The sequence below is a fragment of the Parasteatoda tepidariorum genome, chromosome 10 (genome assembly GCF_982258835.1).
Source record: "Parasteatoda tepidariorum strain Cologne lab strain chromosome 10, Ptep-v5.0, whole genome shotgun sequence".
NCBI lineage: Eukaryota > Metazoa > Arthropoda > Arachnida > Araneae > Theridiidae > Parasteatoda > Parasteatoda tepidariorum.
In genome coordinates this window covers 19735266-19879444 of record NC_141764.1, presented here as the reverse complement: position 1 = coordinate 19879444, position 144179 = coordinate 19735266, and the positions used below count along the sequence as shown (strand labels likewise).

Genomic DNA, 144179 nt, shown 5'->3' with positions numbered 1-144179 from the left:
CGTAAAAAACAGGTTATCTTCAAAATGTTCAGGTTTTTACAAAATGCTTTAGGCAGTAAAACCTTTACTTCAAATCAGGTTGGCAAAAAAATCAACTGGATCAGCATTTTGCCAGCGAAGAACAAAAATTTTATTCGCGTGGAATCATGCTACGACCAGAAATATCGCGAAATGTATTGGGCCAGAAAGGACAATGTAATTCAATAAAATATTTGTTCACCAAAAAAAAACAATTTTGCCAACAGCAACGGAAAACTTGTATTAAATCGTTATTGCAAAGTTTCAGGGGAACGTTAAGTCGCCAAACATACCCCGGCGCATAGATAATACCAAACTACGATACCCGGTCTATTTGCTAGATTTCTAAAAATCTTGATTACTCGGGACCCGGCTAGCTAATTCCAATATTCGGAATAATTTTCATTTCCCGGTGCCGGGTAACACTCACTTATGATAGACCAGGGGTTTCCAACTTACATGAGGCCGGGTGCCACAATTAAAAATACAAATCAAATGGCGGGCTGCAACTTTATCAAAATTTTATGTAGGACTCTTATGTGTGAGGGAACATTAAATATTACTGTCAGATTTTTACCAAGTTGTACAAAACAAAGGTATTGAATTACAAATTAAAATAAGAAGTAGATTTTTAAAAATATTTAATTGCATGTTAAAAAATTCAGGCTACAATAACTTTAATGTGCACCCATGTATTAAACAATTAATGTGCAACAGATATCTAATTGTTAAGATATAAAACTTTAAAAAGGTTGGTATTAAAACTTACATAGTAGCACGCAAAATGTTCAATGACAAAATTGAGGATTGTTTGCTGCGATCACCAAACAATAGATATTCACATTTTAAATTTACAAATGCGTGTGTAAGCATTTCGTCCGAAATGAGTGGTTTCAAAAAGTTAAATCGGAGAATTTCTTCGAGAAAATTGCTGATACACACATGCTAAATTATATTCACAAAATACAAAAAAAATGAAATAAAAAAGAGCAACATACACGATTATTTTTGCATTGGAATAAATATTTTCTTGGGTGCAAAACCTGAGAAATAACTTTTTTTGCACCGTTGGTATGATAAATTTCACGAAATTAGGTTTTTATTAACGAGAAAAGTATTTTAAACCCATATAGCTTTTTTACGAAAATTGTCCGCAAAAAATGACAACTAATATAATTTAGTTCGCGGGCCCTCGGGCTGCCAGTTGGAAACCATTGTGCTAGACGCTACTAACCGTTAACCGTATTAAGTTTCATAAAAACAATATTCGATTTTGAAACTCAAGTATCCATCAGTTTCTAAGTCATTTAAACTAACAGGTTGAGGCATAACAACTTTTGCATGATTGATAAATCTGATTAAATAACTAGTAGAAATTAAAGTGTGCGATTCGTTGAGATAAAAAAAAATGTATCTGCAGCAGAAACTAGTTATGAGTGAAAAACTTTAATTTTAAACTGCTTTTATTTTCACTTAAGAAAATTAATCAATATTAAAAGCAATTGCAAGCTCATTTGAAAAAGCTTACTTGTATTTTGAGAATAAACTTATTTGCGCATATATTGGACGAACGAAAAGACAGGCTTAAAAAAAGACAGGAGCAGAAACAAAGCGCGAGCTTCTAAGTGAATTAAATTCAGACTTCCCTAACTGAATAGAATTTTTGTTTTTAAAAAAGCTACAACTGAAGAGTTGTTGATGAGGGTGAACCAATTACAAAGGGCAAAGCGGAAAATTTCGAAAAAGAAATTTCGAATGTTTCTCAAACTCAATGGATTGTATACAATCAAAAGTCAAATCTGAAAAGTTTTTCGAATCATAATTTTTATATTTTACAAATAAAATGTTCTATCTGCAGATTTTGCAGAAAAAAATACCTTATTTATAAGCTTGAAATGTCTCTTCCATTTGTTTTAGTAACAGTAACTTGTAATAGCATAAATTAACTTCTCCAATAATTCTTGAAATTCCAAAATCAAATTAGGAAATTTTATTTTTCCTTTTATCTGTCAGAAGTCATTATTGAATTTTTAATTTTATTTGACTTTTAGGCAGATGGTAATCGAGACAGTAAAATCAGCTTTAAATTGTACTTAAATGTCTACTGTTATTAAATTGCATTATGTATAGATAAGAAAAAAAATGATGCAATTATTGTCATGCTTACCAAATATATTTCTAATTTAATTTTGAAATTTTACTAGAATGCATTTTTTGACATATTTAAATCGCAATATTTATTTAAAATAAAGCAATGAAGGACGAAAATGAAGTTAATTTAAAAAATTATACTGAAATGAAGTAGCAAAATAAAATACTATCTTATATCGCTTAATAGCGGCACAACTAAAAAAAAAATCAAGTTTTGAGATAAGTGGGCTTAAAGTTTTCACTGCTAAGGTAAATGCGTAAGAAATGCTTTAGTTTGCTTAAGCGAAGATTACCTTCAAGTTGAATTATGAGTTGTGCTAGTATTGCTGCTGAAAAGAATGTATTTTCATATTTACACCTGTTCTTAGTCCAAAACGCGTGTTTTTCGAGTTGTGCCACTATTGCTGCCCATGAGAGATTTGTTTATAACTTCATTTTTTACTGCTTAAAACATGTGGAGGGCATTCTTCAGACAAATACCTCTTCACTCATTTTTTTCTTAAAAGTGTACTAACACAATTAATGTAGACAAGTAACTTTCTACTCAATTTGTAAACTTTCTTCTCTTTTTTGCCCCTTCCTCCTTAATAATCGCAAAACTTTGTCTAAATTCTATTGGACTTAAACCCAAACTTTCAAGGTGATTTCCAGCTTTCTCCTTATTGTAACAGTAATATGTCGTTTTTCACACGGAAACAGCTTCTATATTTTTGCCTCCCTAAGAGTTATTTTATTTACAAGAGCATCAATAAAAATAATATTGTAAATAGTTAGCCACGTGACATTAGATATGGTTGTGTGTAAATTTCCTTTAAAACAAATCAAATCATTAAATTTTACAAACCATTATTTTTTACTCACTAACTCTCACTTAAATACCTCATGGTTTATTTAAAAAGTAGTTTGAAAGTTTAGGAGTTAATATGCATGCAATTGTTCGTTTATTTATATCAGAGTTCTATGCAACAATTGGACTTAGTATATTATTGTACTCCTTGTCGAAAATGCAGCGAAAAATATATTAGGTGTCGAAGTCATATTGAATTGGGTAAAAAAAACGTTATCAAAATAGTCTAATCGTTAATAAGGAAGGTGGGTTGAAAAACATAGCATAACAAGTTTTGATGCTTTGAGTCTTGCGTTCCTCCATAGTGATTCGCTTGATTTCGATAGGTCTGGTACAAATTTTAATTTGGAACTCCTATAGTATGTATATTATTTTTAATCCATTTTTATCAAGATTTCTTAAGCATTTTTTAGACCTGAATTTGTCATTCATAGCGACAAAATAAATTAAACAGAAATGCGAACTGCAAAGCAAAACTGAGTATTGTTATAAACAAAATTACGAAAACAGCTAGATGTACAGATAAATTTTTGAAAGCTTCTACTTCATTGCCGGGTGAAATTAAAATATATATTCTCCCTTCACATCATTCTTGAACTGCAAAGTCTTTAAAAATGCTAAGAGTTAATGACATTCTCGCATTTCTCAAAAATGATTTGTCATATTTTGATTTTAAAAAAATTAAATTTTTTTTCTCCAAATTCGAATATTGATTTCCGCCATTTAAAGTTCTGTTCATTTTCAAATAAGATAAGGTTGTCGAGGGAAGAATATTTTTCTTTATTAATTCAATTATTTTAGATTGTACACAATTTTAATTAATAAATAGTGCGAAAGTCGATTTGGAGTTAAGTAAAGTTGAATAAACGGATGGCAAGCAAAATCTCAGTTTTTGATTAATTAGAATGCTAAAAGTTATAAGTGACAAAAGAAACTTTTTACACTAGAAATTTTCGCAATTAAAATTTCGTTAAGAATTCGAAATTTACATTTTTTGAATTCAGTGAATTTTTTTTCTACAGTAAATCTAGAGTAAAATTGAAAATAAAAAACATAGACATATCAACCTATAACACCATAGTTTAACATCAACCTAACTCTGGTCAAAACACAATAATCCGAGTGTACATTTTTAAATCTAACAGCTTTCAAAGAAAAACGTAATTTGATCATTTTTTCAAAAAATTAAATATTCTCATGGATAATTTATTTTTAATGAAATTTAAATAATTCCATCGTTTCTAAATTTCCAACTTTTTTACTTTCCACCTTTACTTTAAAGCTGAGGAATTTTTTTTAAAAAAAATTCCTCAGCTTTAAAGTAAAGGTGGAGAGTAAAAAAATGAATTTTTTTTTAAAAGTGGAAAGTGAATTTTTTTTAAAAAAAAATACCTACATTAAAAATCGAGTGTAACATTTTGAAGTATTCAATAAACAGATTAAGAGGTAAGATTGTTTTTTTTTTATCGCAATTTATTTATGTAGCAATAGGTACTATTGGCACAAAGGAAACATTAAAATTTATGTTTCTAAAAAAAATCTCTAAGAAAAATATTAAAATATAAGTTACGACAAAAATCAAAAGAAGAAATTAAATAATTAATACGAAAGAATTAAATACGAACAATTACATTTTCTGATTCAAATTATAAATCAAATTTGAATGTTGTAATAAGTAAGATATCTTAGGTTTGAAATCAGACATTTAAAGTTATTCCGAATAGAACTTGAAGTTTTTAATCTTAAGCACAAATAATATGCAATATAATATTTTAAGAAATATTTCAATTATAAAATAACATGCTACAAAGAATATATAATGAGATTGATAATAAAAATATAGGACTGAACTTGAAAAATGTAAATACTCACACTAAATATATAATAACCAAATCGGTCGAACAAAGTTCTAATCTTTGGCAATATTTGCAAATCAAAGTGAAACAAAGTATTTGTACCACAAGGGTTGTAACATTGAATACGCCAAAAGGTCGCCGTACGCCAATGTCACATAAGTTGGCTATATTGGCATAAGAAAAATAACATTTCTATATACAACATGAAATCTCAAATAAAAAATTGGAGGTAGATTCTCTGAAACGTAAGATAGGTGTCCTCTGTGCCTATGGTCTCGGGTTCGAAGCCAGTTCCAGTCTTTCTCCCATTTTTGTGGATTATTCCGTACATTTGTTTTGTTTTGTTTTTCTTATGATGGTTTCATTTTCTCAATAAAACTTTTAATACACTTAAATTACTCTATTTAAAGGCAATACATGTATTATATCATAATTATTATGACAAACAGATTTGAATTAATAATTATTTGAAATAATTGGATCAGAATTAATTTGAATTTGTAAAATATGCAAGATTCAAGCAGTCCTTGGAATATTTAAAAACTGGTGTCAATGTTTTAATAAATAACTTATTTATTTCGTTTTATTATCCTTCAATTTAAATTTCAAAACTGCAGAGTTTGCACTTATGTATGTTTTTTTAAAGTAATGGTGACGAATACAGTTACCTCTTTTTAAAATATTTTACAACCGTCGTTGAACAGCCGACCCAATTTAGGGTTTACGGCTACTATTGTTCAACTCCGCATCCTTGTAATTTTGAATTCTATTCAGAAGACAAGGGATTTCCTGGATCAAGTATTGGGAAAAATTTGTCTTCGGGGTGGACTTTTTGGTGAAACTAACACGCATTTGAGTTACAAGGAAAGGAAAACCACAGAAACCATCCACGGTTAGTCTGACAGCTAGGGGACTCTGGCCCATGATTCGTCTACCACTGAGGATATTTTACGTCAGCACTGTGGTTGGTGCGAGCCGGGTGCTGAATTCAAATCGGCCAACTATCGCTGGGATTGAACCGAGAGAAAAATATCTTTAAGTTTATGGGCAACAGATTTACTTTTAGTTGATTACTGTGCAAAAAGCAAATATTTCTTTCGTTTTAATTTACTTTAGAGATAAAATTTTAATCAATTTATAAATTTTTAATAATTTTCCAATATTTTAGTATTATTATTTGAACACAAGAACTTTTTACAAGTCATTATTTGCATTTTGTAAGTTGTCTTTAATTTGTTATACTTATGATAATTTCATACAAGCACCAAATATTTGCATTATTTTAAATATCATAATTGATTAAATATCATATAAATTGTAGGGCAAATCACGAAAAAGATCCCGTCAAATATTGTCAAGCATCAGGAAAAAATTATGAACGCGCTAAACATTTGTTTTAAAAGTTGTCATTCTCAGGACTCACTGGACGTTGATGATCCGGGAGGTGAATTTTTGTGTGCTCAAAACATGTCGACTTTAATTTACATTTTCATATTTTTTGAAGATAAGGAAATTTTTATCTTCCCGCTTTAGTTTCGGGGGATTATTTATCTATTGACACCACAGTATATTAAATTAAAATATGCAATGAGATACAAAATTAGTTTTGCCTAAGATAATGGTTATGACTCTTAGATTGCAAAAAGAATAATAAGGAAATATTATTCATCAAACTTTTCAAAATAAAAAATTCAAAGCAGTAAATTTTTATTTATTCACGTATTTAATTATTTCTGTTTTTGACTGCTGCTCTGAATAAAATTTTTTTAGGATGTTAAACAAGTCCGTCTAAAAGGAAATTTCAGAAGTCAAATGAAACAATGGAATAACCCCTCTCCTCTGAAATCTAAGTTAAGTAGATAAACTCTAAACTAAACTCAGTGGTGAGACAGCCCAAAGAGGGCCAAGGCCTACTGTGCCCATCTCAGTTTTCTTGACCTTGGGCTCAGTTAAGTAGATACAAGTGAATTATTTCGAATAATTTTAATGTCTCCACCATATTCAAAGTTTTTGGAAAATATATTTTTTATTCATAGATCAAAAATCTACTCTAGATTTGTTTCAGCGTCTACTTAAGGACATATTTCGAAAGCATTTATATTTCACCCTTTATTTAATTTTTTGCCTAAATAACTCAAGTTTCATGACTAAATATATAAATAATAAGTATGATGGTAAATGGGATCTTTTCACTATTTTTCCTGCAGCTCTTAACGAAAGAAAAAAGAAGTTAAATATCTAATAAGTTTCATAGTTTCTAACTGTTTCAGACAATTAAATGCTACGTCCAAACATATTTCAATTCTGGAGATAAATGAATGATTGTCACTTTTCAATCCAGCATAAAAGAAACATTAGCATTCTTGTCCTTTTTATAGCGAAATAAAAGAACAATTTCTATTTATAATTTCATAAAAAAGGATAGGGTAAACCAACCAGTGAAGGAACATTTCATATACAGGGTGTCTCAGTTAAGCGTTTCAGAACTTCTAAGAGGGGTAGGGGGCATCCTGACGACGCGAAATCATATAGCAATGTGGGGTGGGAAATGCTTTCCTGAAGCGGTGACGTACACAGAAGCACCATAAAGAAAAGAGACCGTAAGTGAAAAATCACTATAATAATAGATTGAAAAAATTATATGGCCTCCTCGGTCACCCGACCTATCATGTCTTGATTTCTGGAGTCATATGAAAACACTGGTTTATGACACTTCTTTTGATAATGCTGGTTGCAAGAATCGCAGTAGCTGCCTGCGAGATATGCCTGGAGTATTGCAGAATGTTCGAATGTCCATGCGCCGGAGATGTGAGGTGTACATTGTATCCGGTGGCGGAAACTTCGAACACTTACTTTGGCCCATGTACCAAATAATTTTTTCAATGTATTATTATAGCGATTTTTCACTTACGGTCTCTTTTTTTTATGGTGCTTCTGTGTACGTCACCGCTTCAGGAAAGCATTTCCGACCCCACATTGCTATATGATTTCGAGTCGTCAGGATGCCCCCTACCCCTCTTAGAAGTTCTGAAACGCTTAACTGAGACTCCCTGTATATTGATTAAAAATATGACTTTGAAAGTTTTTCTTTAGATTGATTGGTAACAATAGTATACTGCCAAACAATATTTGTTTTTCTGGATTCAACTTTTTTTTTACACGTCGTGCAAGATTACTTGATTTCTAATAAATCTATTATATTGAAATTTGTTTAAACATAGGCATGTTGCTTAAGTTACCCCCAACTGTCGAATATTGATAAATATTTATTTATTTATTCATATTTAGAAGATATATAAAAACTTAAGATGTTGAATTCTTTTTCCTTGAAAAAAAAATATTTTTCACCTTATTTTAGCTGCTATGATTTGGAAAAGAGTATATTTTGAATACCTATTAAGTTAGTATGATGATTTCTATGAGTTTAATTGTTCGTGCTAGACGTCATAATATCTTTTTTCTTCATCATATTTTAGTCTTACGATAATTAAATTATAAATGTTTGCATTATTTCACAAAAATATTAGTAATTATATTTTTCTTATAAACTACCTCAAAAAATTTCGATTGCAGAGTGAAATTTTAAATAGAAAGTCGAAATTCAGTTAAACATTGATGGCCGAATTGGGAAATGGTATAGTAACTCTCTCCTTGTCCACGAAAGTTTCTCTGACTTGTTAGTACCGGTCGAGATGGGAACTTAAAACGTGAATTTATAAAAGCGTTATTCTTTTTTTCAAATGTTTTACGGTTTAAGAACCCGTTTACATTAGTTAAATTGAAATTTTTTTTAAAAAGTGCAGTGATCAAAATAAATGTGTAAATAAGTAAAATAAAGTAAAAATAGTTGATTTTGAAACTGTCGTACACCAAGCATTCCCAGAAATAAGACCAACGGACTTAAGATTTCTTTCTTAACTCTTCCATTATTATGAATCTGAAAATAAAAGACATAGTTTTTACAGGGCAACTCATTATAGTGGTTATAAATTTGAAACAGAGCACATCAGGAGGAGTGAGAATTTGCCAGGCAATCCATGTTTCAAAAATGACCATCCATGTTTCTATTTTGAAAATTCGATTTTCAGGAACTAATTGATTGATTTCATTCAAAGTTGGCATTTTGCATATATAAAACTGCTTTTTTAAAGTGATAAAAAAAATTGCATACCTTACAATTCAAAAGTTCTTCAAATCTTCTTACATAAAAAACAGTTAATATTTTCTTAAAGGTTATTATATTTATTACAATAATTATTATTTAGTAAGGATTTGTCTTTGGATAAACGTATTTTATGAAAATACTTTGCATTTTGTTGAGAATTTTATTGAGATATGGGGAAATGCGTAAAAATTAAAATTAACATTGAGGGCTCCAAACTTAAGCTCGCTCTCCTGACCAAACTATGGGACCCAAAAATCGGCCACCCCGTATTCTCAGATGATCAGAAATCCGAAGAAATGTATATTTATCTAGAGAAAGTGCACTTTTGTGTCTTATTTCGCAACTTAAAATATCGTCTGTACTAATTAATTACCTTTAAGATTGAGATTTTGAACTTGAAGATTCGATCATAACATCACGGTGGTCCGTATTTTGCGTTTTCCGCTCGATTCAATTGGTATGTTATTCTTTTCATCAATGTATTTTGATTAAAAATTAAACTATTAATCTTGGAATAGATATTTATACGAGACGTTTCATGTCGCTGACATCTCACTTAATACATTTCTCCGACACGGTCAATTTAATTTTCATTTATATTTTCTGCCAAACGTTCTTTTTTAATTGTTCAAGTGTTTCGTTCCTAGAAATGTTTCTTTTCATATTTGATGTACGTTAAAACTTTGTAAAAAACAACATGACTGCTCAAAAGTTTGGCCATTTGCTCTTAGACTTGGCTGAGCAATTATGAAATACTATAAGGAAGTGAAGCACATGCGAATTTTTCTTTATTTAATTGTTGGTTCGCATACTTCAAAAATTTAAAATGAAATTCGATTGGGAAAACATAGAAGAATTTTGTTAAATAAAAATTTGCAAGGACTGGGAGAGCCTGGTTTGTAGGGCACTGGATCCATGTCCAAGTGGTCGTAAGTTCGATCTCCGCCGGCGGAAGACTCTCCATGTAGTAAACGGTGACTGATGCGCGTTAAATCTGTCGAGTCACAAAGTCCTCCATGTTCCAATAAAAAAATCATACCTCTGAGGTACTGACCCTGGAGTTTCCTTGTCTTTTGGATTGGTTCAAAATTATAAGACTACGGAGTTTAACATTAGTAGTTGTAAACACAAAATTGGGTCGGCGGTTCAACGACGGTTATAAAAAATAATAAAAAATTTGTAATTGAAAATAATTATTATGGAGTGCTGCGCTTGAGAATACTTTTTCGACTTTCCGACTACTGATTGTCCCACATATAATAATTTTATAGTCATTATCTTAATAGTTTTCTACCATAAGTCATTTAAAATTTCTATTTAAACCATATTTTCCTAAATTCTCTTTGTGCACCTAATTGACATGTGTGGGTTCGTGAATCAAAGGTTAGAAAATGGTCTATAGTATGATAAGCGCAGAAACGAAAAGTTAGAATATAACCTATATAGAAACTGTCGTAGGTGTGAGAAACGAGTTCCGCAATTACATGATTAGAGAGATTTTGCATAGCTTGCCTTACTATCATCTCTAACCCTCTCTATTTCTTAGCGATACTACGATTTGCAGAGAAATTTTTGCGCTTTGAAGCCGAAATAGCATTAGTGGTTGGGTAAGCTCTTTGCAAAATCATTCTATTTGAAAAGAATGTAAAAGCATTGCGAACTACGATTAAAATACTGGACTTGAAGAAAGATTGATGCGATAACGAATTTAAAAATATGGGATTCGGAGGTCATTCTACTTATTGAGCCAAAGAACTGCCTGTTACAATATCTGATATATCTCTCGGGTCTGGAAGTTATTTATCTGATAGTGTTTAAAATGGCCAAAGGTCTAGCTGGAAAGTACGAGTGAAACAAGTACTTATAATTCATCCTAAAAAATCGAGAGAAAAATATTAGATGTTTAAAGGGAAGGGGACCAAAAAGAGTTTAAAATCAGCGAATGCCACCCAGAAGAAGAGTTTTATTTTTAAATATTTCTCCGTCGTTGAACAGCCGACCCAATTTTTTGGGTTTACGACTACTTACGTTCAACTCCGTAGCCTTGTAATTTTGAACCAATCCAGAAGACAAGAAAACTCCGGGATCAGTACCCCCAGAGGTATAGATTTGTTATGGGAACATGGAGGACTTTGAAACTCGACATATTTAACGTGCATCAGTCACCATTTACTATGCAGGGTGTCTTCGGTAGGCGGGGATCGAATCCACGAACTCTTGGACATGGGTCCGGCTCCAAACCGACCAGACTATCCCGGCCTCTTAAAGTTTATTTTTTTTATAACCAACGTTGAACAGCCGACCCAATTTCATGGGTTTACGACTACTGATGTTCAACTCCGTAGCCTTGCAATTTTTAACCAATCCAGAAGACAAGGAAAATCCTGGATCCCTCAGAGGTATGGATTTGTTATGGGAACATGGAGGACTTTGAGACTCGACATATTTTACGTGCATCAGTCACCATTTACTACACGGGGAGTCTTCGGCCGGCGAGGATCGAACCCACGACCTCTTGGATATGGGCCCAGCGCCCTACCGACCAGGCTATCCCGGCCCCCTTAGAGTTTATTTTATAACCGTCGTTGAACAGCCGACCCAATTTCATGGGTTTACGACTACTAACGTTCAACTCCGTAGCCTTGTAGTTTTGAACCAATCCAAAAGACAAGGAAACTCCAGGGTCAGTACCCCCAGAGGTATTGATTTGTTGTGGGAACATGGAGGACTTTGGGGAGTCTTCGGTCGGCGAGGATCGAACCCATGACCTCTTGGATATGGGCCCAGCGCCCTACCGACCAGGCTATCCCGGCCCCCCTTAGAGTTTATTTTATTTTATTTTATAACCGTCGTTGAACAGCCGACCCAATTTCATGGGTTTACGACTACTTACGTTCAACTCCGTAGCCTTGTAATTTTGAACCAATCCAGAAGACAAGAAAACTCCGGGATCAGTACCCCCAGAGGTTTAGATTTGTTATGGGAACATGGAGGACTTTGAAACTCGACATATTTAACGTGCATCAGTCACCATTTACTATGCAGGGTGTCTTCGGTAGGCGGGGATCGAATCCACGAACTCTTGGACATGGGTCCGGCTCCAAACCGACCAGACTATCCCGGCCTCTTAAAGTTTATTTTTTTTATAACCAACGTTGAACAGCCGACCCAATTTCATGGGTTTACGACTACTGATGTTCAACTCCGTAGCCTTGCAATTTTGAACCAATCCAGAAGACAAGGAAAATCCTGGATCCCTCAGAGGTATGGATTTGTTATGGGAACATGGAGGACTTTGAGACTCGACAGATTTAACGTGCATCAGTCACCATTTACTACACGGGGAGTCTTCGGCCGGCGAGGATCGAACCCACGACCTCTTGGATATGGGCCCAGCGCCCTACCGACCAGGCTATCCCGGCCCCCTTAGAGTTTATTTTATTTTATTTTATAACCGTCGTTGAACAGCCGACCCAATTTCATGGGTTTACGACTACTTACGTTCAACTCCGTAGCCTTGTAATTTTGAACCAATCCAGAAGACAAGGAAACTTCAGGATCAGTACCCCCAGAGGTATTGATTTGTTGTGGGAACATGGAGGACTTTGAGACTCGACAGATTTACCATGCATCAGTCACCATTTACTACACGGGGAGTCTTCGGCCGGCGAGGATCGAACCCACGACCTCTTGGATATGGGCCCAGCGCCCTACCGACCAGGCTATCCCGGCCCGTCTTAGAGTTTATTTATAAAAATTTGCGTTATCAGAAGACGGCTAGGGCACTTAGCGAGAAATTTCTATTTTAAACTGAAATTGGTGACGATTGAGTAACGCTCTAAGCTACAACGCTGTATTTTTTTTAGAATTCAATTTAATTGATGATGAAAATCATGATTTTTTCAATCAGCTATTAATTTCTCCAACTATTAATTTCTCCCACAAAATTCAAATAAAAATCCTTATAGAGCAAATTTCCCAAGTTAATTCTCTCAAAACCCTCGGAATCTAAACTGAAAATATTTATTTTCTGGGCCATTTTCAATACCTAAAAATAAAAAAAAATAGTGCGTGGAGTCCCTTCGCGCGGATGAAGTGAAACTTCGTAATGTGGAAATGTAAATAGGAAGGAGTAGAGATTGATTTTTAGTGAAATCATATTGTTTCTTTAAGACAAACTTTATTAACATTGCTTACAATTCACAATTGATCGCATCTTTTAATTATCATTTTCGAGTGGAGAAATATCCAAATCTATAACATTTACAATGGGATTATGATAACTAAAGTAAGATACGAAATGTTTGAGTTCTATTTTTTCAATATTTCTTGCCAAAACTGCACCAATGGTAGTTCTCCCTTCGGTAGTTGGATCATTCTTACCATTTGTCATTTCCAATCCAAATTTGTCTTTAAGGAAGGTTAATAATGTTTCAGCTTCAGGTAACGAGAAATTAACAGTAAAATCTCCTGCAAGGATCACATGCCGCTCGTTGCCATGGTAGCGTTAAACGTTTAACGCAACCTTGTTGGAAGTCGCATTAGAAGTTTCACTTCAAAAAAAAAAAAAAAAATTTTAATACAAATTAACTCATTTTGCTTCATTTCTAGCACGAAATTGTGTTCCCGAACCTATCACCTCATTCAGCTTGTAAACCTTACAATCAAAAGCAGGTTAGAGCATTGCAGCCCAATCCTCTTCTCTGAGCCAAAATCACTTAGTTGAAATAATCTATAATTCTTATTTCCGAGCATCAACGGGACTCTTACATTAGACACCAATCCCTTTTTACCACAACTCGGAGATGTAATTTAGGCTCAGAGCAATGGATTGGGAAGAGATTTCTAAATGTTTCACTTTTATTGTGATTTAATAATAAAAAATAATAATAACCGTGTAATTAATTTAATTGCGGAGCCAGATGATTAAACTGCAGTTTGGAATGAACAATTCAAATTGAAATTTCTATATGGTGTAAAATCCACATTGCGTTTATATTAATAACGAACGGTATTTAATGAATCGGTTGTAATAATATTAGTATTTAACGAATCGGTAGATTGCTGTGAGTCGTACAAAAGGTAACATACTGAAGTTTGGTAAACGAAGAAGTCGAAAACTACCCAAAACCATGCTTACGTAACTTTTGTACGGCTGATAGCGGATTGCGTTAATGGTTTTCTAAAACCATGCACTCCAAGCAATCCTTGTGACCATCCCTCCACCTTCAATCGCGCAGCAGTCCCGCAGTGGAATGATTGTAAAGACACGGCTCCCAGTAGAGCATTGAAGTCAAGCATCACTAGCTGCTGTCAGTAAGCGGTTGAGTGACCACTTTGATCAGCCTGCGTAGGAACCGAGAGTGCACGGTATCGGCCCTCGTTAAACTGATCTACCGTAAAGTGCTCGACTTCGTGAGCAGATCTTCAGGCTACCAAAGTAGGGAAACCATCCCTTCTGCAGAGTTTCAATATTGCGATGGCATATCTTCGGATCATCCTCAGGGATGTTTATCAGACAGTAGCAAATAGCCCATGGTGCAGCTCTAGTGCGACGTAAATAAAGTACCTAAATCAATCATGCAGAAAAACATTTTCTGAAAAGATCGCAATCTCACCAACAGTGTTCGTCAGAAGCAACGGTGTAATTGAGGTGATACGGCAATTAATATTCACTAATTTTTTCGCTAATTTCTGCAGTTATCTATTAAAAGTAGTTTTTTTACTTATTGTATTTTTATTTTACTTCTTTAATTTTAAAATAAAAACTACATATTTAAATCATAATTTTTTTTGTTTCTTTTAAGGTTTTTAAATTCCTGATTAATTTAAAAGCCCTTTAGTTATATCTTATGTATAATTGAATGCCACTGCTCAGCGTACATTTGTCTGGTATACCGTACACTAATGTTTTTTCTCTCCCTTTTTTTAAGGTTAAGTGCCTTTGCTTGGTATATTTGCCCGTTATACCCTACTCTTATGTTTCTCGTAAGGTTTAGGATACCTGCTCTATATACATTTATCTGATATACCTAACAGTGTTATTTAAGGTTCAGTGCTATACATTACACATAAATAAATACTTCCAGTAAATATGTTAAAATTTAGTGGTAAATCAAGTCCTGATTCCAATTATCTCAAATTTTATAAAATTGCATTACATGTTTTGATATATTGTCTTTGCACAAGTAGAAGCTTAATGCAAAGTGAGTACCCAATTTGTATAAATTGCACCCCCACATGTCGATGATAAGATCTAGAAATACAATTTACGTGATGTTAGGATTTATAATTGAACCTACTAATCGCAATTCACCATTGCCCATCTGTACCTAGTTTTCTTTCACATATCTCAAAGTTGATCATTTAATACATAAATTCAAAGAATCCTTGTTATCTGTGCTATTAAATTATCAAAGTATTAAATACCGCGTTAGCACATTTAACTGATTGTGAATTTGATTTTTTTAAAATTATTATTATTATGAAACTATTAGACTATGAGGCTTCGCCCCTCTTTCGCTCCGCTCACCAACCCACATTTTGACCTTTCATTCATATTTGTTTAATGCTTCCTTGAAAGTCAACACTTTTTTTAAAAAAGGATAATTTTATTTTCGAAATATCTAATTGTTTTTTGTAAGGACATTTTGTTAGTGTGTTAATCATTTTTAACGATAGCAAAAGAGCAGCTTTCTGAGCCCAAATTTCCACCGTATACTGACTTATTCATTTTTCCCCCCAAGGAATTCGTATACATCTGCCAACTCCTTTGAATCTTGCTGATTCCACTTTGTATTTATCTATAATTGAGAAAATGTAAGTAAAACATCTCCGGCAAATTTTTTTCCTTGGTTTTTAAAGAGTTCCGAAAAAAGTACCATTGCTAAATAATGAAGTGAGTCTCAAATGGAGTTAAAATTTTAAAAAAAACTGTCGATTTTTAATTGATAGCCTTTGTTAAGTAATATTCTTAAGTAGATGTTAGAAACAATACCACCATAATTGATCTCAAATTTTCTTCTTCCAAATACTATATATGCAATATTGTATTAGGTTATTTTATACCCGTTCAACGCATTCATCATAAAGACTTTAAACTCTTATAGCTTAAGTTATCGACTATACTTTTCAAAATAAGTTACTTCTAATTCATGATGACTCGTTTTATTTTATATTTTACAACCATCGATGAACAGCAGACCCAATTTTATGGGTTTACGACAACAAATGTTCAACTCCGATGCCTTGAAATTTTGAACCCAATTCAAAAGACAAGGGAACTCCTGGATCGAGAATTGGGAGAAATTTGCCTTCGTGGAAGACTTTTTTGATGGAGATAACCCACATTTGCGATGCATGGTGAGGAAGACCACTAAAATCTCTCACGGTTAGCCTGATGGCAAGGGGACTCTAACCCATGATCCGTCTACCACTGAGAATATTTCACTTCTGCACTGTAGTTGGTGCAAGCCGGATGCGGAATTCGTATCGAGCAGCCATCGCCGGGTTCGAACCCCGGTTCACCTCATTGAAAAGAGGCTCATATCGCGGCTCATGATAAGCCATTTGACTTTTTATAATTTTTTTTCTTTTCGTCCAACTGCAACTAACAGAAATTTTTAATGTAACTATCAATATCAAAACAAATTGATGCCAATGATTTTTTTTTTGGATTACTATATTAGTGTAGAGAATACTATATCATATTTATTGAAGGCAGGGGATTATTTTTTAAAATTATTTTACTGAGTAGAGAAGTACAGAAAGAGATTATTTTGTTGCACATAAAGACTATTTTTTTTACAGAGAATACGACAAACTTTCTTAATTTGAAACGTTACCAATACATCTCAAGCAAATATTAAATTTCCCTAGCTGCAGTTTGTCTTTTAAAGTCATATCTAAAAAACCTATAGCAAAAGTAAGTCTTTTAATTTTTTATTTCTCTGCCTTGTTCCTCTTATGGCTCACCTGCTTCAGTTTCGCCAAGAAAACTGAAGGTTAAAGCAATTTGAGTGAAAACAAACTAATTTCATATTTAAATAAGCAACGAAGACTCTAGCCAAGAAACGTTGAATACTAATTTATGAGTGGGATTAAATGGCGATTGTATTGCTAAGCAAAGAGCCTATACTTTGATAATTTCAAAGTATTTTGTAAATATTCCTCTATGCTTCAAATATTTTAGTATCAAATGAAATCAAATACTTTTAAGCATATTCATTAAATAGCGAAAAATTATGATATTTAACTGTCCCCACCCTAAAAATAATGACTAGAAGAAAAAGTTCATGATGAATTTTAATTTAGTTAATACTGAAATACAATTTAGTAAAATTTAGGTAAAAACCATATTTAATAAGTCATCTAATATATGTAATTCTCTTACTTGGCTCCCAAATTTTGGCTGTATTTCTTTTCCGCCGGTGGCAACATTTGCTTTGTTTTGTTTACGTACTATTTCTTTTACACGGCGAATCGACCAATGATTGCCGCTAAAAATGACACATGCCAAATCTAGCTGAGGTGGCTCAACATATAGCACTTTTAAAAACGGAAACTGAAATAACCGGAGAGCATCAGCTGCGGCAATCTCATACTATTAAGCTAGGCAGAAGTGAGTAGTCTTTGTCGATAGATCTCTATTTTAGTATTTTGTCGAAAGCGCTTTTTTTTCACGAATTTATATATTACGAATTTATTTGACGATTTTTGATTTTTATCACGAATTATACTATAGCACATTTCTAATAGGTTTAACGAATTACATGTCATTTATTTGAATTCAAATTTATTTCAATTACTTAGTATTTACTAAAAAGATGTAATTTTTTTTAACAAAAAGTTTTTATGCGGATTTGAACGATTGTTTTGAATTCTTAGAATTTTGTGCATTTACAATGCACCTAGGTTAGTAGCGAGCGAAGCGAGCTTGGTTTGCTAAGCAAACCATATAAGATTGCGTAGCAATTTTCGGGGTTGGCGAGCGTTAGCGAGCAGGGGGTGCAGCCCACTAGTATTAAATAATTGGTCGTTGCGCATCGTTTTAAGTCGCAAAAGGTAAACTATGGCAAGAACCAGTGTACTTTTTGTAAGGTATTAATTACGTCTTTCTCTTAAGCGTTTCGCGCGTATTATCTCTGAATGCAACAGTGTAGTCTTGATTCACATACGAACCGCATTAAGCAAATTAGAGCATTTCCTTTTAGTGCAGTCACCTCGTGACTATCTCTTCAAATTTAAACACATATCAAAGCTTTTTATCTCTAAATCGCTTGTATGTAGATACATTTACCAAAATTTTTGGTGTCTCGGTTAATCAAATATAATTTGAAATCTAACAACCAGGTTAAAAATCATCTAAACAATGCCATTTAAATCGTATATAAACACTGTATTTGGCGTCAATCCGGAATAAAGTGTTCATTTGGACAACTGTTGCTACTCAATCTCACTTATACACTTCAGGATCCTGCACGCACTCGACTGCTCCAATGTGGAGAAAAACCATCAGACAATGCCAACCTTCATCTATCAAAAGGTGCCTCAACACAGATTTTAAGTTAAGATGTTTTATATACTAGTGAATTGGAATTATATTTTTGTAGTGGTAGATATATGTACACTAAATTCACACATTTTTTTTTAGTTATTCAACATTACATTCGGAAATATTACTCCGCAGTGATTACAGTGAAAGTATTCATCTTAACATAGTTATTGGGAGAGTATTCTTTTTCTCGGAGTAGATTAATAAACTCTGCAATAAAAAAGATCGTGGAATAAAAATGAACCTCAATTCAATTCAAAATCTCAATTCAGTTCAAAATATTCAATTTAAAATCAATTTCAATAAACGAATTGGAATTAATAAGGAAAACAAATTTAATCAAAATATTCCAATTTTGATCAGGCCTGTATTGACTAGGTCATTTTTAGTCTTCGAAAATTATGTTCATGACGTTTGGGAATGTACCGACAACCGACGGAAGTTGCGGACAGCTGAGAACGGACAGAAAAACCTGCAGAGATAAAGATATCTTGGCGGATTGGCTGAAGTTTCTTTATCCAGGATATAATGAGCAAACCAATTTCATGCCTCTTGTAATCCTGTAATTCCATGCCTCTTGTAATCTTTTTTCAAAAGTTCACTTTGGAAGCAGATCTTTTGCAAAAATTATCCGTACACTGGTGAGGATTTGTTACACAAGATTGCTCTGAATGAGATCTTTGGCAGTTTATCGAAAGGTACCAATTAAGAACTTGTTGTCAAACTGTAGTCTTAACTTTCAATGCACTTTCAGGAAACCTATGGAAAAGAATAAAGAAAAATTTGAGTATCCATACTTTAGTGGGTAAACACTAAATTTAAAAATTAAAGCAAATCTCATTTTTATCTCATATAGCCGACTACGTCCGTCGATAATGTATCAATCATTCAAACGATTCTCCAGGGGCAAGATCAACCCCCAAAATCTCAATATCCTTTAATTTTTTTGAGCAATGTATATTCAAAATGTTACTAAAATCTTTCCTTTTCAGCGTTTCAGTTACAGGGGTTAGACAAAATAATGGAAACACTGTTCTATTAATTTTTTTTCTTCATATTTCACAATTATTTAAAACTTTTAGAAGTGTTTAAGTCATATGATTTCTTATCAATAAAATTTCAAGCTTTCAGAGGTTCGAGAGACTCACAATAAATTACGAACGAAAAAGAAAGTTTTTGAACCCCATACGCCACAAAAATACAGCGATACGCTTGTAACTAATGTCAATAACGTTGATTGTGATTTGAAATATCTGCATAAAATTTCGTTAATCCAGCTTAAATATTCATGTAAAAATGGATATTTTTATAAAATTTAATTTTTAATGTTTAATTAATTTAATTTTAAAAATTAATTTAATTTAATAAAATTTAATTTTTAATTCTTACTAATAACACTACGTTTAAATATTGTAGAAATATTCAATAAAACTAAATGAAATTTTTAGTGTATAATAAAAATAATATTTTAAAATTTGCTAAAAACTGAACAAGATAAGAGTATTTTAATTTATATAATATCATACTGACCGTACGAGAAAAAAATAAAAAATAAAAATTTTCATAATTTTGTTTTGAACCGTATTTGATAATTTATGAAAAAAATTCAATGATAATATTTTAAAAATTTAAAAAGTTTCTAAAGATTTCTATTTTATTATTTCAAAAATATATTCTTAAATTTCTTTCACCCAGTTTTTGTTAACAATGGCACTGAATATTATGATAGAAACCTATCTTCTATTGGTCCATTTTAAACCAATCATAGTCTAGCACTAGTGCGTATGTACCTAAAAGGAAAACATCATACTTTACCAAAGTGCATTAAATCATTTCTATTTGAAATTTTTTGGGCTTTTGCACTCTGAATAATATACAATTCTATATCAAAGATGTTCAAGACGCTAAAGAAGATGTAAGTAATTCTGAAATAAAATTTAGATAAGATCAATTTGAATCTAAATAATATTGGACAAATTTAATTATGAGTAAAAAGTTAATCCCTTTGCACTTAAAGGGTAATTCTAAAGTCCATTACAACTCTAAATTCAAAGTTAAGTCTCCATTTATTTCAAAAACATTGCACATAAGAAATTATTTATTTAAAATTTTGAAATTTAAGAAGTCATTATTAAGTAATGCATAGGTCCCTATTTCGTTTTAGTTTAAGTTTACTTTGCTTATTTATACAATATAAAGAGATATTAAAAGAATTATACTGATATTTATTTAGTATAACTTCACTTATTATTTACCTATGAAAATGTTCATGCAATTACCTGAAAAATTGCCTTTTGAAAATACTTCCATTTATTAAATTCTGCTTAAAGTAACGCTTGAATTTGATTTTATTTAAATAATTGCTTCACGTGGATTCCTCATAAATACAAAAATTGCTGTGGTTGACTTAAACCTACATTTCATTTTCAATTATTAAAATTCCATGCTATTTATTGAAACTGCATATTAAATTGACATCAATCGCTGTTGCGGAGTAAGCAACCAATATCAATCCCTATCATTATAGTTTCTCTTGCTGTCTCCCAAGCTCATATTTTGATTTTAACTTCATAAAATAAACTTCTCCAACGTTTTTTTAAAAAAATTAATGTAGTGAAGGTGCGAAAATAAAAAAGGAATGGAGGATATGCAATGGAAGTGACTGGTACTATAAATCTGGCGACTGCTCAGCCTTGGAAAAAAAAATTTTAATAATTATTTTCATTTTACATAATATTACATTGGTGTTTTTAATGTAGGTAATTAGTATATATCTCAAAAATAAAATTTCCCTCTAAATTAGTTGATAGTTACTTGCACAAGCGATTGCCAAATTTTGCATGACGGTAAATTTTTCTTTTATTCATCACTTATCACTTTCTCCCTATTCTTGAAGCAAGAATTCTAAATAGCTTTCATTCTTTATGAAGTTAATTAATTTTAGATTGATCATTATACAATTTCAAATTGACCATAATTTCATAATTTACTCTGCAATAGATATCGTTAAATTGCGTTCAAAACATTTTTTACATGGAAAAAAATATAGCTAAAAATGGTGATAGTTTCTATTGGCTAAACTTGAACGTTTCACTTGAATTTAAGTTAATTCAGTTGTTCACTTTTGTTTGATAGTCACATTATTACTGTGCAACGTCACTTGCACCCATAACAAAACTAAATTGTATGACTTTTTAGAAATTTCAGATCCGATTCAGTGTTTTAGAACCGCAAAATATTTTAAAAATAGCATAGGTGATTTATTTTAAAATTGCATGCAATTATTAAATGTTTTCATGCTTAGGTAAGATAATAAGATTTTTATATTTTTACTGTGCATAACCTAAATGTAGGTAAGTAACCATAACCTTAATGTATGTATAGACGGTATGCATAGACCGCTCATAAAAAAGTGAGGTTTCTGGAATTAGAAATTTATTTAAAAAATTAATATTTAATTCAATTAATAAATAATTTGTTTTTAAAATCAGTTGTATCTTTAGTATTTAAGAGAACTGATTAACAAATTTTTTTTTGAACTTTCAATCCGAGTGGTCATATTTTTATTCAAGATATAAAATCAGATCAGTTTGGTAAAATTGCAGCAATCATTTTGTTCCTGGGACAGAGGATACTGCCAATTTGATTACACGAGAGCTTGAATATAAGATTTAATGTTTATACTGCCGGAATAAGCTGTACTTTTCCAGGTTATTACACTATCGAATATAAAAAGAACACGCGTTGTTATAAGTTAAATTTGGCTAATAAAAAAATCTAAAAAAACGATTAAAAAAATTAGTAATGTAAAATAAGTAACTGTTAATAAGTAATGTGTACTAACAGTGATAATGTTACAAGTAACACTGTTATAACGTCATTTTTTAATACTTATTTAGTTTTTTATGAGCATCTATTTTGCCCAGTGTTTAAAAACTATATGAAATGGGAAAAAATAGTGGCAAAAAAAAGTTGACAGAGGTCAATTTTTTTTTTTTTTTTTTTTTTTACTTTCTACCTTATGTTTTACAAATTAAATAGATCTTAGTACCTGAACATATTTGTCAACAGAGTACATTAATGACAATTTGAGAAAATAAAACTTTGAAACACTAGGAGAAGATTTCTTTTCGAATTAACACTATGTTATTTAAATAGGTACTAGAACAATTCAATATTTTTATGCTAGTGAATTTAAAATTCCATAAGAAAACTGGTATTTTTAAATTTATAAACTTAACTATATTTAAATTTTCAGTAACATCTTTCTTTTTAAAACTTTTCAGTTGTGTTTTTTATAATTGGGAAATGCTAGTTTAAAATTAAAATTTCGTCTAGTCTATTTTTTTTTTCACAATGTACTATTTTTCATAAGGAGATATTCTCTTACAAATTTCTTTTCGCCAATTTCTATTAATAGTGGTATTGAATGTTAAAATGGAACCCTTTCTCTATTGGTTCATTTTAAGCGAATCATTGTCTAGCAATAGCGTGTATGTACTTAAAAAGAAAATTATACTTTAAACAGTGCATTAAATCAATTCTATTCGAAGTATTTTGTGTGTATGTACTCTGAATAATATTCTATTCTAAATCAACGATGTTGAAAGCGATAAAGAAAATGTAAGCAGTTTTGAAATAAAATTTAGTTAAAACCAATTTTAATTTAACAAATAAAGCTTTTGAAGTACAATATTTAATTTTGAGTGATAAGTTTGAACCTTCTCTCTCAGATAAAGCAAATCACCAATCTAAATTAAAAATTTAAGTCATCATTTACCCAAAACACATTATACATAATTTAAAGTTTAAAATTTAAATGGATACAATAATGTAATGCAGATAATAAAGTGAACTAGAAAAATTTCATAAACTAAATTCATTGATTTTAGCTTACTTTGCTTATTTATTTTAAATAATATAAGGAGAATATATTTGAGGATGATTACAGTTAGTACCCTAATTTAGAATATGGCAACGTAATTACTTTAAAACACTAAATATATTTAGTTCGAACTTATAATGTGTTGGTAAACAAAAGAAATATTTTGAATTGCCTTTTAAAAATACTTCGATAAATTGTTTAAATGAATGCCCAATTCGAATTTTATTTAAATGAATATTTTACGTGGATTCTAATAGCCTCAAAAAATGAGGTTGGCTTGAACCTACACTTCATTTTTGTTTAATTTATTAAAAGTGTATATTAAATTGATATACATTGCTATTGTGGACTAAACAAGTTGGTAAAAATATACTTGAGGGTGCCCCTTGGCGAAATTAGCGACTTATGTTTGGCACCATTCCTGTTTGCGCGGTAACAGGAATTGCTGCCAAAATATAATGATATTTCAATAAAAAATTGGAAAATTTTATCAAAACATCGGCCAAAACTTTTTAAAATTGCAATGAACCCGATATGAGCAAATTTAATAAACCCAATAAAATGCGTTTTGAATCGAAACAAAATTTAATGGAGTAAGCGCAGAAAGAAAAGGAACAAAACAACTCACTTCTTCGTTGAGCTTGAATATCCTCAGATTTAGGTGCACCGAATTTTCTAATAGCAGTTAGATACTGTCTAAATTTATCATGAACAGAACTGTGAACATTGCTATTGTGGACTAAACAAATTGGTAAAAATATACTTGAGGGTGCCCCTTGGCGAAATTAGCGACTTATGTTTGGCACTATTCCTGTTTGCGCGGTAACAGGAATTGCTGCCAAAATATAATGATATTTCAATAAAAAATTGGAGAATTTTATCAAAACATCGGCCAAAACTTTTTAAAATTGCAATGAACCCGATATGAGCAAATTTAATAAACCCAATAAAATGCGTTTTGAATCGAAACAAAAATTAATGGAGTAAGCGCAGAAAGAAAAGGAACAAAACAACTTACTTCTTCGTTGAGCTTGAATATCCTCAGATTTAGGTGCACCGAATTTTCTAATAGCAGTTAGATACTGTCTAAATTTATCATGAATAGAATCTGTGTGCCTCCATCGCCACATATATTCGGCGAAATACGAATCGAAAATGGCGTCTGTGGTACCGGACTGGCGATGACATTTTTTTCTTAAGTCCCTTTTTATGACTGCCCACATACCTTCGATCTTATTGAGCAGAAGTAAAGTAACCTTACCAGCCGGTATCCAACGTAGAACTAACGGACCTCTGAAATCACATTTACCATTGAACATTTAAAAATAACGCCAAAATCTGAATTAATCAGAATCACGATTGGATTTCAACATCGCCCAGCTTGGCGATTAACCGCGATCACAACTTGGCGAGAATCAAGGGGCACCCTCAAATATAGTCTACACAACAAATTATACACATCTTTATTTTTAACGCTCTTTCATGTTTGTAATGTTAATGAGATTTTTTAGTAAAATTGCTAAGATAAGAAAGAAATAGGCGATCAGTAACTGAAAGGACTACTAATTCAAATTCGGCGACTGTGCAACACTAGAGATTAACCCTTATTTCTAAAACGTTCATAGTATATAACAGTCTAATTTGTTCTTACAACTGTGGTTGAACAGCCGACCCAATTATGGGTTTACGACTACTAATGTTCAACTCCGTAACCTGGTAATTTTGAACCTAATCTAAAAGAAAAATAAACTCCTGGATTAAATACTGTGAGAAATTTTGCTTTCGAGGAGGACTTTATGGTGAAATTAACCTGCATTTGCGTTACACGGAGAATAAAGTCACGAAAGTCTCCCATGGTTAGTCTGACGGCAAAGGGACTCTAACCCATGATCCATCTACCACTGAAGATATTTTTGCGTCAGCATGGTGGTCGGTGCAAGACAGGTGCGGGATTCGCATCAACCAGCCATCACTGGGATTCGAACCCGGTTCACCTTATTGGAAGGCTAACGTTCTTTCCCCTAAGCCAACACGGCTCATATAACAGTTTGTTGATGTTTTTAGTGCAGGTAATAGAAAAACACATCAATAATCTAAGTTTTATTAAATTCATACGTAGTTACCTAACACAAGGGATAACCAAAATTAGAATTGCAGTTAAGTTTTCCTTAATTTATCTCACACTACTTTTTCTCAATTCTTGCAATTCTCTTCAATTCTCTCTCAATTGAGCAAGAATTCCAAATAGCTTACACCCATATATTGAACTATAAGATTAACTTTTGAGTGATCATAAACCCATACTTGTAACTACAGTAACTAAATGTTTATTGTCTTTCATCAACATCGATTTCGAAATTACTTTAATTAAGTTCTGTTGTGCTTATTCAAAGTTTTTCCGCTGTTTAATAAAATGACTTGTTAGTAAAAGCTATTAATTTTGACGTATTTAAAGACATTAAATTAGGAAATATGTTTACATTTGGGGTTCCCATCAGATCACCGAAGTCAAGCATCACTGGCTGTGGTCAGTGTGCGGATGGGTGACCACTTGGATCAGTCTGTGTCGGGACCAAGGGTGTGCGGTATTGGTCCTCGCTAAACTGTGTTACCGTAAAGTGTTTGACTTCGAGTGCAGGTCGTCGGGCTGCTGAAGCGGGGGTGCCATCTCCTCTGCAGAGGATCAAAATTGTGACGGCATGTCTTCGGATCATCCTCAGGGATGTTTCCCAGACCGTCGCCAATAGCCCATTGTGCAGTTCTAGTGCGACGTAAATGAACAACAACAACATGTTTACATTTGGAAGCAAAGTCATTTTCATTATTAAGTCGTTTTATTCAGAAAGGTGAAGAAAAAAAACTTTTAACATGAAGCGGGCTAAAAATGTAAACCTTCGCTAACATTTTTATTTTATTTAATTTCTTAAACGCATAAAATTTAAATAAATTAAAGAGTAAATAACTAGATAAATGGTTGAATTTCCTTGTGCCCGACTAACCGAACAACATGACATAAAAATGTAATTTAAAGACGCTGTGAAATATTTCATTATTACTATACTACCAATTTTAGCATGCTCTTAAATTTAGAAATTTAAAAACTTTGCCAACATCTTTTAAATTCTTTTTTATTTTATTTATTTTTTTAAACACATAAAAGTTAAATAAAATAAAGAGGAAATATCTAGATAAATAAATAAATAAATAGTTAATTTCCTTTGTACCATGGAAACCGAAAAGAACTGAAAAATATCATGTAAATACGTTGCAAAATAATTCATTATCTCTAGACAACCGATCTTAGTATACTCTTAAATTTAGAAATTTAAAAATATTTCAAAATGCTCCTTAACATATTTCTTTCAAGCTTTTCTACTGAGTTTCATGAACTTTCTCTGGATAAATTCATAGGTATCTCTATATGGCTTTTATATTTAGAGAATATAAAATATACTTATTTTATAATTATTTTATATTTATTTTATTATTTTTATATCATAACTATTCTTTTATTATTGTTCAAAAAATGCTCCCGTAAATCATGTTCCCCAAACTTTCTACATATGGATAATGAAAATTATGTAGAAAAACACCATTGGTCGAATATTAACAAATCACTGTCTAGCATTAGTGCTTATGTACTTAATAGGAAAACGGCGTACTTTATCATTTATACTTGATATCTCTGATGTGAATGCGCTTCCTGTACGATTAAATTCGAAACGAAGATGTTCAAGGCTTTTAAGAAGATGTAAGTCATTTGAAAATAAAATTCAGTTAAGATATATTAAAAAATTGTAATACACGTTTCAAAATGCTAGTTTAAAACATTTAAATTTAATTAGCCATTATAGCATTTTGCTTTGGATAGATTATTACTCTATGTTATAAATTAAATATTTATATATTCAATTACCAATGTTATTTAAGTAGTTTATTTATTTAAAACAATAAAATTCAAAAAATTACAATATTGCAAGTGATCTTTGTTTATAAATCACTTTTGCAAGCAAAACAAATTTTATGAATTGTCATTCGAAATTACTTCGAAAAAATGGATCTTGCTTAAGTGAATGCTTAATTTTCCCTTTTATTTAAATGAATATTTCACGCGAATTCAACATAATTAAAAAAATAAATAAGGTTGACCTCATCTAATATTTTACTTCTTAAAATTGCGGAAAGAACTGGCTCTAGTCGCCATTTTTGCAGTAAACAGGTTACTTCTCTGTTGTATTATTATTATTCGTGGGGTTTTCAAAGCTTTTATTTTAATGAAACTAAAATTTTGGGCTCAATTACGTTTGTTCAAACAGCTTCTTTAAAACTTAGGTTTAGTGAAGATTCTGATTTAAAAAAGAAATAGCTACAAAAAAAATTGGTTACAAAAACTACAAAAATTGTTAATGCTTCAAATTTAACGAGTGCTGATTATAAATATATATTGTGATATAGCATATATTACCTCAATAACAGCTATAAATAATATGATAATGATACATCAATAGAAAATTAAACATTATAGATTTCAATAGCAGTTTTATGATGTTTCATAGTTTTTCAGTTGTTCACTAAAATGGTTTGTTAGTAAAAGCTATACATTTTCATTATTAAATCGTTGTCGAATTTAGAAATGTGAAGAAAAAAAATACTTTTAACATAAAAGGGCTGAAAATGTAGAACTTTGCCAACTTCTTTTAAATTCTTTTTCATTTTATTTAATTTTTTAAACACATAAATGTTAAGTAAAATAAAGAGTAAATGTTTAGATAAATAAATAGATAAATAGTTGAATTTCTTTGTGCCCTGCAAACTGAAAAGAACTGAAAAATATCATATAAAGATGCTGCAAAATTATTCATTATTTATAGACTACCGATCTTAGCATGATCTTAACTTTAGAAATTTAAAAATATTTCAAAATGTTTCGTAACATATTTCTTTCAAGATCTTCTACTGAGTTTTATGAATATTCTCTGGCTAAATTCATAAGCATCTTTATATGGCTTTTACATTTGGGAAATGAAATTACATTTATTTTATTATTTTTATAGTATAACTATTTTTTATTATTGCTAAGAAAATACACCCCTTAATCATGATCCTCGAACTTTCTAAATAGCGATATTGAAAATTATGTCGAAAAACTCTTTTATTCATTGGTCGAATATTAACAAATCACTGTCCAGCATTAGTGCGTATGTACTTAATAGGAAAACGGCGTACTTTATCATTTATACTTGATATCTCCGATGTGAATGTGCTTCCTGTGTGATTAAATTCAAAATAAAGATGTTCAAGGCTTTTAAGAAGATGTAAGTAATTTGAAAATAAAATTCAGTTAAGATGTATTAAAAAATAGTAAAGCACACTTGAAAATGCTAGTTTAAAGCATTTAAATGTAATTGCCCATTTTAACATTTCGCTTTGTATCATTTTTACATATAGCTTTGTAACATTTGTAGTTTATTTATTTAATACAATAAAATTTAAGAAATTGCAATTATTTCAAGAGTTCTTTGTTTATAAATCACTTTTGCAAGCAAAACAAATCTTATGAATTGTCATTCGAAATTACTTCGAAAAAATAGATATTGCTTAAGTGAATGCTTGATTTTCCCCTTTTTATATATTTCACGCGAATTCAACATAATTAAAATAAATAAATGAGGTTGACCTCATCTAATATTTCATTTCTTAAAATTGCGGAAAGAACTAACCCTTGTCGCCATTTTTGAAGTAATCAGGTTACCTCTCAATCGTATTATTATTGTTAGTGGGGTTTTTTAAAGCTCTTATTTGGATTAAACTAAATTTTTGGGCTCAATTACGTTTGTTCAAACAGCTTTTTAAAACTTAGGTTTAAAGAAGATTCCGATTTAAAAAAGAAATAGACGATTACCTACAAAAATTGTTAATGCTTCAAATTTAACCAATGCTGATTGTAAATATATATTTTGATTTTTAAATACTACATAGATGTATTTAGTGCGGGTATCATGTAAAAGCACGTCCATATTTTTTTTTTACACTAACACATAGTTTCTTTATCCTAGTGATCACCAGATTTAAAGGTGTAGCACCCAGTTCTTATATAATTCATCACCTATTGTTTTCTGTTCTTGCAGCAAAAATTCCAAATATCTTAACTTCCTTTTAAGAGCTTATATTTAACATATTTAGTTTAGTGAAGATAGTGATATAAAAGAGAAATGGGCGATAAATTGCAAATGTAAATGGTACTTCACTTGGCATCTGCTTATAAAAAATGAATTGTGATTTTTAAAGTTTTCATTGCGTTTACTACAATTGATTTAAGTGGATGTAGAAAATAAATGTCTCTATGTTAAAAAAAATGGTACTTATTCCGGTAATTTTTGGTTAACCAGGCACAAGCAAATGCAACTATTTTTGTTCATTTTTCATTTACTTGAATTTTTTCAAAATTTTTTTCATTTATTTTAAATTCACTTAATTTTTACGTGTTTATATATATATGAAATTTAAAAAAAAATTGTCAGGGGTCTATATTTTGAGGCGACAATTCGCTTATACCCGGCTAATCGAAAAGTTCCCTTAGCCGTTTCGGAAGACAATAAAAATCTACTACCACAGTATCCATATTAGGTACATATGTTATTTAATTTTAATAGTACTTTAAATATCGATTGATACAGCATGTATTACCACAATTATAGTTGTAAATAATATGATAATGATACATCAATAAATAATTGAACATTATTGATTTCAATATCACTTTTTGTGATCCACATGTCTTATAGTCAATCTTAGCAGATAGGTAAAGATAATCCCACTTTGTTTTCTGCATTATTACAATTACTGTAATATCTTTTGTAAGCAGTGATTTCCTTAGCTACACTTCTAGACAAACGAAATTGGTTAAAAAAATTGATTTGGATACTATGAGTTTATTGTAGAGTTTCAGTATAGAGTTTTCACCAAAACTAACGATTTAATTACAAATCATTTTATATAAATAAGTTAAATAAGTTCAAACAGAATTACTGGTTACCTATAAATGTGACAAATATTAAAAATTCGAAGTAGGTCAATATTTGTAATTTGTGTGCAACATTAGCTCAAGGTAATTAAAATTCACGAAAAAAAGATATGGCTCAAGACTTTTTTTGTGGTTCGAGTTTTACACATTATATTTAGTTGCTTTTGTGTTAAATAATCATTTTGTTTAAACACATAAAAGATCTAAGAGAAAGAAATTATTTAGTTACGTTTTAATGAATTAAATGAAATACAAACAAAAAGAAACTATTTAAAAAACTCATTTTCTCATTGAAATAAATAAGTCTTATTTAATTACCTATCAGAAAAATCAAGTTTGATATATACAGTTGAATGTAACATAATTTGATTCCCGAAATGCCACGCACGATTTTAGATCGTTAACTGATACTTACTTCGTGCTTTTTTTTTTTTAAAGTATATTTCTCTTGTTGTACTCGTAAAAAGTGTATATAGCATAAAAGCGAAAGATAATAAGCTTTTATTAAACATCATAATTTTGAAATTTGAATAGATCCTTTTCATCTACTATTGATTATTAGTGGGCTACGCCCCCTGCTCGCTAACGCTCGCCAACCCCCGAAAATTGCTACGCAATCTTATACGGTTTGCTTCGCTCGCTACTAACTTAGGTACATTTCAAATACACAAAATTCTAAGAATTCAAAACAAACATTCAAATCCATATAACAACATTTTTTTAAAAAAATTACATCTTTTTAGTAAATACTAAGTCATTAAAATAAGTTTGAATTCAAATAAATGACATGTAATTCGTTAAACCTATTAGAAATGTGCTATTGTATAAAATCTTAAAGCGTAACAGCACGACTGAGACTCATTTTTCAATGAATAACTAATAACAATAATGAAACAAATAAATTCATGATATATATCAAAAATCGTTAAATAAATTCGTAATATATAAATTCGTGAAAAAAAGGGCTTTCGACAAAATACTAAAATAGAGATCTATCGACAAAGACTACTCACTTCTGCCTAGCTTAAGGTTATTTCAGTTTCCGTTTTTAAAAGCGCTATATGTTGAGCCACCTCACTAGGTTTGGCATGGGACATTTTTAGCGGCAATCATTGGTCGATTTTCTAGCGTTGCCATTCGGGAAGTTGTAATGAGGCTCTTTTTTGTCGCCGTGTAAGAGAAATATATATATAGATAACAATTTCGCATTTTTTGTTCCGACAGCTTAACATTGCAACGCAGTTGAATTTTTACAAACTGCTATAGAATGTAAATATTTTAACTTAAAATCTACTTTTTAACAATCTTACCACCAATCATGTATTACTTGTTTTATTTATTCATAGTTGGTGACCTAAATTCCAGCATTGACTTCTTTGTTTAAACGTAACTAGCATTTGCTAAAAAAATGTATCGCAATGTTATTTTTCTTGTTGTTTGAAAAATTCCTTGAAGAATAATTGATTTATAAGGAATAAATTTAAAGATACTCAAAAGTTAATAGTCCAAGAAAGATATGCATAATTAGATAATTTTTCCCTAATTTTCAAGTTTAATATGTAATTAAACATTTCACCCATCATTATAGTTCATAAAACGAATTATAGTTCATGTTTCTAATTTAAAAATGAATTCTGTTAAAAATTCTTCCTTCCCTCTTTTTTTATTGCAGTTTCAAGCGAGGTGGAAAGAAGGAGAAGAAAGAAGATAAGAAGAGGTTGTTAGAAAACGAGGAAGAACGAACAATGGTAATGGACGACTTGATTGAAGAAGGAGTGGAACAAATTCCCATCCACACAGAAGAGTGCGTCCAGAACCGATTCATTGAAGATTTGGACTTGTGTGGTAACGCGTTCCTCATAGTCAAGCCACCAGCTGTTTGGTACCCTGGCGAGCATACAGAAGAATATGGTTGGAGCGAAGATTCAAATTACACGAGTCTGAAGTTCCATCGCATTTGGAATTGGATTGATACCAAGGATGTTGGATGGTACCCGTATGAGGATAAAGAAGAGTATGATGGCATGTTTTTAGAAGATCGAAAGAAAGATCCTAAGCCATCATTGTCTGTAAACCGGAAAGAACCACTGAATAAGGAAATGACTGAAATGTGGTTAGAGGAAACGTCAAGAGTGAAATTTCCAGTCGTCCACTATGAAATGGATAGATTTGAGAAAGAATGGCTTGACTATGAGGATTATGAATGGGCCGTACCAGAGGATGCAGTCAGAGGATTAGGATTGCCAGACGAAGAAGAGTCTGATGAAGCTGAGTGGAACTCAGTTATGTACTGAGGAAGATATGTCGGAATGCGGACAAGACAAATTGCAGCTAAGTTTTTTTTATCTATTTAAGTTATATTAAATTAATACCGCATATCTAAATATTAAAGTCAAATTACGATAGAGAAATGCACATCATATTTTATGATTTTTTTTTAAAGCAGGTAAAGTATACTAATGGGGAATATTATAAAGAAGATACATAATCAGGAAGATATATAATCGGAAGAAAAGAAGGGGAATATAATCCTAAGGAAAGAAAAATATAATCAGGAAGAAAGTTTAAAGGAGATTTTTTTTTGAGAGAGAAAAAAAGAGATATTTTTAAAATCAACTACAAGGTAAGTCTGTCAATAGTTTGTATCTTACATCAGAAGGCTGAGTCTTAGAGATACTTTAAAGAAAAGCCATCATATTTATTTTAGTAGAAATTTTTTTTTAAATTGTGTACCAATCAATTCCTTATTTCAAGAAAGTTTCATCTAGTATACCTTTACAATTTCGCCAAATTGCAAATCAGAAATAACCCCAAGCGATGTGTATATATATATTCAAACCCCGCTATAGTGAACCTTCAAGGGACCGAAATTTCAGTTCACTATAACCGGGTGTTCACTATATCCGTAACGCAGGCAATTTAACTAATGGTTCCCAAACTACTCCCTTTTATTACACATTATTCAAATAAATGACTGAAAAATATTATGTAGTAGCAAAAAATGTGTTATTTTTCATTACTCTTCGTCTTGCGTACAAAAAAAATTAGTAATCTTTAGCTGATGAACAATCATCAACATCAGTTATGGAAACACTTCCCGACTCTCAGATAATTTTTCCTAAATTTCTGTTATTCCGTTTTTTAAGCCTGTCCAGCCAGCCATTCGAGCACATGAAAGTAGTCTCATAAAATCACTTAGCAAATTTATCCACATTTGTCCACATTGCGGCTTCTTCGAATGGTGAACCACTTCAGTAATGCTTCTTCAACATCTTTGAGATCTGCTTTTCTCAACTTTTTTCTGCCATCTAAATTTTTTTCATGAGCAGAAATTATTAATTGCCTATTTTTCCATGTGTTGCAAACTTCAGATTTGGATAGTTTATATTCCCTGAAAATATCAACAAAAAAAATTAAGAAAAAAATCAGTCGAAGATAGAAAAAACTTCATTATATCCAACTTCCTCACTTTTTTGGTTCACTATATCCACAAAAAATAACATTATGCGTTTATAGCAAGGCACGGGACCGAACATTTGGTTCACTATATCCGGGAGTTCACTATAAGCCGTGTTCACTATAGCGGAGTTTGACTGTATAAACAATCTTAAAAACAAAATTGCTCTAAGAAATGATCTGAAAAAATACAACTATACGATGAGAAAATATAACAGAACGATAAAATATGTATATATATATATATATATATATATATATATATATATATATATATATATATATATATATATATATATATATATATATATATATATATATATATATATATATATATATATATATAATCATAAGAGAACTATTGCGACAGAAAACTATATTTCAATAGTATTCAATAGTATAAAATGACAATAGTATTCGATAGTATTTCAATAGTATAAAATGACAGAAGAAGCTTTTAAAAATAAAAATTAGAATTCGGAGAATTGCTTATAAGCAGATGAGACAGACAAACAATCAATGTTTCACTGTACAGGATGCAAGTTTCAATAGGACAACACCTTATTTGATAGCAGATCATCATAAAGATATAACTATTCAGAAAAACGCAGCATTAGAAAGGTCAAAGGGAAATTATTGCGAAATAGATGTGATGCAAAAATAATTATTGATTCACTGAAAAAGAAATGCAAACTTCATCAGGAAAGGAACTAAATTGATAAGGAAGGATTTAATACAGGCATTCTAAATGGCAGAATGAAAAAGGATTTGACTTCATCAGGAAAGGCAGATGGTTTGGAATTGAGATAAATTAAAAAAGGCTATGTTGACAAAAAAAAAAAAAAAAAAAAAAGCTGGAATACGGTAAATTACCAAAACTCCGATATGATATAGTTAGAGCAGCAAATAAAACTCAAGATTTCCAGGTAGTATAAATTTAAATTATTATATTAAGAATAACTGATTTTTCATAGTTAAAATATGGTAAATAAATTGGCCCAGTTATTGAGATTAATATATTAATAAGTTATTAGTTATAATATTATATTTGTTATATATAAATAATTCGTAGTAAAAATTTACATTATTGACACTAAAACAAAATGAGAGTTTTCGTTTGTGTACAAATCAGTTTCCAATTTGAAAACAAAATCATCAAAAATAGCTTTTCACTTTGAGCAAAGTGCAAGTCATAAGTCACTTCTCAGAAATTTATCCCCTATCGTTAAAAGTTTAGGTACCCGGTACCCATTGAATAGGGTTAATTATTAATTAATTGTATCTTTTTTGATATTATGACCCAACTATCATGTATTTTTACCTACTCTATTTCTGATTAAACTTGACTCTTGATTTTGGGACCAATAATTTAATGCTAATCATTATTTAACTTAGAAATTTAGTTATCATTAGTTTACTTTGTTAGATTTAGAAATTAAACTCTTTAAAAAAGATTTTTTCATTTTTTGTATTGTCTGCAATACTGACTTACATTCCTCAGAAACCCGAAATGTTACTGACAGTGACAGGGCTTGGCATCCTCAGAAACCCGAAATATTATTGACAGTGACAGGGCTTGGGATCTTTAGAAACCCAAAATATTATTGACAGTGACAGGGCTTGGGATCCTCAGAAACCCGAAATATTATTGACAGTGACAGGGCTTGGGATCTTTAGAAACCCAAAATATTATTGACAGTGACAGGGCTTGGGATCCTTAGAAACCCAAAATATTGTTGACAGTGACAGGGCTTGGGATCCTTAGAAACCCAAAATATTGTTCACAGTGACAGGGCTTGGGATCCTTAGAAACCCAAAATATTATTGACAGTGACAGGGCTTGGGATCCTCAGAAACCCGCAATATTATTGGCAGTGTCGAGGCTTGGGATCCTCAGAAACCCGAAATATTATTGACAGTGTCAAGACTTGGGATCCTTAAAAACCCGAAATATTATTGACAGTGTCAAGGCTTGGGATCCTTAGAAACCCAAAATATTGTTGACAGTGACAGGGCATGGGATCCTTAGAAACCCAAAATATTGTTGACAGTGACAGGGCTTGGGATCCTCAGAAACCCGAAATATTATTGACAGTGTCAAGGCTTGGGATCCTCAGAAACCCGAAATATTATTGACAGTGTCAAGACTTGGGATCCTTAGAAACTCGAAATATTATTGACAGTGTCAAGGCTTGGGATCCTTAGAAACCCAAAATATTGTTGACAGTGTCAAGGCTTGGGATCCTTAGAAACCCAAAATATTGTTGACAGTGACAGGGCTTGGGATCCTTAGAAACCCAAAATATTGTTGACAGTGACAAGGCTTGGGATCCTCAGAAACCAGAAATATTTACGAGACTTGAGATCATCAGAAACCCAAGCAAGTTTTTTTTTTTCATTTCACTTTTGAAACACCCTCATTAAGAAAGATATTTCAAATATATGCAATGAAAGTACTTGATAAACTGTTACTGTTAAGTTACAGTTACCTTTTACTATTAAGGTTAAAGTTTGAAAACAAAAAGTACTATGAGTTCACGAATATATACAAGATTTGCACGCTTCTGTTAGAGGAAAAAAAGCATGCAAATAGACAAAGTGAATGAGACAAAGGTAAGAAGGCTTTGATTTTCCACCCAATGGAATGAGTGTACGGGGAGTAGAAAAATAGAATCGGAAACTTTTGCTTTTTTGCTCGGAATCATTATCAAAGAAGTTATGAATTCAAACTCTTACTTAATAGAAAGGCTGTATATCATTTGAAGAACTTCTTTCAAAATTTTAAAAAAAAGCAGTTTATCGTTTAAGTTAGCTAATATCTATTTATATTATCCTATTCTTCTCTACATTTTGATTACTTTTTTAAGACTTTTTTGGACTGTCGACATTTATAAATTAATTTAAGAGAAAACAAGAATCTTTCTTCCATTATTTTAATAAGATGCTTGACTAATGGCTTCTCTAAATTAATATTGAGTATAAAAAGAATATTGCATTATTTGGCCTTTCTATTGATCAGAATTTGTTTCTTAATTCGATGATAAATGTTTTCAGGAAATACGCTGGGTTCTTGATTTGTTTCTACTCCCCGGGGGGGCTGTTAAGAATGTCAAGATCTGGAATGTACGAAGAAAAAAAACAGCCTCTTTGGGGAACTACACTGACTTTTTGGCAAAAACTTTTTATATGCAGTAAATATAATCGAATATAAAATATGTGTTATATCTGCAGCTAAATATATGAAATGATTTCCCACTTTTTCAAAAATTTCAGTTGTTTTTAAAGCATACATTGAAAAAAATTTAAAATCATTCTAACATAAGAAATTATTTTTTGGTTAAATTTCTCTTTATATACTGTTGTTTCTATTATTTTGTTGATAATAAGATAATTTTTAACGTTGAAAAAGTCAGTGTTAAATAACCTCGCCTCCTCGAATGGCGTTCCCTGGGCAACGCTACAGTTATAAGAAGAGAAATGTTTAGATCTCTTCAACTGTAGTGGCTAAGAGGTTATATCATGGAAATGTTTTAAAAATCTGTGTCAAATTTATGTATTAGTTAATTTATGTATCACACTGTGCCACAGAAAAAAACTTTTTTTTTGCAAAACTCGAAATATTCGAAATATTTGTTTTTCTTTGTGTTACATTATTTAATGTAAAAATAGCCAATTAACGAACTAATTTTGAAGCCGATTATTGTTCTTTTTTAAATTTTTATTATTACACACGCTTTTATACTTTATTTAATATTTTTGATTTTGCATTGATAACTTTCCTTAAGATATGTTAGATAAAAAATGAAATATTAAATAGTTAAACTCAAAATAAGCAGATTTGCAAACATAAAAATTTTTTACACTCCCCCCCCCCCTCATTTATACTGTCACTTTTTACTAGAAAAAATTACGTAAAAATGAGTAATTGAATAAATAAACTACCAATTGAACAAATTAAAAATCATGTATTTAGCATAGCAAAATGTTTTCATGCTCTTTTAAATTTCTATTTTGGACCTATCTTTTTGTTAAGAAAAAAAGATTTATACAAAATAAAAAATTTCAGTTCAATGTTCATCTAAATAAAATATTGAAGAGTTAGACTAAATATTTCAATTTCGAAATATTATGTGTGATTTGAGATACGGAAATATGAATATTCATTGCTCGCGAAGAGAATTTTTCTTCAAAATTAGTTTCATATATTCATAAAACCGTATATAAAAATAAATATTTAACAAATCCAAATCATGAAAATACTACGAAGTTCTTAAAATATGATCTCTGATGTTCCGATGAAAATGAAATACTACAGGCTATAATCATTTCATAAATTAAGAGACAGGTGAGACAATTTTGCAGCACAAACATTATTTAATCGAAATATGTAATAAGTTTTAGTTCTAATTTTGTATTTTGCCATGTAAAATTATATATTTTTTAAAATGATGCAGAGAACTGTATACTTCACAGTTCAAAATTTTGCGACCATTATTAAATAAAATAATAATAAATATTTGCAAAAAATTATTTTTTGGATGGATATTTATTTTTTATCTTAGGATAAACGAATTTTAGAATTGCGTGCAAAAATTTTTTCAATCCACTTAAAAAGTGCATGAGATCTAGCAAAAAACGCAAAAAATGAAATTAATCTTAAGGGGTCCGAATTTTGGAATACTCTCTGATCAAACTGCGGAGACCATGTTTCCCAGATTGCGGCTACCCCCTATATTTTGGGGGTCAGAAATACGATTCTCTCAACAAAAAAAAAATTATGTTCATTCAGAGAAAATACGTTTTTATGTCTGATTTCGTATTTTAAAATATAGTTTGCCCTTATTAATTAGCATATTTGAGATCCTCGAATCATTAAGATTGAGTTCTAAAACATGAAGATCCAATTATTAAATCATAAGTTATTCGAGGTAATTCATTTCTTCTTCTTCTTTTTTGTGTGCATTGTATATCTTTTTAATCGTTAACTCTTTTAAAAAAAGAGACCGGAAGCCATGTTAAAAAAAAAAAATATATTCAAATTAATCATTTTAAACTTTAATCAATAAAAAATTTCTTAGATTTAAAGTACACATCAAGTAAATACATTTTCAATTTAATTAGTGATTTAAAATGTTACAACATAAAAACAATATTTGCCTTAACAACTTTGCACATAAGATAAAAAGAGTGAATCAAAGTTTGTTCGACTAGAATTATAATTATTGATTACAGATCACATTTCCTCCAAAGAATCAATTAAAGGCAAAGAGAGGTAGGTGAAATGCATTCTCCCAAAAGTAGAAAGTTCTTCACTAGTTTCGGAAGCTTTAGTTTACTGATGCCTGATGGAAGTTGCAAACACTTGGCCGTCTGGTTTCGAACACCACACCTTGAGAGATGATAGAGGGATCTTGGAGCTTTCACCAAAGTCGAATCTTCTAAAACGTGAAACTGGTACCAAGTCCATGCGTCCTTCACAAGAGTCCCATCTCTTGCACTTTCGGGATCAAAACTCTTTTCAAATTCCTGACGAGTCAAGTAAGGGTCTGTTATGCTGTCCCACAAGAGTTTCAGCACACACTCAGCTGAAAATGGACGAGATTTCTTGTGGTAATCAGTCAGGTACAAATGCATTACTTGAAGTGAGCGCACAGTTATGAGGTCGAAACCTGAAACCATCTCGACGTTTTCAGGAAGGCTGCAAGGAAAGAAAAAAATAATATCAGCTAATGCTAACACATTTATAAAGTAACATGCTATGGTGTGATAATGTTATTTATTAAAAAAAAATAGTTGCAACCTCTTAAATGACATCATCATTAACAATGACATAATGAAGAGTAACTAACTATACGGAATGTACCGTGTTTATCCTCCCCCCCCCCAATTATTATAATCTTTCTCAAAATATATGTAAAATAATTGCACGCGGCGAGGCTCGCAAATTATTATTAAATCGAGGATAAAAAAGTAAGATTGCATAAAAATCCTGAAGAATCATAAGCTTGATAAATAACATGAAAGCCTAATTAATTGCCGGGGGACACTAGAAAGGGGTGGAGCGAGACGGCTAGAGGAACTATAAAGTATAAACAAGGAATGAAGCAGATTATTATGCTTTTTTTTTTCAGTCTTCATCATAAACACTTATTAATTCATTGTTTTTGGAGGTTTTTTTTTTTTTTTTTTTTTTTTTTAGCAAAGCTTCATAATATCCATAAATGTAGAGCGTTCAATTTAAATATGTTGACATTATTGTCAAACTCGATGCATATGTATGGTAGTATATCATCAATAGAAAGACAGATTTCGAAACATGACTGAGCGTTATGGAACAATGATTTTTTTACCAAATTATGAAGACGACATATAACATTTGGGAATCCAGATCAATCAATCAAATGACACTAGATAAAGTGCAGAGGGATACAAAGTGTGGTGAAAAGAGTGTAGAAAAGAGAACACCTTAATAACTACTGAATTATCAATCAGATTTTTACTTACCAGGGTTCGATCTTAATGTATCAAGAACTAACATTAAATACGATCTTATGTTGAAATTAAAACAATTTTACCTTTTTTTTCTGACACACTTATAAAAATCAGCGTATTTGATTTTTTTTCATAACCGTCGACCCGCGAGCAGCTGACCCAGTTTTAGGGTTTCCAACTACTAATGTTCAACTTATTAGCCTTATAGTTTTGAATTCAATCCAGAAGACAAGGTAACTCCTGGTATTGGTAGAAATTCGCATCATTGAGTTGATTATAGTATTGGTATAAATTCGCCTTCTTGGAGGACTTTTCGATGGAACTAACCCGCATTTGCGTTACATGGTGAGAAAAACCTCGAAAATCTCCCACGATTAGGCCGGCGGCAAGGGGATTCTACACCATGATCTACCACTGGAGATATTTTACGTCAGCACTATGGCTGAAGCAACCCGGGTGCAGAATTCGTATCGACCAGCCATCGCTGGGTTTCGAACCTAGTTCACCTCATTGGAAAGTGAGCGCTCTATCCCCTGAGCCTCCAGCGTATTTGAAAAGTGAATTTGTTGCAAATATCTTGATATTCGATTCACACATTTAGAAAGTAACGTTGAGGAGAAACGATTTTAGCTATTGCTCATCCCCTTGGCCTAGGCCCCTAAATCAAGTCTAAAATATCAAAGTTACTAGGCTAATAAGTCCGTCCCCCTTTCAATTGTTGAGTCGCAGAGGTATCAATATAATCAATGACATAAGAGAAAGAAGCGATAATAAAATAAAAAAATTTAAATTATTTTGAATTAAATCTAAAACGTAATTGATATCTGGAACTCTTTGTCAGTAAATCAAAAACAAAAGACAAAATAAAATAAAATGAAAAGAAAGAGATATACCTAATGACTCTTCGTTTAATGATAGGATTTTTAGGTGCCAAGATTAGATTTAAATGGACCTTAAATATGCAAATTGATTAATTGCAAATGATGTCTTAAGTTATGAAATTGAATACACAAAATTTTCTTTTCTTCTAATTAACATACAACTTTTTTTAGAGAGAAATTAGGATTCTTGACACTCTAAAAAGACTACAATCTGGAAACTAAAGTTCCAATGGAGCACTGGGACGCTACGTTAACAATGGAGTGATGTAGAGTTAGAACCATTTACTGTTAATTTCACTTTTTCCCTATTTCGTTATTTCAATGAAGTTTTTCAATTTCAAGAACTATTTTACAAACTAATCAAAGTTTATATTAATTATTTAAAATTACTTACATTAAATATATCAATCCGGAGAATACTATAGACTCTTAAGTGCGCGCACGTGACCTCTCATCAAAAGAAAAAAAGGATTCAAAAAGGTAGGCTTGGTGGCGATCTATAGCAACACTTCTGAAAAATGGGCAAGGGAGGCAGAAGCAACTTCAAGGAAAACCCTGGTTGCATTAAATATATGGGAAATATTTTTTTTTATCGTATCATCCAAAATTTTCGACTATTTAAGGAATGAAAAATAAAAAAAAATCATTATTTATTAAATAGAATTAAATTCGAAAAGTTTTTTTTAATTGCTAGAAAAATATTTTGATTTGCTTATTTAGTTCCAGAGATATGACGAAAGATACAGAAAGTGAAACTAACGTTACATACAAAATTTTCGACCGCTCTCTTGCCTAAGCTTTGGAGACTATATTTATCAGATTGCATCTGCCAAGAAAAAAATATCGATCTGATCATAATGCAAATATCTATCTGATTTCGTAACATAAAAATTTTGTCTACACATCTTACTTATGATATTTAAATAAGTTTATTAGGCTTTCGAACCACTAAGTACACAATCCTAGTACGAGGAAAACAGATCGAAAGTTATTAACTTCATTAATTTTATAAATTAAGTTACTTTTATTTTTAGAATTTAAAATATTAAATTATTCGACTTCTCAAAATGGATTCAATGAAGAAAAGAGTGTAACAATATTTTCATATTTTGTTTTTGGGAAAAATACATACCTTAAATAATTAATTTCTAAAAACACAAACGAAACAGTTACATTAATTGCGCATCAAATATATAAATATTGAATGACCTTTTGATTTTAATTTGAGGACGCTAAAATAATAACATATTATTTAATGTCTTCTATTCCAAGTGAAGCTTCGATTATTCGCAAAAATATTTATACGATTTATTGCCCAATCTTTAATTCAATTCCAAACATATCCTATTTATCTAATTAAAAGAAAAATCTAAATATCAGAAGAAAAAATTTGCTGGTCCAACTGCTCAATTGAAAGAATAAGACAAAGTTAATACACGTTAATCTTAAAAAATAAATATGAAATATAGGTGATATCACAAGAAAACGCAAAGTAATTAACAGGTGTTACTTCCATCTTTTGAAGGGAATTATTTTTTGATTAGCACGTTTTATAATCGTGTGTATTTTGCGGAGTATACTTTGTGGTGTAAATGAAAACGATAACTGGAGAAGGAGATTTAACTTTGAACTGTACAAGATCTGTAAGCAACCTGATATTATTAAATACATAAAAATAAGTAGAATGAATTGGATGGGCCACGTGATTCGAATAAGTGATGACAATACAATAAAAAAGATACTGCTTTTTAGACCCACTGGAACAAGAAAGCGGGGAAGGCCGCGGTTAAGATGGGCTGACTCAGTGGAGTCTGATATTCTCGCAATTAATTAAAAGAATTGGAGATCAAAGGCAAATCGGAAGTCGTCATGGAGAAATCTTCAGAGGAAGGCATTGGCTCACATTGGGCTGTCTGGCCAACTATGATGATGATGATAATCGTGTGCAAAATTTTTGTATTGGCTGTATTAGTTCCGAAGATATGTTTTTATTATCAAAAAGTTAAAGTAAGATTAAATTATCCAAACTTTCAATCATCGTCTGACAAACGTATCAAGACCATATTTTCCAGATTGAATTTAATCCTTAGACGCTGATAGCACATCGCGGTCCCTTTAATGTATTCTTTTTCTGACATTCTAATCTTTAGCAAAAACATACTTCAGTATTTTTTAATTATAAAAGAAATAGTTTAATAGTTACTAAAAATCTCTGTTAGATTATCGGAATTTTATTTGTACTATGTAAAATACAAAATTCAAATAAAGTAGTTCGAATTTTTTTAAAAGTTCATATTCAAAAATTTATCAATAACTGATGTTGTTAATTAAAAAAATATTGATGATGAAAATTTGAAAAATCAATGTTTGGAAGCAAGCCGTGTTTTTAAGAATTTACCTTTAACGCAGGAAAAGACATCTCTGTTTTATGCTGTCTTTCAAAACCATAAATTACTAAAATGCTAAACATGATATTTTCACCTATCTCTACCTAAATTAATAAAAAGCAATAAGAAAAGGATGAAAAATATGTTTAAAAACTATGCGTCAAAGGATTAAACCTATAAATTGAGGGACAAGGGTCCCACAAAACAAAATCTTATTACTTCGAAGAAGGTACTTTTTTTCTTAAAACGTCGTCTACGCTTATTAATTAGCATCATGTAACGTCTCCTCCAACATTTTTCATTTTTTAATGCCTCCCCTGTATCCCGACGGTAATTCTTGTCAAAACAATTCTTCGCAAAGAAAGGAAGCTATGACGAAATTATAAATATAAAAAGAATATAAATTTAAAATAAATAAATAAACGAAATAAATTTAAAAGATAAATATTTAAAAATTAAATTTGAGAAGAAAAAAAAAATTAATCTTGCTCTACTGCTGAAGTATCTCCGTATTTTTACTAATGTATAATAATAAAAGGAAATGACGATGAATGGTTATGAGAAAAATAAACAATCTTCATGATGGTTTATTTGCAAACGATTGGAATAGATTTTCTTAGTAGTTTCTTTCTTTTCAAGTTCTCTCTTCATTGATACTTCCTAATTAAAGATAATATTTCAACTAAATTCAGAAGCTCAAATTTATTACATAATGTATCAAAAGTCATTGAAGAACTCAACTCTTATTAAATTTCTTGAAGCTTATTTTAAACAGATAAAAAAAAAAAAGAATTTCGAGAAGGCAAAATTTTTATAAAGCGAATAACCATAATGACTAAGTTCAAAATATAAGACAAAGAGTACTTACATTCTATATACTTCTTTCCAGTAGATGAAACTAGATAAAGAAATGACGTCAGTCCTCCCAAATTGAATCAACAAACTTATATTGCTTATGTCATTAAATAATGAAGAATATAATAGTAGGAAGGACGATACGTCTTCTCCAAAGCTATCCACATTTAAGATATCCACTTTTGCAGCATAGGTGATCTTAAGAATGTCCTCTAAGATTGAATAATAAGCAAAGGATTTATCGTATTTATGAAATATACTTGGAATACAAAATATCTTCAGGCATTCTATGTAAACATCCTGATGAAGCCCGTGCTTTGACGAAAGTCTCAAAAAATGAATGGTTTTTTCATTACGCGTAACGTTTTCGTAAAAAAATGCTTTTTTCACCGACTTATAGGCTTTAAAGTAGAATTTTAATGCAGAAGACATATAAAGTGAACAATGATTTTCTTCATGATGATCGACGAGTAGGCGACCGCACGATGCTAATGCTTTGGAAAGAGTTTTTTGAGATAAATATTTCTTCAAGCTTTCTGCTGATAAACGCTCAGCGACATTTTTAAATCTCACGACGGACTCCATTGAGAATCTAATATTCGTAGAACCTAATAAAGCTTCATATCTTTCAATATCAGCTTCGTCTTTGTCGAAATAAACTTTCTCACATTCATGCCGACGACACAAATTTTTTTCATCATTTTTAAATCGCTCCAAAGCTTTCACTACCAGCAGAATATCATCGGAATCTACCCTTACAGTACACATCGCTACTAATGAGTCTTAATACTGCTGTACGCTTATAGTACACGTTGTTGCCTCAATAAAGTTTCAAAGTCGGTTTCAACCAGTTTTATTCTATTTCACTTCTTTTGTATTTTCTTATCAGTAGACCAGGAACATCTAATTCATATTGTCAATCAACTGTAGCATCTTCCATTCATAGATCACCATATATGCCATGCGTTAATCATCAAGAATAAAAGATTTGTTTGTGATGGTCTAAAACAAGGTGGGGGGGTGCAAAAGTTGCAACAGAATAAAGTAACTTGATTTCAGGTGTCCCAGACAAGTAAGAAAAAAAATCCCTATTTCTTATTGCAAGTTTAATCTGTGTAAAGTTTTTACTATGTTTTAAGAACCACTATTTAAAGTTTCAAAAATATTATATATATAAAGATATAATTTTGTTGATACCATCCTTTGATTGATATATATATATATATATATATATATATATATATATATATATATATATATATATATATATTATATACATATATATATATATATATATATATATATATATATATATATATATATATATATATATATATATATATATATATATATATATATATATATATATATATATTATATACATATATATATATATATATATATATATATATATATATATATATATATATATATATATATATATATATATATATATATATATATATATATTATATACATATATATATATATATATATATATATATATATATATATATATATATATATATATATATATATATATATATATATATATATATATATATATATATATATATATATATATATATATATATATATATATATATATATATATATATTACATATATATATATATATATATATATATATATATATATATATATATATATATATATATATATATATATATATATATATATATATATATATATATATATATATATATATATATATATATATATATATATATATATATATATATAATGTGTATATAACCTCAATTATCCCAAGTAATTAGTGCCGGATCAACTTTTGATGATTAATATATTCGAGATCATAATTAATGTTGATAGATAACATTTTCTGAAAATTACCTCGTGAAGCATGAAATAAATTATTTTTAGTATTTCCCTTATCGGATAATGAACACGTAGTAAAAACTTGAAATTTCTACCTTTAGGACGCATTTATTCAGCGCAACTTTTAATTGTAATAATTACCCTGATAATTACAAAATATCGAAACGTAATATTTTTTATAGTTTCTCTATATAATATAAATAACACTCGTGGTCTAAATTTAAAACTTCAATTTTCATAAACGTTTCCAGTGAGCGTTATTGTCGAGCAGGCTAATTACCCATTTAATTATTTTTCTTTAATAACGGCAGGCACTGAACTTTCGCTCTTCGCCTTAGAGGATGCCTGAAGTGCTGCTCATTTATCGTTACCCAATGGGCACCTATGAACCAAAGTCACGGAGGCGAGCAACATTACCCACGCCACACTGCCACAAATACCCGTTCATAGAGTGGGCCACATTCATACATTCACACATCAGAAGACAACACAGAGAGAGAAACATCCATGCCCAGAGCGGAATTCGAACCCGCGGCCATTGGCTTCGCAGTCAGGCACGCTAACCACTCGGCCACATGGCCGGCCCCATTTAATTATAAAATACCCTGATAACTGCGAAAAAAAATTAAATTGAACTTTTTTTCTTTTATTTTTTACGTATGAACCCTTTAACTGGGCGTAGCGTAATCTTTCAACAAAAAATAAGCACCTTTTAAGTACTTTTTAAGCACTCAGAAAATATTTTTAAGCACTATCTGCATTAACAAAATGCAAAATAATTTTCAAAGACTTCAGATTATCATGAGAAAATAACTAGATTCTGAGGACTCTTTTTCTTGATTACATTAGCGATTATAAAAAAGATCAAGAGGTTTTTCGGTTCGATATCAGAGGGTGGAAAATGAAGCCTGAAATTCAAAATATCTTGCAAAATGCAGCAGAGTTGCACTTTAGAATACAAGAATCTCACCGAACTCAGGTCAGTAGACGCACATGCGGACTCGCAAGTATTTCATCAAACCTGTAAAATGACAGACGCTTTCATACGCTATGTACACGTTGTGAGAACGTTGAATAGAACAATGTGAAAAGCACGCTTTTGCATAATACGTGTCGAAAATCGTGAAAAAATTTAATTTCCGAAAGGGGAAAATTAAGCATTTTTTAAAAACACTAAACAAAAAAGCACCTTTAAGTGATTTTAAATAACGAAAATCGAAAATAAGCATGCATATTTTCGAAAATTAAAGCCAAGATCGAAAGTTAAAGGTTAAATATGCATATTAAAACGCACCAAGGAAGGAACCTAACTGCAAGAAAGAAGAAAAATATTGATATTACAGACCACCTTGTGCCTGAGCTTATTTGTCTATAATTTTGCCTCTTGGTTTCGCATTTATTTATATTGAAATCAAAAACTAAGCAAAGATCGAAAATTAAAATTTAACATAAAAGTAAAATGTATGCAGAGAACACCAATTTTTCCTAGTGCGTCGATGCTTTCTTTTCAATCGGGAATATTAAAAACGAATTGACTATTGAAATTTTAGTTTGGGATTTTTTGGAAATTTATTGTTTCTACGATTCATTGATTTTTCTTCTGATTAATTCAAGAATTATTAATTTTCGCGCTCAACTTGCAACCAACTCAGAGTTATTCGCTGGATTAAGCAATGATCATTCTACTTCAGAGAAAGATACAGTGTACGTGATTTAGGTTTGTGAAACGTTTTCTTATCAAAGCTAATAGAGCACCTGGAGCGGACCACACGTCTTGACCGCAAAACAAATCACTCCACACCTCTTTTACATTCTAAATGATGTGTGAGTGAAGCAAGTCAAAAACCCCCTTCGTTTACGTCAATGTATAACTGGCAGCAAGAATGGACTAATTTTTCATCTTTACCCATAACACCTGCTTAGACCAATTTTTAATGAACAGGAAGTCGCTATTGAACACCTATTGTATCCTTATCTTAACTGAAAAACGGAAATTCCATTTTAGCTGGTGAAACATTTCTCCAAAATAAACAGTTTTTTTTTTTTCATTTCAGTACCTCTTATTTATGCATTTAGGGGTGGACAGAATAAAAAAAATATCCGTTTAAACTGGGAAATTTAACATTAGTTTAATATAAAATTATTTGGTCCCCTTAAATTTTATTCGTATCAGCGGGCTGTTCGATTATCCGACTGTATGACCACCCAATTGAACAAGGCCGTAGCCAGGATATTTTTTCGGGGGGGGGGGGGATTTGGTAAGAAGCATGGACGGTTTCAGACATGCAAAGTAGGGGGAAAACATTGTAACAAATATTGTTTATTCTGTTGTTTGCAAAAGTTAAACTAGTAATTAAAAAATATTACATAATAATTATTTTTCAATTAATATTACATAATTATAATCAATTTGTAAACAAAGTTTACAAAGACATGTGACGGGGATTTAAAGAAAATTTTTTGATTACTTTTTTAGGACAAACCGGAATATCCCGAAATATGCTTAATAAAGTTAGTTAATAAAAGGTTTGATTCGACAGTTTTTGTTTTTCTTTATACTGAGAGGCTCAAACAAAGACTAAAAAGTTTGAATCCCAGAATTTCGGGGGGGGGGGATTTGTCCCGACGCCCCTCCCTGGCTACGGGCCTGCAATTGAACAATAAGAGTAATGACTTTTACAGAAAAAATAGATCTTTCACTTCTTAAAGCTAAATTTATCCGTGTGAATAGCGGAAGGTCAAGAGGTAATTTTCTATTCACACAAAAGCTCCACTTCATCAATGAAATCAAAATCTTCATCAAAAGCTCCACTTCAGTAATACCGTTCGCCCCACCCTCGACTATTCAGATCTTTTATTTTATTCAACTGCTGTAAAAGTGAAATACGTATTAATGTAACATAGGCTATGGAGAAAAAAAATTTCGAAATACCTACTCTATTAGAAGGCAAATAGTGAGGGCGACAAAGGGGTCACAGTACCCAAAAACTGACCAAAATATCGGAAAAAAACTTTTCGCTTATAATAAAACTTCAAACTATTTCAAATGCACTTTAAAAAAATCATCTCTTTATCTACATTTTTGAAAAAGTTATGAATGATTTTAAATTGTCCTAATACGGAAACTTGCTTAGTAGACAGACTTTAAAGTGCTTTTTCTCATAGATGATAATTTTGTGTTTTAATCTCAGTTAAATCCCTAAGGAATTTTTTCTATTTAAGATAAAGCTTTGTAGTAAACTTTTTTTTTATCTTAAGTATAATACACTTATTTAAACTATGCATGGAATTAGCATTTTATGAGGTATCACAATTTTTACAGCATGTCATACATACCTAACAAGACTTTTTAACCTTTTGTTTCTACTTTTTTACAAAATAATCTATAAAAAATATTCTAATTGATATATCAACAAATGAATGCACAAAATTGTTGAAATGAATATTGTAAGCACTATGAAAAAAATTTTTGAAAGTATGTTAAAATAAAAAAAGCCTTGGGGATTTAAAAAATTTGAATTTTTCAATTTTTTTTTAAATTTTAAAAAAATTAAACAGTTTAATTATTTTTTGAAGATGAATTATTGATTATAAGTTAAATGAGCATATAAAGCATCCACAAAATGAATGATTATACTTTTATTTAAAAAAAAAATTGTTGCAAAGGTACTGTGACCCTTACATGCATTGCAAGGCTTTCACTCCCATGGAATGAGCGTACGGGAAACTATGATCGGAAACTTTTGCTCCACCCCCCTTCAGAATCATTATCATTAAAAAAAAATAAGAATTCAAACTCTTACTCAATAAAAAAGCTGTATACATTTTGAAAAGCGTCTTTCAAAATAGAGAATAAAAAAAAAAAAAAAAAAAAAAAACAGTTCATCATTTAAGTTAGTCTATAAATTTATTTATATTATTCTATTCACTTCATTATTTCTTAAAGTGTTATTTGAACTCTGTTTCTAAATCAATTGTTTCATTATTTCTTAAAGTGTTATTTGAACTCTGTTTCTAAATCAATTGTTTTAAGTGAAAAAGAAAATTTAAAGAAAAATCTTTTATTAATTTTTTTTAATGAGATGTTTGGCTACTGCTTATCTAAATTAATGATGAGTATAAAATGAATATTACTTTATTTGGCCTCTCTATTGATCAGAATTTGTTTCTTAATTCGATGACAAATGTTTTCAGGAAATATGCTGGGTTCTCGATTTGTTTCTACTCCCCAGGGGGGGGGGGGCTGTTCTGTTGAGAATGTCAAGATATGGTATGTGCAAAGAATAAAAAATAAATAAGTAAATAAATAAATAAAATGAAATGCAACCCTTTTGGAGACACTGACTTCTTAAGCGTCTTTAAGAAGTAAAGATAATTAAATATAAAATAAAGTCTGTTATATCTGCTTTTAATTACCTTAAATGGATAAGTTTTCCCACTTTTTCAACATTTTCAGTTGTTAAAGCACAAATTGAAAAGAATTCAAAACTTCTATAAGATAACAATTTACTTTTTGTTAAACTTTTAGCATATATTATTGTTTTAGTATTTTAAATGATTTCCCGCTTTTTCAAAAATTTCAGTTGTTTTTTAAGAGCATATTAAAAAGAAATCAAAATCATTGTAACATAAAAAATATTTATCGATTAAATTTCGGTTTATATACCGTTGTTTCATTCACTTTATTGATAATAAGCTGTTTTTTGACGCTAAAAGGCCAGTGTTAAATAACCTCACTTGCTCAAATGGCGTTTTCTGGGCAACGCTGCATTTATACGAAGAGGTTGTTGAGACCTCTTCAACTGTGGTGGCAAAGAGGTAATAATAGTAAGTGGAAAGGCAAAGCCGAATTTTAGAAAAAAAAGTAAGAAAGTCTATGTAAAATTTATGTACTAGTTACTTTATGTATAATACTAAGCCCCGAAAAAGATTTTCTATCCGAAATTCAAAATTTATAGACGTTAAAGAACTTGAAAATTATTTATGTTTCACTGATTGCGATTAGATATCTCGGATTTTGACACATTTTTATGAGCGAAAAACGCAAACTTTAAAAGACTTTCTTTTTCTTCAAGTGACCAGAAATACAAAACAAATTTTTCGACTGAGTTTCGACGAATGCTATATATGCTATCATGGGCAAATGGTCCCATTTTAAATTTACGAAAAACGAGGAAAGACAACATTTCTGTTTAAAAATCATAATTTAACAATTTATTTCTAAAATATTTTATTAATATATGAGAAACTTATTAAATTATCAAAAAATAATAAAATGCATGAGTTTTAATATCAGAAAAAAATATAAAGCGGATCCTTCAGATTCTTGTGCTCAAGAATGTCTAGGACTGTCAGATAGAACTAAGAGTCAGTTACTGTCCTGTTAATTTTTTTTTTAAAAAATTTTTATAACCGGCGTTGTATCGCCAACCCAATTTTCAGTTTACGACTAACCATACCCAACCCAGAAGACAAGCGAACTCCTGGCACAAGCATTGAGGCAAACTTGCCTGTGTTAAGGACTTTATGATGCAACTAACCGAGAACTGTGATTGTGTTTATAATTTGCTTCAAAAGTAATATTTCAAATTCCCACAAACCTTCTCCCACAGCTCTGAAACATAGACAAAAATTATCAGTTCTTTCTGTAATACAATGAAAACAAACCCCAAATAATATTCTTATTGCATGTTGTAGAAATATTGAGTTTTGGTTATCAATAGCATTTTTCATTTTTATTTTACACGACGAGTATACACGTCATGCGCCCTGCAATTGAGATTTGAATCGATATGTAATAACGTCAACCGCACTTAACTGGTCAATATAATATATGTTTCTACTTGGCTAGCAATAAATTTACCGAATCAATTTATAAAACTGATGAGTGAACGCAGTGATCTGGTTTTTATGTAGGATGTGCAAATTAAAAAAGATATCCTAAATAACTTTTGTTCTAATAATCGTATTTTCATTTTTGAAGTACTAATATTAATGGTTCAAATGTGGTAACTATAAATATGCTAATTAATTAATGCTAACAATTAAGTTAGGAAATCTTATACATAAACGTACTCTCTCTGAATAAGCATATCTTTTTACCGTTGGAATTGTATTTTGTAGTCGCGAAGTGGAAAATATAGTATCACTACTAGTTGGAACAGTAGAGAAATCTTAGGCCTACTGTTAAATTCACTTTTAACGTACTTTGCTATAACCCGGAGCTCTTAAAACCAATTAAAAAACCATTCCACACAATTATAAAATTCGTTAATCCCATGTAAAAAATAATTTTTAATTATTGTTTCACTTCTCAAGGTTCGAAAACGAGTAGAATTTTATAGTATAAATTTTTTTATTGGAATTATAGAGCAATTTGATTATCCCAGGTGGGAAGTTTAGTTGCATGAACTTGCAGACTAATGTCAAGTACTAAGAAGTCTGATGGCTGTTTAAAGACGGCTGTCTACAACTCTCTGTAACTGCTTAGCAGTATTTAGTACTGCTCTGAAACCGAACTGATCGCCCAATTAAGTAGTTGTTTATTCTGCAGTAAACGATTATTTCAAGGATTTTTTCCAAAAGAAGAAAGCAAACTTATAGGGTGATTGTTGGATTGGATGATGAGGAGGGATTTACGGATCAGTATGATACTGGCAGTTTTCCAAATGTCAAGGAAATAGTCAGACATTATATATAGTATATACAGGGTTATTCACAATTCCCTCCGCCTGTAAACGCCATTTTTCTTTACTACAACTGGCTTCAGCGGTACATGTTACTGCCATCTACCGGCAACTGCTTAAATTAAAACTTGAATACTTTCGGAATAATTTCTTTTTTTTTGTTGCCATATTTGTCTGCGTATTTTTACTATAACGCTTCGAAACCCCGGAGGGAATTATGAATAACCCTGTATATATATAAATCTGACCACTCAATTTCTTTCAAACAATTTAAGCATGGAATTCTTTACAGGGTATCTGCTACATTTCAGATTTTCAAATTCATGACTAATTCCAAGAATTTTTCATGACTTAACGAAGTTACTATTTTCTCCAACAAAAACACAACAATAAATTTAAAAAAGCATTATAATAACATTAATTGAAATGATAGGTATAACCAAAACTGTTATACTCTGCATCTTTATATTTATAGATTTTAAATTTAAAAAACAGAGAAAAGAAAGAGTTAAAGCAATAAAATAGCTGAAAAAATACAAAAGAAAATAATTTTTTTTTCCTTGTATTCTAAAGATACTTTTCTGGTTCATCTGAAAGGAAAGAAATACTTCTGATTTTTCTGTTCTCATTTCGGAATAAAAAAAAATTCGTCAATGACAGGCTTGCTTCAGCTAGAATTTTAAATTGATAAAATAAAATAAAAATAAATAATAATAATAATTCTGAAATCACAGACGTTTAAAAGATAATTGCCTTTAGAAATGTTTTTTCTTTCATTTTTTAAAAGAGCATCATAAATTTTAAAGAACATGATAAAAACATTCTATATTTTAATAAAATATGACTGTGATTAGGGATTTTGTTATAAATTCAGATATTTGGACACCACGAAATTGGCACAAGGAGGGGGAAGGGAATTCCATTTTGAATATTAGATTTTTTAGCGACCTAAATCCGGGACTTTTCATGATTTTTTTTAAAAAATAGTTAAAATTATGACATTTCATGACAAATTTTGTTCAATACTGAAATTCATGACTTTCCAGCTGCGCAGATACCCTGACTTTAATGTTAAATGGTGTGATGTTTTTCAATATTATTTTTTTCATTGAATACAGAAAAAGTGTGTCTGTATTATAGTCAGTCACAAAAAGTGTGGTACAAGTTGATGGTACTTGGTACAGACGTTCAAACTCAGAACTCTATCGGGCCCTTAGAGAGCCTGATGTTGTCAAGTATGTAAAAATCCAAAGAATTAAATGGGCTGGTCACATCATTCGAAGGAACAGAGAGTGTTCGACAAACATAATCTTTTCGGCTCAGCCCATCGGATCAAGGCCCAGAGGTCGACCAAAGCTGAGATGGGCCGACTGCGTGGAAAGAGACTTTTCAGTCTTAAAAGTCTCAAACTGGAAGACAACTGCCAGGCAGAGGCAGGCCTGGAGGAAGTTGATTGAGAAGGCCAGGGCCCACCCGGGGCTGTCGTGCCATTGAGGAAGGAAGGACAAAAAGTGTGGTCACTTAAGAAGGATAGGATCAGGTCTGTTTTCTTGTCTCCCCCTATTCGACACAAACAAAATACTTGACAGAATAGAGTACAACATCCAAATACAAAAAGCTTGTGCAAAGAAAAAATCGACTACTATTTAAAGGCCAGATTACATTCTTGCTTTCTTCAGCAAAATATATAAAATTTTCAAACTGAATTTGCCGCCTATAACTCTTCAAGTGTTGAGACACCTGCACACAAATCTCCCAACTTTGCACTACTCCCCCATTGAATAACATGGGGTAAAAAAACAGTTTTTTGGTGAAAAAAAAAACTGACAGCTTAAAAGCTCGGACTAATGCTCAGAGTATTAAGTATTACCAATTTCATTTTAATTAATTTCAAAATTTTTCCTTTTTCACGTGACAATACACGGTAATTTTATGATAGTTATGTATGTAACAAGTGAAGAAAAAAAAGCTGACTATCTTCAAAATACAATTTTATTAAAAAAATATTTACATGTCCCGTCAATACAAAACTAAGTATAATTAAAACAAAGTATTCAAAAATATTAAAAAAAATATGTTTTTAACATTAAATGTCAACACTACAAATCAAATTGAAAAATTTACAGATGAAACAATGAACTTATATATTTACAACATGGTGAACATACATTTTTAATGGAGTTTAGCATACTAAAACTAAAACATAAAAAGCATTTTACGAATTTGGAACGTTTTGCAGCCTTCCTTTAAAAAGAATAAAAAGTTCAGTATCACCTTCCAACATATCATCTTTTCCAGATGGACAGGTAATATTTATATAAAAAAAAATTTCTATTAAATTAATATAAATAAATTTTAATGTTATGTTAAATTTTTTATTTTATGAAAATCTTTGGAAATATATATATTATAATTTTTGTTTAACTATACATACTTTTACATCAAATTTTCTTAAAAAACAAACAAAATATTTTTAAATATAATAATGTTTGTAACACTTTTATTAAAGTGTATAAATATATTTCAATATGATAGATTGAAAAGTTACAAAATTCAAGCCTATATAGTTTCAGAATCGCCTATCAACGTAGTACCTGCTGTTCTGAACAATGTAATTTTTTCAATGAACTTTTAAAAAGTTTTAATAAATACAAATGTATTTAGACGCATCACTTTTCTATAGATCCAAGAAATTCCGATTTTTTGTCTAATCTATCATTATTTAATAGGCAATTTTAAATTGTAAAAATTTGATTTGTTGAAATGGGTAACCATCCACAAATAATTCTGCTAAGTGATTGAAGTATCTTATACATTCTACCTGCTTTGTTATTTCAGAATTTTTATGACTTTTAAATATTGTAAAGAAAAACAACTTGAATGATTAAATTTTCTACCTTGATTAATACAACAAACTGGGGTCATGTATTAATTTACAATTTTTAGACGCTGATGATTATTAAATTTTGAATGAAGACCAGTTGTTCCAAGAATTAGAATTGATCTCTTTGTACAGTTTATTTAAAATGATTTTAATCTAATTAAAAATTCAATAACCACAGAATTTTTAAAATGCTGAATTGAGGAGTTGTATTCAAATTAATATTTTTTTATAGGAAATTTAGTTGCATTTAAAATTAGTGATACTTAAATCAAAAAGTATTAAAATTTAATTTAAAAAAATTAATTTACAATTTTAAACTAAATTTTACATTTTTTGATGGGCTCATGGTATGAAATTATTTTATTTGGGAGTTAAATAGCTAATTTCATTTAGAAATTAACAAAAAATATATATATTTTATTTAACATTTACTTCTTTTAAATTCTATTTTTCATTAAATTTTAATTTGTAATTTGGAAAAAATGTTTTTGAAGTTTTTATGTTACTATGCAAAAAGTATTTCTTCCCATAAACTAATGCGGCATACACGTACATCATACTTTGATAAAAAAAACACATTTAAAAATGAGATTTGAAAAAAATGCATTGATATTAACAGGAAATACTGTTTGGAAAGGAAGAAAAAAATCTTAAATTATCAAACAAATAGTAAAAATATTATCAACAATTTCAAACATGTAATATAACTTGATATAAAGTCTCAAGTAAATGATATTTACAAGCACTTACGTTTAAGATGCATAAAATAAATATTACAAAATTTGGTTGATCAAAGAGTACAATCATTTTTGAGCAATGTGCAGTCTCCACTGACCACCACAAGGACAAAACCTCAACCAACGTTGATCCCAAACTCTTGTGGCAGCTGATCGTACTCCAGCTTTTAACATGGAGGAACTGTAACATCTGTAAGAAACAGTATATTCTATAACAATTGTAATCAAAGAAATACAAATTACATAAGAACCCCATTAATTTGAATGTATTGGGAGATTAACTGTTCGAATAGCCAAAATCCATAATTCAGATAGCAATTTTTGCTCTCATAATCAAAGCTGTGTCAGGGTTCCCACTCAAATTTAGAAATAAAATTCCTGGATTTTTCCAGAATTCCAGAATACATTTTTGCAACACGAGGCTATATCTCATCAGAAATATAATTTTTTATACAATAAGTTAAATTTACTTTTCAATTTTAAAAAAATCATTTTTTCGTTAAAAAAAATTTTTAGTAAATGATTTACCATGTAGATTTAAAAACACAAAAGTATATAAATTACAGATAAAGGCAATATTTTACGCACAAAATCTGAAAAAATTTAAAACTAAAAAAAAAAGTAACATATAACTCTGAAAAAGTAACATAGTTCATCAAAAAACCTATTAAAGAAGCAAGTCATCTTATATCTGATTTCTGATTGAAACAAAAAATTGATTCATTCAGAAAGCTTAAAAACATAGAATTAGAACTGCAAATATTGCTAGATTGAAGAAGAGTTTTAAAACAAATTTTTAAACAAAGATTAGTTTTTACAAATTAATGATATAATAATAGTTATAATCTAAAACTGTTCCTAACTGTCCTAACTGTTTACTTTGTTAAACTTATTTACTTTGAACCTCAATGGCTAGTTATCATTATTTTTAGTCATTATATTTCCTTTATATTATTTATAATCATTACTTTAATTATCATTATATTAGTTATCATTATATTTCGTTCCATGTTTTGGCCAAAATTAAAAAAAAAAAACTGAAAAATAATCAATTTTAAAATTAAGGATAACAATAAGTAACCAATACTGCTTAATGTCTAACATGTTTTTATTATTCCATGTAAAAATTTTGCCATGATTGAATTTTTTAGAATTATTAAAATTAGAATATTTATTTGAGAAAAATATTTTTTTGTTAAATAATTTCCAGTTTCAAACTAGTTAAAAAAAATACTTAGTTTTTAAAAATTAAGCTTATTTTTTAAGATTTTTCTTATTTCCTAATCATAAATAGGGTGTATGATGGCAGACTAAATAATAATCAATATATTGCTTCATAAAGATTTTTTATATTTTCTTTATTTCTATCCAAAATAATGCTTCTGTCTTAAATTCATATTATTGTCTATAATACTAAAATCCCCACGTTAAATTATTTTACCCCTTTATTAAATTAATACCCCTTAGTTAAATTATGTTTTTTACAAAATTTAATATATTGCCCATTTTCTATCAAGAAATAAGTTTCATTGCTAATTGAAAAAATATATATATTTGTTCAATTAGTAAATATATATTTTTTATTTTTGATGAAATATTGCATTTTATAAAAAAATCATAATAAGGAATTTATTTGAAATTTTAATGAAAATTCTGGAAAAGTCAGAAGATTTTATTCCAACATTTGAGTGGAAAATTACCCTAATTCATATTATATTCATTTTTAGCTTGGACAGACACCAAAGCTAATTCAGATCTATACTAGATGCCATTCCAAAGCGGTATATTCAACTGTTTGTAACACTTAATTTTAAGACTATTACTGATGAAACAATGAAAAAATTAATCACATTCTTCACATTAAATGTTTTCATAATGATAAGTAGTTTTTCATTGCATACCTGCCAACATTGCCGAAATAAAATGAAGGAGATTTTACTAACCGACAAAATTTTGGGTTTACGATTACTGACGTTCAACTCTGTCACCTTGTAATTTTGTACCCAATCCAGAAGACAAGAGAACTCCTGGATCAAGAATTGGGAGAAATTTGTTTCATGGAGGACTTTTTGATGGAACTAACTTGAATGTAGAGGAAAACCACGAAAACCTTTCACAGTTAGCCTGACGACAAGGGGAGTCTAACTCGTGATCCGTCTACCACTGAAGATATTTTACCTTAGCACTGTGGTCGTTAAAAGCCGGAAGCAGAATTCGACCAGTCATCGCTGGGATTTGAACCTGGGTTCACATCATTGGAAAGCAAATGCTCAATCCCGAGCCACCGCGGCTCGACTTAAACTATTAACACTCAACACATTGCAGTACTGGCAATAGCACTTTCTGTTGAGGAATAAGAGAAGTATTTTTGCCATCAGTGGATATTTTATCACCAATTTTTGTTTCTAATTTCTTCAACAAATATGGAGAAATTTGAGAATATACAGGTAAACAGGAGTTAATCATAAAATACAGGAGTCTTCATTAGAAAACAGTAGAATCGGCACGCATGACATTGGTTAGTTAAGGTTTTGCAGCCAGAGCAAAATTGGAGAAATCTGTTCATTTTTCTAAATATAATTATACAATGATAACTTGTTATGTATATAATTAAACAACATACAAAAATTACGGTTGTATACCGAGGGCAATTAAAATTATTATTTTAATAATTTTTCTCACCTTGTACATTGTCTCACAAGTGATGGATTACGTCCCAAACTAACATGCCTTACAATATCAGTCTTGTGAAATTGAGGAATGGTCCCTTCAATGGTATGAACTTTACTGTTGTACCGTAAGAACTCAGGTTGAGAGTTGTACTCAAATTGTAAAGGTAAAGAGTTCATGAACAGGGCTGGGCTAGCAACACCTAAAATTAAGATATATTAAATCCTCAATTGAAAAGACAACAAATGATATAGTTTTAATGTTTTCCAGTGATTCCAATAGACTTTGGAAAGTATCGGTCCTTAGGAAACAGGGCATCCAAATTTCTGTGTCCTTTTATATTAAAAGTGGGTTCCCAATTCTAAATGCAAAAACTCAGCTTTTTTATTCATTTATTAATATGCATATTGATAATTATTCTGTCTAATGATAGACAAAACAAAGAAATTCAGAACAAGAACGGAGTTATATTTGAATAATCAAGACTTGATTTCAATTAGGTACAAGACTTTAAATTAAAACAGGCAGGTGTTTGGATCACAGTTGCATCAAAGCAATGGTGTAATTTGATACTCAGATTTATTTTAATTTTCTCTGGCAATTATTAAGAAAAATATTTTATACATTCAGTAGGACTTTATATGAAGCTATCAGACTGGATAAAAATATCATAAATTACAAGATGTCATTATATTGGAGACATAAAAATTGCCATTATAATCGAAATTCTCATAAAAATGCATACAAATTTAATTATATTTTGTTAAATACCTAAATACAATCTTAAACTTAAATGTAATTTATTGATTAAAAAAAATATATATATATAAATTTTTTTAAATGAAAAAATATCAAAAATTTTTGTTTGCATAAAGCTAAAATGCCTTCACTTTCGTCTTACTACGAGGCTACAACCCCTGCTCACTTCGCTCACCAACCCCCATAATCGATTCTTGTTCATCATTGTTTACTTCTTCTTAAATGTCATATTTTCCACAAAAAAGCAGAACATTTTGGTTTATTAAATAAACAATCATTTTAGTTTTATGCAAGAACATTTGTTAACATAAAGAAATGGATCATCACTTGAATTTTTAAAATAATCCTTTGAACTTTAAAAAAAAGCTTAGCCAAAGGAACAAAGTATGTGTGACTCAATCAGAAGAGATAAATGAAAAGTAATTTTACTCATTTACAAAATTTATACTAATTCAAATAGAGGAAGGTTATTAGCACTCTTTTTTAAGTTTTTTTTTTAAACATTTTAAAATTTTCACTATAAATATTAAGATTTATATCTGACAACACATAATCTTTCTCTCTCTCTTTTTTGTAATGTTTAATCCGCATCTACTCATACGTGAGTTAATAAAGTAAAAAAATCTAAATAAATAAATATCGTGGGGAAAAAATAAATAACGTAGGGAAAAAATAAATTTTCTACAACAATAGATAATATTTAAAGTGAAAAATCACAAAAAAGCCCTTTTATTGCAATAACTATCAAGCAAATGGGAATTTCGAAAAGAACTCTCGTTAAAATTATAAATGTTGCTTGATATCAGTATATTAAATTTCAACTCTGTAGTTCCATTTCAACAGCTATTTTTTATTTTATTACAAGATTAACAGTTACTGAAGCTATTGTAGTAAATTCTCGAAATAACAATAGAATCATACTTTTTTTTCCTTGTACACATTTTCTTGATTTCAAGTCTCTAAGTCTTAGTCTTTTTGAACAGAAAAAGCAAAATGTAATGTAAAGCAATGAAAAATAAAAAAAAGAACAAAAAAGGTAGAAAATTCACCAAAAAAACGCTTTCAATTGTAAAATTTTTTGAACAAATTGAAATTTGTTTAAAAATCACTTTGTTAAGTTTATAAACAAACACATGGAAACCTTTTAACTCTGTAGTGGTATCCCTGCAGTCTAAAGAGCGAACGATGGTATTTTTTCCAACAAGCTTAACAATTAATAACTTTTTAATGTTATTATTTTTTTTATTTCATCATAATTCCTGAACACTTTTCTAAGTATCATTTAGTTTTCCAAGTTTTCTAAGTGTCATAGTTTTCATGCAGCAAAGCAAAATGTAAGAACCGCGGCTCAAAAAAAGAGCCGCGGTTCTTATGATTTTTTAATAAAGATAAAGAGTACACAAAGAATTTTCCAACAATTCTAAAATACTTCTTCCTTGTTGAAAGGTTACTCGAAATGTCAGTATTTCAAGGCAATAATACTAGAGGAACCTCTAAATACCATGATTTTTTAACATATTTGATATAGAAGATTAAAGAGAACCAAGCTGAAAAGACACTAAAAGTGAGAAATCGTTGTTCATGGGTATATATATTTAAAATTGCATATATATTTAAAATCTGTTAATAATTTTGCCGACATAAATCTGCTAGCACGCTTATTTACTTTATTTTTTGTACTTAAGAATTGAGAATTACATGCCTAAGTGACACACAATTATTACTAAATATTCCCATCACCTCCACAACTTTTGCCACAATTGATGCATTATAGTGTGTAAGCAGATGACTCCTGTTATTTACGATAATGACTAGATTTGAAATTTCAAACGAATTCATAAAAAAAAAGAAAAGTGATATATAATTGTACTGTTATTGATCACAAATGCAAGTGCAAAATACACACCTAAAGCTTGTGTTCCTAATTCAATTATCGGTACAAGCACTTGGTTCGGGAGAAGGCTACATTCATCTGCAATATAAGTTTATATTAAGTATTAATTGCATAAATTATAATTTCAGTTTGTTTAAATTTTAAAATAAAACATCTAATAAAGTACCAAAAACTTTGAATGAGAACTAATTGGGTGCATTAATTTTCTGACTAATAAAAAATAAAATAAAAGATCTTTCATGAAAAAAAAGTAGGTCCAATTTAAATAAAATAGGGTGTCTAAAATGAAATCAAAGAATAATGAGGATAATATGGAACATAATTTAAAAACATTTCTATAATGATAAAAAGAGTTTGTGTTCATTGTTTAGAAATGATCTAATTATTTATACCGGCTACAAACATATTTATAATACATGAAAAGAAAAATAATTATAAATAGGTTAAATAAGCAAACGTTCAAGAAAACAAACAAGAAAATTTTTTTTTGGCGCAATGCTTAACTTGTATAATTCTGAGAGCATTTATATTAAAAAAATACTCAAAACATTAAATACTTTTTATTCATAAGCAGATAAAATAAAAACTGAATTGTTTTTAAGATGCAAAAAAAAAAATATTTGTTTTCTGGCCCATACAAAACAAATCCAAAATGAAACTAAAAGTTTAAATTTTTTGCTCATATTACCGTGCATTAAATTTATTCTTAAAACATTAAAAAATGCAGTAAGAAAAAAAGAAGTTAATTCAATCTAGCCGGCCTTTAATATCATATTTAAAAAAAAATTTCATTTCAATTTTTTTATCGCGAAATTATACTTTTTGATAATTACAATATTATTATTATTTAACTTTTAAAATATTATAAAAAGCATTTTTTTTAAATGTAGTAAATAAAATTTATTTTTACAGAATAAATATTAGTTCATAGATTAGTGAGCATTTTCATAATGGTGACTTTTTTTTATTACTTATAAAACCTTTAAAAAGTTAAGATAAAAAAAAAGATAAAGTATATTTATCAACCAAAACAAAGAATCAAACGTATATTGAAGACTGACTTCTAAATTTTTTGGGTGCCGAAAATCAGTTACAAATTACTTCAGATTAGCCTCATTTTTTTAAGCTATTATGAAACATTATCTTAAACTTTGTAAAATTTTACTTTTACATAAGTAAAACAAAAACATGAACACCAACATATTTATTTTGAACAGATAAAACAGTTAAAAATATTAACCCCAAATAACCTAATATTAAAAACTTTAGGTGCATATATATTTAATAAACTCCTGATGGTATTTTTGACATTCCATTACAAAATTTAATGGGATCCAAAAAGTAATTGGATGAAACAATTCATTCTGCACTTTGTAACATAACAGCTAGTTAATTTTAGCACTGATTTAATTAGTTTGCTATTAAAGTTATCATTGACATAAGTAGTTTAAATAATATAATAGTAAAAAAAGAATTAACATTCATACCTAATAAAGTATCCTCAGGTTCTGATCCATGTGTAATCAGAGTTTTTGTCAACAATTTAAACAAAAGTGATAGAACATCCAAATTATCTAAAATAGTAATATAAAACATTTAAAAAGCACATAGAACAATATATATAAGTTTTTAGTGCACTATAATACAACAATTTCATAAATATAATGGGCAAATGTAATTTTTTTACTTTTTAACTGTTTATACATAATTTTCTTTCAAGTTATATAGCTGCAAGCATTAGAGAAGCAAAAATAAGAAGATTTTGTGTATTTGTGTGTGCAGTAGTCAGAAAAATAGGAATTTAGAGCATACTGAAATTTTATAATGCGAAAGCAATTTTTTTTAAGCTGGGAGTAACAAACTTTTATTTGTTCAAGTAAAATATTTTAAATTTCTCCCTTCAAAAATGTATTCATAAGACTAAGACTTTATTGAATAAAAATTAAGTAAAATTAAAACACATAACAAACTATTTTCAATTAGAGAATTTTTTTGCATAAAAATATGTCATGACGATGGGGCACATTTTATAACTCATATTGCTTCCTTTTGTGGAAACTGAAAAAACTTGATTTTGATGATGTGATACAAACAAATTATGCTACTCACAAGACACAAGTTTTATCAGGGTGTGTAGCTAACTCTTTCAACAAAAAACAAGCATCTTTTAAGTACTTTTTAAGCACACAAAAAATATTTGCAAGAATTATATACATCAACAAAATGCAAAATAATGTTCAAAGACTTTACATGATCATGATAAAATAAAAAGTTTTTGACGAATTCTTTTGCTGATTATATCAGCCATTAAAAAATGATCGAGAGATTTTTTAGTATGATTTGAGAGGTTGGAAAATGAAGCTTGAAATTGAGAATATCTTGCATAATGCAAAGTTGCACATGAGAGTGCAATAATCTCACCGAACCCAGCTCACTATACGTAAATGCAGACTCACAAGTATTTCATAAAACCTGTAAAATGATTGATGCTTTCATACGCTATGGACAGACGGTACACTAAAATAGATTGTGGTTGAATGAATTGTGAAAACTTTGAATACAACAATGTGACAAGCACGCTTTTGCATAATATGTGGCGAAAATTGATGTTGTAAAGAAAAAAAATCTCATTTTTGAAAAGGGAAGATTAAGCATTTTTTAAAAACACCCAATGTAAAAAGCACCTTTAAGGGCTTTTAAAACATTAACATAGAAAATAAGCACTGTTTAAAAATGATACGCACCATGTTCATTATATTAGTATTCTCTCAAAACCAGATATTTTAATAACGGATTTATACTATAAAAGTTTTTGGATTTTACATCCAGGAGTGAGACTAACATTCATATTTTAAAATGTTTTTAAAAAAATTAAATTTCAAAAATTAAATATTTTTGAAAATTGTGAAATTTTCTTTAAAATTTCAAGGAGATTTATTTTGATTTTTACAGGAGAGTTGGAAAATTGATAAACATGCTTGATATTTATCTTTCTGTAATAATTGGATTTAAGTAAAAATAGAACATGAATATTCATAAAACTTGTTACGATTAATTTGCACCTTTTAAAAACAATTGCTAATAAGTTATTGCTCAAGAAATTAACAACGGATTCCCAGATCTGTTTCTAATAAAACATAAAAAGTAACTTTAAATTATTACTATTAACTTGATACTTTTTTTGACACTTAATAACTAACAACTGAAGGTATGTAAAAAAGCAAGTATTAAGAAAAAAATAAATACTACCTGACATTTTTGTAAACACAGGTAGACAGCTTTCATTCAAAAAGCTCCATATTCTTATGATGACAAGAAGTTCTCGTAAATTATTAAGTGACTTGGCATCTGAGATTAAACCTCCCTAAAAACATTAGAAAAGGAAAATTAATATTACATTTTGTTATAAAACCCTTCAATATAAAACCACATTTTCAAAAACCCTAATAAAAACAGACACATTCTTTCCCTGCTATGTTCTTCTGGTGATATACATACAATAATTATCACCAAGAAAATCAACAATAGAAATAATTTTGATATTATAATTACAAAAAATAGCTCACATATATTTAATTGCAGATTCTACTGCAGCGGCTTTACCTTAACAATATGGAAATAAAATATGTTATAACTGTGACGTTGATTTCTAAATGGAAAATATAGAGTATTACTTTTTATAACTCTATAAGTAACTAAGGTTTGCAGAATAAAACATTTTAACTTTGAAAAGAAAATTGAAATTAGTTTACTAATATTTATACAAAGCAATTTTTATAGAATGAATTTAAGAATCAACTAGGCCGGGATAACCTGGTTGGCAGAGAGCTGGACTCACGTTTGTGAGTCAAAGACGACCATGTAGTAAATGGCGACTGGTGCATGTTAAATCTGTTGGGTCACTAAGTCCACCATATTCCCATAACAAATCAATACCTCTGGGGGTACTGAATTGGAGATTGGTTGTTTTCTGGTTCAGGTCAAAATTATGATCTGTGGACAAATGAATGGAAGTATGAATGGGTCCGCCCTATGAACGGGTGTGTGTGACATATGGGTGTTGCAGAAGTGGAATTATTGGCCAAAGACGGCGCCACTGGAAAACAAGAACAAAAGCACCTGTTTTGCCTTGACAGCCGACAACAAGAAAACTCAACTATATTTGGACAACAGGAGAAATGTCAAAACATTGATTTATAATAGAGGCAATATAAAATGGTCAAATAATATCAATTTCAGCATAACACTAAACTGTATATTGTATTAAACTCATAACGTAGAGTTCCATAATGACATCAACTATGGCAGTAATGTTAATTACACAAAAGTGAATAATGTATGGCTGTTTAATTTTGAAGAAAAGCACATAATTAGTAATTTAAATTCAAGTAGTGAGAGGTTATCAACAGAAATAAATTTAGTTCAAAACAATTAAAAAATCAAACAAATTTTCTTTGTAGTCATCATATTAACATATTAGAAATAATTATCATTTTCCCTCACAAAATTATTCATCAATTATCAATTAATCTAGATATTAGATTTTCTGAATCATATCTGCCTCAGTTAATTAAAATTCTTATTTAATAGGGCAAATAAAAGTTAAATAGTTAAAAGGTATAAAGTAAAATAATTTTAAAAGTAAAATAAGCTGTGGTGGCTCAGGGGATAGAGCGCTTGCCTCCCTATGAGGTCACTCGAGTTTGAATCTCCAGCGATGGCTGGTCAATAGAAATTCAGCACCCGGTTCACAGTGCAAACATAAAATATCGTCAGTGGTAGACAGATCATAGGTTAGAATCCCTTTGCCGACAGGCTAACTGTTGGAAGTTTTCGCGGTTTATCTCTCCATGTAATGCAAATGCAGGGTTAGTTAAAAGTCCTGCACAGAGGCAAATTTCATTACTTGATCCAGGAGTTCCCTTGTCTTCAAGATTGGGTCAAAATTATTACAAGGCTACGGTGTTGAACATTCGTAGTCGCTAACTGAAAAATCAAGTAGGCTGTTCAACTGTGATTATAAAATAATTTTAAAAAGTTAACTTTTAGTTCTATATAACATTTTTGGGGAAAAGCCGTGATTTCTTAAGAAAAGATCTTATTTTAGTCTTATTTAATCTTATAACATTAATTTATTTTGCCCAAGTCTTGAAATTATCTAAATCAAGATCTGTGAGATAAAACGGTTTCAGTCAGCAATTATGGTAACTTTATTATTTTATTTAACCAAAAATTTAGATTTTGCACATCAAGATCAAGATGATTATAAAATAATTTTAAAAAGTTTAGCTTTAGTTTTACATGACATTTTTAAAAAAAGTCATGATTTTGAAAGAAAAGATATTTTTTTAGTCTTATTTAATTATATAACATTAATTTATTTCGCAAAGTTTTTAAATTTACTAAATCAAGATCTGACAGATAATCTTAAAATGGTTTTAGTGAACTATCAACTGGTAACTTCATTCACTTATTTCACCAAAACTTTAAATTTTGCACATTAAGATCAAAGTGGGGGAAGGTACTGAGTGACAATATTAAAATACTTTGAGAGTGGAAGAAGGTTTAAAGCACATTCGGCAATGAACAGTTAACTAGTAACATCATAAAGCTAGTAACATCATTTCTTTTTGAAAGCAGACTAAAACACCAATAGTGTGGAACATTTTAAATCAGATTTGTAGATTTCACCAAATTGAAACTGAAGGATCAGAATTAAAAGCTAGACATAATTTTTAATTTCTTTCTGACAGTCCTAATAAAGTTTAAGCTTAATAGACTCAAACTTAGTAAAATGTCTCCACAAAACTTCTTCATTTGCAAAGAATAAATGTCAACTTTTCAATAAAAAGGAAACTTACCCCCGGGAATCTCAAATGACTTTGGGACTGATACGGTAGTGAAGCAAGCAGGTAAATAGCACAATCAGCAACCCACTGTATCAGGTTTTGTAATGAAACTAAGATATTTGGTTCCACTGTGAATTCTTTATGCTCCAGGTGAAGCAACAATTTGTCCAACTGCATTATTGTATCAGTAGGCTTGTTTGTCAATATAGCTATGGAACCAAAAATATAAAATCAAAATCCAAATAATGAAAGGAAGCTCTCATCCTAAATAATGAGTTGACAAAATTTGATACATCTTCATAATTTAAGAAAAAATATTTTAAAAACCACAAAAAAATTCAATGGTCTGAATGTTTGTAACATGATCTTGTAGTTAGCACTTCTTTTTTGTGTGTGGTATGACCAGAGGCATAGCTAGAGTTTGCAGCAATTGGATGAAAATTTAGTTTTAGCACCTTATTTAAATATTAAACTCAAGGAGGCTTTTGAGACTATTTTAAGTTTTAGATTATGTAAAAACCAAACTCCAGTGCCCTAAGCATTGGATTGTTAAATTTTACATCAAATAAATTTTGAAACTTCAAATAATATTTTTAAAACATGTAAATCAATAACTTCATAAAATTTCATTTGATTTTTTTCTTTTTTTAATTTAACAATGCATGTTAGTAATATAGATTTCATTGCACTTAATGTTTTTAGTTGATTAACTCACTAGCATTTCTAAGAGCATTTTACATCAATATATTGCCAATTTGTCAGAAATAATTACAAAAAATAAATAAATAAACTACCTGAAAAGCAAACTACAATAATAATAGATATATAATAATACAATATAAAAGATATTAATAAAAATTATTCTCTATTGGTATTAATGTGTTAATAACAGAACTAAAAAAATTTAAGTATAAATATAGCTCAACTTAAAAGCGGGCACATGTGATAGCTCTAGAAATTTAGCTGCAATATCTTAGGATTTATAGATATATAGGACAAAATTAGTAGTCACCAATCACAGGGAGATAAAAAAATCGTTAATAATTTGTTTTCTAATCCCCACTTTCCTTGCCAAAAATGCACAAAGCGTACTCGAAAACACCTGCCTTCAATTTTTCCATATTATTTATTACATGGGAAAGCTGTATTCATTACCAGAAAGTTCAGTGGTTCAAAATTTCAAGTAGAATGAATTCGGTTATCAGAGGCTTCATTTGAATTTAACTCAATTTCATATTAGTCTTCTCTTTAATTTATGGTTGATAATATTTAAAAATAATACAATTTCAATGTGGAATTATTTCAGATTTATTATTTTTTTTATATATTTCCAATGGAAAGGCAAATGGTACAAATAGAAAGATGAAATAAATAATGAATACAAATGAACATAGGATAACAAAGAAAGAAGACCGAAGTCATTGCCTTAGAAGTTCTTTCGCTTACCAATATCTTGAGGACTCAATGTGCCCATAAAAGGCCCCACATAGAAGCAGGTGGTCCCTGCCCAATTACTCTCCAGATTTACATAGTGGACTAAAAGGCGTGGGGGAAAGGCCTATGCGGTATAAGTGAGCAGAAAGACAATCGTGGCCTGTATATAAGTGGAAGGCCGCAACTGCATCACGTCTTGGTTTGTCGGGAATTAAAGAAGAGGATTCATTATATCATAAATAAATTATATATTTGTCAATAAATACTTATTTTATTTCGCATTATTGGTTCAAAAATTCAAACTATGAGAAATTTTTCTCTGCATTCTCTGAATGAAAAATTATCTCAGTACTGTTTACCATTTTTTAAAAAATGTTTTAAAGAAATACATTATATTCTAACTTAAAGGGGGTTAAGATAGTTCATAATTTAATTTCTGAAAAAGCGGCCACTATTAATAAAGCTACTACTGGCTTATAACAAAATTTCTTAATATTGCGTTCGATATTGATTGCGTATAACTCAATAACCCGTTCACTTCAGAGCATTTGAAGAGAATATATTACATGAATTTGGTGAATAAATGAATTTTAAGCATTAAAGTAATAAATTTGTGTTTGAGATTGATATGTCTAGAATAGAAAATGCACAGTGGTACAGTTTTCAGAAGCAAATGGTGAACATAAAAATTATACTTATCGTTGAATAGTGACTGCTTACGTGGATCAATTCAATGTCAAGACAAACACCTGTAAACAGCAGCCTTAAAATTTTTTAGTGTGGACATCAACATCAGTTCCACTAAAACCATCGCAAATAAACATTGCTGGTGTTAATAAAATTATTAGAAGTGATCAAAGAGTTACGACTAGTGACATTTGAGCTGCATACTGCCTGAGTAACCACAGATTATATTCTACCACTAAAAAATTTTACTACTGCGCATTATTTTGTTCTGTTGCATCTATCGCTAGAATGACTTTACATTAACTTTAAATGCTCTCAAGCAACCGGGTTATTCAGTTATACACAAAATGAAGTGCAATACTGTGGTCTTTCTAAACCATATATAAAAAAACTGAATAAGGATACTGTTGTTGCTACTGTATTTTTGACATTTGTAATTTGGGAAATCTTTAAATACTAATCAAATAAATTAATCAAGAAAATTACTAATTATTTAAAAAGTATAAAATTAAATTAATATTCAACAGCACGAAACAAATCACTTTTAAAAAATGAATGTAATTTAAATTTAACCTCTCAAATCATTAAAAATAAAAACTTTGCATTGAAAATATCAATACAGTTTTCCTTTCATTCATTGAAAAAAAAAATTACCAAGTTAATAAGAATAGCATATCCAGTTGAATTTTACAAAATAAATTAGGTTTTTTTTTTCTTGATGTAAGAAATTTTTAAATACATTTTTCTTCCAGATACTTACCAGTGAGATTCTCTACTGGACCTTTATCCTGATTTGATAAATCTCTGGGACGCAATAACCCTTTCATTGCAGCAGAAACTGCGTTCAACATAACAAGAGCATGACAATCACCAGCCTTGGCTTGCCCATTACTTAAACACCTATAAGAGAATTTAGAAGATAATATAGGAATCACCAGAACTGCGGCATAATATTTGAATGATTTGTTGTTTAAATTTAAATTAACTTACAGTATTAATTATACATTAACATCAAAGACAATCAAAATCAACCAAGATAAAATATTCATGAACTTAGGAATATTTTATTCAGTACAGTCTTTTTTATATATTTTTATAATCCTTATTAAATGTGAAGTATAAAAAACGAAAACTTTAAAGACAGATTAATAATTAAGAATCAAAAAATAATAGTGTTGTCAAAATATAACCAATTAGTAACAAGATCAACAACAAAAGTGAAATTTAAAGCATCAACATCAATTTGATTGTTAGGCAAAACTGAAAGGTTCTAAGGTTTTTTAAGACATCATTCTGTTAAGTTAAATAAACTTGTTTTTTATTATTTTAATTCTATTTATGTTAATAATTTAGCATACTTTGATACTGCTTTTTTTTCTAACTTTAATATTACTTTGCAATCGCTAAGTGCAGGTTTTTCAATAAGACAAGAGATTGCAAAACAGCTGTCAACAATTCGACAATCTTGAATGTTGACTGCTGATACTGAAACACAAAATTTTTCAAAAAGAGCTGCTTTAAAAAAAAGACTGAAACTTTTTTTTTTCCATGAAAGTATCTACGTATCATATAATGTATTGTAATTTCAATGAATTGATGAAATAGTATTCAAAACTAAAATAATATTTTAAACTAATCAGTTTGGTAAAATTAAGTTTACTTTTGAAGTGGGAACTAAAATAAATTTATATAAAATCCTGATTATACCTATTGCTTTGTATAGCTGCAAGAGCTGGGCAATCAGTAAATTTGAGGAAAATAGATAGCTCATTTTTGAAAGAAAGATTCATCATTTAATTATATTCTGATGTTTTAGATTTCTTTCTCAGTGAATCCAAATAGTTTAAACAGAATCTGATTCATTTGAAGTCTGATACTTTTGGAATTTATTTTTATTCGATTAACTGTGATTCACATCTTAAGGAAAATAGGGAAAAAAACACAGCTTTATTCATGAAAAAGAAAAGTTTAAATTATCGTCGATTCAGTTTTATTTTTTTTTATAAATACATTTTATCATACTAAGCATTCTTTCGTTTTTTAAATATGATTCCACCTATAAGATATTGCTGTAGTATGAAATTATCCTTAATTATCATTATTATCTATTCATTATTTTTTTTATAGAATAATATGTTTTGATGTTTATCCTAAAAACCTATAATCTGGAAATTTATTATTTTTCCACTGTATGATAACTAACCAAAAAAACTAATTTTCCCCTTATAATAAATGTATCCAGAATTTGTCAACTTATAATAGAGGATGCAGCAGTGCACCACAAGTGGTCTACTTACACAGGATTTGCTGTACTAATTTTATTGAATTTTACAGCTGTAAATATCTGAAAATAAAATACAACAAATACTTTTTCCATTTTTCCATAATTTATTTTTTCTGGACCGAGCACTGTTTGATATGCACTGCAATATTTACTTCTAACAAATAAATTGAACTTTATTATAATTTTGCTAATTTTTATTTTATTCTTCTCAATATATAAAAAGAAAGCACTGGTTTTTTATCTCATATATTTTACCTTGAAATTAGTTTAAAGCTCATTTAAAATTAAAAATAAGTGAAGGAAACCCAAATCTAAATAAACTATAAGTTAAATATCAGTCATCAGATGTGTGTTAGTAACATTTTTAATGAGACTAATTCATAAAAACATTTTTAATAATTATCAGCATTATAATTATTTTTGACTCTCTTATTTAACACAAATGATTAAATTCAAAATTATTAAACTGCAAAAAATATAGGAAATATTTTTTTTATTTTTAAAGTAGAATTAAAGTCAAATATTTGTATACCTATAAAGAGATCCTTTAATAGACAAAAACCGAGAAATCCATCCCTGTTGGGAAGCCATAGGCTGCCTGTTAAATGACTCCGTTAATTTTTCACAGATTGTTTCTATCAAACCTGAAAAATGATAACAATTTCATCAAACCAATACCTTTAAAACTACAAACTACATTCTACAACAAAATAAATTTTCTGATTCACACTAAACTCAAAATTTTTGGGTAATTTAAATTGTTTTGATAAAAAAAATAACAGATAAATTTAAATTATCTTATTTTTTAAAAAAAAGAAATATTATTTAATTACCTAGAATAATATTTAAAAAAAAATTTTAATAAAGTAAAAATTGAAAGATATGATTTTCAATTGAAAAATGGTATGTGAATTTTCATGAACAAAACAAAGTGATTTCCTGATCTCAGTTTGAATATATATATTTATATATATATATATATATATATATATATATATATATATATATATATATACAGGGTGTCTCAGTTAAGCGTTTCAGAACTTCTAAGAGGGGTAGGGGGCATCCTGACGACTCAAAATCCTATAGCAATGTGGGGTCGGAAATGCTTTCCTGAAGCGGTGACGTACACAGAAGCACCATAAAGAAATGAGACCGTAAGTGAAAAATCGCTATAATAATACATTGAAAAAATTATATGGTACATGGGCTAAAGTAAGCGTTCGAAGTTTCTGCCACCGGCTACAATGTACACCTCACATCTCCGGCGCATGAACATTCGAACATTCTGCAATACTCCAGGCATATCTCGCAGGCAGCTACTGCGATTCTTGCATCCAGCATTATCAACAGGGGCGTCATAAACCAGTGTTTCATATGACTCCAGAAATCAAGACATGATAGGTCGGGTGACCGAGGAGGCCATATAATTTTTTCAATGTTTTATTATAGCGATTTTTCACTTACGGTCTCATTTCTTTATGGTGCTTCTGTGTACGTCACCGCTTCAGGAAAGCATTTCCGACCCCACATTGCTATATGATTTTGAGTCGTCAGGATGCCCCCTACCCCTCTTAGAAGTTCTGAAACGCTTAACTGAGACACCCTGTATATATATATATATATATATATATATATATATATATATATATATATATATATATATATGGAATCAAAGCTCAATGCATCATTTCTGTATTTTTTGTTTTTACAAGCCTTATTTTAAAGATCCCATCAAGAATGTTATTCCTAAAATGATATTAATACCCATTAAGATCGTTTTAGAAACTAACGGAATTCCACATTCGAAATTTTTAAAAAATTCAAGTTATTTAGTTTTTTGAAAGGAAAAAAAAATGCAGTAACTTTTGATTTAGTTGCAATATTCGATAAAAAAAAGTTTTTGCAGAAACTGAAGAAGTGAAAAATGAAACAGATGATGATCTTGAAATGGAACCATAATTAGCACCAACATTTGTAGAAGAAATAAAAATGAACCTACAAATTGAAATAACAACAGATAATTTTTCAAAATACTTCTGTCAATCAAATTTTTTAATATTTCTAGCAATACTCTTTGTATTTGTCTGTATAATAAATTGTATTGAAAATTTTTTAAACAATGTTTAGAGAGAGAAAAAAAACAATGTAAGAAATAAAATTAAAATTGGTTTTGCAAATAAGATATTCAGCAGTTTAAAAAATCATAAGCAAATATCTACTTCAAAGAACTTTGTAATTTTATTATTATCATTTAAGCCTGATTTTTTATGTTCTCTCACTACCCTTAATTTACTCACATTGGTTAAATTTAATTACAATGACATAAAATAACTTTACAACATACCAGGCCTCAAACCAAGAACAACATCCCACCAGTCTGTACCCGTCATTAAGCAGTACTCTAAAACGGTTAAAGCATATGACACACTCATTGGACCACCTATTAAGAAAAGTACCAAATAATTGCTTATTACTAATAAACTCATTAAATTGTATCGAATTTTAAACATAATAAAACATACAAAAAAATTTACCTGGATCAGTAATTGGTCCCAATCGATATAAGAATAATTGAGACAATGAGTCAATGGCTATAACCGTGCAACCCGTCCATGAGAGTTGCATGTCACTGACTGCAGCTCCATGCATGTACTGTTTCATGCCTACAATCAAAATAAATGTTTAAAATATTTTTTTCCTTATTCCTCAGATTTCAGCATAAAATAAAATTTTTAACTAGAAAGTTATAGCCTAACTTTCAGCAAAAAATAAGCATCTTTTAAGTACTTTTTAAGCACTTAAAAATATTTTTAAGCACTACATACATTAATTAAATGCAAAATTTACATGATCAAAATAAAATAACTAGTTTCTGACAAAGAACACTTTTCCATGATTATATTAGCCACCACAAAAAGATCAAGACATTTTCCGGTTAGATTTCAGAGGGTGGAAAATGAAGCCTGAATTTGAGAATATCTTGCAAAATGCAGCAGACTTGCACATGAGACAGAGAAAATCTTCCCAAACCCATCTCAGTATACGCACACTCGCATTCATTTACATTGCATTGTGATGAATGAATTGTGAAAGCATTGAATAGAACAATGTGAAAATCACACTTTTGCATAATACATGGTGAAAACCAACATGGTAAAGAAAAAAATCTCATTTTCGAAAAGGGAAAATTAAGCACTTCTCAAAACAATAAAAAAAGCACCTTTAAAGACTTTTAAAAAATGAAAATCCAAAATAAGCATCTTTAAACACTTTTTAAAAACGCTAAGCACCATGTTAATTAATATTGTATCGTTTATCAAAGCCTCAAAGTTATTATTCTACAATAATGTCGAACAAAGTAAGGGAAAAATCAAAAAAATATATAACAATTTACTTTAAAAATTATATTACTTTGCTATAGTTGGCTCCTATGTGTACTAACTTTACATTTAGTTTAAGGTTTTCTAAACTTAGATTAGATAATCCCTCTGAACTGATTATTTAATGTACCCTGATTCTTTTGTTTTAGAAAATTGTGGTTTTGCTCTAAAAAAAAGTATTAATTCATAATTAGTAAGGCAGACAGAATACAATTTTTTTTCTTAGGCTGTTTTTGTAGGACTGATTGGATTTTGTTAGATTGACAGTTAAGTTGAACTAGCAATTATAAATTTTTTGCAACTTAGCCTTATGATTGTCAGTTTGTATTCAAAGTAACTTCACAAATTAATTAAGTTTCATGCACTAAGATCAGATAATCTTCCAGCTAATGTACCCTGCTTCAATGGTTTTAGATAATCAGGGTATTACTGCGAAATAAAACATATTAACTCATTATTAGCAGTATAACAGATAAAAAAAATCTAATTTCTTCCCCTTGAAGTATGTATATCGAACATTTATTCAACAATTAAGTAGGATTAATAATACTTAATATTTTGTCAAATAGAAATTTTGAATTTATTTGATTGTTTTGAATTTATTTTACTATTATTTTGAAGACAAAAGAATGAAAAAAAAATTTGGGGTATTTTGATTATATTCATATTTTATACATCTTTACCAGGTTAGTAATAAAATTTAAACAGAGAAAATTGACACCTTAAAAAAATGCCCACTTTTTAATCTAAATAATATCATGCACTTTCTTTTTATAATTGTAATCAAAATATTAGTTCTTTATTTTATGTCATAATTCTTAATTTTAAGATAGAGGAAAGAAAAAAATTTCTGAAATTGTCTTCATATTGCTAATTTGCCAGCTAAATATAAAATGGTTAATTAAGATTCAGATTTTTTAGAATTTAATGTAAAGGTTGACACATTCATTTTTTTTTTAATTATTGTAAAGAAGTAATTAAAAAATTATACATAAAATAATTATAGTAATTACAATTTAAAAAATATTTGGGAGCAAGGTTTTCTTTCTTTTCTATTTTTGTTTTTTTTTTTTTCAATTTAGGGTTATGCACACATATTTAAAGCTTTTAAAATACACTGTAATACTACCTGACTGGTGACTGTACATTGAATGTTCGTCCCTCCTGTGAATTCCAGTGTTAACACAAATATTTCCCACTATTTGTAAGGATTCCCTAAAATAAACGAAACACAGTCAATGTATAAGAAATAAGGAAACCCTTTGCTTTTAGAAATATTTCAAAAAAGTACAATGTTCACTGAAAAAAATGCAGATATCAATTAAACTTCCTTTTTTGCAGCTCATTAAAAAAAATAATAATAAATTTCATTTAAAAAGAAATAATTTTAATAAATAAATATTATCGAAAGAAAATATAATAAAAATATAGTTACTTCAATATATTGTTTAAAGTATTTAATGTATAACATGAAAATTATAAATAAGAATGCAAGAGGAAAATGTTTAAACAGGCTGACACAAAATCTAGTCAATATCTTTGGATATATTTCTCCAAGTTGATGAAAGTATTCTTATGTGAAATGAAACACATTTAAAAAAATACCCACAACTGCTTAAATTAAAAATTTATTGCAATTTATATTAAGTTTCAAACTTTTTAGATTCAAAACGTGGTCACGTTTTTTAGAAATGTCGGCATATATTCAGTGATAACTCATATTTTCGTAAAATCAAAGAAAACAAACAATATCTCAATAATCTTTATTAATCAGAAATAAAAGTTTTTTTATACCCAAAGTCCAATTAAAAAAGCCGGCCTTTACTGAAAATGTTAAGGCCAGCTGGTTTTCATAAAAAAGATTAGCTATTATTTAAAAAACTGATTGTTATTGTATTTTTTATTATCTTACTTTTTAAGGTTAACATATACACAATTAAATTCAATTTATTGATTACTATTGAATAAAAAATTAACCTAAAATCTGTAATGATGCATCAGATGACTAAAACTTCAGCAAAATGCAAAAATATATTATAACAGTTAATGTGATGAATACAGCGACTATCTATGCTGAGTTACATAATTGTTATAAAAGTATGAAGTCTTTAAGTAGCAGAAGCTAGAATTTTAATTTATTCTAACACTTATTTTTTTGGAAATGTGAACAATTTTAAATTTTATAACTAGGTTTTCTTTAGGTTACAATATATATATATATATATATATATATATATATATATATATATATATATATATATATATATATATATATATATATATATACAGTGAAACCTCCTGTTATGGACACTCCTGCAAAACGGACGCCTCTCAATACGGACATATTTTTAATTCCCCGGGAATCTTCTATGAATAAACCATTACGTACATTCTCCGCAAAGCGGACACTCCCGTAACCGGACGCGGACAGTCATTTTGATCCTGTAACGTTGTTTTTTATCTCTACAAACCGGACACTACTTTTTCTAAATAAATTGCAAGCTAAAAAAATGCAACTTTTCACCATTTTTAAAGCATGTAAATAAAACTTTTTGCCTTATCCATAACTAAAAATATTGTTAAGCTATTTCACCACCGAAAAATCAATCTTTCTCCTGTCACCTTGCCTTATCTTTGTAAAGAAAGCAGAGAAAATGGTACTGCACTCCTGAAATAATTCTGACATCGGCATCTTTTGATCTTTTCATCTGGACCACACAAATTATGAGACCCCTCAAGTTGAAATGACTTCTCTCAATGCTTCTTCCCCATCGAAAATTTCTTTAATTTTCTTATCAATTTGAAGACTTTTTTTAACACAACTGGGGTAAAAAAAAAGAGAACAGAAGTATAATCTTTGAGGTGTTTATATAAATGAAACATTTATTCAGACACTTGATAGCTGATCAATTGTGAATAATCATCTCCATAGGTCCTCATGACTTACAGGTATGCATTACTTTTTCTGTGAATCATGGGAGGTTTATTTTCCAAGAAGGTGTTAACCATGTTCCCTATCAAATGATAAGTAGGTGTAAGGGGATGTGAACCTAATAATTGAAACGGACTGAGGACAGTACGCTCCTATTTTGTATCATATATCTAACTTGAGTATCTATGCTAATAGGAAAATTATATTTATTTATCTGTAGCTACATCCAGAATTATGTATTTATATCAAACTTCTTTATATATTATTTTTTATCTTTCTTATTGTTTAAATAAATATTCTTGTAGATATTTACAGTATCCTTGTAGATATTATTTAATTATTTCTACATCTTTGAGAATATTCTAAAAACAATTTACGGTGTTAAATTTCGTTATTAGGGTACCCTTCCCGTAAACGGACAACTCTCAGAAACGGACAAATTTTTTGGTCCCATGAATGTCTGCTTAACGGAGGTTTCACTGTATGTATATATATATATATATATATATATATATATATATATATATATATATATATATATATATATATATATATATATATATATATATATATATATATATATATATATATATGCACAGTATACTAAAAACAAACAAGAAAATACATGTACAAAATTTCTATAATGTTTAATATGCGAAGCTTAGACATAACAGAAATTGACTCATTTATTTTATTAATCAGAATATATTAAGAATTTTCGTTATCAGTTTTATAAGCCAAACCTTCAACTTCTGCATTCCTATTAAAAGTTTTTTTTTTTTCATGTAGTTTCAATTTGAAATAAAATTTAAAGCAGATTAAGTAGAAAAATTGGTAACTTCGTAGAATTACTTTATGCTCAGAAAAAGTTATGGCTATTTTTAAAAAATTTATAACATTTATAGCAAGTTTTCTTTAGAGGTTTAAATGAAAAAAAAAATTACCAGCACTGTTTCGCTTGGCTTAAATATTGCAAGCCTAACAATTTTCAGACCATGCACTAAGATGACCATAATTTTTCCCATATTTTCTTTTAGTCCCCATAAAAAATAAAAATAAAATTTAAAAAAACTTTGGGAATTACAAGCTAAAGAAAACAAATTTTTAGAATTATATATTTTTTTAAAGAAGAAAAAAATTAACAAAATTTACCAGCTTTCATGAAGCATGCAATAATTCAGGCATGCAGAAATATTCGAAAACCAAATAGTAAATAATGAAAATTTTACAATAATTTATAAATGAATTACAAAAAAAATTAGTAAATTAATTAATGAAGTTACATTTACATTTTTGAAGAGGATAGAAAATTTTTCTTATTTATTTTAATTTGAAGTACAGTGAATAGCAGTAAGAAAACCTATGCACACACAACATTATTCGTTACATAATTTATGTAAAAAATTTTAATTAAAAAATTCTCAAGTGAGACAGATTTTACACTTTAACAATTGTGAGAAATAAAACTATAACGCCATATTATAACAGTTGTAAAATTGTACCTATAAAAGCACTTGATGGAATTATCTTTGTAAGCTACAAGGATATAAGATGGAGGAGGATTTGCATCATAAATGGATAAACGGGGAGTTGCAACTGCCACTACCCCTGAAGGAGAAGTTGATGATGTATGATGTTGCCATACCTAAAGATAAAAAATTTATATTTGTATTTACAAAAGGCAAAATGGGAACATATTTTCAAATTTGTAAATTGAAATCAAGTTAATAATTTTATCATATAGATGGCTTAATTGTATAAGTTTAATACTAAAAGCATAAAATTGCATGAATTTCAAAATCGCACAAATAGGAAAAAAATCAGATCAGAAGTTTTAAAAATCACTTGTTAGTTGAGAGGAATAATACAATTCTAAAAAAAAAAATATCCATTGCATTTTATTTTTAGAAAAATAAAGGAGGACTGTTCTAAGCGCCGTTATTAAAAAAATTAATTAAAAAAAAGTTACGAGTAATTTTACTGTGTTAATTTTTGGGAAGTGAATTTCAAATAAAAAATTACATTTGAAAATTACTGCCACTTCAGACACAGATTACATTATAACAAATTAATTATGAGAAATAAGCACTCTAGAATTATTGATTGAATTTTTAACTAAAACATTTTTAAATAAAATATCACTTCATTTATATTTGCAGATTAATCAGACTAAAGATACTAAAAACAAAACATAATATAATGTATTTAGTTTAGTTTTTTCTGGCTATTTTACAGCACGTTCAAAATTCATACTTTAATTGGTGGCATTAAAAAAGCTTCCTCTATAAAATTATTTTAAAAGGCACATAAATACTCATTGACAAAGTAAAGCTTGTTTTGTAGATTTTATTCTATTTTAAGTAGAAAAATCTCTTACAAAAGTAGGTGCAGTTATTTTCAGTTGTTGGAATTCCATGCTTATTTTCTCGCATGCTTAATATTTCTTTACTATATTAAAATTAAATGTTTTGTTCGTGACATGGTAGCCAAGCTTGGCTATGCTGTTATACACAGTATCTTCTAAGATATTGTATATCTATCTTTTTCTTGATTTCATTGCAACAACTACTTGGTTTTGCACAACTGTATGTGTGAAGTTCTACTTGGGATGCCCGTCACTATTTGTTTATTTGCAACAATAAATTATTTTGGGACTAACTCTGCTCCAATGTCTTAGATCAGTGTTTCTTAACCTTTTTGATATAATGGACCCCTTTTAAAATTTTTTAAGAAGTCACGGACCACCCCCCTGTGAAAAAAAATAATTGCAAAAAACATCAATTATTAGAAAACATTTAATTTTATTATTTTAAAAGTATACAAAATTTTTAAAATTAAAATTTTTAATGTGAAGGTTGCTGCTGCTTTTCCTTAATTAATAAATTTAATTGGGGGATGGTTTTCGACAAAGCAACGTGTATATCATGTTCAACATTCAATCGATTTTGATGTTATATTTTCATTGTCACAAATGTGGAAAATCCCGCTTCGCAAAGATACACAGTAGCAAACGGAATTATAGCTGCCATAGTTCGATTTACAAGCAATGGGTAGGCTTCCAAACGTTTCAAAAATTAGGAGTAGTCAGCGGACCCCCAAAATATAACTCATGGACCCCTTAGGGGTTCATGAACCACAGGTTAAGAAACCCTGTCTTAGATGGATGGCCATCAGCAATGTTATAGCAATAACAGTTAATTTCCTCAATCCAAGATGCATGAAAAAGGTGTCATAATCAACCCATCACTGATTTATGTACACAAATTTATAAACTTTATGTATGAAAAAAATGACATAAAAAAGCATCTTAGAATCGAGAAAACACTTACGAGGAATATTTTCACTTCTGGTAAAATTTTTGAGGAGGGTAACTCAAATGCTATTCTTGAAACATGTATCAAAAAGCTTATAGTTTATTGCCTCTTGATATATAGTAAAACCCCATTACAATGACAATTAAAAATAGCATACTTAATTGATTTTATACAGAGCTGGCCATTATAAAAAATAAAAATGCTTAATGCTAAAATAATAATGAAGAACTAAAAGATCAAATATACATAGATACCTCTCTCTCCTTTTTATTTTGAACAACTATTTTGATTCCAAATACATATCTAGAGAAAACAGTTTTTGCTTACTGATTGTAGACTGAACTAGAAGTTATTACAAGAGGCAAGTGCAATATATTGTAATGGTCCGTAAGCCTTGATTACAACGTATATCGATTTTAACAGTATTAACAATTTTACAGTATTAGAAGTAAGAGAACATGGTAGATATACTGCTCAGGGGATAGAGCGTTCGCCTTCCAATGAGGTGAACAGCTTTCGAATCCCAGCAACGTTTGGTTGATACGAATTCTGCATCCGGTTTGCACCGACCACAGTGCTGATGTAAAATATCCTCAGTGGTAGACGTAATCATGGGTTAGAGTCCCCTTGCTCCATGTAACACAAGTGAAAGTCCATCAAAAAGTCCTCCACAAAGGCAAATTTCTCCCAATAATTGGTCTAAGAGTTCTCGTCTTCTGGATTAGGTTCGAAATAACAAGGCTACGGAGTTGAACATTAGTAGTCGTAAAGCTAAAAAATTGGGTCGGCAGGTCAACGAAGGTTAAGAAAACAGTTGGTAAGTTAAACAATAACTTCACGAGCCACTTATACATAATATTTAAGCATTCCTTTTTTTCTATTGTAACATGAAAAAAATAAAAATGTCTTCAATTTTATGCTTTTTCATCCTCATAATATTGCTCACTTAAACTGCAGAAAAATGCATTTCCTAAGAAAAAATAAATTGTTGCAGTAGTAATTTTCAGCTTGTTATAAACATAAAACTTTTTCAGTCAATATTTATTATAGTGAACCTTCAAGGGACCGAAATCTCGGTTCACTATAACCGGGAGTTCACTATATCCATACTGCAAACAATTTTAACTAATTTTTCAAAACTGCTCCCTTTTATTACACATTAGTTAAATAAATGACCAATAAAAAGAAATACAAAAATGATTAAAAAACAATGTGTTAACTTTTATTTTTTATTACTCTTCGTCTTGAGTGCAAAAAATTTAAGGGTGGCCTTTTTCTTTAGGGACAGAAAACTGAGATAGAAGAAGCAAACAAGAAAAAATGCTTATGGATACATTCAACTTAATAGATGGCTTTAGAAAATTGGTATATGTATTTTATGTAGAAATTCAAAATTACCAAAAAATGAAGAAAAAAATTCAGTCAAAGACAGAAAAAGTTCATAATATCTAATTTCCTCTCTTCATTTGGTTCATCATATCCACAAAAAATGATATAAGTGTACAGCAAGGCACAGGAGCGAACATTTTGTTCACTATATCAGAGAATTCACTATAAACCATGTTCACTATAAAGGGGTTTGACTGTATTAGCATTTTGAAAGTGACTTGTAATAATAACATTCTTTACTCATTACATTGATCTTTAACTATGTAATTTTTTGATAAAATTTTATCTAAAATTGCCTGAGTATTGTCTCGTACAAATTTCTTGAAAAGTGTGTGCATGTGAAGAAGTATTGAGGATGGTCTTAAGATCAAAATGATCCCATAACTGCTACTGATAATTCCTTCATTTTTGATGAGTCTCATTTTGAAAATAAGCTAACGCTTTTAATAACAGAATAATTTTCATTAATATAATTCATCTTACCACTGTTTTAGGTTGAGTTTCCAAAGCAGCAGTATTTATCAATTTATGAAATATCACAGGTTTCTCTCTCAGTTCCCATAATTCAACAGTGCTTCCAGTTGGACCTTAAATTTAAAGCATCTTTTAAACATTTATAAAAAAGACATTTTTTTAGCTATTCTATTTATCTAAGAAATAGCTTTAAAAATTGGTATTTTTTTAAAAAATTGCAACGAAAAAATATTAATAATACTAAATAAATAACTGTTTTTTTTCTTTTTACTTTTTCTCAATTTTATCAATTAAAAACATAAAAGAAATTGTTGATATTTTCAAATAAGTAAAACTTAAAAGTCAAATTTTGGTTTCAAAATTATAGGAAATTATAAATGAAAAAATATATATATAATGAATTAAGAAGTGAAAAATTGAAATATATTCTTACCAGATGCAGTTATAACAACAGCATCAGCTGCCTCTCGAAGGATGAATTTGAGATGAGTAACTTTTGTATAAGCTGGAATAAATAAAAATTGAAATGTATGTATAGTAAACAAAGAAATGAAACTTAATTTTATTATTTATTTTTAGGAGGCATGTCCAAATACATTGTTATGTCTACAGCTGGAGAGAGGGCTATGCATTCGATATTGTTTGACCCTCAATAACAGTTGAGAACATTTGACTTTTTGAAACAAATATTAACTTAAGCATGCAACTACTTCTTAATAAATAGGCAGAATTATTTTGAATAAAACTAGATAGATATTATTGTTATTAGAATCAGGGATAGAAACATAAAAAAAGTAGTAGGCTCTCCAGACCAGGGAGCTTGAAAATAAACTAGTTCACAAACAATGCTAATGATCTATTTAAACTTTAACACCTAAATTTCAGACAACTTTAAAAAATTATCTAACTAAAAAAAAATTAACATATTAGCTTTATTTAACAGTTTGGAGTGAACTTAAATATAAATTTAAAAAAATATTGTACCCAAATAATAGAACTATGAGATAAATAGTACAGATATTGGAAACTAATGACAAATAATTAAACAAAAGAATTGATATTTTGATTTTTAAATTATCGATTGAATTATTTAAAAATTTGTTGAATAACAACAACATGCAGTTCATAATAAAACTGCACAAGAAATAGAAACATTTATCTGTTTTTCAAATGAAGCTGCTTTAGATGTTTTTTTAGAGAAAAATGTGATTCTGTATTAATATTAACACCAAAATGGTTCATCACATAGAATTTTTTCAGGAGATAAGTTGCCAATTTTCTAGTCAATTCTCAAATATCTAGCTTCCTAACGTCTTCAGAACCTCGAAATTTTGGAAAGATGGACTTATGTCATCAAAGTTCACTCAAAAAAAAGATCACCAAAATAGTCGCCAAGTTAGTCAGTCCACTGCCAATGAAAGTGAATTACTTATGCACGTAAATTATTATTTATTGTGTGCTGTTAGAATATATGAAGTGGCCAAACCAAAATGTGGATTTTAGGCCAAAAGTTGCATTACCAAAAATTGAAACAAATTTTCAACCAAAATTATACAAAACACACTTATGTTCCTCTAAATGATATTTTTATTTAATATGATAAAATCCGTTTTATTAGTGTGTTCAGTCTCCCTAGTCAAATAGACCAATGACAATTAGTTTCCTACAATATGAATCATGTTGTAATAGACTTAGTCAGCAGACAACCAATGATTCTGTATGCTGTCAATTTTTTTAAATAAAAAGTTGTTTTTAGGTAAAAGGTTTATAAATAATGAAATAGGTTAAATAAATATTTTTTTCAATATTAAAAAAAACGTTAAGAATTTTTTTTTTTTTTTTTTAGTGAAACTGCATTTGACATTGAAAGAACAGTATCAGTCAGAAAGGATTATAGCTTTTAATCTGTCCTTTTTTCTGTGAATTTTTCATTTCATCAAACAAAGTACATTCGTGATTACCAAGAGTAGATATATTAATATAAATCGACATTTCTCTATTTCATGACTTAACATACCTTGTTTTTCTCCAAGTAGACAGTTGGAATGACAATTTAAATAAAAGCTTGAAAATGGTTGGCAGCTGATTATGCATTCATCTGCAAATTTAAAAAAAAAATAATGCATTGAAAGTTTTTATTCATATTATATAAATAAAACTCTTTATAGGATTTACACAAGATAAAATGCTAAACTAGATAAACATATGCAATTGAAATACAAACAATCAAATATTCAAGTTATAGACATGAAAATATTATCATGCTCACATTACCTTCATTTTAGGCAATCACATAACTTAAGAAATTTATGGTACACATTAAGTGTTGTTTTGAAAACTTCAATAGGCTTTAAAACATTACTACTAAACTCTGTGGCACAACAGCTCATAGAGAGCCAAGTCATGTATGGGATGTGCCTATCTCAGTTTTCTTGATCTTGGGCTCTGGGGTGCAGAAACAGATGTTCCGGTTGGGTGGTCAGTCCAACGTGGAACCCCATGTGTTTAGTCCTCAAGCATGCTTGGTACTCATTTTATTGATCTACTGAAGGGATGAAAGGTTGAGTTAATCTTGCCCGGTCCGAGGATTGAACCCGGGACCTGTGGCACGAAAGGATGAAGTGCTGACACTCAGATACCGGGTGTTGCTTTAAAACATTATATCAACTTAAAGCATAGAAATTAAGTCATTAATTAACATTGGTTTTTAAATAAATCAGTTTAAGAAGAGAATGCATGTTTTGTAAACAACTTCCAGATTAAACATTTTAAAATTAGCCAATGTCACTTAACATTCTTGTTCACAAAGGTTTTCAACTGAAAATAAATTTTCTAATTTTCTATTATTGAACTTTGAAGAGACTGAATTAGGAATTCAAATGCCCAAAAGCCTATATAAGGGAAAAACTGCAACAAAATTAAGGAAAAAATTTTAAAAATAAATCATAAAAGCTTTACCAATGAGAGGCTATATAAAGTACCAGCAAAACACAGTAGATTGTTCAAAGAAGAAATATGGATAGAAAATTTATTTATATATCATTATATATATTAACATGTATTGCATATAATCATATATAAATTATACATTTATAATGTATAAAGAAAATAATTATTACATGAAATAAAACAAATATTTAAGGAGTATACTTCTGGAACAAATATTTGAAACAAATTTTGAGTCAACAAAAAATTTATTTAAAGATAAAATTTTTTAAAAAAAATTTTTTTTTCCCTTGCCTTTAAAAATTAAAACACAACAAAAAATTACATTTATGTACTTTCTATTACGTATTATAAGAGAAATTGAAAAGAAAATTCGTATACTTCTTTTTTCAACTTTTTTATAGAACAGTTGCATTAAAAAAAATAAAGGAAATGAAAAAAAAATGACAACTCATATTTTTATAAAAAAAATATAAAAGCTAATTTAGAAAATTATTATTGCAAAACATAATACGAAAAGTTTTACCCTGATTAACTTTTAAACCAACTCTATAGCAATGAACAGATGACTGAACAAGTCCATCCGTGGCAACTACTAAAAAATCTCCACCTAAAAGATACATTCATATATTACTTGTTTAAAAAACTACTTAAATTGCATATTTTTCAGTCATTTATTACGTCTCACAAAACACATCTTATGAAAAATGGAGTATTTAAGATCTTCAATTCACATTAAAACTAAAACTGCTTTAAACAGGGATGAGCTTGGTAAAATGCTAAAAAAGCTGAAAATAGAAAACCAGAAACGTTTTGTGCAAAACATGCTTTAAATAATAAAAAAATACAGGAAATTTTAGCAGGAAAATGCATATGTATAAAGCAAATAGCCATAGAATATTGTCAATGTTTTAACAAAGAACAATTTTCAACATGGTTTGAATACAATCTCAATGGGTAATCTTTAAATTGTGTCATTATGAATCCCTATGTGGGATTTTTTAATCACATGAATAATAAATTTAATGCGTGATTTTTTTAATCACACGAATATGAATCCTGATGTGATATTTTTAAATTGTATGCATAAGTATACTAATGTAATGTGTAACTTTAAATCACATGAAAACAGATCACGACGTGATGTGCTATTTCAAATCCTGTAAATACAAATAACTATATAGGATTTAAAAGTATGTTAATATGAATACTGATGTATAATTTTTTAAAAAATGGGAAAAGGAAGTGTGATGTGTAATTCTAAAGAATGTGAATGTAATCTTAAATTATGTTTACACAGGTCGGAAAGTGTGATGGGTAATTTAAAATTGCACGAATACTCGAATTGAGATGGGAAATTTCAAATCAGGTGAGTATGAAACACAATATGCGATTTTACATTTATGCATGTGATATGTGATTAGCTTTAACAAGTAGATTTTATAATACACAAGTATAAAAATTATAAAACGAACATTATACATACAAAGTGAAATTTTAAAAACTACATGAATCATAGTTTATTAATTGAATCACATCAATCAGTCATCATATGCTTTAATTGTGATTAAGAAACTAAATTACATTATTAACATTAATTTATGTTTCGAGGAACATTTAATTTTTAAAAACTTTTTATTTTTCAGCTACAAATATGGTTCTACTGAAGATAAAATTTGAGATGAAAAATCATTAACAGAGCATATTTTACAAATTAATATTTTGATACTGTATCAAGTCGTTTTGATTCCATGATTTTTTTGATATTTGATATCAAGTATTTTGATACTATATCAAGGCAGAGCTCTCACAAGAAATAATAAAAACAGATGTTATATTTATTTACTTTTAATCCAATCGGCTAAATATTGCTGCTGAGAACGAAGAATTGTAGGTTGGCTTAAACAGGCACTGACTGTTCTTTACGTTAAAACTGAAAGATATGTTCCTCTTTTTCTGTTTAATAAATACTTGCTTATGTTCATGTTTAATTAACATAAACAAGTTATTTTATATTTAATAAATACTTGTGTTCCATCCAAACTTTTATATTTCAGTCTAATAACCAAGCTCAACCTTAATAATTGTTATCATCAATTTTGAAATTGGTTATTTTCTAAGTCTGCTGCAAGATTCTTGCAGGTTTAGCCCAAAAAATTACATTATTTTCAGAAAATTCTCAGTTTTTTTTTCTCCAAAAATCTAATTCCCCTGACAATTTCTGGTTTCCTTGACCCCATGGAAACTCTGCTTTCGGTTAAGGAAGAAGTGTACAAGCTGCAATTCTGGAATAACCAATACGATACTCCCTGCTTTTTAACTAAAAATTAATTAGAAATAAATACATAAAATTTTTGACCGTCTTTCGAAATAATTTCACCAAATTCTGTTTTGAAAGAAAATATTTCATTGACTTAAACATGTTTCAGGGTTTTTTCCTAAACACGATACAGCAAAAACAGAAAATGTCTTAACAGAAATGGCATTATGTCTCAGGTAAAATAATTGATCTGTCTCAGAAATATAGCACTCTTTTGATGGAGATATCTAGTTATCTCTAGTAATTGACCCAATTACATAGTTATTTCAATTGGTGGTAGTTCATTGATTTAAAACTTAATACTCATTTTTTACGAATATTGTTTTAAGTGTTTAGAAAAAAATCTGTTTTATAATCAAAGCAATAATATAGAATGTCATGTCTAAAAGCAAAAATTAATTCCAACTAATATTTCAAGAGGAATAATATTTCATAAATAATCATTTAAAAAGAATATTCAAACATAGACATTGCTTTAAATAAAGCTAGTAGTTAGCAGGCCTCAAAAAAAAAATTGGGGGGGGGGGACATAATTTGAGGTCTGCACAGCTAAAAAGGTTGGGAACCACAGATCAATCAAAACATTTATAATACAAATAGAGTAGATTGAAACAGCATTTCAAATAAGGAAACATTTTTAAAGCCACTTACTTTTAGCATAACACAGATCCACAACTTTTATTTTACTTCTAAACTGTCCCAAAATCTCTGAGGAAGTTATTATGCTCCCATCTGATTGGAGAATTAGAACAAATACCTAAATGTTTAATAGGAAAAAAAATATGCTTATACTACGCTACAAACCAAAACATTACAAAAAAGCACATTAAATTTTATTTATACAGTGAAGTAACAATTTTAAAATAATGATAACAATGAAATAAAATCAGAAAAAATAATTCAAAATTAATTAGCATTTACTTAAGGGAAAGACAGTTATATTAATTTTATTTTTGTTCTAAGTTAAATTACTTCATAGAATCATTTACATATATTCAAAATAAAAAAATATTTCCCTTTCGGTATCAGCATTCATAAAAAAAATAATCACTAATCACTATTCACTATAATTTCACTAATTTTTTCTTATTAAAAACATAAAGGGGAATGCTGTTCATTCTCTTTCTTCTTTTTTTTTCCCAGCAGATCAACAATTTCAAAATTGAATTCAAGTTGTTCAAAATAAGTTTCTGTAACTTGATAACAATATTCAAACATACATAATGGTTTAGATAAAGCTAGTAGTTTGTATAAGTTATACAAAATAAAATCTCATATTTTTAATTTAAAATTATTTTTTTTACGTTTCAATGCTTTAAATCTTAATTAAATAATGAGGATTTATAGATTAAATTGCAAGAGGGCTCCCGCATGATTGCCAATCCCCCAAGTCACATTGCAACAGGGGTGATTGTGACTCAAATTCAAAAACCCTAACAATTTTAAGTGCAAAAAAATCAATATATGATTTTAATTTTTTATACCATACATGTTTCTAATTTAACATAATTTTTTGAACTAACATTTATAATTAAATTAACTACTAATGAAAAATATGACACTTTTGCAGCAACTAATTTAAGAAAAAACTTACTTCTTCGAGAATAGTAATATTGTATTTCAAAACCGCGTTAATATGAATCTCGATATTGGATTTTAAAAATGTGAAAACACAAATTGCAATGTTGAATTTTTAAATTGCGTAAATATAAATCATGCTGCATAATTTTTAGATCGTGTGAATACGAATTGCAATCTGTAGTTTTTAAATTATGTATAAATGCGAAAATCGACGTTTGACATTACATAATAAAAAAAAATACTCTTCTCAAAAAATGCATATAATAAATCAGGGGTCTGTCCAGGACGAATTTACTACCGTTTAGCGGTACCTTCACAAATTCAACTTTAGGAAAAACGGTAGTTTCACAAATTCAATTTCAGGAAAAACGGTAGTTTCACAAAATACTTTTTCTTAAAATTTCATTTTTGTATCCCTTAAGAAACGATAAATCCATATTTTTGTGTTGATTTTTTAATATAATTTTTAATTTTTCACAAATTACGTCTAAATTTTCACAAAATAGGTACCTGTCAGAAAAACCTAGACAGACCCCTGTAAATTTAAAATGTCACAGATGCAGGAACTTTGTTATAATATTTATGAAAGTAGAAATTTTTGATGATGAATTTCCAATTATTTAGCAATTTCTAACTTTATTAAGTCTAGTCCATTCTAATTAAATTAGATAGCTGTAGTTTTATCCTATACATTTTTAAATAAAAAATATATACCATAAAAAACTCCGTGAAAAAAAATAGTTATTTGAAATACCATTCCAGCTGTTGTTATGGCAATCAAGCCTTCACTAGGTTTTCCTCCAAACTGTTTGACTGAAGGTCCAAATCGGGTAAAAGAATATTTTTCTAAATACAGATGATTGTCTTTCTTATCCATATTTAGAGCAATCTAAATAAAAGAGAGAAAAAAAAATAAACATTTAATGATAAGCTCAGCTTATATGTTAGGATGATGTTTCTTGCAAAAAGATAAAAAAATTCAACAATTCTTTTATGATTCAAAAAAATTTTAAACTATTCTCTTCATATTTTATGCAACTAATGCATTATTAAAATTTTAAAGCTAATTTTAAAGTAATCTTAAACTTTAACATTTTATTCTTCAAAAGATAAATAGATCCATGTAAAAAAAAATGAACATTATTTGTAATAATGTTTTCTTACATTCCTTTAAGCAAATTGTACTAATGGCCCTCAAATAAAGAAAAAAAAATAAGCATTACATTTAAAGTTGGAAAAATGCATTTAAATTATAATTTTGTTTACTTATATTATTTAAACAATAATTTTGAAAAATCTTTGATCAATAAAATTGTTTATAAAACAACAAGGAATTCAACTATTACAAATAATAAATACAAAAATTTGATTTTTAGCTTTAAAAACTTATTGAGAGCTTTTATTAGCTTTCATTTAAATGTTAAATATTTTGCAACATTATTAGATTAATGGACTGAATTGAAATATTGAACATCTATACAAGGTTCAAGTAAGATATGTTAATTAAATGGTGCAATATACAAATATATAATAAATGTGATTGCTTTGTATTCAAAACTTCTTATAAATCGAGAAACATATATACTTTCAAAGCACTATTAAAACGTTTACACTATTAGAAACTTTATAAGTAAACCAAATTAACTAACGTTTAATTTGTGAATGTTAATTAAATTTAACAACACAGTTAAAATAATTTTTAAACTTACTTTTTTACCATTATGGAACCAAGCGGCTGATAAAATGTATTCTTCATAAGTAGTAGAGGTGATTTGTACCCAATCATTCAACAGAAAATCCTAAAACAACAAAATAATGCCAAATAATGTAACTAAAAACAATTTACTTAAAAATTATGCAAACATAATTTAAACTACGAATATAATAACATAATACATTGCAGCATTAACATCTTATTTAAAAAAATTAACAGGTCTATATTTTTATGAAAAGTACATATAATTTTTCCAATATTTGTATCGAATTTCCTAAATTTCTTTTCTTCTTAATATAGATGATATGTATTTATGAATAAGAGCAATCAAATTCCAGTTCTTCAAAAAAATTTTAAACCTATGTATTAACATAGAAAAACATATTTAATACACATAAATTTAAAAATAATATTTATATATGCTCTTTTCCGTTACAGTTCAAAAATTTTGATTTTATATAATTATTATAAAATTATATAAATGAGATAAAAATCATAAATAATTCAAGGTATGAAATATAGTTAAATTATAAAAAAAAAAATCATAGTTCAAAATAAATAATCAATAAGTAACACATAAGTCATACATACATTCATTACCCACACTTGAATGCAACCAACTGCATCAGCTATGAGTAATTTTGTAGCACTTATGTCCCACTCAACACATGTTATATCTTCATTATGACTCAGAACTCTAAAATATAAAAAAAGTAATTAACTTTAAGTAAGAAACTTTATTATAAAATATATGTCAGTAAATAAGTATGTACAGTATTTTCAGAAATAATATATTTAAAAAAAAATGAAATTGTAATTTTCCGTACAAAAATTTATGAAATTTAAGAGCAGAATTCAAAAAGTAAAATAATAATAGCAGAATTAAAAAAAAATAAAAAAATTTTACTAAGAGTAAATTTTTTCTGAGCAAATGTAACATAAATATACAAAATATTTATTTCAAGTTGACAAATTAGTTTTAGTCAGATTTCCAAGCAAATGAAATCCTAATGTTTTGAAAAAATTGATTTTATGATAATTAACAGTGCTACCAATGAATTCAGTAACACAATATGACACAAAAATATACTTTCTCTTTATAAATGTATCTCCAATAAAATTTGATTTCTTATTTTCAAATTTTGGAATAAATCACCTGAAATTGTGGGGTTTGTAAAATGTGGTTCAAATAACTTAGTGAAAAAGTAGCTTAAAAATTTGTACCTCAATGTTAATTTTTACTCCTTTAGATTAAATGTTCCAAATAGACTAAGATAAAATAAAAAACTTTCAGTGAACACAAGATCTTAATTAAAAAACTTTCTGCCAGCAATTACAACTAAGTTTCACGTATTGAAATATTAACCAAATCTTGAAATTAGTAACAAACCTTTTATTGCCAGTTGCTTTTGCAAAATTTAAAAATCATGATTTTTTTTAAAAAAATGCTTAAATTATTATAAAACTTTATACTGATTATTACACACATCAAACTGCTTGAAAGTCAAATGCAACGATGTAATAGCAGAAAAACATGGCTGTGAAGCAGAAAAAGAAATTCTCCTATGAATCTCTGCAAGATTGAGGAACTTAAGCCCTTTTTCTTTAAATATACATACATATATAATGAGTAATCTTAAAAAATCTTTCAAGATGCTAAAAAATATTGACTGCATAGAAAAACTTTGACCTTAATGAGTGATAGTGCAAATTATTCCATGATGGTGATAAATTTTCCTCAAACAATAGGTATCATCATCATAGTTGGCCAGACAGTCCAATGTGAGCCAATGCCTTCCTCTGAAGATTTCTCCATGACGACTTCTGATTTAAACAATGTGTATATAAATACGAAAATGCAACATTTCTGGGAATCAAGACCAATTTTTGGGAGCCAAAATATTTTGAATAAAAACTAATGTAACAGCTTTTAGCTCTTATGGTAAATTTTATGAAAATGTTGGATCTGAGCTTACATTCCTTGAATAGCCTGGAGATCAGGATCTTTAGACCCCCTCCAACAACTTTTGTATTTCGAAAACTCATAAACTTTGGAGTTTAAATATAGATAATTAGAAACTAATTCACTAAAAGTAATACTTATAACATCATGCTAATAGATTTTTATCAATAAAATGCATAATGTAAAATTTTAAACAGACAAATTTGCAACAAGTTTACACAGTTCAATACATTGTAATAAAAGTTGATTAATTTTAAAAGAAACGAAAGTCCCTGGCAGAAACTAGAAAAGGAAAGTACTGCCTACTTGTATGCTTCCCATGGCATATTCAAATCAGCAACATAAACATGGATCCTTGAAATTTTAGCTGTGCTATCAAGAAGATCTGTAGTTGATGTAAAAGCAATTGTATTTCGACTTGAAAGTGACAGTACTGCTTTTCCTTCAGTAATCCTAAAACACAAAAACATAGAAAATCATCTAAAAACAAATAGAATAAAAATAATTTTCTGAAATTTTAAAACTGAAAGAACTATTGTTACTTTCTAACACTTTTAATCTATATTTTCATATAGATTAACACTCTGGTAAAAACATAATTTACCACCAAAATATAGAAGATGGTTTTGCTGTATTTCTTTATGCTAAAAGACACGAAATTAACAGTAGTTGGCTTGAGACTGTAAATATTTTACTCATACCAACAGAAAATAAATTATCAATAGTTCCGTAGATTGGCAATCAATGTAAAAACAATATGCCTTTTTCTGTTGTTCAATTTTTTTTTCCTTTCTTTCTTTTGAGTGTGTATGTGTTTTGGCCTGTGATTGCCACAAAATAGCATATTTTAACATAATTTTGAATAGGGATATAACGAATATTCAGCTACTATTTGATCCCATTCCATTACTAAATATTTGGCAAGTCGAATGGTTGGCTAAATATTCGGCTATGTATTTTTTTTTTTTTTTTTACATATTTTTAGCAAAGTTTTCTTTGTTTGAATTTGAACAGATTTATAAAGAGTAATCTAATATCTTATTTTTTACTATATATTATTAGAAGTAGTTTTTACACAGATTTATTAAGTTCTAAAATTAGCAAATTTATGTTCTGAAAAGCAAAGGGAAAAGTTAAATTTGTTGACTTGAAACTAGATTACTTTACACTGAACCATGAGTTTTATTTTGCTTTTGCTGTTTCTATTATAGAACAGCATTTTAACAGGGCATTTCTAATAGACTTTATTCCTTTATTATCATTTTTTTCCTACTAGGTAAGACAAATAACTGTGATTTTCAAAATTTAATTTATATTTTGAAAACACATTTCTTTTCTTTTTTTTATCTTTTCTTCCTACATTCTTTAAGCTCTTTTATCTACTTTTTTTTTTAACATACAGCATTTTGAAAAACTTAAATTGAGATTTTTAGCATTAAATTTTTCATTTAAAAATTAAGTCAACTAAAAATTTTGTTTCGTGATCTACCTATTTATTTCCTTTTTAAAAAACTTTTGTGTTTATTGACTTAGTAGATTTAGATATGTAGATTTTTTCAATTTCTTTCTTAAAAATACGATAATTATAAAACTGAGATGTTAGGCCAAATATGCAGTATTGGGCTTACTATTTACTATTCGTTATAACACCAAATTACGTTCTATTGTTATAACACCAAATTTGAATATAAAATGTAATGTAATTTTTCATATAAACTCACTAAGTTTTTTTCAAAAGAGTATTGTTACATAGGCTTCTAAACCAACCAGTCAAAATAAATATTGCTTAGTAATGCCTTTTAGTTACTGATCTTGTGAATCAGTGACTAAACTTCCATAATTTTGCCAATAAAATAATTTTTATTTCATTATTGTTCCCAAGATGAGAGTACCTCTTGATAGCTTACATGCTTAAAAATTAATTTACTAATGAGCCCTTATTTCAGCAATAATATTTCTAATTCCTAAATATCATTGCTCTATCTATTTAATTCAAGATAGATGAATTATATTGATTATAATACAAGTTCAAAATAAAGAATATAGCTTAATCTGAGCAGTTTTCTATGAAGACAAATTCGTACAATCAACAACATTAAACGTTCAAAAATGGTCTGTTAATGCTAAGTTAAAATTTACTAGCATTCCTTTATTGTTATAATTTTTAAGGGGGGGGGATTCAATTTTCTGCTGCTTAGGTGCAATATGATGGAGAAAAAAAACGGGAAACGGGTGATACTTTTACTTATAATATTAATACAGAAAAGTGAAAAATAAACATTTCACTATATTTTCCCGTATAATTTTAACCATTTTTGTTTATGAAGTAAGCATGTGTGGTTGACTTGCTTTTAAAGACAAGATCACTATAACGACAACTTCATTTGATGTTGTGAATTGTCACCATAACGAAATTATACAATACTTCAATTAAAGTTTTAAAACTGTTTTACCAATCCGTGTTAGTAGAGGCACTGGGAGTAATTTTTCGAAGAACAGAATATATGTGATCCATTTTGAAAACAGAACACAAAAACTTATTTATAAATTTTGCTGCTTATAAATTAAAGTATAACATCTATAAGTATAATTTAGTTAGACCCGCTAATAAACAGAAGACAAATGAACGAGTACAAATAATAAGTAAACAAACAAAACCATCGGCTAATGCCGAACAGTCATGGTTACGATTATGTTCTGTTTTGAGGATATGATTCTCTTATAAATTTTGTCTGCTGCACGCTTAAAATAATCTGCTGTGCGCTTTTATCTTACCCTTTATAAAATTTGAATTCTAAAAAAAACATAAAAATATTTCTGCGCAATTTTTCGAAACTGATTTTAAACTAATAAAAAAAATTTTTTTAGGATCATTATATTTACAAAAGAGTATTTTTAAATTAAAAATTTTATTAAATTAAATAGGTTTTTTAAACTACTAATTTCAGGTGTGCAGCCTTTTTGAGGGCTACTTTCTCTGCAGAATGGAGAATGATCTTCCTCTGGTGCAGATCAAAACTATGATCTGTGGTTGAATGAATGGATGCATGAATGGGTTAGCCCTATAATTATAAACGGGTGTGACGTATGAGAGTGGCAGAATTTGAATTCTAGGTCCTAGAGGGCGCAGCTGGAAGACAAGATCAATCACACCTCTTGTCCTAATGGCCTACTACAACAACAACAATTTTGCTATCTATATATTTCTAATAAATCTTGTATACTGAATTGAATGAGATGAAATTCACTGATATGATTAATAGTTTTTAAATTATAAGTGTCCTCTTCATAATATCAGCAATAGAAAAACAGATATCTAACCACGTTAGAAGACACATTTTCGGGTAAAAATATTTTTCCTGTGACATAGACATTTCATCCCTGGAAACGGCTTTCCTCAAATCCCCCTCATCTCGAGACCTTTGATGCTCCCTAGAGATTAGCCGGCAAAACTAGATTGCGGTGATTTACTACTATTGTATTGTGAGATATTCTTGGTGGTATCCAATGAAGACACATAATAACAAAGATATAAGTTTAATAAAACTATAAAACATAACATAACAATAACATGCTTACAGCACGTAACAAGGTTAGCGATGAACATCTATTAGGAATGGGTATATATACTCTCTGGAAAGGTAAGGCAGCGCCGCTATTCAGAAACTACAGGCTGTCGTCGTTGACTCGTAGTGATGACGGAAGGTGACGTCGGTTGACATCACAACAGCCTTTATGCCAAGAGTTTATTGCCAATGAAACATATTGAGCAAAATCATACAAAAAGGAAGAGCATACACGCTCTTCCTCATTTTATAAAAAATTTTAGTTAAAAATCATTAACTATAATTCTTATTTTGCGTTCGACGGAGAACAACACAGGGGAAAACATCAATCCTCTGAGCGGGATTTATAATCTGCAACCATTGGCCTCATAGTCAGGCACGCTGACCGCTTGGCCATCAGCCCGATTGAGAGATTTATTGTTGAATTAAACGCTGAAAGAATTTAGGTTTATTTATTTATTTATTTGGTTGACGCGGAGAAGAAATTTAATTGGTCTACAAAATAATCCTGAATGACTAATTCGATGCAAAGTTTGCAGTTTTCTGAGAGCTCAAAATCAAAATTTGGTGGTTCAAACACTTTTGGAGAGACACAAATTCGTCAGAGGAAAACTTTTAACGGAAACATTTTTATTGGAGGCTATAAGGGAGGCTAATACCAATGAAATTAAATAAAATTTTGTATTTGCGAACATGTGAGATTTGTAGGTTGAAAAGAACACTAACTTTTCTTAAAAAGATTTTCGTGCTGGTCATAGCTGAATAGACGGTGAGGGGAAATTGGGAACAGCATGATTGAGGCGCGCTTTGCTTGTCTGTGAAGAGCGAACCTTTTGCATTCAAAGAGATGGTTCACAGATTCTGTGGGGACTGACAGATCACACAAAGGAGAGGCCACGAGTTCGACCCTGCTCCAAATTGCATTTAATTGAATTGTATTACTTCGGGTCCCACAGTGAACTGATCGTAAACACACGGTTCTCAGTAGAACATCGAAGTCAAGCGCCACAGGCTACGGTCAGTGAGGGTGTGGGTGACCACTTTGATCAGCCTGCGTAGGGACCGAGGGTGAGCGGTATCGGTCCTCGTTAAACTACTTCATTGTAAAGTGCTCGACTTTACGCGCAGGTCGTCAGGCTATCAAAGCAGGGGAGTCATCTGCTCTGCAGGGGATCAAAATTACGATGACATGTCGTCAGATCATCCTCAGGGATGCTTCCCAGACAGTCGCCAATAGTTCATTGTGCATTTCTAGTGCAACGTAAAAAAGAAATCCCTAACTACCTACTTCAGAGAAGCGAAATTCAAAAGTATTTTCGGTTTGGGAGCTGATTGAGAGAAATATTATTAAATGGAAGATCAGAAAGAAAAACGTTTGTGGTATTTCGAGTTGATCCAGAGGTTACTGAGTTCGCTGTTTGAGTCTAAACATAATGAATATGACAAATTTTCGAAAGAGACGAGTGTTCACTGTATATCCCAGGATCGTTATATCGGAGGTCGACTGTATAAAACTTCTCAAAATTAATTTTTTGGTCACCAACATTGCAACAAGTTTCAATTACGAACATGCATGAAGGTTACAGTTAAAGTTTTATTACGTAATCACATTGTCACACTCCACCTTTTTGAACTGGCAGTTTGTTTTTTTAAAAAAGATTCCGAGGAAACGCGCTGAAAATCTCGTAGATAACAATGTGTGACATAAGGGTAGATTCTGCGGATATTTTGCTCGTTGTTAAAGCATTAGAACGATTGAAGAACCATAAAATTACTTCCTGCTCCCGGCATGAAAATGAGAAATCTTATTTCGACAACGATGAAGCTGAAATCGAGAAATATGAAACATTATTACGTTCTGCAGGAAAGCTAAAAACGTATTTCACTATGGAATCCATCGTTGAATTCAAAAATATCGCCGAACGTTTATCCACTGACAACTTGAAGCAAATCCTCGCCAAAATGTCCTTACCCAAAGCACTGACATCGTGCGGTCGCCTGCTCATCGACCACCACGAAGAAAATCTTTGCTCTCTGTATCTGTCTTCTGCGTTAAAATTATACTTGAAAGCGTTTGAATCAGTCAAACATGCATTCTTTTATGGCAACGGCGCGCTGAATGAGAAAATGCTACGATTTTTGAGACTCTCATCGAAGCATCGACTTCATCAGGACTTGTATGTTGAGTGTTTGAGGGTGTTTTGTGTACAAAGTGAACAATGTCCGATCAAGAGTGTTAAATCCTCTGCAATCTTAGAGGACATTCTCAATATTACGCATGCAGCCAAAATTGATATATTCAATGTGTGGAGCACTGGGAAAGAAGCAATGTCTTGCTTTCAATTCTGTTCTTCATTGTTTAGTGACATCAATAACATTGTATCCTTGATACAATTCGGGAAGACAGATTGCGTATCGGTATCAAGTTACCTCCATTGGTGGAATGCATTCGTAAGGTAAGTACTTTTTGTTTACATTTTCAAACATTCAATTTGTGATAATTTACCTCAATATTTAAATCTTTATTTTTATCAAACAATACTGTATTTGCGGGAACTAGAGTTAGAGGTAGGCATAAGATCAGATGGCTTGACTGTGTGGAAGAGGGTTTTAAAATCCTAAGAAATACTAACTGGAGAATTATCGCAAAGAAAAGAGCAGAAGGGAGGAAGGTTCTAGGGAACGCTCTGACCCACAAAGGGCTGTCGTGCCTATAGAATAATAATACCATAGTTGCATTGTTTCAGTTATCTGACAATAGTGTTTTGGAGCTTTTTGCAGGCATGTTTTAATGTTCACACCTTATAATAGCATCGTATTTCAAATAATAGCATACATTTCATTAGAAAACTAAAAGGTATGTAGGTTTTTCCTAATAAAATGTTTTTTTAAAAGAAATAAATGTTATGACCTGTTTTATTCTGAGCAATTCGGCACCAAATATAACTCAAATTTTCCAAGTTGCAGCAAGAAAGCTGCTAACTGAAAGCAGAAAGAAAAAAAAAACATATTTTATTAATAGTCTTCAAACTATTTTGTTCAAAGTTATTTATTCAAAGTTTTGTTTATAATTCTGTTGTTCTCTCTTTTCAACTTTTAATAAACTTATTAAGTTAAAACTTGGTAATAGTGAGTGTAGTTTAAATTCATACTAGCACTTGAATAATTAGAAAATATTTTATTATACAATTTTTGTAGTCAAAGTACTTTTTCTAACTATATATACCTTACTATATACAAGTAAGAAAATACAGTAATTTCTCTTACTACATTTTCTTACTATATTTTCTTACTAATATTTTTCAATTTCGATTTCTTTTATGTAATATGATTAAAAAAAAAAACTTAATTAGCAGCCGATTTAAAGTTGTTTCAAGTCATTAACATGATTTTTATAACTGATCAGGCGTACAAGTTTATTTTATAGTTTATTTTATATAGCTCATATTATTTTTTATACATTTTAGCTCTGTAGAAAATTAAACTATAATAGTTCTTTGGATTGTTTCAATAAAGTGGTTGTATTTAACTGTTCCTGCGTTATAAAAAAAAATCTGAAATTCTGTAAAAAAAAAAATTAAAAAAAAATCAGAATCCAAAGTTACATTTAGATAAGTTAAAGAAAATCGGGAAAAAAATTGTACATTGGTGCTTTCTATGTGAAGATGCGCTCTGTCGCTGTAAGTTACTGACCTAGTTCTCAGCCTTTAAGACAATCAGATTTCAATCTTGTTACTGTAAATAGTTCAGTGTTTAGAATGAAACATATTTTTTTACGAATTTGCTCTAAAAAACTACAATCAAAATGAAAACTATAAAACTATAAGAGTTGCTCAAATGAAAACTAATTTAATTTCAAAATTCTAAGGAAAAGCATCGTATTGATCTGATTGTGGTAACTTTAATGATTAGCATTTTATTACAATAAAAGAAAAATATTAAACTTTTGGGGTAAATAATAATTTCGATTTTCAGTAAAAATATCCTCAGTGGTAGACGAATCAAGGGTTTGACTCCCCTTTCCATCAGGTTAACCATGGGTGGTTTTCGTGGTTTTCCTCTACTTATAACGCAAATGCGTGTTAGTTCCATCAAAAAGTCCTCCACGAAAGCAAATTTCTCCCAATATTTGATCCAGGAGTTCCCTCGTCTTCTGAATTGGGTTCGAAATTACAAAGTTGAACATGAGTACCCGTTAGCTCAAAAAATTGGGTCGGTTATAAAATAAAATTGGATTTGATATTTTCAACCTAGTCTTTCTTAGTAAATATGAGTAGTATTTTGTTTTTGTTTTTAACTCGTTCAAAAAAATTTTTTTAAAAATATTTTTTGAAGTTTTTGAATCATATTTTTTTAATGATTTTTTATTTTTAAGCACATATTGCTTGTAAATTATTTATTTTTTCGCTTTATAAATTATAATTTTATTATGAAATCCAAAAGCAAAAGCAGATGTTGAACAGAGTTTTTAAAGTTATAAAGAATTTGCCTCTGAACTCTAGGCAATGTTTGAATTTGGAGAATATTAAAAATCATTCGTTATTGCAATGCAGTCCCGATGTGCTTGAAGATTTTAACTAAAACTCCTCTTTATATTTATCAGATATTTATTTACATTTTATTTTATTCATAAATTGCGTATTTATTTTAATTTTTTTAATGTTTAAATACAAATTACAAGTGATAATTTAGTTTTACATAGGATATCTAATATAAAACATGTACGTAGAAATTTTTATGTACATTATGTTTTTTTAAACACTTTGCTGACCGGGGTCTAATATAAGCTGGCCACGCTTTTATTTTTTAACAGTTACAACTAACTATTGCCAGGATTTCCACCGTCTGTCTGCTAAGGACATTTTTGATTTAATTTGTAGCGGATTTCCTCATTTCAACAGAATACTTAATAATTATGTTGGCAGATGAATAATTTATGAAGAACGGTGATTAAATTTTTAAAAAATATATTTCATTTGATAAAGAAAAAAGTAATAGCAAATTACACTCCAATTTCGACAAAACTCGTGGTCAAAAATTCTTTAAATAACCTTTTTTCTGTCTGCCCGAAGCTCTCCAAATCTCAACTCCCGCTGTTAAAAAAAAATCACCAATAAAAGCTCTTTGTAAGTTCAAAGATGACTTTTTCATCATGCTTTCCTATCATTTTCAACTACGCACTAAGCAATTGCAGCATTTCTTCTAACTAGAATCGATTTCTGTTTCATTATTTTGACAACCGAATCTTGACAGTTTTTAGAAGCTTACTTTCAAGTTCTAATAGCATTTTAAGAATTTTCAAAAATCATCAAAATCCTAACTCTGACGATGATATAAATCAAATTATTACTCACTGTCTATTTTTATTTTGTTTATTACCTGTACCCTATTTTTACAGGCTTCCTGCACACATAGCGACTGTTCGAAAGTTCGACCCGTTAATTGTGCGTTCGCTCCAAGTTCTGCACTTGTATCTTACTGACTATTTCAGAATGTCTCTCCCTTTTGCTGCAGAGTATGTATTGAAACTGTTCTGGAGTAGCATAACAGACCCTTACTTGACTCGAGAGGAATTTCAGAACAGTTTTCTTCCAGAATGTGCAAAAGAGAAGACTGTACTGAGAGATGCCTGGACTTGGTATGAGTTTCATGTCTTAGGAGATATGAAAGATTACGTGAAAAATCCCAGGTCCCTACGTCACCTCTCAAGGTGCTCTGTGAGAGACCAAATGGCCTGGTGTCTCCAACTTCCATCTGGTGTTGAAAGATTGCCTGGTGTATCAACCGAGTTAAAGAACTATATTCTTTTAAAAAACTGCATTTCATCCTTCTTTGTGTTCAGTTGATGACTTTTAATCTCATAGCTGTGACGTAAGGTTTTATTATCGTCTGACATACATAAGCCACTACTATTTGTCTGAATTGTTTAGAAGCCTTTTTTTATGATGCATCATATAAAAAAATAATCATTTTTTAATGTGAGAACATAGAAGATTAGCAAATGAAAATATACTTTAATGATTAAAAATTCGACGGTTGGTGGCTTAAGCATATTTATATAATGTATCATTTTAGGAAGAATAATCATTTTATTATGTGACAATATTTTTTAACGTGAAAAAAATGGATGGTTTATGCGAAATCTATTTTTATGATGCATCGTTTTAATAAAAATCATTTAATAATCTGTAAATATGTTTTAATGATTAAAAATTAGATAGATGATGGTTTGATTTATCTATTATTGTGATATAACATTTATTTCACCGGTCGTTAAAAAATAATCAATAATTTGAAAATTCAAAGCAAAGCAGACTGAAAGCTCCAAATTTTTGGAATTTAGTTAGCAACTAAATTTCAGATTTTTTTTTTTTTTTGAACTTTTAAAAGCTTGAAGAGTGGGAGCATTTCTTTCTCTTTACTAGTTCTTTTATTGCTTGACTATTTTTGTGCAAAAATTGGTTTGTCACAGCACAAATGTCCTGAGCAGTTTTTGAAAATATTGAAATAAAAAGGTGTCATAAATTCTTTTGTTTTCCCAACTTGAGATTTCATTTTATTACCTGCAAATTAACATAAATAATTCAGGAACAAAACGTTCCAAACAAACTCTTTTAAATGATCTGAAACATTACGTTAAAAACAGTGACATGCGGGAGGTAAATATGTAAACAAAAAAAATAAAACTTAACTGCAAATTCAGTAGCTTATTTGTACTATCCTGTATTTAGAAAAAAATATTCCCATTGTTTACCTCTAAAACTTCGCAAAATTAAAATGCAAAAGTCACGAATATAAGGCGAATAAAATATCTATACAATAATGGAAAAAGCTTTAATTTTTATTAAAATTATAGGAAAGCAAAATGTTACGTAAAGTTATGTAAAGCAAAAATGAGATCTAAAATTGCAATAACTTTCGAACAAATGGGGAATTTAAAAAAAAGGGAAGCTCTTGTTAAGTTGATAAATCATCGCTTTGAAACTAAACCGTGATAACTCAAAAAAGCAAGTTTCTCAGGAGAGTGATTTCTAACTTTTCAGGAACTTCCACTGACTCGAAGCTATGGCGACTATTGCAAAATAGTTTACATTAAAAAAAAAAAAACCTGTTTCTTTACATTTTTCAATGAACCAAGCCTGATTTTTGTAGCATTTCTAATTTTGTAGTAATTGCGAAATAAGTTAAGGTACTTTGAGTTGCAACTCTTTTCTCTAAAACTTTTATTAAAAGTGGAGAGTTATTTCAAAATACAACGATTTCCTTCAAAATATCCTCCCGAATATTACATATTTCATTTCAAATTTTGACATACAACAGTGTAGAAAAAAAATCGCTCTCCTGAAAAATTTGCTTTTTTGAGTTACCACGGTTTAGTTTCAAAGCGACGTTATCTCCTCCAAGGTTTTGTTGCACCTGGCACACTGCTACACTATTCCCTAAAACCGAGAAGGCGAATCGCGCCAATGCGATTACGATTTATATACTCTCTAAATTAATTTTATGGAACTAGGAAGATAACACGTTGTTTCTCTAAAAGGGTGATTTTTTTTTCTACAAAATGAACAAAATATCTCATTTTTCGATTTTTTTGAGTTACTACGGTTTAGTTTCAAAATGACGAAATACGAATTAATGATTCATTTCTCTTATGCACTCGGTTGCAGTGAGTGTTGTTTTTACACAGATTCTCAGATATTAACACTAGATTGCTCAAGGAAGTCATTTTGACTGCTTTTTAATTTCAATTAGAAAAACAATGATATATATAATGACACAATTTCTTAGAACGTTGTGACTTTTCATGCAACATAAATTTTTATAGTGTTAATATTTACTAATAGCTTGTTATGTAACTGTAAATAATATAAAAAATATTAAAAATTAATTTTAAACAAATTTCTTTACACATTAGTTATTCTTACACAATCCAGTCATTTTGACTGCTTTTGGGCAATATACTAAGTTTCAGTCTTTCTAGTGTTAAGCTATTCGATAGATTTTTCTACAATTTATGTTAAGACATTGCTTTTGATATTGCGTTGTTTCAATAGACTGTTGGATTTATGAATTGTCCCCACCGTAGTCTACAACAAACCCATGTGAAATCTAAATAATTAGATGTTTCAATTACCAAGCTATTTTATAGAGCAACACTTTGACAAGTTAAATCAGGAAACCCTTAAAATACTCCAGAAGTTTTCGATTCCGGGGATTCTACGTATCTGTTCTCTAAGGAGGAAAATAAGTTAGTACTATTTGAACGAAAAATACTAAGGAAAATATTTGTTTCAGCCAGCGAAAATACTGTCCGGAGTTCTAATATTGAACTGGTCTCAAAATCCAGAGAACCAAATATTGTGAAAACTATAAAGGTATATGGTTTAGACATATCTATTTGGTTTGGACAAATCTAAAGATGCAATGATTTGAACTAAAGTTGAATTTCAACTTTAAAAGTTAAATTTCAAAGATGTTAAAGAGATAAACAGTACACCAGATAGCTTGAAATAGTTGAAGAAGAAAAAACTTTACGTGAAATTCGATTCATCCGATAGAGAACTGTAACAGCGGATAATTTCCGATAGAAGACAGACTTGGTTTGAAACAGGCTGTAGAGCTACAGAAGAAGTTTAATGCGTGAGAGCTGTAAGTGCAATGTGTAAACGCGAGTAAGCTTCCCTAATGTCTGTCTATAGTTTGAACAAGTCATTTGCATGCAAGTTTGTCTAATTTCAATTCAAAATTAGAAGTTTTATGTAATGATCATCTGCGAACAACTCAATGTTATTCTCCTTTTAAATACTATGAAAAATGCATGTTACATTTAGAATACTTTTAATAGAAACTATTTAGTGTCTATAGATCAGCAATTTTCCAAAGAGGTGAAGAGGTGCGCGGGTTCTTACTCGAAAAGATGGCGAAAATTCAACAAATGCAAAATCAAATCGGTAGTTTGATGTTTTAAGCCAAAACAAACCGCGAGATAATGTATAAATTAACTTGCCTTTAAACTTTTATTTAAAGTAATATTTTATAAAATTATAGTAATACCTTATAGTGCACAGTGCTATTTTTGCTCTTAAGTATAAATCTAGTACAATATACGAATTTGATTTTGATTCTAGAAAAGTCCTTAGCTATGACTTACAAATCATATAAGTTAATATCACTTTTATAAGTTAAAGTAGAGTTCTATAGAGGTTGAAATATAGATGTTAAAACTGAAAATTATGAAACTTAATAAGTTGATGAGATTTACAAGTGACTGACTTCCTTTATTGTTTGCTTAATTTGAGTTAAGAGAAAGTGTTAAAGAACAAAAAACTATTTAATACAACAAAGTTGCATCCTCCACTTAAAAAATCCTCTACTGAGGCAAAGAGTCTGACTGACTGAGACTGACAGACTGAGCAAAATGCTTGATCTGAAAATTCCCTTGTTTTCTGGGTTGGATTCCAATAAGGCTATGAATTTTAACATTGCCTATAGTAAACCCATGTGGGTCGGATGTTCAACGCCGATAATAAAATAAAATATGAAATAAAATAATTGCTAAACAAGAAGTTCTATCGTTTTCAACGTCAGTTTCAACAGTACAAAATAAACATTAATCCGATAGTTTAATACTAGCTATGAAATGAAGTAAATGATTCATTTTCATGAATATTTTTTTATGTCATCAACATAAAGTTAGAAAATCATTACAATGTTCCAAAAGAATATACTCTTTCACACTCTTGGGGACAAAAAGTTTTTCAACACCACAGGGTAGTTGGAGACATACCGCCAATTGGCGGCGAACGGAACACCTTGAAAGATGAAATAGGGATCTTGGCTCTTTGGTGCAGATTTCATTTTTCAGTACATGGTCACTATACCAGGACCAGGTTTGTTCCAGTGTAAACATGTCCACCGCAGATTTTGGAATCAAACTTCTTTCGAAGTCCTCTTGACGCAAGAACGGATCTGTAATGCTGTTCCACAATAGATTCAGTGAGTAGGCTGCAGTCGTTGGAAAACAGAACTTGTAACGAGCAGAAAAAAAGGAGTGTAGGATTTGAAGGGAGCGGAAAGTTGTAATGCTATAATCGTTTTCTACCGCTATTGTGTTGAGGTACCTATTGGAGACAATAGAAAAAAAGCACATAATTTATACAAAATACTTACAGGCACCAAAAAAGCAATATTTGACAGGAAATGAATTAAAAAAATAACGCCAATAACTGTCGGTAGATGTCGCAAGCTACGACAGACTATGCCATATAGGAATAGGTGTCATTTGCCTTCAATGATATAGAAGATTATGTATAACGTGACACCTGCAAGTGACGTAATGTGGGTGTCTCGATCCTGATTGGTTGCTGAAACGTGACATTTGGTTACGTTAACAACTACTATTTCCTTTCTATTTCGAGTGAGCCAAGCCTGTCAAGTATCACTTCTCTTGAGTAACACAGCCGATATTCTTGTACAAAGATTCTTTCACAAAGATCTATAGATTTACACGAAGTTTTACACACTAAATCTGTAGATTTACAGGAAGACTTACGACAAAGACCGGGAAGTCACGTAGAACATAAACACTTATCATGCATCGAGATTGCCAGACACACAAAACAAAAATATATCTCGGTTACAATAAAATACATAAACAAATAATAAATCTTAGTTAAGTAAAAGAAGTAGACTAGAAGGACTTTGGTTTTAACAAATTCGGTGTGCCATACGACTCTCTATTTAATTAACTTAACGTTAATTATCATTTTAAGTTTTGTAGAGAAACTTAGCTAACTTTTTTTTGTCGTATACCTGTTTAGGCAGTGGGGGTGCGATTGTTCCTGTTTTTCAGTGGCGCCATCTATGACCAGGAATTCGACTTCTACCACGCCATTCACACGACCACAACCCGTTTATAGGGCGGGTCACATTCACGCACAAAGGAGAAAGGACAGAGAGAGAAAGAAACATCCATGCCTTGCCCGGGATTCGAACCCAGGACCTTTCTGATGCAAGGACAGTTCCCTACCTCCTACACAGACCGGTCGGCAACTTAACGTTAATTATCATTATTAATTAGTTATGTAGAGAAACTTGGCTAACTTACTTTCTCTAAATAAACACACCTTTTTTTAATGAATTTCGATTCTTGACCCTCAAAATAAAGGTAGCTAGCCGCTATCGACAGGTATCGATAGTTTGGTCTGTGGGGCGGTCCAAAGTTTGTACCTTTTAATTTTACTTTCTATGTATTTCTCCATATCTCGAACTTTTTAAGAGTATTGAAAAATTCTCATAAGCAATTACAAAATTTGTAAGTAATGTCGTTTCGACGCATTAAGTATTGGCTAATCTTAAAAACCAATTCATTTTTGATCCCTCATTGAAAGGTTGTTGCTAACGGGGGTGAATACATTATTGATCAAAAATAAAATCTTGATAACAAATATCAAATACTCCGAAGAGATATTATTTTCCGGTACCCCTAATATTAATTTTTTTATTACTTTATTTAATAACAGTCGAAAAATCTTGAATTTTGAGACACACAAATTTTGACATGATTTTAAAGTAGGTGATTTTAAATGTACCTTATATAAAATGCACGAATATCAATATCGAATCAATATAAATATAAAATCAGTCTAATAAATTGTTGGTTATCAAATTTAGAAAACGTTTAGTTGAAAAAAGTCATATATCTAAAATTTTATTTCTATTCAGTATATTTTGTTCAAATTTTGCATTTTGCCATTTAAAAATAGTAAAGTGCTCGACTTCCTGCTCAAGTCGTCGGACTACCGTAGCGAGGTACCATATCCTCTGCAGAGGATCTAAATTGTGATTGCATGTCTTCGGATCATCCTAAGGCCAGACCAGACCATCGGCAATAGCCAATTGTGCAGTACTAGTGTGACGTAAATAACTGCAACAGCGCTATCTTCTTCTTGAAGTGCAAGTACCGTCATGTGGGGCTACTTTGTGCAGTGGGGGCAACTTTGTGCAAATTCGAATTTGGCACCTTTCAAGTGCTGCTATTCAGTATTATGTTTCTTTCACGTTGAAAATGTGTGGTATTTGAAGATAGAAGTCTCCTCTATTACTACAAACATTTTTTCGAATTTTAAAACAATCTCAGAGTGTGTTTTGCTTATCCAATGTCAACAACTTTCCGAGAGCGTCGGACGTCGAAAAGTGTGCGTAGAAACTTTAGCTGTGAAATGCAAAGACGTTGATAAAACAATTGTCGTAAGTGCAAAATTTTTCATTTATATATTAATAAACAATTATATCATGTTAGCGTTAAAAAAAATTTGAAAATTAATAACAAATAAACAGAAAATGAAAAAAAGGTGCACTGTGGCGCTACTTTGTGCAAAATTTCATTCGCTTTTTTTTTCGACAGAAAAAATGGTCAGATGTTATAAAAAAAATACCTGGAACGAGAAACTACCGTGATTACACTTTAGAAAAGCTGCAACAATGTTTGCAAGCAGTTGCTGGTGGTATGTCGATTACAGAAGCTTCTCGGAAGTACAAAATCCACAGAAATACTATCTCGAATAAAATTCACAAGAAACACGTGAAACGTGCTAGTAAACTATTATTTTTCTTCTGCAAAGATTTTTCTAATGAATTAATTAAACGATTTAACACATAAAAATATATTTTATAGGGCATCAGGTGATTTTGACAGAAACTGAAGAGCAAGTTCTGTCACGTTCATTCAAGCATGTTATGTTCAAACTTATCAATATTATAAATGTTAATGAATATGTAATAATTATTATTTTTGAAATTTCATCTATTTCAATGTTCAAAAATGTATATGGTTTCGTTTTGTTTAAACTCAAATGTTTTGAAATAAACATTCTTTTTAAGAAAAAATTCTTTATAAAAAATGGTTTTTTAACGCTGAAAATTATTTTCAAACTAATATCTTTAGATATCTTGATGTTTTTTTTAATTAAAAATGTCAACATTTAACTTTTTTAACAATTTTATATAAATATTTCACTAAAATCATGATTATTAAACTGAATTCCTATCGCTGCACAAAGTAGCCCCACTTGGGAGCTACTTTGTGCAAGGTATGTTTTGACTTATTATTTGTAAATATTACATACAAATAATGCCAATATTGATCAAATTCACTCGTCTGAGTCCAGTTATGAATATAATATCAATAAATTTTACTTAAGTTTGAATTAACATAGTTTTTTTACATATCAAAGTTCAAAAACGGCGAAATCTTGCACAAAGTAGCCCCACATGACGGTACCGAATTTTGCATTTGAAATAACATAGAGGATAAGACCGCACCTTTATAGCATAAATACACTGTTTTATTTTGGATTAAAACTAAAGTGAGAGTTTATATGCAATGTAAATGGTGTAATTTAAAGCCAAACACCAAAAATTGAATAATCTTGCATCAAACAGCCAAGCTTTCACTCCATAAGAAAAATATTTTCTCTCAAAGGTTTGCAGTTGGCGAGCTTTGAATATCAAGAAACGTCAAGTAGATTGTTGTTGTTAATCTACGTCGCACTAGAGCTGCACAATGGGCTATTGGCGACGGTCTGGGAAACATCCCGGAGGATGATCCGAAGACATGCCATCACAAATTTGATCCTCTGCGGAGGGGATGGCACCCCCGCTTCGGTAGCCCGGCGACCTGCGCGAGAAGTCGAGCACTTTACGGTAGCACAGTTTAATGAGGACCAATACCGCAGACCCTCGGTCCCTACGCAGACTGATCCAAGTGGTTACCCACCCGCAAACGTCAAGTAGAATACCACGAGTGGTTTGTTTACAATCTGAATAAGCTAACAGAAGTTAGTAGTAATTTTCAACGCTGATATTAATCTACAGAAACAAAAATTTGCAGCGATATATATACACAGAGACAAAAAGTAAATAAATAGATCACCCTGAATAACTTTTGATCTAATGATCAGATCTTCATGTTCTAGGACTAAATCTTACTGTCACCAATAGCCCATTGTGCAGCTCTAGTGTGACGTAAATGAGCTACAACAACAACAATCTTAATGGCTCGAAAAGGTGACCTCGAAAATGCTATTTATTTAGTGCAGGCCATATTTTAAGGGATGAAATCAGACTCAAAAATGTATTATTTTCTCGGAATAAATAAATATTTTTTTCGATGTACATCTTTCACCCAAAAGATAAGTGGTAGCCGAAATATGGTCCCAACAGTTTGGTCAGGAAATAGGTCCAAAGTTCAAGTCCCTTAATGTTAATTTTACTTTTGCGTATTTTACCATAACTCGAGAACTGTTGAATTTTGTTGAAAACTGTTGTTGAATTGTCGAATTTAAAAATGTTTTCACACAATAATAAAATTCGCTTATCCAAAGATAATTCCTTGGAAAAAATAACTTTTAGTCAATATTTATTACTGTTTATTATTTTTTATTGTTTTATTTCATAACAGTTGTAAAAATTTTGAATCGAAACGTAAGGTATACAATTGTTTACATTTTAAAGATTGTAATTTTACATGGCTAAATTAAAAACTTAAACGAAATCAATCTGGCTTTTAAAGGAATGCTTTACATTGTTTATAATTATTCAACGATTAATGAGTTGTATTTTTTTTTAAATCAATTCTATTTACTTTTGTAATAAATTTTTTGTAAACTATGCTCAATTAATCTATGCAATAAAAATAATGAATTCGAAATAGTTGTTGGAAATTTCAATTAATAGAATGAATTGATTTTTTGCACTAATGTTAAATAATTTCTCGGATGTAAAATATTTAATAAGCTTTTAAATATACAAAAAATTATATTTTTTAAATTGTTATGGTAAGTTTAGGTTTCAATTTTTTCGCAATGAAATCGGAAACGAAATTCGCGTTCGTAAAATAAAAAATTAGGAAAAATTTTAGGTAAAGAAATTTATAGTTATTTCTAGTTACAGAAATTAGTATAAATTATTGCATAAGTTTACTATAAATATCTTTGAACAATTTTTTTTCGAACCAAATGGGCCAATTATGAACATTTATTATCAAAGCCAATGTAACAAACCAAATAAAAAATTCCTATAAAAATAGTGTCTAGATGTTTACTAATAAAAATACTTGACAGTATGCTTACAGTCCCTGTTCAAATTATTAGACGCACTGTATGTAAAATCTTAATTATCAGGTGATACTGTACAGCTTTATTGTTTTTACGCAACTGAAACCGGTTTGCACTTTTTAACGTTCTTGTATGAATTGGTTAACATTGTAATGCAATACTTTAAAAATAAATACAAATAGGAAATTTATAAAGATCTCCTGTATAAAAACCTATTACATGTATGTTTAAATATAAAAGTATTGCATATAATTTCGTGCAAAACATGTAAGTATTAAAAAACTACACCGTGTCTAATAATTTGATCTACGTATTACTATATAATAATATAAAACCTGATATAATAAATATTATATATTTATATAATATACGGTCTTATTTACCCAATGGTCGAATTTATATTATATATCACCCAATTAGACCTATTCATACACGGAAGTAAACAAGTGCAAAACAGCTTCAGTTTCGTAAAAACTATAAAGCTGTATAACATCTCCTGATAATTAAGATTTTACGTAGAATCTTATAGAGCATCTAATAGTTTGACAAGAGACTATAAATGGCACCAACAGATAAGTTTTATTATTAAGTGAAACAGTTTTAGAGAAAAGCTATTTAGTATTTTGATGTATGTCCCTAAAAAATGACATACAGAACCACGTTAAACTTTTAACAAATTATGGAATAAGAAATGCTCTTAAATTATTATTTATGCTGCTTTGGAATAATTCTTTAGAATAATTTTTCAACTATTTAAGAATTTTCTCATATTGTGAAATATATGTGTAATAAAATGCTTTTTTTTCGCACGTAAAATCTAGGAATATCAGAAAATGTAACATACCCAACACACATAGCTTTATCTTATAAATTTATATGTTTAAGATAGTATAATGCAGGGCCTGATATAGAAATCCTATTCACAGAACTGTTGGGGCCTCATTGATCCTTAAATTTACAATACATTGGAAAATGCCTTTAAACGTTATGCATCAAAGTAAATTATGATATTTTATTAAATTTGTGCTTATATATATTTCAATTTTTGTTAATTCTAATAGTCAATTTGTTCTAATGGACAATTCTGGACATGGTCAGCAGGGCGATGGACTCACTTTTGTAAGAATGGGAGTTCTAATCCAGCCGGTAAAAGACTTCCAGTGTAATAAATGGTGATTGATGCTTGTTGAATCTGTCGGGTCACAAACTCCTCTATGCACACATTACAAATTATTTCTCTGGGGGTACTGCATTGTAGATTGATCGCTCACTGGTTTCAGGTCAATATTACCATCTGTGGATGAATGATTGGATGTGCGAACGGGTCCACCCTATAAAACGGGCTTGGCGTATGGGTGGGACTGAAGTCGAATTCTTGGCCATAGATGGCGCCACTGGAAAACAAGAACAATCGCAACCCCTCTGTCTTAATGGCCGACGACAACAATAGAAATAGACAATTCTTATAGATAAACACACGCAAATTATTTAAACATTTCGAGGGCTCACATAAATGGGGGGGGTCTCTAGAACGGGGCCGTGATGTTTTAAATAAAGTAAAACGTGACATGATGTTTTAAACAAAATAAAAAAGAAATATTACTTTTATATCATTTAAAAATAAAAGTATATTTTATAAGTAGTGAATATAATTAGCGCATATTACATTAACATCAGCAGAATTCAGAATTAGCAGCTGTTAACATTATAGCCCCCCCCCCCTTTGCAGAAGTACTCGTTTATCATTTTAAAAAATTGAGTGTGGAAGCAGAATCACACGTGGAAGTATCGGTGTAGACATTCCTAGTATTGAATTAAACTACTTAAAAAAAAATCACGTGTTAACTTCCGTAAATCTCCATTTCCGTTACTACAGCATTTTTGAAATAAATCCGAAAATTAAATAAAGATTTTTTGTATTTTTCGACAGTGACCGGAAGTGCTGTAGGTATTTTACCGCCCGTATTTCCATGTAACTGTATCTGATGTATTTTGAGACCACTGTGATACAGTAAATAGTGAAAAGAGTACAAGCGGTTATATAATAATAAGAGGCGAAAAGATAGTAAGCATATGGTTTGAGCGGTAATAAAAACCCAGTACTAGAAAAGAATCGTCATAAAACATTTTTTGCCTTATCAACAATATACTAACTTCAAAGTCTAAATTTAAATGATAATTAGCAAAATAAACTCGCCTTCGCTACTATAAAATGTATCTATAAAAATATATCTATAATCTAATGCATAAGATATATCTATAAAATATAAAATATATCTATAAAATGCATAAGATTTAAGTTCAGAAATTACATTATTTACTTGTACTATAGAAAACAAAATTAGCTCTTTGAAAATAACGTCTCGCACAATAAGCTGTAGTAGGCAGCTGTAAACTTTCTAGCCGGAAGTTGTAAAGGTAAAGAGCTCGAGATCTGTTTTTGTTTACGTTCGTATGGGAAGCACCATCCATAAACAATACATTTAATAGAACAAAAATAATCAGAAATTCCACTTACTTATCCATAGATGACTTCAAGTAACTATAACTTTCTATAGAAAAGCACTGCATTTTTCCGAATCTTATTAAAGGTATAAAATTTTGAACATTTTCGAATAAAGAAGAATAGAATGATTTGTATGACCTTCTCCATTCTTCTGAATTCCGCCATATCTCCTCTCCTGTTTTCCACACATGCAATATATCGATGTTGAAATCCTGTGTTATTTTCAATATATCTTCTAAGATTGGAGTATATTCGAAAGAATGGCCTAATAAATAGTAGTCATCCGTTATGTAAAACACCCTCAGAATTTCGAAAAACACGCTGTTGGGAAGGCGGTGTTTACAAGCAAGTCTCAAAAATTCTAGAACTTTCTCATCAACGGAAACATTATAGTGGAAGTAAGCCCTCTTCACCGCCTCCATTGATTTTAAATAAAACTTCATGGCAGACGTTAAAAACTTTGTGCACTGGTTTTTTTCGTGAAACCGTATGAGAAATCGACCACACCACTTTAAGGCTAAGGAAGGAGACGTATCTTTAAATATCATTTTTAACTTATCAGCTGATGTCGCATCCTCATCAATTATAGGTTTAATAATGCAATCTAGTCGGAAATATCTAACAAATCTATTATTAAGTGTTATAATATTCTGATATTTTTCAACAGATGTTTCTTCTTCGTAGAAATTAATATCCTCTTCTTTAAGATTGCAACAACATATTGTTTCATCAGGAGTTTCTTTCAATTGTAAGGATTTAAGAAGTAGCAAAAAATCGCGATAATTTAAACTTGATGAACACATAATTCATACAATTTTCTGAATAGATTTGGAGTAGGATTACTTCATATATTTTAAGATTTATTCACTAAATTATGATCTACGGCTAATTCAACGCTAATTTTAAATTTAGAACACTACTAAACACTATTTAGACTACTAAACCAAGAGATATCGAGGAGGTGACCTCTATATACTAAAATCTGGTTCACGTCCTTTTGACGACAATAAATGTTGGAACATGCATTATAATACGTTAAGATATGCTTTATGTATGACTAACAATGTAATATAAGAAATATGGTTAAGATAAGCTTTATCTCTAGTAACTTAGTTGAGAAATGTGATATGGTTTCTGATAAAATACAGTAAAACCTCCCTACAACAATATTTTGGGGACCAAATAAATATATATATTGTAGAGATATATAATATTATATCAAGAGCCTACATAGTTTGGGGACACAATATGATTTCTTTTATTTTCAACGTTATATATGTAATAGCTATAATTCTATTTATATATTACATAAAAATTTAATTTGATGAATGGTAATTATGGTTAAATATGAAATCAGATAGGAATGCTACATCTGTGACTTCTTAAAAGATAAGGGAGGCAATTCTAAGAATGGAAAGTCTTGGGGTGGTCTATGCACATGAAGGATGGGGTATTGACTGTGGTGAAAGCCATTCACTGAGGTGACAAGAAACAAGATAAGTACATAATCAGCAGTGATTTTTCTCTTGTCAGAAAAGATGGGGGAAAAGTGACAAAATATGATAAAATAAGATTTTTTACATTATTTGAAAGCTAATTATAAATGAAGAAAATAAGGTTAAAATTTGAAGGGAAAAAATAGTTTTGCAGGAGTTTATTGCGTCAGAGAATATCGCAATATTGAGGGGTGGCTAACATTAAATCATATGCAAGTTCGTCGGGACCACGAAGCATAATTGTAATATAGGGAGTTATTGTTGTATCGGATATCGTAGTAACGAGAGTTCAGTGCATTTCTAAATTAATTTTTCTAGATTCTTAAACTAAATATTTTTTGTGTAATTTTGACAATAAGTTTCAATTTTGTAAACTTTTTTTTAAAATTCTAATATTAGAGTTCTATTACTTTTTTTTTTACTATTCTCATAATGAAAAATATGTATGGGATAAAAATTTTATATTTTTCTGTGAATTGTTGCACCAGAACTCCAAATTTTATGTTGCATTTATACAAACATTTGTTCTTACAAAATTCGGGTGTGAGGATTTCAAATCTAAAGTGAGTTTTGCTTCTAAAGCTGCAGTTTTTCTTTAAAAAAATGAAATTTTTAGTCCAGTTTTTGTTGAATGAAATGCTTAAAAACAGAGGATCACGTACATGCTGCGACGAAATTTAGGGAAGTAAAGGCCCATCATCAGGATTAAAATTGCATAGAAGCCCATGCCATGCCCTGAAATGTCAGAGTAAGCGGTTAGAGGCGCTTTCTTATTATGAACTGTTCAGAAGCTTACGGAGACAGTACATAACGGGAAAGTGCCTCTAGTGGCGTATGATGATAATTCCGAACATGAGTTCATAGGCAGTTTTAATCCGGATGATGTGCTCTAACTTTCCTAGCAGTTTGTCGCAGCATTTGCTCTTTTTCCTGCTTCTAAATTTGTACATTTCAACAAAAAAAGAATAGATATGTCAATTTTTAAAACGAATGTAGCTTGGAAAGTTTCCGTTTGTTTTAGTTTTCATTTGTAGAAATGTGGGAATCAGTAATTTCTCAGAATAAATTTTGAGAGCCGAGATAGCTCAGGGGAAAGAGCGTTTGCCTTCCTTGAAGTGAACCGGGTTCGAATCCCAGCGATGGCTAGTCGATACGAATTCCGCATCCATCTTGCACTGACCACAGTGCTGACGTGAAATATCCTCAGTGGTAGACGAATCATGGGTTAGAGTTCCCTTGCCGCCATGCCAACCGGGGGAAGTTCTCGTGGTCTTCCTCTACATGTAACGTTCTCCATGTGTACATGTAACGTTCTCCCAATACTTGATCCTGGAGTTCCCTTGTCTTCTGGATTGGGTTTAAAATTACAAGGCTAAGGAGTTGAACGTTAGTAGTCGTAAACCCAAATTTAGGTCGACTGTTCAACGACGGTTTAAAAAAAAAATTGAAAAATAAATAATACATTTTGAGAATAAGGGAGAACTGACCAACCATATTGGACAAGGGATATGGAATATATTATTTTATTAGAGAATACGTGCTTCTTTATATTCAAATGCAAATATCACCCTGACAGAACAAGTGATTCATTTTAAAGTTAAAAAGGGTTATTTTATTGTCTAATTTATGAATGAGAACATTGTTTTAGTCATGTCAGAACAGATTCCACCCAACTCTTTTGCTTGATAACAATATCAACATTATAACAAAGCATGTGGAATATACTCCTATTGATTGTGAGTTGTTTCTTACCTGTCAGTGTGAAAATAAGTTATCTATTATCGTTATCTTCCCCATTCTAATGAAATTCAAGTTCACCTTAAAAGATATTGCTCCTCAGATGTACTTCGAAGCATTATTTTCGTATACAATTTGACGAGGAATCAAAAATTTGTTCATATGCACAGTGAGCCAGAAGACCATGATCTTTGGTCAAAAGTCAAAATTAAATTTTCAACTAAAATATGTTTAGGCAGTTTTAATATCGTCCAAATTAAGTATTCATAATCATTCCAAACATTATGATTTACTTTTCGGTTTCTGAACGGATGATTTACTTTTCGGTTAAAGCGGTTTCCGAAAGTTAGACTTTAGAGTACTGAGGAAATATTACTGAAGCTTCATAAGTTAGGATTTTTTTTTACCAGTAATTATATTTATATCCATTCAATGAGCTATAATGGCTCAGGGGAGAGAGCGTTTGATATCAATGAGGTGAGCCAGGTTTGAATCCCAGCAATGGCTGCTTGATACGAATTTCGCCTCCAGCTTGCACCGACCACAGCACTGATATAAAATATCCTCAGTGGTAGACGGATCATGGGTTAGAGTCAGTCCTCTTGCATCGGGCTAACTGTATGATGTTTTCGTGGTTTTCCTCTCCATGTAACGCAAATGCGGTTTAGTTCCATCACAAAGTCCTCCAAGAAGGCAAATTTCTTCCTGTACTTAATCTAGAAGTACCCTTGTCTTTTGGATTGGGTTTAAAATTACAAGCCGACGGAGTAGAACATAAGTACTAGTCGTAAACCCCAAAAAATGGATCGGATGTTCAATGAAGGTTATAAAATGTAACCAAGCAAATAATTCATAATTTATTTAATATTTCAGTTGTTTATATAAACTTTAGTGATAAAAAAAACACGGAATAAATTATAAGAAGGGTCATTTATAAAAAAAATCAATAAACTAATCACTAATCATAAGCTTCAATTAGCTAATCAATAAAAGCATTTAAACCCCTTTTTTTTTCTTCTTGAATTCAAAATAAAGTAACTAAATTCAAGAAAAAAGAGTTATATATTTCTGATAACTATTCTAAATCCTTACAGTTCTTTTTTGAAAACCATTATTCAGTATATTTTATTCATTTTCAGCATGACCATACACCCCAGAATAAATTTATTTATTTATTTCAAATGGCAGAGGTAATTGACATGAAAAAGCAAAAACATAGGAACAAAACAAGAAAGTAAAAAGTCATTTCCTTAGGAGCGCTCTTGCTTCCCAATATCGCTCGGTAGACGACGACCCGCGGAGGGCCCTGCAGCACAGGATGTGGCTGCCGTCCAAAACAGCTTGGCTCATGCATAGAGAACAATAGGGATCAGGTGCCAGCCCTAAACGAAACAGGTGCGCGGCTAGGCAGTCATGTCCGGTATATAGTCGAAACTGAGCCACCGCTTCGAGGCGCGGCCAGTCTGGAATGGTGTTCTGTCGAAGATCTCTCTACACTTTGGTTTTTACCCTTTCTGACTGATGGTGGAAATCCCCATTGATTTTTGATCTAATAATAGAATAAATTTATAATTTAAAACATTTCCTTCTTCGCACTAAGCACAAAATTATTATTTTTTTTTCTTGGTTAGAATATTAAAAGCTGCTAATAGAGTTTCTTTTATAACTATGGAGTTCAACCAAGAAAGCTCGATTGTTAGACTTGCATATTTCAAATCGGAAAAAAAAAAATTTTTTTTAACCGCTATTCTAGTATTCTTTCAAACAGATTATTCAGGCAGGTGTTTCTTTCAAGCACTCATCTTACAGTGCTTTACTAGTTAATTGAGGGGGGGAGGGTACAGCTGACCATTCATTTCATATCTTGAAGGCAATACATTTCTTACAAGTTTCGAACACACTGTCAATGTCACACTAAAGTCATATTTCCATTCATGTGGTTCAAATAATAATAAACGACTTTCTTAAAACTTGAAATACGGGTATCCAGTCACCTGGTGGTTTCTTTCAAGAAGTAACAAGTTGTAGCATTTATGAAAATAGTTCCAAATCGAAATTTCGAAGCGTCTTTAACATTTCTTTTCCTTTGGAAATTTATTCATACAATGGCTACCACAAGTGTGAACTATCGCGATTTCTCGCTTGTTTACAAAGCGTTCCATCTTAAAGAAAATGACCTAAATGGAATGATTTGCCGTTGCGGGCTTGAAAAAGAGGATACTGTTTTTTCTAAAGATGAGGAGAGATATATTGAAGAAAATATTGGTGGGTTGAGATTATTTTCCAGTTATTCTTTTCGAATAGAAACCATAATGGTACCAACATGTGATGACGATTTTTCATCAACTGAAATTTTGAAAAAACTTTTTCGTGGTGTTGGGTCACCTTACAAGATATTAATGTGGTGTGGCCGCCTTCTGATTGAATTCCACGAAGAAAACCAATGCAGTCGGTATTTATCGTCTGCTCTGAAGTTTTATGTAAAAGCGATTGAAATCTGCAAAGAAGCTCGCAATCTTTTAAAGATCCTTCCTTTTCGTATGAAAATTCAAAAACTTTTAAGGCTTTCATCTAAATTTTGCGTTCACCAGAGTGTATTTCTCGAACTTTTGAGATTGTTTATTATAAATGGATTTTATAATATGCCACACTCTTTGACTATCGATGATGTTTTATTGTTTGAAGATATATTTAGAGCAGCAAACGAACTTAAACTAGATATATTGGTGTTATGGGAAAAAGTAGACAGCAGATCTTACATTTCATTTAATTGGTTTATATATGAACACGCTGAATTTCTTATTCCATTAATCAAATTTGGAAAGATAGAGAACGTGTCAGGAGTGAGTGGTTTTTGTTTGCAGTTTTCATTATTCAGGTAAGTATTATTATTTTTCTATTTAATTATTTTCTGTTTGTTAAACTATTGTTCTTCATCTTATATTGCTGAGAGTATGAAAATGTGAAATATTCTATAGATAATTTTTAGTACCATTTATTATTTTTTTATATCAAGTGCAAAACCCCTACAAATTGGCCCAAATCGTGGAAAACTGCTTAATTTACAGTTATCCACGTAATCACCAAATATCAGCATAAGTGTTTTTTTCTGCAAAATGTCGTTATTTACCAGATACACCCTTTTTTTTAATACAGTATTTAAAATATTGTAATTAAAATAAAAAATAAAAAACAATTAAACGTATTTTAAAAAAAAAAGTTTTCTGCTTTATTTGTTTTGCAGGTTATCCGCATAATTTCTATTAATTACTACTACTCATGTGAAATAAATTTTATTACTAATTATACTCGAATTAAGTAATCTTTCGATTTAACTGAAAAATCCATTTGCTTACTGGGTGCGGAAAAAAAACTGACAAATAATATTATTATTAAACTAGTTTTGAATTTTATTCAAAAAATAAATTACCATAAATAATAATAATAGTAGATTAACTAATAGTAAATTTAATCGATAATAAGCAAGAAAATATAAATTTCATTAACAAAGTAGCAACCTTAAGCAGAGGCGCAAATGTTTATTGAAAGAAGTGGGCGGCAAGTCTTTAATCTCCATTCACGTTGAAAAAGCTTTAAAAACACCAAAAGGTGTTTTGTGGAACCCAGGCGTTCCGTGGAAAGGTCACAAGTGTTCCGTGAGTTAGGCACTTCTTTTTTTTTAAGTAGAAATGGTTTTTGAAACCTGTAATATGTTTGTATTCACCCAATAATTAATTTATTTTTATTAATTTAGTTATTATTATGAAATCATTTAAATAATTCCCCAATAAAAAAAAAGAAATAACAAATTTTAAAATGTATTTTATATTCTTTGCCGACCGGCCTGTGTAAGAGTCGGGAAACTGGCCTTGCATCAGAAAGGTTTTGGGTTCGAATCCCGGCCAGGGCATGGATTTTCTTTCATTCTCTGTACTATCTGTCCTTACAGCGCTGACCCGTCCAATATGGTGCTCTTGAAAGAGTGGTCAACAAATCGGCCATTCAGATGCCTGTATGGTCTTTCTCCAGATGGGCATTGGAAAAAAAATTATGTTCTTTTCCAAAAGCAATATACTAAATAAATTACTAAAAAGATTTGCTTTTATATCAGCGAACTCTTAAAGCTTAAAATAAAGTTACCAAATTTAAGAATGACTAATTATTTCTCTCTCATAACTTTGACATTTTATAATATTTCTTTTTCAAATACCGTAATTCGGTTATTTTATTCAATTTGATTTATGCATTCGCCAAGAATTAATAGACTAAAAGTTGCTGCAGACTTGCGAATTCAGCAGCCTAACATAAAATCGAATTTTAAGATTGGAATAGATGAAAGAATGAAAAAAAAAATTTTTATTCGCAGCAAATTCACATCTGCTAATTTGCTTTTTTTACAAAGTCAGTGTTCTACCAAGGGAGGTTTAATCATTTAGGGCTGAAAAAAATTAAACGCCGCTGCTGTAGAGAATTAAAACTTTAGTAAACATTACGAAAAAAAAATTAAAAAAAGGAGCACCTTTAGAATTTAGGTCGGATTTTCCTTCTATAAATTCCTTTCACAATTATACATTTTTAGAAATATGTATAACAGTTTTTATAATAGGTATTATAATTTTAACTGTGACGGAATATACTTTTTTGGACGATAGAGAACGCACTTTTTTTCAGAAATTTACTTTCTTTTCGACAAATTTCGGATTTATCATCCCCAATATAAGAGGTAGACAAAGTTTTGAAACTTTGTTTTTATAGTTTAATCGCTATAGCAATCTAAAAATTTGTCACCCTCATGTGCAACATTTCACATCTTATCATTTGAGTCATTGGATAAAATGAAACAGGGGATTGGATAATGAGTCATTGGATAAAATGAAATGTAAGGCTTAATACTTTACATAAAGTATTAAGCCCTTGGCCTAAAGACAAATCTGTAATACATAGAACCGTGATGGCTCCGAGGATAGAGCGTTCGCCTTACAATGAGGTGAACCTGGTTCGAATCCCAGTGATGGTTGGTCGATACGAATTCCACATTCTGCTTACATCAACCACTGTGCTGACGTGAAATATCCTCAGTGGTCGACGGATCATGATGGATTACAATCCCCTTACCGTCAGACTAACCGTGGGTTGTTTTCGCGGTTTTCCTCTCCGTGTAATGCAAATTCGGGTTAGTTCCATCAAAAAGTCCTCCACGAAGTAAATTTCTCCAAATAGTTGATAAAGGAGTTCCCTTGTCTTCTGAATTCGATTCAAATTTACAAGGGCGTTGCACATTAGTAGTCATAAACCCAAAAATTGGGTCGGCTGCTAAACGACGGTAATAAAAAAAATATGTTGTATAATGAGGAACTTTGATGAATGAAATAATTTTTACTAATTAATTTGTTAGCGATAAAAAAAAGTTTGAATTGTATGATATAAAAATTTTCATAAATTCAAATTTTTCGAATAATAATTTTCGTGCCATTTTATCAATAAAAAAGTGCTTAAAAACTAATTATTCATATTTTATGTTATACAAGTCAGCCAACAAATAAAAGACAATGAACAACCTGCCCGGCAACACTAATTCAGAATGTTACAAACCACTAGAAATGTATAACTAACTGCTTTTTAAACGTTTATCTATAAATTTTCATCAAAGAAGAATTTTCATAATTCAGTGATGTAGAGCGTGTTCTTATAAATGGAATGACAGTAATTTAATTTGTATATTAAGAAAACCTTTATTACGTTTGTTGTACTAAATTATTAAACATTTGTAACTCGATCCAAATCTGTGGCTTAAATTTAATCGTGATGGTCACTTCCATTTTGTTTCGACGAGATAAAAGCAATCTTGAAGTACTAATTGTGTTACTTGTTTGTCTTCCTCCATTTTTTGAATGAGAGTGACCTTTAGATTATCTATAGAAAGTCAAAGACCGTCTGCTGCTATGGAGACAAGAAATACTGCATTCTAAAGAGGGGAGCTTCTTTCACCCCTAATTTCCTTTCTCTCGGCTCCCCGAATAAAAACCTGTCTTAAATAATGATCCAACATCCCTACATGAAATAGTTAAACTTTGTAACGATAGTCACTGTCCCCACTCCGGGCGAATGGCTAGGGGAGTTTTTTACATAAACGAACTATAAAATTTATTCCTGATCAGACACAAAAGCAATAATCTTAATTTTCATTTCTGAATTAAAAGCTTATTTCTATTAAGGCATTTGTAATACGTTCAAGTTTAATGAAAAATAAATTCACTCCCAGGAAGTACGGAGAGACCAGATAATGGAAAAAAAGGCTTTTTTTTTTCTCAGTTTTTATTTGAGGGAAAAAACCTTACTACCAATTTTTTTTTTTTTTTTAGTTTATTAATTTGGGGTCGAATTTGTATCATCGCGAAGATTGATAGGGGTTTACACAAAATAAAGGAAAATTCATTTTTTTTTGAGGGGGGCTGATTATACTATGATTGTGTACAGAGCAAAAGATCCATTTCAAACTGTCATTTTTCTTGCTTAAACAAATTTAAAATATCAGATCTTTTTCTTGACATTCTATAGAAGCCAAAAAAAAAAAAAAAAAACTTTATGTTTGTTTGAGATCTTAAGGCCTCTTAGAGGCACCTTGACATCGTGTGCTAATTAATCTCGTTTTAATTATGAATTGCTTAGAACAATGCAAAAGAAAATGAAAGATAAGGATTTACTTTGAAATCATAATGATTGCTGGTAGTTTGTCACGGGAAAATAGACCGGAAATTCGAGGGATGTTTTGAAAATGACCCAGATTGTGAATACAAAAAAATTTCTTATATGAATAATGCAAAACACAGAAATTATGCAAATAATAAAAAAAAGCGTAAAAAATACACAGCAAAAGTATTTCTTCTTTTTTTTTGTCGTATGCCTGAGTATTTCTTTTGATCTCAGGTAATATTTTTATTTAAATGAGCAGAATTTTGGTATTAGTTTTGCATTGCCAGATTACTTTCATTTATGCTATGTTGTTCATCACTTAATACATTTTTATACTTTGAAAACGATACGTCCATGCTGTTTGTAAGCACCGACGAACATCTAATTGCCACTTAGATGATTTTTGGATCGAGTTCGGTCTTTGATTCCCAAAACTGGATCAATTTCTTTCCAGCAACGCACAATTCCTTGACAGTTGTTTTGTAAGAACTGCATTCACTTATCAATTCTTCGTCATCCTCAAACATCAGCATTATATTCAAAAATTGAAGAATAGTCTTCCTCATTCAAAACGTTGAAATATTTAATGAAATCACAACAAGCCCAGGAAAATTTGTCTGGATACATACAGGGGCAGTAGAAATTTCATTGCCCAGTGCAATAGCGATTTTTTTTTTTTTTTTTTGGTCAAGGATTTGATTCATAATTTTTTTTTTTTTCTTTTTTGATTCCCATTGCTTTTGTATTCTTACTGACTTCAGGAAGGTAATCCTAATGAATCTATCCCCTTCCCTAAGTATAATAAGACCACCTTAATTGACAAGATTGGGTTTATCTCTTATATCTGAACTATGTTCTTGTCATTTTTCTATTGATTCACTTCCCTAAGTGTCTAATCAATTTTACATGCTTAATTTGAGGCTTCAGCAAAGTAAAAAATTCTGTTAAATGAAAATGAAAAACATTCTAATTTCACGCAATTTTAGCGCAAATAGAAACATGTTGAGAATTTCGCGGATATTAGGAAGAAAGAGGACAATTTGTCGGAAATTCGCTACGCGACAGAACTTCAACTCTAAAATCACAACGTTCAAAATTATTTAAAATTGATGCTTGAATATAATTAGTAAGTGTCATGCAATTGCAGTGTCAATAAAACTCTACTACTAAAATAAATCAACTGCAGTTGCCGTTGTATAACTGTAAAATAAATAAAACCTGGAAGGAATTTATATATATATATATATATATATATATATATATATATGTATATATATATATATATATATATATATATATATATATATATATATATATATATATATATATATATATATATATATATATATATATATATATATATATATATATATATATATATATATATATATATATATATATATATATATATATATATATATATATATATATGTATACTTTAAAATTTGTAAAAATTGCGTCACTTGTGTAAAAGAGACTAAGGAGTCATATTTGAGCATATCAGGATAATTATTTATTTTTTTTAACATTTTTTATTTCGTTTTTTAAAGAAAAATGAATATAAGGGGATTTCATAAGTATTAACATAAACATTACTTATACCAATCCTCCAACTTCACCAAGAAAAAAGAAGGAAATGATAAAAAAAAACTTCACCATCAGATGCTTACGCAATATCTGAACGGCCCCTATCTTTTTTTCATCACGATATGAAATTTAGACCACTTTCTGACATAAACAAAGTAACAGACAAAACTAGAAAAAAAATTACCACATAAAAAATATTAATTAATATAACGAGTTATGACTTAGGAAATGCCATGTTTAGAACCTAAAACGGTATTTGTCAAACTTAATAACTTATAAAATAAGATGTAGTATTAATATTTTTATTTATTTATTTTTTCAACAAAAAAAAAGAAAAAAGTCGGAAAAAATTTATTTTGTTTTTCTTTACAAAATTTAAGATAAAAGTTGAATTGAGTAAGGAATATTTAATACAGCAGGCCTGGCAGGCGTAGAACACGTGTTCGTTTGAACGGGAGTTCAAATCCAACAATGAATCCCCGTGTATTAAATGGTGACTGGTGCACGCTAAATTCTGTTGAAGTCACAAAGTCCTCCAAATTATCAAAGCAAATCAATACATCTAAGGGTACTGATCCAGGAGTTCCCTAGTCTTCTGGATTGGGTTCAAAATTACAAGGTTACGGAGTTGAACATTGGTAGACGTAAACTCATATTTGGGTCTGCTGATCAACGACGGTTATAGGGTAAACTAACCAGTGAAGGAACACTTAAGCTTCGCTTGCCTTTTAAAAAATCATATTAATTTCAAAATTCGTAATTTCAGTTAAATGACAGTGTCAACATATTTGTTACTAATTGCAAACTATGCAAAAAAAATTTTGAGAACTTACATAATATTGTTTTAAAGTTTTGGAGGTTCAAATAACAAGTAGTAAGAAGACCCAGTGAAGGAACAGCTCTTACCAGTGAAGGAACACAAAATTGCCCAGTGAAGGAACACTTAATTTTGGTTACTTTTTAATGCTCTTTATGAATTTTTTAGCCATACAAATACAGTCGGACATCTATTTAACGAACTTCCATTCTACGAATTTCCCTATTTTACGAATTTTTTCGAGGAACCAAGAGCATTTTGGAATTTTTTTTTGTAAAATAGCTTCCATATAGCGAAGTGAATTTTCTATTTAACGAACTTTTCATAGAGATCCACTTTCCCTATTTTCCAAAATATTCCTTAACATTTCAAACTTGTTAACGCATTTTACGGGGGAAATGACCTTGAATTAATTTTCGACGCCACTGCTTTATGAAATGTATTACTGTTTTGTCTAAAAATTATCTTAGAGAAAGCAGTAAATTCCCTTTCCCTTTTTGCTTGCACTTCAAACGAAAAACTCACTTCAAATTAACGGATTTCATCCGCAGCAATTTAACTTAACGCAAGTGGTAATGTATGTTTAAAATTACTTTTATAATAAATGCAACTATATTTTTATATATAAATTTAGACTTTTTTTAGTTGAAAATGTATATAGCATGATAGTGTAACACTGGATAATGTTTTGCTCTATTCTTGCTTTCCATGCAGATTTCTTTTATGGTTAAGATTTATATGATAAATAGTAGATACTAGTTTACAAGATAAAAGTGTATCAATTGCTATTTTAATTATGTCTAGTGTTTAAGAATTTAATACCTGTTTTGTGTTGTTTAAGTATTTTAAGAGGTGATTTTCTATTTAACGAATTTTCCATATAACGAGCTTATTATTGGTATTTAGTGATTTTGTTTAATAGAGGTCCGACTAAAAACAAGACTATTTGTGAAATTATAAGATACAAGTACTTGTAAAATGCTAACTTTTTTCTGTAATCATGAACTAGAAATTAAAGTGATGTTAAATACAAAATAAATAAAAAAAATCATTCTTTCTTATAATTTGACAGTCAAATCTAAATCATTGTGTCATCCGATGCTGTTTATTATCATTATTATTTTATCACCTTTTTGTTTACTCTTTTTCCTTTTATTTCTTGAAGCTTTTTTTCTTTTTTAAGTATTTTTTCTTTCTTTTTCTTTTCCATGTTCTCTTGTTTTAATGTTTTTTAGATCTTTCAGCCTCTTGAAATTTTTGTCATTTCTCTGAAGTTAGTGCAAAAGGTAATTTATTCGTTTTTCTTCTTATTTGACCTTTCTTTTTATCATCAATATTTGGCCAATGTAAATTGTTCTTCCAAACTTCTTCTGATTTTTCAGCAACATTTCTAGAATGCCTTTCTCGAAAATAGACGGGGGAAAGGTGTCTTGAAGTTTGAGGCAAATCCATCTCTTGTTGACTTATATCTAAAGGATCTTTAGAAGTACTGATTTTACATACAGAATCATTTCTTTTTTCAACTAAGAGAATCAGCATGAGGACTCATTTCAAATTCGATATCTAATATGCATTCATTATCAATACTAGCTTCAGTTCCTAAGTTTGACTTAACCAAATGGTCTTCTTTTAATGCGTGCTTCTCCCATATTGAAAAAAGCACAGGCTCTTGGAAATTTTCGATATTAGACTCTTCCGTCAATGCTGTGTTAAAAATTTACAACATATCTTGAGGGATTTCCCTCTCAAGCTTCTGAAGAAATTGAGTATCGTTTCTGTTTAACTTTGTTTTTTGTTGAGGAACTTGCTTCTAAATTCTAACATTGTAAAGTAGTTTCGATAAATTATATAATCACGTTGCTATCCTATAATGATAGCTTATTAGGAGTTCTTGATGCAAAAGCCAGCGAAATGTTCTATTAAAATTTTTATGATTATATTTAATTAGTTTTCGATTTGTAAACATAGTTTATTAAGTTGCCTAACATTTGATGTAACTACACACCCCGTTAATAAATATGAATTATAATTTTTTCATAAATTAAGCTATTAAATTAACATTTTGAACTGAAATTATTTCAGGAATTATTCATACAATTTTTAACAAAATTTCGGTTGTCCTCTATATAGCAGAACTACTTATCCTAGAGTCATGTAAAATCATATATCACACATTACTGTTCATTCACTAGAAGTATTCCTAGTGTAGGAATATGCCTGTTTCTTCACTGGTTAGAAGCTGTTTTTTGTCTTTTAAACAGAATTTTGATGTATAATATGACTAAAAGTACAAGAAAATTACAAAATTTCTTTTATTTTCATTAACTGAGAAATGAACCCAGTAAAGAAACACTTGTTCCTTCACTGGTTTTTCATCGTTTGGTGATCCAGTGAAGGAACATGCTTGTTCCTTCACTGGTTGGAAGTTGTTTTTTGTCTTTTAAACGGAATTTTGATGTATAATATGACTAAAAGTAAAAGAAAATTAAAAAAATTCTTTTATTTTCATTAACTGGGAGAAAAACCCAGTAAAGGAACACTTGTTCCTTCACTGGTTTTTCATCGTTTGGTGATCCAGTGAATAAACACCCCCTTATCTCAGTACTTGATTACGCTATGGAGCTTTAAAAAAAATAAAACGTAACTTCAATAACTATATTTTGAATTCTCTTTTTCACAGTGAGAAAAATAAGACTACTACATGCAATTAATTCCACTTCAAACATATAAGTACAAACACTCACCTTATAATTTTTTCAACGAAACAAGGTGTTGCAGAGATAATAACAAATTCAAAAATTTTTTCAGAGAAATCTATTTGACCAGGTAATCCAAAATATTGCTAGATGACTTCCTATTGTTTGGCAGTAAGCTATTGTTGCCAATCAATCTAAAGAAAAACTTTCAAATTCTTATTTTTAATCAATATATATGAAATGTTCCTTCACTGGGTAGTGTTCCTTCACTGGTTGGTTTACCCTATATCAAAATACTTTACAGCAGATCAGGATTAATAAATTACTACCATAAGATATTTTGTAACTAATTATATTCTTTTCATCAATTATATTTATTATATCCATTTATTATATTTATTAAATAATAATCTTCGCACTTAAAAAGATGACAAGAAAATAAAATAATAATAAGCCACACTTTCAAATTGTACGTTATCAAGTGGAAGTTGTATAAATTTGAAAAGTATTTATCCAAAAAATTATGCTAATGGACTGTTTGATGTGAAAACATCGATTTTCGACAACTGTGGCTTATCATTATATTGCACCAACCATTATATTTTAGTAATTTTTAATTACATTTTTTTCCTGTTACAGATTGGCTAAATCAATTATAGTGGACATTGACTATGAATGCAACTCCACAACATTCCGCGCACTGCAAACTCTGCGTTTGTTTTTTCTAGCAAAGTCTGACATGGATCCAACTATAGGACCCTACGCACTGAAGTTATTGTGGAATAGTATAACAGAACCATTCCTGTGTCAGGAAGAGTTCAAAAAGAGTGTCAAAGCAATTGAAACATCTGATCGATTAACTTCAGCATGGGATTGGTATGTAAACCATGTGCTGGAAAACGTCATCTCACCCAGAGGACCAAGGTCTCTGGCCCATCTTTCAAGGTGTTCCGTTCGAGGGCAGCTGGCGACATGCCTTCAGCTTCCGTGTGGTGTTGACCAGCTTAATGTTCCGAAGATTCTAAAAGATTATATTCTTTTGGAACATTGAATGCTTTTTACCTGTGTAGAGCTGAAAAAGCTGGATAATTTCGAAGAATAAATTTCATTCTAATAGGTAAATTGCAATTGTTAATTGTACATAGTTTCGACTCAACACCAAAGATGAACTTTCCCAATTTTTCCTAGGAAATTATTAAAACTCAACACTAGATTTTTGCTATACAAACAATTAAATTTTCCTTTTGTAGAAGGTATGCTAGCTATAACATTTTGTAGGAAATTAATTTTCAAAACACGAATGTTTTATTTGTAGGTTTTATAATATAGAGCATCACTTCTATATAAAGTAATTTTTGTGATTTTTTGCACACCAGCAGGGAAGTATTATACACTTAAATATATATAAAATATGATTCTATTAGTAAAATAATAGAATCACATCAGAACCTAAAGTTGCGATGGTGTGTAGAAAATGTAATAATAATAAGATTCGATTCCTCTTAGGTCGAGAATATTAACAGTAAAACTTTCAACAGGGACTGCAACCAAATTGTCAACAAAAAATAAGTACCTTTTAAGAACTTAAAAAATATTTTTTTCAAAATTTTTCTAATTAAAAACAATAAAATTTTTTTGCTTCTCTGTGTTGAAAGTTTATTATATTATTATACGTATAAAATTATCAAAATGGAAAAACACTTTGAAAGATTTTATAAAATCATTTGAAAATAATAAGTTTCAGACGAAGAACTCAATTCTTGATTTTATTAGCCACCATAAAACATTTTATGCACAATTTTAAACATATTCAATACTGAATTCCTCATTATTTTTTCAAACTACTAATTATTTTATTCAATTGTATAAAAAATTAATTTAATTTCAAAATTGCAATGAGTTAAAATTTAAATAAAAATTTATAACTGTACACTCATCAAAAACATTTACCAGATGAGTATTTGTAATTTTGTTCAGTATTTCTTTGATGAAATATTTAAAAAATTTATTCAATAAATGCGAAATAAAAAACACAATGAAAAAAATGTCTGGTGTAAATTATTAATATATGGTCCTTTTATTAATTATATTAAACAAATTTGAGATTATTACTTTTTTTTTTTTACACTGCCCACCGGTGTTAACATCCGTCAATTCAGGCATATACAGGGCGGTTTTGTTGGCCTCTCCTTCAGGGGCACCATTTTAGATGGGCCAACGTCTCTCCCACAGTGAGGTCAGATAGTACACAGAAGGAAAGAACATCGGTGCCTAGCCCGGGATTCAACCCAGAACCTTTCTGATGCACCGACAGTTCCCTGCACCCTACACAGGCTGGTCGACTATTTGAGATTATCAAATATTTAATTTTAATTATTTTTAAGTCAAATGATAAAGAGATAAATTAAAACCACATAAGATTTCTTGAGGCATTTGTTGAATATTAAAATAGTGAAAAGCCTTTCAGTTTATACTTTTTTTAAAATCTTCCCTCTAAAAATATATTTATAAAGAATACCGGATGTCAACTTGACAGTTCTTTGCCTTCAATTCAAGCTACAATTTTTGGATTTTCATCATTAAAAATATTTTCGTTCATTGTTACTTTCAGTAACGGAGAATACCGAATGCCATCTTGACAATTCTTAGCCTTCCTCTCGAACAATGTTTTCTGGATTTTCATCATTAAAAATATTTTCGTTCATTGTTACTTTCAGGAACGGAGAATGCCGAATGCCGTCTTGACAATTCTTAGCCTTCCTCTCGAACAATGTTTTCTGGATTTTCATCATTAAAAATATTCTCGTTCATTGTTACTTTCAGGAACTGAGAATACCGAATGCCATCTTGACAATTCTTTCCCTACCTCTCGAACGACACTTTCTGGAACTTGATCATTAAGAAAATTTTCTTTTGTTGTTACTGTCACAAGCGAAGAATAGCAGATACCATCTTGAAATTTATTTGCCTTCCTCTGGAACTACACTTTCTGGAACTTCATCATTAAAAATATTTTCGTTGTGGTTACTGCCGGGGATTAGAAAACCGGATGCCAACTTGGTATTTCCTTGCCTTCTTCTCAAACTGCACTTTCTGGAACTTCATTCAAGTCATTTTCGTTGTTGTTACTGTCAGGAACGGAGCATTCCGGATGAATATTTTTTTACGAAAAAAAATTGCATGATGGAAAGTAAACTTTTCTGAAAACTTACTCATACCTTAACAGTATGCTGGCAGGATTAATTGCTTCGTATATAATTTTTAATGAATCTGTTCCTTATTGTCTGTAGCCTTAAATACACTTGCTTCACCTTTCTTAATAAAAATTTTTTTTATGTGTATTGCATCACAAAAGAGCCAAAAATTTGAACAAACGCGGGAGATGTTGTTCGTAAGCAACGGAGTTCCTGTGCAACTAAGGAACGCACCTTCGATCGAAATAAAATAAGGGTTAAGACAAAGCTAATAATGTTGATCGAAAATAATTTGATAAAAAGAGAATAGAATTTTGGGTAATTGGAAATCTAACTGGTATGAATATCATGCATCACCAAGACGTCAGAGTCCGCATTCAGTATTATGCAACTCCAAACGGAGGGAAGGAAGGATCACAATTTTTAACAATTTATTGAATAAACAAACGAGGGAAGTTTCAGAAATAGGAGTAATACAGTGGATGTGATAGCAATAACATATTGCATGATGGTTGAAACTTTACAGCAGCAGGTGCAGTATCATAGGATTTGATATGATTAACAAAGTGATGTAAGAATGTTGTAAAAATATAGTAGGGAATAACGCTTACATAACAGCAGTATGGTTGGGTATAATAGAAATAAAACATTATGAATTAATAATAACGTAATAAAACAATATGAATTAATAATAACGTAATAAAACAATATGAATTAGTAAAGATAAGAATAAGAATATGGCAAGTAGCAAATAGAAAAATAATAAGACAATACATCAATAGGATTGGAAAGTTTTAAATGGAATATTAAAATGGACAGTACATTCATTGAACTCTTGAAGAAAAGATAGTATTTGGAATATAAAATCTCCATATTATAAGCATGAGATACTAAGTAAGTTTCGAGGAGGTTTCAAAACCAATCACGATAAAGTGGCCTCAGGATGCCACTGAATTCATATTTTGTTGTAATTATTGACTGTATTTCATTAGTTCTGACCCAGTTTTATTTCTGAGAATAAACTTAAAATCAAACCAACAGCGTTAACTTTATAATTACAAAATATGTTTGTTCGTAGTACCATTGATTATTATTATTTTTTTTTGTCTTGAAATGTTAAATGAGCCCTATGTTAAATATTGAGAATAGTGTATAGATGGAAAGTACATATATTGTTACTTTTAAACTAAATTGAATTTTTATATATCTTTTAAGATTTCTTCGTTATATTCAGATTGGTATCTTTATTTTATAACCGTCGTTGAACAGCTGACCCTATTTTTGGGCTTACAACTACTAATGTTAAACTACGTTGCCTTGCAATTTTAAACCCTACTCAGAAGACAAGGGAGCTCTTAGATCGAGTATTGGGAGAAAGGACTCGTGAAGGACTTTTTGATGGAACTAACTTTTCTTTCAAGAAAAGAAAAAGTCAATCTTCTCTTATAGAAAGAAATGATATACTTCTGTGGCGGTGGGATGATTTACGTAGTATTAAAGAATACAAAAAGAAAAATGTGCCAATATATAACCTGGAGGAAACCTGGATAAATGAAGGCCATTTCCCCAGTAAAACATGGCAAGATGCAACGATTAAGACCAGCTATGAAGCTCCATCTTCGAATTTAACTGTTGGTTTAGCTGAATCAAAAGGAAGAAGGCTGATCATTACTCACTTTGGAAGTAAAGAAGGATTTGTTTCAGGTAACGCAGAAGTATTTATAGGGGGAAAAAAGTGGAGAAGAAATGGAGGGTAACCATTTTTAAAATTGGTTTAAAAAAAAGTGATACCTAAATTAAGACCAAAAAGTGATATCGTTGTGGATAATGCTTCCTACCACTCCATCAAAGTGGAGAAAACTCCCACCAATTCTTGGAAATAAAAGCTCAATACAAGAATGGCTATGCAACAAAAATATTGAATGGGATATCGATATGCTTAAAGTAGAGCTTCTGCAAAAGGATGCAGAAAACAAACACCTGTTTGACAGATATCGAGTTGAAGATATTGCCGAAAAATACGGACATACAGTTTTATGACTACCTCCATATAACTGTGAACTGAATCCGATTCAATTGATATGGAGGTATTGATAAAAAAATGGTGGTATACTGCTGTGCATTTGGATGCAACAAAAAATTCATTAAAGGAGGACCTTTTACATTTCACAAGAAAGATTTTTATTCTTTTATATTCACTTGTAAACATTTATTTTCTATTTATATGTTAGCACGTCAATTTATGGAATGAATTTAATTGGTTTTTAACTTGCAAAATAGCAATTATTTTTTTATATTTTTATTTAAATTAATATATTATAATGTAGTTAGCATTGATAGGCATTTTCATTACAATTAAATTTCATATTGATACAAATATTCTGATATTTTTACTCCTTTTCTGATAAGGCGCGTGCATCGGATTTGGCGCATTTCTTTCACGCCAATGTTTGCAAACAGATCGCTTTAATTTTCGCTCTGTAACTTTTATTGATGCGTTAAAATAATTTTTTGTAATAATTTCAAGCGAATTTAATTATATATATTAAATTATTTAATTATATATTTAATACATTTCATGCAAAAAATAATTTTTTGGATCAAAACTAAAATTATCTTTTAAAAATTCCGTTATTAAATAAAATTTATAAGCCGAAGAATATATTTCTTATTATTTTATTATATAGGAAAAATTGTTTGGATATTCATATTTACTTAGGAAGCTTTTATATTTATTACTGTACACTTATTATTGAGGAAAATATTAACTAGGTTATTAAAGGTTCTATTATTAATAATAGGTCCTATTATTAAATAATTGTTATAGGATTATAAAAGGTGTGGCTATTTATTATTATCATTATATGTATTTAATTTTGATTTCGAGAAATAAAAAGGAAATAATTCTTTTTTTGAACATCAATAAATTTTTTTAATATGAAATTACAAGTAGCTGTGGAGAGCTATCAATGTTTCAAACAACTGGTAGACAGTATGTTCTTATATGGTATTTCGCAATATTTTTTTTTTAAAAAAGTTTACACGGTCCAACTTCTTGAATCCGAGAAATCGTCTAAACAGGCCTTACTACTTCCTTCTCTCCTTTCTACACACTATAGTCCCTGCCTCTCCTCCATGCACAGATCGATCTGCGTTATGCAAGCCATGAGCAACGTTACTACTCAAAATTGGGTAAACTGTGTAAATCATGTAAATTCAGTGGAAGACGAAATGTTGCGAATAGCTGAGCCTTTGGAACACGTTTGGGAAAACTAAATCTTTATAATTTCGTTGAACGGTGATTCTAGCGACTTTCAAACAAGAGTTGAAGAAATGTAATGAATTCTTTTAAAAAATTTCACATTATATGCAAAATAAGCTTATTTTCAATTATTTTAGAAGTAAGTAGATCTTTGTTTAAATGAAAATTCTCAAAATTCATTGATAATATTTTTGCATTGAATTGTATTAAATACTCCAAAACAGCCATACTACTAAAATTTTCTTTACAATGATTCCATAAATGAAAAAAAAAATATCAAATTTAATTGGGTATAGTAAAATTGTATTTGATTTCTTAATTTTCTAAATATAAACCTCATATGTACAATATTTAATGAATTTATTTTCCCTTCAGAATGAGCGAAAAAAATTCAAATAAACAAGGGAATATTACTAAATTGATGACAGTTGAGCATATTTGCTGCGTGGCTGATTCAATTTGGGATTTTTTTATTCTTTTTTTAAAGACAAAAGTAAAAATTGTTTTCGCTTTATTCAATCTCTGTAAAGATTCAAACTTTGTGATTTCTGCACCACGTGTAGCTCTAAAGTACCATTCGCTTTTTATAAGAACTTTAATGATGTGGCTGCGGAATTTTAAGATTTTTATTTTTGTTCAATTAGAAGGACTTTTAAATATCATTTGAAATACAAATTCCATAATATAATTGTGCAAATACGTTAGTTATAAACTAATTTAAGAAACTAATTTAAACCAGTCAATATTTTAACTATTATTTTTGAAATACAATGCCAAAAAATGCTGTGAAATTCCTTCTCTTATGTAGAGAATATTAAGACATTTTAGTTTTTAAATAAATATTTCGTGACTAATTAATTATACTACACTTTATTAACTAATTATACGGATTTTTCTCTTAAGCCTCCTTTCACTAACAAAGATCCTGAAAAGTAAAGGAAGGTTCTGATATTTTAAAATAGGAATTTTCTTTCGAAGAAATGCGCCTAACCACCCAAGTAGAATTTCTCCTGAAGAGAAATTACTGATTGAATTCAATTCAGGGCGACCCACAAAGAGTTTACAGAAGAAACTGTTAAACTGTCTAAATATTAAATTGTTAAAATATTAAATAAAAAACATGATAACCACCAGCATGGGTCAAGGAGATCGTGCTGAGTCTAAGAGGATGGGATATGGCAGCTGAAAACTAGGGAGGATGGGCGTACAAGCAGAACGCTCCTCCCCTCATATGGCTAATAATCCCCCAAATTTATACCATTTGTGAGAATTACCTTTTTTAGGTAAGTTCTTTTGTCCCTTAGAAGCAAATATATTTCAGAAAAAAATTACTTTTATAGTGAAAAAAAACTTCTGAAAAAATGTAAATTCTTTAATTATATTTTTAAAAAAATAACAGTAAATATTATAAAACATAAGTATGATCTTTTTCATGATCATGATTTCCTGCCTGTGCCTATGTAAACTTTTCCTTCCCCCACAAAACACCAATGTGGGATAAATTGATGTACATTAATCTACAAAAAAAAAAGTTGTATATAAAAATAAATATCTAAAACAAAGTATTTATGAACATCTATGCATTTTTTTTTACTTAGATTTAAGCAGCAAAAAAAAAAAATTTTTTTTATATAATTTTTTTTTGTTGTTTAAAATTAGCTTCGTTTAGTTGAAAAATCATAATAAGAAAATCTGCTTTTTAAAAATCATAATAAGAAAATCTGCTTTTCAAGAGCCATAATAAAATGTCAGCTTACAACTAATATCTCAAATTAATAATTATTAGAAATGCTCTGAAAAAATCTTGATCTTTTCTGTATTTTGTTTAAAATTTTAGTAAGATTCTTGGTTGGAAAAAAAAATCGTCATTTTGTTTTCTTTAGCGCCAATACTGGCCACTTTATCTCCCTTTTATTGGGAAGCCGCTGCTTTAGAGAATTAAAAGTTTACATATAATATATAGTTAAAGGAAAAAAAACTGAGCACCTTTAGAACTACTGGTCGGATTTTCATTGTATAAAATGCTTTGATAATTATAAATTTTTAGAAATTTTTATAACAGTTTTTATAATAGGTATTATAATTTGTAGCGTGGCGGAATATACTTTTTTGGACAATACAGAACGCACTTCTTTTACAAACTTACTTTTTTTCCAATATACACGGATTTATCCTCCCAATAACGGAGGTAGACAAAGTTCTGAAAAGATGGTTTTATAGTTTAACCGCTATAGTGTTTCAAATTTTTCTTACCCTGATATGCCAAGTTTCGCATCTTATCGTTTAAATTATTTGATAAAATACAATAATTCTTTCACAAAAAAGCCCCTGGCCCAGAGGCGAATATGTAATATAGAGCAGGGATGGCTCAGGGGGTAGAGCGTTCCCCACTGCAATAGCTTGTATAACAATTTTTCTGTCAAAGATTTGATTTTTAAATTTTTTTTTCTTTTGTGATTCCTATTTCTTTTGTATTCTTACTGACTTCAGGAAGGTAATCCTACTCAATCTATTACCCTCCCTAAGCACAGGAATGCCACCTTAATTGACAAGATTGGGCTTATCTCTTATCTCTGGACTATTTTTTTTCCCCATTTTTCTATTGATTCACTCACCTAAATGTCTAATGAATTTTACGTGTTTAATTTGAAACTTCAGGAATGTAAAAAATTCTGTTAAATAAAAATGAAAATGATTCTAATTGTAAACAATTTTAGCTCAGGTCGAAAGATATTGGGAAATTAGCGGGTTTTAGAAGAAAAGAGGATAATTTCGCTTAAATCATCGCGGAAATTCGTGCTGCGACAGACCTGCAGCCCTAAAATGATAACTTTCAAAATTATTTAAAATTGATGCTGAATATAATTGGTAAGTGTCATGCGATTGCGCAGTCAAAAAAAGCTATAATTAGAATCAACTGTAGCTGCATAATAGTAAAATAAATAAAACCTAGAGAAAGACTTTATTTTTTTGTAATTTTCATTGAGTAAAAATTATTTTAAAATTCGTGAAAATTGCATCACTTGTGGAACAGAGACCATGCAAGGAGTCTTGTTTGGGCATATTAGGATTTTTTTTTAAATTTTTTGTTACATTTTTCATTTTGCTTTTAAAAAAAATTGAGTGTAAGGAGATTTACAAATCTTAACATGAACATTACTTATACCATTCATCCAACTTTGACATCAAAATTCAGCAAATAATAAAACTCATCCACCATAAGATGCTTACACAGTATTTGAACGGCTTCTCATTCCTTTTTCCATCACGATTTGGAATTTTGACCACGTTCTGACATAAACAAAGTAACAGGCACAAGACTAAAAAAAAAAATTACTAGATAATAATTATAATAACGAGTTATAACTTTGAAAATGCTATATTTGGAACCTAAAGCGGTAATTGTTAAATCTGCATAACTTAAAAAATAGGATGTAGTATTAATATTTTATTTTATTTTCTTCCAAAAAAGAGCGGAAGAAATTTATCTTGTTTTTGTTCATAAATTTTAAGATTAAAGTTGAATTGAGCAAGATATATTTATACAGCAGGCCGAGCAAGCGTTGAACTCGTTGTCGTGTGAAAGGGAGTTCAAATCCAACAGACCGATGAATCCCAATGGTGACTGTTGCACGCCAAATTCTGCTGGAGTCACAAAGTCCTCCAAGTTAACAAAACAAATCAATACATCTGGGGGTACTGATGCAGGAGTTCCTTCTGGATTGGGTTCAAAATTACGGAGTTGAACATTAGTAGACGCAAGCTCAAATTTGATTTATTCTTGATTTAAGTTTAAATTATTTAATTTCAGACAATTTATCAAAAATGAAGTAAAATAATTCTATATTTATCACTTAATATAAATGGTGTTTTAAAAATCATACATTTCCATGAATTATAACTTAATGTTAGTTAATAATTTTAGTTTGCAGTTATTTAATTAAATTTATGTTATGTTATTAATGTTCAGTTATTAATTATTATTAATTTCTTATAAACATTGCGTAATGTTTCTTAAATATAAGTTCTCAAAGGTTTTAATGTTGGTTTCAATTTTTACTTGGTTTAAATTTATGCGCATTTTAATTATTTCGCAGTTTTTTCATTATTTCGATTGTAACTTAATGATGTTAATGCTAAGTTCTCCTAATTGTAGTTATTTAGTTTAATTTACGTACAATGCAAATTTTTATTAATTATAGTTATTTTTTATCAACATTTTGTAAAGAAATTTTAGGAAAATTTTCAAATTTTTAAATGTCAAAAGTTTTCATTATTTTGATGTCATGTCATTTAAACTTATTTTTTATCTCTATCATCTATATTTATTTATTCGCTAATTTACAATTATACTACTGTTTTATTAAAATTATATTTGATTTTTATTATTTTTCAATCATGGCTATGCGTGGAAATTTAACTGTAGCATAACTCTTATACGAATAATTTCGTAATCTCTTCTTAAAGAAGTAAATGTTAGGGAAATCTGTTTATAACGGTTAACAAAATGTATTAATAATTATAAGAAATACATATAAGAAATACACATGGAAATCGAGAAAAAAAGTTATATATTCATTTATTTAAATCGAAAGTCTTATCTCTTTACAGGAAGGGTTTATAAAAAGGAAAAATTATGCTCGGGCTTTCATTAGTTGCACAATATATACATCACAGTATATGTCATGCCCTGCGAAAGATTTTATTCATTGCAAATTTTTCTTGCTGAAAAGCAGAAAATTTTGTATTTGCTGTTATTGTATTCGTTTATTATGCTACATACATACCTTACCTTTGAAAAAATTTAGTCAATAAATAATTGTGTCAGTAAGTATTACAAGTAAGTACAGTCAGTATTTTTACAATATGAGGCATATTTTAACGAACTCTCAATCTTTAAAAATGACTTTTCATTTCAAATCTTAAAGATAATAATTAATGTATTATAAAAACTAATAGAACCTTGTTTCTTTATTATATTAATTTTTTTCGTCGCCATTAGGGTATAATATAATATTTTACTAACAAAAACCTACTTTTTGTATTAATTAAATTTTCTTTCCTATTGCTATAATTGTATATTAATTAATATATATTAATGTTATAATTTAAAATAATATTTTAATGCTATAATTTGAAACTGAAAAATAAATCTTTATTTATTATTTTCTAAAAAAAACCATCACTGCTTTTGTCCAGTAAGTGCCAATGCAATAGCCAAGGTGTATACAATCGCCGATGTCGACAGAATAATTTCGTCAACAAAACTTTATGTTAATAAAATATACAAAATAGAATATTGCTTAAAATTAAATTTCTTTATTCTTAGTTTGCATATATTTCTGGTTTTACATACTAAAATTAATTATAATTTTGAAAATTTTAATTTTTTACATAATAGATTTATCAATAGGGTGAGATGAATACGTGCGAATATATATATATAATATATATTATCAAAATAAAAGAAGAAAAAAAATAAAGAAATTTTGATTATAGATATTTCTAATTTCCGTTAAAAAAGACTTCAGATATTTTATTTTGATTTTTTTTATTGCCATTATTGATAGTAAAGTCGTACCTCAATTTTCACTAGAATACTACTAGCATTGCAATTTTTAGCTATTTACAGGGCTGACGATTCTAAGATTGCTCAGTAATCTCTTAATTTACTCCTTTCTTTGTGCGTCAGACATAGTTTAATGCATTTTTTGTCAGTATACCTGGTGTAGTAATTACTTTTGTCTGACTTTATTACTTTCTACATTTAGTCATGTAAATTTGAAATGCATTTTCCTCACATTTTAATTTTCAAACTTCGTAGTTTACTTTGATTTTTTGTTAGTTAATGAAAATCCGAAGAAAATGATATTTTTTGAAAATTTCTCTAGAATAATTTTTATTCCTCGGACTTTGTTGTTTTTCAAACATTTCTAAACTAAATGGTAGTTTTTGCTCATTTTTGGGATTTATTTTGTAACCCGTAATTCTTATTAATAAAATAAGTCTTCATGAAAACTCTGTAATAGTTTTAAGGAGTACAAAAAAATTTTCAGATTTATTTCTTGTTTAATTGTAAATATTTTTTTAAATCTTCATTTTCATGGGATTTTAACTTTTACATTGTTTATGTTAATGATATTTTTGTAGAATTGTTTCCTCTATATTTTTTTAGAATAATTTAAAGTCATTAAATATATTTCATTCAATTTATGCTTGAAATTTTTAAAATATTTTAAAAGTATATAACATAATTTCCCAATATCATTAGGTTTTTAAATTTTTTTTTTAAATTTTCATTAGTCTTTTTCGTTATCTAGCTATCCAATTTTGTTTCGAATAGCTATAATTCGAAATATAATATTACATTGTTAAGTTGAAAAAAATAATAATAACCATGTATAACATACAATATACTCTAATATACAATACACTCTAATATACAATAAATGTTAGGTTATAATTTCAGAATTAACAATGTGTTTAGATTATACTTCGTTAAATAAGAAACATATTTAAATATGGCAAGCTGGAAGATATATATACATATATTTTAATTTGTGTAAATATATATATAGTTCCTTTTATGTGAACTTAATTTTTATCTTAGACTAAATCAGAGAAATCAGATGACTTGTTAAAATTAAAAGTCATTTTAAAATGAAAATTAATTCCTTCATTTGTTTTAATTTTTTTCATCCCTTGTCCTTTATCATGAAAATTGAATTAATTTTTCTCCTTGGAATATTGCAGAAAAATCTGAAGACTTGTTAAAATTCAAAGTCATTTTAAAATAAAATTCAGTTTGTGAAATCAATCTCTTTTACGTCCTTCCTTTGTTTTATTTTTTTTTATACCTTGTGCTTTATCATTAAAATTAAATTAATATCATAAAGTTAATTTTAATTTCTTGTATACTGAAAATTTATATTCATGATTAAATTCAAATCTATGTCAGAATCAATATGTAAATCACAAATTATTCCTGATTCAATATGTTTCTGCGGAGCGAAAAACCATTTCATGTCATTATGATTAGAATGCATCTACAAAATGTCTTGCTCAACATTAACAAATTCAAAGGAGTAAAATTACAAAATTAATTAAATGTTAATGCACTTTTTTCTTTTTAATTTGTTTTCGATTGCTAAATCATTTTTTGTTAACTAATTTGTTGCTG

At 29.6% G+C, this 144179-nt stretch overlaps 5 protein-coding genes across 6 annotated transcripts; 2 read left to right on the top strand and 3 right to left on the bottom strand.

The window, feature by feature from the left end:
- Window positions 1–38993: 38993 nt before the first annotated feature.
- LOC107440550 (uncharacterized) lies at window positions 38994–45651 on the bottom strand. The gene is made up of 2 exons (XM_016053507.4): window positions 44584–45651; window positions 38994–39653 (listed from the first exon to the last, which is right to left on the bottom strand). The coding sequence occupies exons 1-2, from the start codon at window positions 45336–45338 to the stop codon at window positions 39212–39214; spliced, it is 1197 nt and encodes a 398-aa protein (XP_015908993.3). The 5' UTR covers window positions 45339–45651; the 3' UTR covers window positions 38994–39211.
- A 10807-nt stretch (window positions 45652–56458) lies between these two features.
- Window positions 56459–97682, bottom strand: LOC107440536 (mediator complex subunit 16). Of its 2 annotated transcripts, none has more exons than XM_043049781.3 (22): window positions 96783–97039; window positions 94636–94782; window positions 92958–93063; window positions 92362–92451; window positions 91407–91541; window positions 89723–89828; window positions 87278–87361; window positions 85823–85903; window positions 84239–84310; window positions 83815–83918; window positions 80131–80273; window positions 76826–76911; window positions 74851–74979; window positions 74661–74756; window positions 72846–72957; window positions 70790–70929; window positions 67921–68117; window positions 65309–65423; window positions 63547–63633; window positions 62072–62137; window positions 59419–59608; window positions 56459–56926 (listed from the first exon to the last, which is right to left on the bottom strand). In XM_043049781.3, the coding sequence occupies exons 1-22, from the start codon at window positions 96842–96844 to the stop codon at window positions 56803–56805; spliced, it is 2472 nt and encodes an 823-aa protein (XP_042905715.1). In that variant the 5' UTR covers window positions 96845–97039; the 3' UTR covers window positions 56459–56802. The 2 variants fall into 2 exon arrangements, with proteins under 2 accessions (XP_042905715.1, XP_087010141.1); XM_087154015.1 differs by lacking the exon at window positions 96783–97039 and adding an exon at window positions 97651–97682 and having other exon boundaries at window positions 56660–56926.
- A 1685-nt stretch (window positions 97683–99367) lies between these two features.
- On the top strand, window positions 99368–104120 carry LOC107440535 (uncharacterized). The gene is made up of 2 exons (XM_016053490.4): window positions 99368–100351; window positions 103294–104120. The coding sequence occupies exons 1-2, from the start codon at window positions 99591–99593 to the stop codon at window positions 103739–103741; spliced, it is 1209 nt and encodes a 402-aa protein (XP_015908976.3). The 5' UTR covers window positions 99368–99590; the 3' UTR covers window positions 103742–104120.
- Window positions 104121–107501: 3381 nt separating this feature from the next.
- On the bottom strand, window positions 107502–116519 carry LOC110283546 (uncharacterized). The gene is made up of 2 exons (XM_043049780.3): window positions 115530–116519; window positions 107502–108016 (listed from the first exon to the last, which is right to left on the bottom strand). Exons 1-2 carry the CDS (start codon window positions 116318–116320, stop codon window positions 107578–107580), a joined length of 1230 nt encoding a protein of 409 aa, XP_042905714.2. The 5' UTR covers window positions 116321–116519; the 3' UTR covers window positions 107502–107577.
- A 4099-nt stretch (window positions 116520–120618) lies between these two features.
- LOC122270833 (uncharacterized) lies at window positions 120619–131665 on the top strand. The gene is made up of 2 exons (XM_043049779.3): window positions 120619–121628; window positions 131183–131665. The coding sequence occupies exons 1-2, from the start codon at window positions 120784–120786 to the stop codon at window positions 131592–131594; spliced, it is 1257 nt and encodes a 418-aa protein (XP_042905713.2). The 5' UTR covers window positions 120619–120783; the 3' UTR covers window positions 131595–131665.
- Window positions 131666–144179: the final 12514 nt, after the last annotated feature.

Coding starts and splice junctions, on each gene's coding strand:
- LOC107440550 (XM_016053507.4), bottom strand. CDS start 45,338: ATGTGTACTGTAAGGGTAGATTCCGATGATATTCTGCTGGTAGTGAAA. Junction 39,654..44,583: donor TGGAAAGAAGTATATAGAAT/GTAAGTACTCTT, acceptor CTTTCCTTGCAG/CCTTCCTGAAAACGTCGAGA.
- LOC110283546 (XM_043049780.3), bottom strand. CDS start 116,320: ATGTGTTCATCAAGTTTAAATTATCGCGATTTTTTGCTACTTCTTAAA. Junction 108,017..115,529: donor TTGAAGTCATCTATGGATAA/GTAAGTGGAATT, acceptor TGTCTCCAATAG/GTACCTCAACACAATAGCGG.
- LOC107440536 (XM_043049781.3), bottom strand. CDS start 96,844: ATGGATCACATATATTCTGTTCTTCGAAAAATTACTCCCAGTGCCTCT. Junction 94,783..96,782: donor GCCTCTACTAACACGGATTG/GTAAAACAGTTT, acceptor TTTGTGTTTTAG/GATTACTGAAGGAAAAGCAG. Junction 93,064..94,635: donor ATGCCATGGGAAGCATACAA/GTAGGCAGTACT, acceptor TTTATATTTTAG/AGTTCTGAGTCATAATGAAG.
- LOC107440535 (XM_016053490.4), top strand. CDS start 99,591: ATGTGTGACATAAGGGTAGATTCTGCGGATATTTTGCTCGTTGTTAAA. Junction 100,352..103,293: donor TGGTGGAATGCATTCGTAAG/GTAAGTACTTTT, acceptor CTATTTTTACAG/GCTTCCTGCACACATAGCGA.
- LOC122270833 (XM_043049779.3), top strand. CDS start 120,784: ATGAAAATAGTTCCAAATCGAAATTTCGAAGCGTCTTTAACATTTCTT. Junction 121,629..131,182: donor TTGCAGTTTTCATTATTCAG/GTAAGTATTATT, acceptor TTCCTGTTACAG/ATTGGCTAAATCAATTATAG.